Source organism: Mytilus galloprovincialis, chromosome 7 (assembly GCF_965363235.1).
Source record: "Mytilus galloprovincialis chromosome 7, xbMytGall1.hap1.1, whole genome shotgun sequence".
Taxonomy (NCBI): Eukaryota; Metazoa; Mollusca; class Bivalvia; order Mytilida; family Mytilidae; genus Mytilus; species Mytilus galloprovincialis.
In genome coordinates this window covers 70,287,784-70,431,962 of record NC_134844.1, presented here as the reverse complement: position 1 = coordinate 70,431,962, position 144,179 = coordinate 70,287,784, and the positions used below count along the sequence as shown (strand labels likewise).

At 32.0% G+C, this 144,179-nt stretch overlaps 5 protein-coding genes and 1 long non-coding RNA gene across 9 annotated transcripts in view; 4 read left to right on the top strand and 2 right to left on the bottom strand.

Moving 5' to 3' along the window:
* Positions 1 to 2,239, top strand: part of LOC143081920 (basic phospholipase A2-like) — a 9,471-nt gene extending 7,232 nt beyond the window's left edge. For both annotated transcript variants that reach the window (XM_076257563.1, XM_076257565.1), the window contains one exon: positions 2,001 to 2,239. In XM_076257563.1, coding sequence (XP_076113678.1) covers positions 2,001 to 2,134 — 134 coding nt within the window. In that variant the 3' untranslated portion in view covers positions 2,135 to 2,239. The remainder of the gene's footprint in view (positions 1 to 2,000) is intronic.
* Positions 2,240 to 33,943: 31,704 nt separating this feature from the next.
* LOC143081919 (uncharacterized) lies at positions 33,944 to 39,547 on the top strand. 3 transcript variants are annotated; one of them, XR_012980156.1, is made up of 5 exons: positions 33,944 to 34,158; positions 35,835 to 35,883; positions 36,472 to 36,622; positions 38,094 to 38,197; positions 39,403 to 39,547. It is a non-coding gene; the product is annotated as an uncharacterized LOC143081919 (long non-coding RNA). The 3 variants fall into 3 exon arrangements; XR_012980155.1 differs by having other exon boundaries at positions 33,944 to 34,485; XR_012980157.1 differs by lacking the exon at positions 35,835 to 35,883 and having other exon boundaries at positions 33,947 to 34,485.
* Positions 39,548 to 67,705: 28,158 nt separating this feature from the next.
* On the top strand, positions 67,706 to 87,843 carry LOC143083578 (basic phospholipase A2 PA-9C-like). Its single transcript, XM_076259842.1, has 7 exons — positions 67,706 to 67,816; positions 80,499 to 80,517; positions 81,166 to 81,214; positions 83,344 to 83,430; positions 83,973 to 84,123; positions 85,035 to 85,147; positions 86,392 to 87,843. Exons 2-7 carry the CDS (start codon positions 80,503 to 80,505, stop codon positions 86,493 to 86,495), a joined length of 519 nt encoding a protein of 172 aa, XP_076115957.1. The 5' UTR covers positions 67,706 to 67,816; positions 80,499 to 80,502; the 3' UTR covers positions 86,496 to 87,843.
* Positions 87,844 to 90,426: 2,583 nt separating this feature from the next.
* LOC143083577 (tereporin-Ca1-like) lies at positions 90,427 to 102,342 on the bottom strand. The gene is made up of 4 exons (XM_076259841.1): positions 102,270 to 102,342; positions 99,862 to 99,927; positions 98,452 to 98,699; positions 90,427 to 90,898 (listed from the first exon to the last, which is right to left on the bottom strand). Exons 2-4 carry the CDS (start codon positions 99,899 to 99,901, stop codon positions 90,494 to 90,496), a joined length of 693 nt encoding a protein of 230 aa, XP_076115956.1. The 5' UTR covers positions 99,902 to 99,927; positions 102,270 to 102,342; the 3' UTR covers positions 90,427 to 90,493.
* A 6,958-nt stretch (positions 102,343 to 109,300) lies between these two features.
* Positions 109,301 to 122,329, top strand: LOC143083575 (tereporin-Ts1-like). Its single transcript, XM_076259839.1, has 4 exons — positions 109,301 to 109,437; positions 114,847 to 114,910; positions 117,426 to 117,667; positions 121,503 to 122,329. The coding sequence occupies exons 2-4, from the start codon at positions 114,862 to 114,864 to the stop codon at positions 121,926 to 121,928; spliced, it is 717 nt and encodes a 238-aa protein (XP_076115954.1). The 5' UTR covers positions 109,301 to 109,437; positions 114,847 to 114,861; the 3' UTR covers positions 121,929 to 122,329.
* A 7,999-nt stretch (positions 122,330 to 130,328) lies between these two features.
* On the bottom strand, positions 130,329 to 138,825 carry LOC143084259 (uncharacterized). The gene is made up of 4 exons (XM_076260668.1): positions 138,804 to 138,825; positions 138,002 to 138,136; positions 131,840 to 132,013; positions 130,329 to 130,632 (listed from the first exon to the last, which is right to left on the bottom strand). Exons 1-4 carry the CDS (start codon positions 138,823 to 138,825, stop codon positions 130,406 to 130,408), a joined length of 558 nt encoding a protein of 185 aa, XP_076116783.1. The 3' UTR covers positions 130,329 to 130,405.
* Between the last annotated feature and the right edge of the window lie 5,354 nt (positions 138,826 to 144,179).

The window sequence follows — 144,179 nt, the reverse complement described above, 5'->3', positions numbered from 1 at the left end:
AATGAATGACATAAAATGAATAAATAAGTCTAATTGCGGTTTGTACAGTGATATACGAGAGAACAATTATTAATTTATTTCAAATCTGCTTAAATAATTTTCATCTCAAAGATTGTCATTGCTGACATTTCAATATTACAAATTGAAAAATGTTCAATCTGATAGAAACATATTACTGTTTGAACACAGCTGCATCTCAACGTATGACTGGGAACAATGCTATACTGTGTCTACGTTGTGGTAACGTGATTGCCTCGAGTGCGACATATCGGGGGTTTGAACCCTGGTCGAGTCATATAAGATAAGATAACATAACATAGCATAAATTTGTTTTGATTCGACATGGTTTAGAAATACAAACATAAGCTTTTGAGAGTTTATGTTATAAAATGCAGCTTTAATTAGAACAAATACTAATACACTACGGGCTAATACACTACGGGATACTGTTTTGATATGAAGTACATATTAAGTGTTATAAAAGAAAAACATAATGTATTGATGATAAACGATGTATTAATGACAAATACTGTATTAATGATAAATAATGTACTAAGGATTAATAATGTATCATTAATTAATAATGGATTAATGAAACTTAGCATTGATATGATAGCTTTTGCATATCTTTAATGAGCGGAAGTACACAGGCCATAATTTTCCATAACCAGGGGCATCTCGTGCACAAAACCCATAATAGTGCCTCTCGTGCAAGTTACTTCCGGTATTTCCTGTATCGGTTTTTTACTTTTCCATTGTGACGTCAGATAGTTTTTTATGACGACGTCAAAATTTACGCGGGAACTTTCGTGGGGATAGTTTAGTACTTGCTTACAAATGCCGTTGACAATTATGAATTATTTTACAGTACAGCAATTATGGAGTATAAATAATGATCATAAAACTCAAATTTTCAATGTTTCAAAATGCCTCTTTAGGAAATAGTAACATAAATAAATATGGAGATAGTGATGTTATGGAGGTAGTGATGTTATTGTTCGGCAAATTCCCATTTTTTAATGGATTTGTTGGATTCATAATTTAACTTTTATATAAAGTTTTTGACTGTTTTAGTTATTTTATTTGTTAACTTGCCATGCATAAAACAGTTGTCGGAAGTATCTGCATGATAAAGAGATTAATGTATGGCCATTTCCCTATCGGCCCGGGTATCATATATAAAAGTTAAATTATGAATCCAACAAATCCAACAAAAAATGGGAATTTTTATATACATGTATACTAACGGAATTATAAAAATATACATGAAGACACCTAGGTACTAATATACATTGATCTCCCCTGAAATAGCTGTACCAGTAAGACATGTTAACAGCATGTGCAATATTGTTGTTTAAGAAAAAGCAAATACTGGTCTATCTGGAGTCAGAATACTATGTCCGTTTTTTTACAGTGTTAACTTGTACGCTAGAAATTCAGCTCAGAAAGGGCCTTCGGTGGTCGAGTGGCTGTGGCACCAGGAACTGTCTGATGAATTTTTTGAATGAAATTTTATCAAGAGTAAAAAAGAAGTTACTACATGTACTGTAATCACTAGGCAGGCAACAGTTGTGAGTTTGAACCCCGCTTCATTGACTAGGATTGACAGTTTTCCTTAAAGTTATTTATTTTTAATTATTATTATTATTATATCAAATCTTCTTAATTTATCTAAGTGAGATTTCTGATATCGTGTGTTTGTTACAAGTATAAACACTTGTGTCTTTATTATTTCATATATAACATTATCAAATGAAGTATTTCTATAACCCATTGATGGGCATTATGTTTTCTGATCTGTGCGTCAGTACGTCCGTTTGTTTGTCCGTTCGTCCGTCCGTTTCATTCGGCCGTCTGTTCCGTTTCAGATTAACTATTTGCACGGTCCACTTAACATGAACAATGATAGTGCGGATGGGGCATATGTGTACTATGGACACATTCTTGTTATTTATTTTATAATTTCAGTGTTATGATATTTCAGTGTTATATTTTTTTAGATAGTCCCAATACCTGTGAGGGGAGAGTATGTAAGTGTGACAAGACATTTGTGGACTGTCTGCAGAACAAAGAATTAAATCCGGAATATTACAATGTAGACCAAGATAAATATTGTGTTGATGGATGTCAATAATAAATGTGTTAGCGAATTAAAGTTTGTCATTATACTTGAATTATCATTATCACTTTACGTTGAATTAATTTTGTAATAAGAGATACAAAGTAAAAATGCTACAAACAAAAACGAGTTTCATTTACTGTGCCTATTAGATTTTTGGTGTCTTTGTATCAAGGCAAACAGGATAAGAATTTGATAAACCTTTTTTAAAAATTAAGATATTCGTACGTCTTTTTTTCAACAGCTTCGGACTCATATAATTCCTCACATGCCCCATTAATTGGCATTATGTTTTCTGGTCTGTGCGTCCGTTCTTTTGATCGTTCGTTCATCTGTTCGATCGCCGTCTGTCCATCTTCAGATTAAGGTTTTTTGGTCGTGGTAGTTTTTGATGATGTTCAATCAATTTGAAATTTAGTACACATGTTTCCTATGATATAATCTTTCTAATTTTAATTTCAAATTTGAGTTTAAAACATAGAAGATAATAGTGTGGATGGGACAACTGTGTACTATGGACACAGTCTTGTTTTTATTTCAAATAGTTAATGCTCCATGCATGCTATTGCGTTTCTTTCTTTGGCTTTGTGTATGCATATATATGCATTCCCGTCCGGCCAAACAATGATACATTGATTGAACTACGATACTGGCATGAAAATACGAATGGTTTGTCTTATTAAAGTTTGCTGTTACAAAATGTTAAAAACTATTATAAATTAAGGAATGTATCTCCCGCATGCATAGCTCTGATTCCTTTTACGGATTTTGCTATACTTTTTAGACCTTTTGGATTATAGCTCTTCATCATTTATATAAGCTTTAGATTTCAATTATTTTGGCCACGAGCATCACTGAAGAGACATGTATTGTCGAAATTTGCATCTGGTGCAGGAAAATTGGTACCGTTAATGCTATTCATTGAATGTCTCGGGTTAAAGAAAAATCCTGATTAACCTGTATAAAGGTTATTCCGCATACATGAAAAACAGTTATGTGTAATTCTGGGGTACGTAAAAAATAGTTACGCGTTACTTTAGAGTATGTGAAAAAAGAAGTATGTGTACCACTATTGTACGTGAACAAAGTGTTATTTTTACATCTAGTGTACATGAACGACTTGTTACGCGCACCTCTAAGGTACGTGTTCCAAAATGAATTATGACCCAAACGGTCCTGCATAGAGCTTCAATATTTTACCAAATTATTTAGTTAAACTTCAATCGAATTACTCATTTAAATATCAACATTTATCAAAATTACGCAGTTGAGCTTCAACATTCAACGATGTTTAACTAAAGTGTATAGTTGATCTCTAACCTGTAACTAAAATACCCAGTTGATCTTCAACATTCGACGTAAGTATTTTGTTTGGAGAATTTTGTAATTTTTGGGGATATTGTAATGAAATAAAGTTGAATATATGTACGTGAATCGATGACTTCCCGTAAAGTAAAAAAAAAAATAAAAAATCAAACATTATTATTGAAGTAATTACAAAAATTAACACTTTTATATCCAATCACTTTAAAGAATTTTCTTAGTAAAAAGATTATGATCCATAAGTGTGTTGTCAATAAGAATTCCGTCTTAAAAACTGAATTCTGTATATAATGGCGTCGTCATTTAATGTTTTACAAGAATAATTTATTTTACATCTCCTGTTTTGTCCCCAACAGTAGCACAGCATTAATCAGATATTAAAAACGATCTTTTTTTTATTGGGAATCATCTAACACATTTATGCATCATAAATTTTATAATTTAAAGTATTTTCTGATATTAAAACTCAAAATGGTAATGTCACAGGTTCCTTAAGCAATGGTATATATTTTAGCAAAATCTCTCTTAATGATGTTCTACGACCTGCAGATTGTAAAACTGATTTGTCACTCAGGTAAGCTTTTTAAATAAGCTTTTATTATTAGCTGAAACACTTTCTAAACCACCAACATGTTTCAAAGACAAGGAACCATTTTTTTCATAGAAAATCAATTATTCGGCTTGTGTATTGATAGAGCCTTGTTTACATCTGTCCTTTTTCATTTGTACGCAAAATAAGGAGACGGGGTATGACTTTCAATGAATATATCCCTACTTCTAAGTACTTAGTAATCATTTTTGAATTCGCGAAAACAGTTTTGTGTAATTTTGAATCAATAGAAGCTCCTTCATGCCAATTAAGCATGTTTAGATGACTGTGAATTTCCAATGTCATTTGTTCGCTGCTTGTGATAAGAAAAATAGATTTTTAAATTATTTTGCAATCTTTATTAAATTAAAATCCAAATTCAGATCTGTATCAAGCGCGAATAATTTGTCCATTTTTGCCCAAACTGTTCAGGGTTGGATCTCTCTGGTTGTATCAAGCTGCGCTCGGCTTAGTAATTTATTATTGACAGAAATGTTATCACTTTCTCCATAACTCGTTTGCTTCTGGGGGTTAGCCCACTTTAACACACTTTCAGTGGATGCTTTTACCTGAAACCGAGTGAGGCCCTCAAACCCCATGCAGATGTGTGGGCGTACAGTTGAAAATAGTCTTGCTACGCCTCTGAAGGAGGGAAAAACATTAATCCATGGATGGTGTACAGATCTCACCGGAGTTAAATGGCAATGGATGAACAATCGGGCTGGGTTAAGGTACACTATCAGCGAACCAAGTCGAATCCAGGAAGTGCAGTTTCAGGTCGTAAAAGGATAATCCCTCAGTCTGTTACCAGTAGTTTCCCAATTATTTGTAAAGTGACTTCTAGAAAGGTTCAAGGTTCTGTTTTGCAAATATTGTTGTTATTGTAAGTTTTTATATTGGATTTATTTTAACTTGCCACAATGTCGAATATAACTCGTCTTTCATCAGTCTCAACAAATAGTCGGGAAACTGGCATTTCAAAGTGTTGTTTGTGTCAGTAAGACACAGTTGAAACGTTAACATCAACTTTGGATGGTTATAAAAATAAACACCTGGAACGGCAAATTCTTTTCTTGTACGTTCTATACATGTACTGTAAAGTATCAAGTATTGAGCATACTAATGACAGCACAAGAAGCTTTAAATTCAAAATTGAACGCCAAAAATTAAACTGTAGTCTAGATGTCTTTCCTTACACTAGTCTATAAAATCATCGGACGTCACAGAGTCATCAACTATATATAACTGATATATACATCAGCCGACGTAAACAATTCAGACAAAACAAATGCAGTCATCTGATGTGCGTTACTAGTCCATATCAGACATGATACCTTATTTGTTTGTCTTGATCGCAAAAATTATGCCCAACAGTTCAACCGATCCATTTTCGAGATAAAGCTCCACTTTAATAACATCACTCTCATGGTGGCCATGGAATGTGCAAATGGTTACTTCATTGTACGTAAATCACCAAGTTGTATTTTCATATCAGGTACATGAACAGAATAATGCAATCGTGAAAAGTGACGGTGGTGTCATATGTTTAATAGAAGATTCCTCCGCTTTGAGACGATGGGTGGTAGTTGGATTAAAAGTCAGCAAACTGGAATAAACGAATTTTAACGATCTACTGGTTTGAATCATTCGACAACAGTCGACCGACATCACGAAGACTACGAAAACACAAAAGGATTTATTCGGATAGGTTCAAAGGCTTTCTAAAGTGATGAATGAGTTTGAAAATCCATATCTAGAGGAGTCATTTGATTAGTACAAAATTGACTAATTGTTGATTCGGAGGCAGGTAAAATAACATTACGAAGACCTTTTGAGACAATTTCGTAACGCAGGAGAATCTGTTTTTTTTTTATAACCGATTGCAAAATAACAATTTCCCATTATTAAACCGAAAAACAAAACCGAAAAAAAAACCAGCTAAAGAACACAAAAAGCGATTGCTATCGTTTTTTTAGATTTTTGATTTCATGCAAAATAGACAGTGTGACTTTGATGATTTCTATAGCCATGAAAACCAAACAGTTCAACCGTATTTGTCTCAGGATGACAAATTAAACAGTGGTATTAAGCTTATTGAAATAGATATAAGAGGATGTGATATGAGTGCCAATAAGTCATTTTTTATTCAGTCTTCGATTTGCCATCAACTGATCCACATTCGGAAGCTGTTATCGTTTATCGAATAATATCAGGCCACCACGAAAGGCAAAAGATACGTATTCAAGAGTAGACATTATATTTGACGTTAACTTAAGGAATAATTTAAAGGCCAAAACGAGAAGAACGCGAGTTTCTGGTGCTAGACGGAAAGTTATTTGTTCTGGTAGAGCGCCAATAATTTGGATAAGTTATCGCCGAGACGATGAAAACAAAACGGAATTGTTTCTCGCCGACAGAATTGTGTCTTTAGAGACTGATAAAATTGTGTATGTTACGCAAGGTAAACATGATGTTTGCAATTGCAATACGGATACTTCCCATTGTAAACAAGTACTTTTAAGTAGTACTGACTCGGATGTATTAGTTTTAGGAATTACAGCATGGTTAAAGACAAGGTGTGAACCAATTGTGGAGAGGTTGTTGAAAAAAGAAATACTTTCTATGGCCTCCTCAACATGACATACCAAATTCGTTAGGTAATTATGTATATTTTCTAACACTATTTCGGTATTTCATGCGAAAGGGACGAAGTTTGCTTCGCAAATATGGAAAGTATTTTTAATTGTTACGGACGTTCTTATTCGCAGGAGTATGGGACCAGGCTCTACTGAGGACACATACATTATTATCATAGATGCATTTGTTTGCATCATGTATGGCAGTTCATTTATATATTAGTTAGGCACAATTTGAATTGTGTACCAGGAAGGCTTTTGCACCGGCCTAATGATACCATTCCGCCTACCTGAGTTGCTTTTCTAGAACACAACAAAAGAGCTGCATATGAAGGCGGACATGTTTTTTTGGCGAAAACGGATACTAGTTTAAATGCGTTCAACGGGTACCAACATAACCAAGTCCTAAACACTGAGGTTTATTGAAAGAAAACGACAATAACAGTTGAAAACCAAAATGGACTGTATTGCCCTCAATGCTCTTCAACTTCATTTGGACTTTTTAACATGTATTTTTTCGATATAAAAAAGAAGATGTGGCATGATTGCCAATGAGACAACTCTCCACAAGAGACCAAAATGACACAGAAATTAGCAACTATAGGTAACTGAAACGCACGTCTGGTGCACATATAAAATTACAAACCTGGTATCTATGATGAGTTTATTATGGGCAGTTGCTATTTGTCTGGCTAGCCGGACGACAAGTAACAGGACTATTTGTCCAGTCAAAACAATGCGCATGTAACTATGTGTGTGTGCGTGTAATAGTATTTTCAGCAGCACAAGGGGTAGCAAAATATACATTATTATGTACATTTAAAAATCCAAGTTTTGTAATCTTTATTGTTAGGACCCAATATTGTTACTAGTAATTTATTCATACTTATATCTTTAAATATTCCAATGTGGATAACGAATGATAAGAATAAAAGCATACATATTCCATATAAATTACTTCATATTTGGCTTTACAAAAGTATTATGTCTTGAGCAGTCAAAGAGAAATATATGAACCTTGACATAAGGTTATCCATATTTTGCCTGACACATTTTTTTTTATAACCCGAACCCTTCCCTTCCCCCCTCCCGACAAAAAGAAGTAAACAACACTGTAAAAAGCTTATTCAGAAAACCCAGGAAGGATTTTATCTTATTTACGATAGGAGTTTGGGGTGACACAGCATGCTCCTTTTCCCCAAATTCCTCTATCTTTTTTCTCCTCAAGATCCACTTTTGTTGTCCCCTATATTTCATTACCCCAAATGTTATAATCCTATATCTAAATTCCCACTTTTTTGTAACCTTGACAACTGGAATCAGTGATCGGATTACGCGCGCACCTCTGTTGCCTTTTACTAAGGTAATATTATATGCACTTCCATTCGCATAAAAAATGGCCTGCGCATTGCAATGGCCGGACAAATCGTTGTGGCACTTTTCGTCGTGCTAGCCGGACAAATAGCCACTCTGTTTATTATGAACATGTAACTGTCAGGTAGAAAATAGTTAGACCACCTTTATAGCAAATTTTCATGCTTGGATCACGATTTGCTTAATTGTTTGCATAATATATTCACTAAAATGACAACAATATGGCATGCAGCCGTCTTGTACATTATGTACAATGTATCATCGATTTGTTTTTGCTACCACATAACTTCACCTGGTAATTAATAGTTTTGGTCATATAGAGGACGTACGTTTAAGCACAGGTTAATTATTCAATTCTTAGTTAAAATGCAACTAGAATAGAAACATTATTTATTGTTAAAGAAAAGATTATTTGCATAATATGTATCTACTAAGATAGTGTCAGTTGCTATAGATACGTTAGGAATAGGACGAGTAAAGTGCGTTCCCTGTGACCAATTTAGTTGGCCAAATTTCATCTGGTACGTAGTGTTAGTTTTTTAAAGAATGTGAAAGTTGTTGATTGATAAGTAACTATAAAGATCAGGGGCGGATCCAGAATTTTTGAAAGGGGGGGCGAAGCATTAAAAATTTTGCCGAGCTTAGCGAGGCGAAAATTTTTTGGGACCTTTTTCTAGCCTAAAAAAACACTTTTTGAACGGTTACTGACGTGGGGCATGTATTTTTTTTATAGTTGCTGTAAATTGTAAAGGTAGGACATTTTTTATGCTTTATTCTCCCTATTAACTGTCTATCATAAAATGATCGTATGGATTCAAAGATATATGTACTGATATATTTGATGTGAGACTTGTCAGTGAAAAATAGACTGGGAAAATTCTCGTTTGTTGTATGTTTAATGAGCCTAACCCCGTTAGATTTCTTGTTATAAACAAGATAAACGCTGGGCTATTCAAAGAAATTTACAATACGACCGACACGAGTTAAAACAAACGAACACGCAATTTTATTCAAATGTTTGGTTGTTATGTTTCACCAAAACAAAATGAAGGGAAGTGACGGTTTTGAAATCAACAAAAGGCTACGAATGAGTCTGAAATGACAACGAATTTATGAACGACGGTCGATAAATGGAGACATAAAGGCCACACCCATCAGGCAGGTTGCAGTCTGGTCTTGAGGAAAAAACCAATATATCAGTTCGGCGAAACAGCAGAAGTGCAACCCCCCCCCCCGCCTCCAATAAAAAAAATACGCCCGTTTTGTATTCATCATGTTCATTTAATGCTAAATGATTCTGTTGGAAATTTCGTTTCTTATAGCAAAAAGTGGATAGGAGTATTGTTTTCAATCAACATACGGCCAGAATTTTTGTTCAAGGTAAAAATCAGAGTCAGATTTTGTTCACTCATATATCTCAGACTTCCCCCTCAAATCAAATGGTCCGTACTTTAGACTTTAAATATATCTAGAGCTTATACTGAGTGGGGATCATTATTCAGCTACATGTAATATGATATTTTAGACCACGTGAAAACTTCGACTCATCCGAAATTTCAATTTCGAGTCAACCGAGTAAGATACAACGAGAGTTACATTTTAATTAACTTATGTTCTTTAGAATAGGATGGGGTGTTTGGGGTTAAACATGATCAATCCTGTGTCGCTTTGAAGGTGTAATGATTGTCAGTCTCAGCGTAAGCAATGTGTTACTGTATTTTGAATTTCCAAATGACTAAGTGGTGTTTTTTCGACGCACTCGTGAACTCCACCATAGCAAATCACAGGACTTTGACATGATAAGTAAATACCAGCGAAAAATATCTTAATAAGTAAAGAATTGTCGCATAAAAATTCAAGACACGGGAAATGGCAAAGTTCACGTAGTCTAGTCTGATTAATCATTTTACAAAAAAAAAAGTCCGAGCAAAGGGGGCGTACGCCCTCTACGCCCCCCTCTGGATCCGCCACTGAAGATATATGGAGCAAAAATAGATTTTACTGTAAATAACTTCGTTCTGTAGTGGCTACATACATGAGTTTTGGTCTTAGATACATGTTTTTTTTTTAGTTTGTTAATCTGTTTGAACTACCTATCAGTATAATATGTACAATAAACTTGTGTGTTCTCTCAGATATGTACTAAGTTAGTATTTTGTTGTGGGGATGTAAAAAATACTATGTCATGTCTGGTCTGTGTGGTTGTAGCTTGTTTTACCGCTTTGTAGCATTCTGATGAGTTAAGTCCTTTTCAAATAATTTTCATAATTTGTTCGTATGTTGTGCTGTTACACCATTTTACCAGGCTAAGGGAAGGGTCGAACGACCGCGAGCATGTTAAGCACCGCACATTCAGTATTTGTTTGTTCCAAGTGAAGGACCTGCAATTCAATGGTTGTCATTTGTTGTTGTTCATCACATTTGTTAATTATTTTTTGTTTTATACATCAATTAGGTCGTTAAAATTTTCGTTTGAATGGTTTTATATTTTTAATTTCGGGGCCTTTTATAACTTACTATATGGTATGTGTTTTGCTCATTGTTGAATGCGTCCAGTAACATTTAGTAGTATATCTCTATGTTATTTGGTCAGACCAACTCTTCTGATTTTAATATATACATGTAAGTAATAAGGTTTTTCCCGAATAATAAGACTAAAGGATGTTGGCAGGTGAAATTTTAAAATACCTGTAATTTAAAATTGAAACTTATTTCAGAAGAACACCTGAAATCGCCTTAATTTTTTGATGGGGTTTGTGATGTTGTGTCTTGTGAAACATTATTTGTCTGTTTGTCGTTTTCTTTTTTAGCCATGGCGTTGTCAGTTTTTTTTCCCATCTATGAGTTTAACTGTCCCTCTGGTACCTTCGCCCCTCTTTTAAGAGACAGTAGATAAAGAAATAATCATAAAGGTCCACACATAAAGACAACCGCATAGAATATTGGAAATCTGATTTTAAAAAAGCAACTTGTAAATTATACTTTAATCAACAGTTGACAATGTTCACATAGCTTTTAAAACCTTACATGGATTACTTTCCTCTGACGAATACTAGGGATTTACGAACGACGCGTTTGGTACACTATATACAACCATTATACCTAGTACAATTATTGTGATAAGATTGTAAACAAATACTAAATCATAATCTTTACTTTCTAAAGTTATAATAACTATATATATACAACATCAAGTATACATAGAATAGTAGCAGGTATTTTGAAACATATTGTAACATGTGAGATCTTAATTATTTCTTTTTTTTTTTGTGCGCACAAAATATTATTACACCCAAATTACACAGCGCATTCCGATTAAGTGAACTCGTTGATTGTATATATTTTAACATAGAACTGAAGATTTTTTTCAATCGAAAAATACGACTTAAAGATGTAGTCAGGTGAATTTGAAAAATAATCATGATATAAAATTGATACTTTATTTCAGAAAAGAAGAGCATTTGTTTAGGAGCAAAATAAACTTAAATATTGATAGGTTATTTTTGAGATATTCGATTTTTTTTTGGCGGAAAAAAAGGCTGACCCAGACTTTAACCATATATTTGGCATTGACATTATTTGGGTCTCAAATCGTAAGAAAAGAAATCTGGAATCTTCTTAATGTTGGTAATGAAATTTTAATGAGCTATTAACGTCTTATATGAAAAGAAAAGTGGATGACCTCTATGTCATTTGGTCTCTGGTGGAGATTCGTCTCATTGGCAATCATACCACATCTTCTTAATATTGTATTAATCATACAAAATGATTTCAATGTATAACTGATTCTGTTGTATAATGCATGTCTGATGATTATAAAGGATCCCGTGGATTCCGTTTTCTTTCTGACTTGTTAAATATGTGATCAACGTAGCGCATACATGTAACAATGATGATATACCGGTACAGTTATTTAGTAAAGCGTTCTAAAAGCACCAGATTCTTTATTTTTGACCTTTTATGTTTATACAAGCTACTAACAGTATGAATATGCCATTGACAATGCATTCTTTAGTCATTACTCTCCGCCAATACAACATAACTACACATATCTTTAATGGGAGTTTTGGTGATGGACAAACTGTTGTTAAATAAGAAGATATTATGCTTATTAAACTCAAGACTATAACACTGGTATTTCTGTCTTTTCTGGTACGCATGTGACATTTCAGAGTAACATAAAGACAAGTTGGCTCGTTTGTTTGAGTGGGACGAGACATATAACTCTACCAAACCAAACATCTGGCTCAGCCTTTCGGTCAAATGTAGTTGAAGTGTTACATTTATATACCTTTTTTTTCTCGTCCTGTACAAATGTATATGTCGTACTGACTGTAGAACATGGTATTTATTGTCTTTTTATGGAATATTGTAAATACGTCCGTCTGTGGATTCATTTTTATTCGTTGGAAACTATTTTTTGTGGATTTCGTTAGTACAGGTAAACCAAGAAATTAACTGTTCGATAAATGACAAATTACCAATAGGCTGGTATGCAGACCTCGACAAAAACACGAAATTTAATATCCACATGTTAGTTGTTCTTAATCCACGAAAACTGATACCCACGAAATTTCACGGTTTATTTTTACAAACGCAATAAGTTGACACGCTGTGGTTGCCAATGAATGTATTTCAATTCCTTATTACTTGTTAGGCCAAAAGAGACCAGAAAACAAGTAGAATAAAACTTACACATTAATGGACAATAGAAGCTATCGCGGAGGCGATTTGTGATAAGTTAAAGTTTGGTTTGTGCTACATCTGTCTTAAACATGAAAATATATTGTTGATGGCATATTTTCATTGCTTGTACATGACAAACAGGCGTATGACAGTCATAACTATTTTTTAAAAGTTAATGACAGCTTTAGTCTAAAGAACAAAATAAAACATAAAAAATCACACTAAAACAATCAGCTAAAAAAGCTTAATTCAGCAGATTGATACAAACAAAAACATAAAACAAAAACACAGATAACACATGACAGGGTATATACAGTACTTGCAACCTTAGGCGTTACTGTTTGACGTGAACTTGACTGATCGGTGAATGATCGGTGACGGATGTTTGACTGATCGATGAGTGATCGGTGATCGGTGACCCATAGGATCCGTCAAATAAGTCAAATAACCTATGTGAGAGTTACCCTGACAACTGTCACCGATCGATCAGTCAATTAAATTTATGCACGGATCGGACGGATACGTATATATTTAAAATTCTTATGTAAACCGAACTCGACAGTGTTTACAAACGATGAACGCGGACCTCTACGAAGACACCTTAATTTACACGTTAATTTGTAATAAAATTAGTTGCAATAAAAAAGTGAAAATAGTATAACAGAATAATATGCTTAGAGCGTTAAATTGTTTGTGTTGATTAATCGTTTTGTATTAAATATTGTTAACATCAGAGACATATAATACATAATTGTATTATATGACTCTGTTAACATAAACTTATTCCTACGAAAATGGTTATTATTGACCACCATTGGATTTTTGAACTTTTTATAGTTTCGAATAGGTTGTTTTTTCGTGAAATTAAAAGAATGTCAAAGAAATAATATTAAATTTTTTTTTCGCATTGATTAGAATTACCAAAATTATTCTTCTTTTTATAAAAAATGATACTATTTTATTTTAAATCAGTTATTTTTACCATCTTGAGACAAGTCTTCTAATCAGAATTGAGATATAATGAGAATTAAAATACTTAAACTTTTATTTTTGTGGAATAAGAATGTAGTTATTGATTTATTTTGATACAAATTATTAACCTTCATATGATTTGAGTACTTTTTGTACATCAAGATTGGCTGTTCTTCATAAAATATGCTTACTTTAAGGAAACAGATACTAAATTTTTGTACGCGTAGCCTAAAATGCAAATATTTCTTCATTTTACTGAAAATTATTGACCGCCATTAAATTTTTGTACTTTTTATAGTTTAGAATAGTTTTTTTTTCATAAAATTAAAAGAATATCAGAAAAATCATACTAAAACTTTGTTCACATTGCTTAAAATAACCAAAATTATTCTTCTTTTTATCAAAAATGATACTATTTAATTTGAAATCAGTTATTTTTACCATCTTGAGACAAGTCTTCTAATCAGAATTGAGATATAATGAGAATTAAAATACTTAAACTTTTATTTTTGTGGAATAAGAATGCAGTAATTGATCTATTTTGATACACATTATTTACTGTCATATGATTTGAGTACTTTTTGTACATCAAGATTGGCTGTTCTTCATAAAATATGCTTACTTTAAGGAAACAGATACTAAATTTTTGTTCACGTAGCCTAAAATGCAAATATTTCTTCATTTTACTGAAAATTATTGACCGCCATTAAATTTTTGTACTTTTTATAGTTTAGAATAGTTTTTTTTCATAAAATTAAAAGAAAAACAGAAAAATCATACTAAAATTTTGTTCGCATTGTTTAAAATAACCAAAATTATTCTTCTTTTTATCAAAAATGATACTATTTAATTTGAAATCAGTTATTTTTACCATTTTGAGATGAGTCTTCTAATCAGAATTGAGATATAATGAAAATCAAAATACTTAAACTTTTATTTTTGAGTAATAAGAGTGCAGTAATTGATTTATTTTGATACACATTATTTACTGTCATATGATTTGAGTACTTTTTGTACATCAAGATTGGCTGTTCTTCATAAAATATGCTTACTTTAAGGAAAAAGATACTAAATTTTTGTACGTGTTGCCTAAAATGCAAATATTTCTTCATTTTACTGAAAATTATTGACCGCCATTTAATTTTTGTACTTTTATAGTTTAGAATAGTTTTTTTTTCATAAAATTAAAAGAATATCAGAAAAATCATACTAAAACTTTGTTCACATTGCTTAAAATAACCAAAATTATTCTTCTTTTTATCAAAAATGATACTATTTAATTTGAAATCAGTTATTTTTACCATTTTGAGATGAGTCTTCTAATCAGAATTGAGATATAATGAGAATCAAAATACTTAAACTTTTATTTTTGTGGAATAAGAGTGCAGTTATTGATTTATTTTGATACAAATTATTAACTGGCATATGATTTGAGTACTTTTTGTACATCAAGATTGGCTGTTCTTCATAAAATATGCTTATTTTAAGGGAAAAGATACTAAATTTTTGTACGCGTTGCCTAAAATGCAAATATTTCTTCATTTTACTGAAAATTATTGACCGCCATTAAACTTTTGTACTTTTTATAGTTTAGAATAGGTTTTTTTCATAAAATTAAAAGAATATCAGAAAAATCATACTAAAATTTTGTTCACATTGTTTAAAATAACCAAAATTATTCTTCTTTTTATCAAAAATGATACTATTTAATTTAAAATCAGTTATTTTTACCATCTTGAGACAAGTCTTCTAATCAGAATTGAGATATAATGAGAATTAAAATACTTAAACTTTTATTTTTGTGGAATAAGAATGCAGATATTGATTTATTTTGATACACATTATTAACTGGCATATGATTTGAGTACTTTTTGTACATCAAGATTGGCTGTTCTTCATAAAATATGCTTACTTTAAGGAAAAAGATACTAAATTTTTGTACGTGTTGCCTAAAATGCAAATATTTCTTCATTTTACTGAAAATTATTGACCGCCATTTAATTTTTGTACTTTTATAGTTTAGAATAGTTTTTTTTTTCATAAAATTAAAAGAATATCAGAAAAATCATACTAAAACTTTGTTCACATTGCTTAAAATAACCAAAATTATTCTTCTTTTTATCAAAAATGATACTATTTAATTTGAAATCAGTTATTTTTACCATTTTGAGATGAGTCTTCTAATCAGAATTGAGATATAATGAGAATCAAAATACTTAAACTTTTATTTTTGTGGAATAAGAGTGCAGTTACTGATTTATTTTGATACAAATTATTAACTGGCATATGATTTGAGTACTTTTTGTACACCAAGATTAGCTGTTCTTCATAAAATATGCTTACTTTAAGGAAAAAGATACTAAATTTTTGTACGCGTTGCCTAAAATGCAAATATTTCTGCATTTTACTGAAAATTATTGACCGCCATTAAATTTTTGTACTTTTTATAGTTTAGAATAGTTTTTTTTTCATAAAATTAAAAAAATGTCAGAGAAGTCATACTAAAGTTTTATTCGCATTGTTTCAAATAACCAAAACTATTCTTCATTTTATTAAAAATGATACTATTTAATTTGAAATCAGTTATTTTACCATCTTGAGACAAGTCTTCTAATCAGAATTGAGATATAATGAGAATTAAAATACTTAAACTTTTATTTTTGTGGAATAAGAATGCATTTATTCATTTATTTTGATACAAATTATTAACTGTCATATGATTTGAGTACTTTTTGTACATCAAGATTGGCTGTCCTTCATAAAATATGCTTACTTTAAGGAAAAAGATACTAAATTTTTGTACGTGTTGCCTAAAATGCAAATATTTCTTCATTTTACTGAAAATTATTGACCGCCATTTAATTTTTGTACTTTTATAGTTTAGAATAGTTTTTTTTTCATAAAATTAAAAGAATATCAGAAAAATCATACTAAAACTTTGTTCACATTGCTTAAAATAACCAAAATTATTCTTCTTTTTATCAAAAATGATACTATTTAATTTGAAATCAGTTATTTTTACCATTTTGAGATGAGTCTTCTAATCAGAATTGAGATATAATGAGAATCAAAATACTTAAACTTTTATTTTTGTGGAATAAGAGTGCAGTTACTGATTTATTTTGATACAAATTATTAACTGTCATATGATTTGAGTACTTTTTGTACATCAAGATTGGCTGTCCTTCATAAAATATGCTTACTTTAAGGAAAAAGATACTAAATTTTTGTACGCGTTGCCTAAAATGCAAATATTTCTTCATTTTACTGAAAATTATTGACCGCCATTTAATTTTTGTACTTTTTATAGTTTAGAATAGTTTTTTTTCATAAAATTAAAAGAATATCAGAAAAATCATACTAAAATTTTGTTCACATTGTTTAAAATAACCAAAATTATTCTTCTTTTTATCAAAAATGATACTATTTAATTTGAAATCAGTTATTTTTACCATTTTGAGATGAGTCTTCTAATCAGAATTGAGATATAATGAGAATCAAAATACTTAAACTTTTATTTTTGTGGAATAAGAGTGCAGTTATTGATTTATTTTGATACAAATTATTAACCATCATTTGATTTCAGTACTTTTTGTACATCACGATTAGCTGTTCTTCATAGAATATGCTTACTTTAAGGAAAATGATATTAAATTTTTGTACGCGTTGCCTTAAATGCAAATATTTCTTCATTTTACTGAAAATTATTGACCGCCATTAAATTTTTGTACTTTTTATAGTTTAGAATAGTTTTTTTCATAAAATTAAAAAAATGTCAGAGAAGTCATACTAAAGTTTTATTCACATTGTTTCAAATAACCAAAATTATTCTTCCTTTTATTAAAAATGATACTATTTAATTTAAAATCAGTTATTTTTACCATCTTGAGACAAGTCTTCTAAACAGAATTGAGATATAATGAGAATTAAAATACTTAAACTTTTATTTTTGTGGAATAAGAATGCAGTAATTGATTTATTTTGATACACATTATTTACTGTCATATGATTTGAGTACTTTTTGTACATCAAGATTGGCTGTTCTTCATAAAATATGCTTACTTTAAGGAAAAAGATACTAAATTTTTGTACGCGTAGCCTAAAATGCAAATATTTCTTTAAATTATTCTTGTTTTTATTAAAAATGACACTATTTATTTGAAATCAGTTATTTTACCATCTTGAGACAAGTCTGCTGATTAGAATTGAGATATAATGAGACTTAAAATACTTAAACTTTTATTTTTGTGGAATAAGAATGCAGTTATTGCTTTATTATGATATAAATTATTAACCGCCATATGATTTCATTACTTTTTGTTCATCAGGATTGGTTGTTCTTCATAAATTATGTTTACTTTAAGCAAAAAGATATTATTTTTTTGTACGCGTTGCCAAAAATGCAAATATTTCTTCTCATATTGGAAAATATTGTAATTTCAATTGCAATCAGTTGTTATAAATGATTTTCATATGTTTTTTGTAGAAAATGTGAATTATTCAAGAATAAATCTGCCTAAAATTATTTCTTTCTTTTTAAGGAATATATTTATGTTTACCACCATTGGATTTTTGTACTTTTTATTGTTTAGGAGTAGTTATTTTTTTATTAAGGTAAAAAAGACTATAAAAAAAAATGTAATGTTGTTTGCATTGTTTAAAATTATTCATATTTCTTGTTAAAAAAACAGCATTTATTTTTGTAATTTGTTATTTTAAAGGCTTCGATTGTGACGAGAATATAGAAAGTCCATGATTATGATAAGTTTTTGTTTAAATAATTTTATGATGATAAGGATACAAAAACTTTAAATATTGAAAAAAATAGACTACATTTTTCAATAACTGATCCTTTCATTTTGTTTTTCCCGAGTATGTTTGGAAAATAATAAAATCAATTTCGCGATGTAGACACTCGCCGGGTTTGAAAATATATAACCTAAATAAAACGAAAAAGACCATTCTTTAATGATGATATTTTAATTTAGGTTTTATCTGTACATTTCTTTTCATTTCAATTCATAAAATTTTGCTAAATAATTAATAAATAAAATGTATCATTGAACGTTCGATTTTCACGAGTCGCCATTTTAATTAAATTAAACGAAACTAAAATTCCGTAATTTGTATTAGTTCATCATGTGACGTATGAAAGTTCAATCCGTCATCAAGGTCGATCGGTACTATCCGTCCGATCAGTCCGATCAGTCAATTACTTTTACTATAAGTCTGACGGATTGCTGACGTGAGTTTGACGCGAACTTGACTGATCGGTGACTGATCGATGACCGCTGATTGATCGCTGAAATAGTAACGCCTAAGGTTGCAAGTACTGTATCATGTTTAATGTTTTTCTCTTTTCACTAATTTCACATTCTTCTATTTTGTGTTGAAGGCCATACAACTACATCTAAATATAGCTGAATGTTGGCAATGCATTTGATATATAGTGAATTGTTGTTTCGTTGACAATCAGACAAGATCTCATTATTTTCATAGTTAAAATTGTATTCCCTTGATAAATTTATACGATGTATATGTCATTTTCAAGACAACTACACAAATCATGTTGCTATTTCATTTAATTTAAAAATGTCAAGGTCATGCTATACTCCTGACAGAAATGCATATATGAAAGTTTGGATGGAGGTTTTTTATTTTTGTATTCTTTAATTGCTATTGGTACTTTTCTGTAGTCTTTATCTATGTTGTATGGTGGCCAGTTAAATCCATTTAGCGTTTTCGAGATTTCGTATTTTCAGCTCAAACTGTCTTAGATATTGTCAATATTTCTACTTTTTTGTCATTTTATAGACGGAAACAGTTCAGTTATGCTGATTTTACGTGTAAGTAACCTTTAAATCGAATATCCCTAGATATGGTGATTGAACAACACTGTACTGATTAAGAAATGTATTAGGCCAAAACAGCAAAAAAAAAAAAAAAACAAAAAAACAAACAAACCTTTCATACCCTGACTGCGGAGAGTTTGTTGAATTTCACATTGTAATTAATGCTATTTTTTTAAAGCAGGTGTTCGTTTAATAATATATATCTAAATTGGATGGAATTTGCTACTTTCCGTGATTTCTGCTTTTGACAATCTGTGGTTACATATACATATACATGTCCCTTACACCAATGAACATACAGTTGCATGTCCCTTACGCCACTGTAAATACAGTAATCATCATAAACAAACTAAATATTAACCAACAATAAATGAGTGCCAAAAGAATACGTGATGGAAATACACTGCCTCTTTAAAGGAAATTCGTTTCGATATAAATTGATTATAACTGTTGACTTCTTGATATTTTCTAATAGGAACAGCAACTCTATGCTTGAAAATTGATAAATACACCAAAGTACGGTTCGGTAAATTTTTCACTGTATAGCCTTATACAGAAAGTAAAGAAAGGAGATTTAGTAATATACATATTATACTGAGTACTATTAATTGTTATCAAAGGTTCCAGAATTATGATTTAATACGTCAGACGCGCGTTTCTTCTACATGAGACTCATCAATGACGCTATTATAAAAATAGTTATAAAGCCAAATAAATACAAAGTTAAAAAGCATTGAGGACCCAAAATTCAAAAAAAAGTTGTGCCAAATACGGCTAAGATTATCTAATCCTGGATACGAAACTCCTCAGTTTTAGAAAATTCTAAGATTTTTAATTCGAAATTTATAAACAGACCTTACTATCAATACCGTTATCAAATGTATACCATGTAATTTTTACCTTCTTCCATGTATGTCCACGTATGTGTATACAATTTACCAATTACATTTTACTGATAAACGGAGAATAAACACAATTTTACACTAGAAAGAAGCATTACAAAGTATTTTACATGTTAAACAATGGCTATATGTATATTGCCGCGTTTAATGGAGTTCGCTTCTCAGTTTCAAAGTAATTAACTTTTCAAATCACTAGTTTATATTGATAGGGAATTGATAAAGGAATCCAAAGAGCAAAAAAATATATATATAGGTCACCGTGCTTGTTTTCGAGATATGAGCTATTGAAATTTTGGCGGGAAAAAAATTTTCTCTTGACTTTTCATAGCGTTATCACTGACAAGTTGAATTTCTCAAAAGCTGTTAAAAAGTAATTAAATTTTTATAAGACTTTTACAGATGGCTTATCATTATCCATGTAAAAGATTTTCAAAAAGAAAAATGGGGGTCACCGGGCAAATTTTTTCAAGGCATTCAAATGGATAAAACCAGAGGATTCCGAAAATCTGACAAAAATCCAAAACATGACAAGCCAGCTTCCTTAACGTCCAGATGCAAATATGTCATGCATATTCAAATCAAGAATACATCAAACACATCAAACATAAATACAAGAGACTGCAAACAGACAACAGAGATGAAAGCTTGGAAATTTGAACTACAATTTGTAAGTTAAAAATAAGACTTGTCACATGATATGCATGGTATAAATCGAGTTTCCTGTACATTGATAAGTTGTTTAAAAAATGAATAAAAATAATGATTATTTTAATGATTTTTATTAAACGTATTTTTTTTTCAGAATATTGCTGCATGTTTGTTGTGCATCATCTTGTTTATTGATTTTGATAAAGTGGGTACGTAAGCAACAGATTGTAAATAATCTTTAGTCGCCATTGAATTCCAAACAGATTAGTAAATTCTTCTAAAACAAGACAATTCAAATATTTCCATTTTTTTGTCATGGCTCAAATATCAACAACTAATCTTTAAATATCAGCCACTCCTTAATGTTGACCTTATTGTATACACTGATCACATATTTTTTTATCCGTTTTCTGTTCTTCTTTAGATTTCATTAAGAGCTTTTGTAAACAAATATCAAATACCTGACATAAAAAGAAATAAAAGTAAAAATAAAAAGCACCGAAAGTATAAAACTTAATAAGAATTAAAAACCAATTATTCAGAAGTTCTTTCCACATTTCATTTCTAAATAATTAATAAGAAGCTTCCTGTGGTTTACCCAAAGTTACTTTTGGTATCCAATTAGATATAGGAAGACGTGGTATGAGTAAGAATTAGACAACTCTCCATCGAAGTAACAATTTATAAAAGTAAACCATTATAGGTCAATGTACTGCCTTCAACACGGAGCTTTGTCTCGCATCGAACAACAAACTATAAGGGCCCAAAATATTACTATTGTAAAGCCTTTCAAACGGGAAACCATCGGTTAAATCTGATTCCTTTCAACTGATATAAAAAAATAATACATGATCTCTTTATGATATTGTCTGAAATGAGGAGGGCAATTTGCTACTTCCAATTAAGAAATGTCACTTTCGGTCTCTATGATAGCTTCAGTCATACAGATTACAAACATAGATGGTTTCTTTATACTTTTTCGCGGAATAAGTTAGATAAATTGCCACTTCCGGTTTACAAAATATCATATCCGTTATCATAAAACGGCTTCTATCGGTTTACAAAAGGTCCTGTACAGGTCTCTTTTAATGGTCATTTATCTACCAACCTAATGCAAAAAAAAAAAACCAAACACATACATGTATAATATGAATTTATAACAGACGTCAAAATATAGAACGTCAAATTTACCTTTGATCTTGACCTAAATTTCAAAGTAAAAAAACAAGGACCTCAAATCAATATCATAAGCCAAAATTAAAATTCAAAACATTACTCTGACCTTCAACCTTGACCTCCTGTTCTTCTTGGTAGAACCTGAGCCTCAAATTATAGACTTTAGGTCTTAATCATTTATGTTGTACAAGATTCAAATATGTATCTTTAATTATTATGCATAAGGGGTAATAACTCTCACACGAAGTCTCCAGACAACCTGAGGATATAACGAGCAATTTTGAAAAATAAATGTGTCGGTTCTTTTACGTTTACGAAGGAGTAGCAATAACAAAGAAAACAGTGATTGGGTAGATTACTTTTACAAAGAAAAGTGTCAATACCTTACGAAACAAAATCTTCTCGCAAAAAGTAAAAAAAAGTGGCGAAAAAAAAATATTGACAGTCTTTACACCCGAAATGATATATTTGCTATGGAAATTTCCAAATCTGGAATTGTATCTCATTTACAGTGTCAAATGATATCTTATAGTAGTGATAAAAAATATATGGTTTCTATACATTTTTTGTTTGAAATAAAGGAAATAATTGGTTACTTTCGGTAACAGACATGTCGTAACAAACAATTGAGTATAATTATATTATGTTTATCTTAACCGGGTTTTCAAAGGAAGAGAAAATAAACCAAAATCAAAATTTTCAATAAGACCATCACAATTGACCTTGACCTTATTTTTTTTTGGAACAAGAACTTCAAAACAAAAGACCGTAGGACTGTATCACTTACGATATAACTGTATTATTTTTTTGAGCTCCGACGGCATCACTTGGGGATTAGATGGTCGCAAATCAAGTTTACTGGCGACGCACTAACGGAAACACTAAGCGTATTTGCAACCATCAAATCCCCAATTGATGCCGTCGGAAACTAAAATACAATATTGTTATCTCCATTCTAATTAAACTGACAGAAAACAACGTTAAAATGTGTTTTTAAAATCTGTCATATGCAGTCTGCGCCTGCGCGTACTCCCCATAGCATCAATTGTCAATTGTCAATTGATGCCTTGTAAACAAGTGACGTTATCTAATCAACATGAACGTTACAAACATTTTTTGCATTAGAATTATGGTTTACCAGTTACAAATACATATCACTTATTACAAATACATAATTTGAAATAACTCTCATATAGAGCTTATATATATATATATATATATATAAGCATAAGAAAAACAGTGATGGGGAGATTACTCTTACAAAGATAAGTATTCGGTTAAACGGTGTCAGTGTATCATGTTTATATAAGAATTTACAGCAAAAGTCAAAATCTAGAACGCCAAATTTATTTTTGACCTTTACCTTATTTCAAGGTTATATGGGGACGAAGTCCCCAATAACAGTAGAAAATTCAATAAAAAAAAAAAATTCGGGAAAATTTCCCGAATTTTTCATTGTATACTAATGAACTCAAAATCGTTCAAATTTTTTTTTGTCGTGTTTTGAAATCCCGGACCTGCGCAGAAATGTACAATGTACTTCCTTTTTCCGGTCTCGTTTGCATGAAACTTTGAGTAAAATATATATTTATCAGTCTAGTATAAAATAGGAAGGAACGCGCAATACCAATTTCATTTTTAATAATTCCTTTATATGAAGAAACGTTACCTGATGATAGCGTTTCTTTGTTTACATTGCATATGACGTCATAATTTAAATAACGTCACAACTAAAATCCCTAACAATAGAACCAAAATCGGAAACGTTCCGGTATTTCCGTTTCTTTTTTTTAACAAATATTTTTAAAAAGTTACAAAAAAATAATTCATACAGACTTCGTCCCCATTTACAGGTAATGCCTGCCTCATATTAAAGAAAGGCCTAAAATCAAATGACCCTTAGTCGCTTCTATGTAAAGGAAATGAGTTCAAATAAAGATATACTTGGCATGAGCAAAGTTTTATCCTGTCCAGTTCTATAGAAAAAATTCACATAACATTTCATTGCATATAAGAAAATAACCATCATTGGAAGTTAACCAATCAAATTTCTCCACTTATTTTATCTGTGTACAAGGTTTAGTCACCATGTAACCTCAAGATTACAAAATTTTCTATAGAAATCCCAAATAAAAAATAATGGTGATTTGAAATACCCAAGACATATGTTTATGACACAGAAATGGTTTTACTGCAATAAAATGTAGGATTAATTACCTACAACTGTCAAATTCAAGGGAATATTTTTTTCGACCTACTCTCGTATACAACCGGATGTGACGTACCATGATTTGGTGGTATTACACCTAAAGAAGACATTTTTGTTGAATAAACTGAATGTAACTTTTTCCCTTTGTAATATTGGTTATTTTAAGCATTTCTATTAGGTCAAAATGATCAAATATCTATCTTATCTGCCTACAAACAGTTGAATATAATACACAAGATGATTGAAGGAAGATAAATACCACTAATGGACCTTTTTGTTTTCCTTATAAGGTCTCTTTTGGTCAATTTATACCTCTCATTTCCTCAAGAGTTCAACTTTACAGGCCAATAAATAAAAATAATGGGGTAACTTTCACTCAGTTATGGTAGAAATGTTATAAGAAATGAGTAATTGAAGCATTTTAGCAGAACGAACAGTCCATATAAAAGTTTACTGTCTCCAAGGAGATTTCAATAAGTCCTTACTTACTTAAAAATCAAATTTACGCCGCGTTTCAAAGAGGGACATACAAGGCTTCTCTTTAAGTAAATAATTTGTCGTTACGGCATTAAAAATAATTTCATCTACTTATAGCTATATATTTATTGAAGTATTTCCTAGGAAAATGTTCTATCATAGCAGATAAGAAGAAATAAGGAGAAAAAGCCCCCTTCTTTCCTTTAGTATGGCTTGTTCTGTCAAATGAATATTCATGGTAGAGTCCTATTTCAAGACAATTTTCTCATAAAATGTGTTTTGAAGACTCAATCCACTCAGAATATTTCATTTTTTGAACTATTTCACTTATATAGCAAGAAATGTTAACACATGAGATTACTCACAAGGTCACGGGTGCATGTACAGCTTCCCATAAGAGGTGTGATACCACCAATGATTTTCCCCTATTAGTCTTGTTAAATTTGCACTTTTCAAAAAAATGTTCAGAATTTATCCTTGTTTCAAATAAAGAAATACTTTGCATGAGTAAATTTTTATCCTGTCCAGTTCTATAGAAAAAAATTCACATAACATTTCATTGCATATAAGAAAATAACCATCATTGGAAGTTAACCCATCAAATTTCTCCACTTATTTTATCTGTGTACAAGGTTTAGTCATCATGTAACCTCAAGATTACAAAGATTTCTATAGAAATCCCAAATAAAAAATAATGCTGTTTTGAAATACCCAAGACATATGTTTATGACACAGAAATGGTTTTACTGCAATATAATGTAGGATTAATTACCTACAACTGTCAAATTCAAGGGAATACTTTTTTCGACCTACATTCGTATACAACCGGATGTGACGTACCATGATCTGGTGGTATTACACCTATAATTTATGGTTTACCAGTTACACTAACTTTTCACTTATTTTATGTACAGAAGGGAAAATAACTCTGATATTGAGACTCCGGACCACTTTTGTCAAAACTATTTTTTAGATCCTAAGAATATAACGAGCAAATTTATGAAATAATTTTGTCATAATCTTTAACGGTTGCATAGGAGATGCACACACACGAAAATTAGTGTTTGCGGAGATAAATCTAACACAGAAATTAGTTAGGTTTAACAGGATCAAATTTATAAGCGTATAAACTGTCGATAACATATGCGTTCTATCTAACCGACATCTTGCGAAACAAAATTTACAGGCAATAAATAAATAAGTTGGAACAAAAAAATAATGATCGGAACAAAATCAATAGGACTTTCTTAGTAAAAGGGAAAAAGACCTAACAACAATCAGAACAAAATCAATAGGTCTTTCCACGGAAAAGAGGAAAAACCTATCGTATGTACAATTTTAATTTCAATACATATGTTTGTGATTTTATGCACAATCCTGAAATTTCTTGCATAAAAACTTGAAATATATATGTTCTATTTAACTCTAAGTTTAACCAATGAAAATACTTGATTTGTCGTTTCAAGTACACATTCTACACTACGAGTACTGTGTCAAATTTCATGGTCGCTGACCTTTTATTCATATTAAATTTTGTGTTACAGAGACGAGAAGCGTAAGAAATAAGAGAGCTCTTTGGAACCTTGGATATCAATTAACCTATTATTTCGGAGTGGTCCGAGCCACTGCACTTCTAGACTATGGATGTTTTTGTGGATGGCATGGTAGTGGTACACCAGTTGACGGAGTAGACCAGTAAGTATGTACTACCACGGTTGATCTTATTGGTAAAAGGACTTGTTGTTTCTACGCCAATGTTTCACCAACTTAACGACGTAAAAACAAAAAGATATAAAAATACACTCTTAAACAATAACATGACTATTTAATATGTCAATATGGTAAGCACTTAAACATTCCAATTTTAAAACTGCTTTTAAAAGATACAACAAAATACACTCCTAAGTTAAATGAAAACAATTGAAGAATGTTTAAACTTACTGAAAAGTAGGAATACAACTAGCTTTATAGTGTCCATTGAAATACTAAAATCATACAGAAAGTTTATGAACCAAATATCAATAGACTAAAGGAAGTATTTGATATGTGCTATTTAGACAGCAATCCATCAAAACTATAAAAACACAAAAACACAGAAAGAATATCTAGGAGTCAAAAGACAGTCGGCAACAAAAGATAAGTGCCAAAATGACTGTTTTAACAATATAGCATTTTGTTTAAAAGAACAACAGTTCTGATACTTAAGACAAACACTTGCTTTGTTCTTAACTTGGGAAATGCATATTGACGTTTGGCGGGATAACACATTTGTGTTCTTTTAATTGCTTCGGTTTATAACTGATCAAGTATAAAATAAGTTAGGAAGCAACATTGATAACCAATGTTTTCACTTGACATGTCTATTTTAAATATGAGTTTAGGTACAGACCGTTTTGTGTATTCTAGTTTTGTATATATTTTTTTTCTATCTATCAACCATTAATTTGAATGTACCCGCTTTGAAAACTTTCTTTATTTTACAGATGTTGCAAAGACCACGATGATTGCTATGATCGCGTGGACGAATGCTGGCCTAAACTTTGGCCATACGCATATGAACTTAAAAACGGAACAGTTAATTGTCAAAGTAAATTTTAAATTTTTATTTTTAATATCTATGTTGCTATTATAATAATGATATAAATGATAATAATTAAAAAAAAGTTAATATAATAATAGTAATAACAACAATGCTAAAAAACAAAATAATACTAAAACTGCAAATTTTTAAGATTAGTACTTCATATACACTCATGATATATATATTTTAGTATATAGCAAAATGCATGTATATGCCAAAATTGACTTTTGTACAGCTTTTTATTATTTGCATACATGCTGCATGTCTTGTTTTATTTGTTATTGCATATATTTTTATACTCGGTGAAAAGCTCATGAGAGCTTGTGCTTATAGTAATTTGTCAATATGCCGAGTCAAAATAAAGTTTCACTGACTTACTTATTTACTTACTTACCTACTTACTTATTTACTCACTTAAGTTACTCACTTACTTATAATGATTACAAAATACCAATAATAATTAATAACAATAATGCTAATTAATGATACTAATAATCAGCATAATTATGGCATTACCTCTTTCTCAAAGGGATACATATGTGTAGATGTCGTCTATTTATGTGGTTCATAAGTATTTCTCGTTTCTCGTTTTTAGCTCACCTGGCCTCGTCGTCGTCGTTAACAATTTTTCAAACATCTTCTCCTCTGAAACTACTGAATGGATTTGAATGAAACTTAAAATGATTGTTCCTTAGATTATCCTGCACAAAGTGTGTGCTTCGATTTTTGATCCGTCAAAAAACATGGCCGCCGTTACTTAAAATAAAACAAAGGGGTCAAATGCAGTTTTTGGCTTATATCTCAAAAACGGAAGCATTTAGAGCAAATCTGACGTGGGATAAAAATGTTTATAAGGTCAAAATCTATCAGCCGAGAAATTTTCAGATGAATCAAACAAATCATTGTTGGGTTGCTGCCACTTAATTGGTAATTTTAAGGAAATTTTGCAGTTTTTGGTCATTATCTTGAATATTATTATAGATGAAGATAAACTGTAAACAGCAAAAATGATCAGCAAAGTAAGATCTACAAATAGGTTAATATGACCAAAATTGTCAATTGACCCCTTAAGGGGTAAATTTCCTTTAATGACAATTTTTCACAATTTGTTCATCATATTTGCTAACTTTAAAAAATCTTCTCCTCTGAAACTACTGAATGGATATGGATGAAACTTAGCATGATAGTTCCTTAGATTATCATGCACAAAGTGTGTGCTTCGATTTTTGATCCGTCAAAAAACATGGCCGCCCTTACTTTAAATAGAACATAGGGGTCAAATGCAGTTTTTGGCTTATATCTCAAAAACGAAAGCATTTAGAGCAAATCTGACAGGGGTAAAAATGTTTATTAGGTCAAGATCTATCAGCCCTGAAATTTTCAGACGAATCAAACAAACCATTGTTGGGTTGCTGCCACTTAATTGGTAATTTTAAGGAAATTTTGCAGTTTTTGGTCATTATCTTGAATATCATTATAGATAAAGATAAACTGTAAACAGCAAAAATGATCAGCAAAGTAAGATCTACAAATAAGTTAAATATGACCAAAATTGTCAATTGACCCCTTAAGGGGTTATTGTCCTTTAATGACAATTTTTTCACAATTTGTTCATCATATTTGCTAACTTTAAAAAATCTTCTCCTCTAAAACTACTCAACCAAATTCAACCAAACTTCAACTGAATGATCAGTAGGGTGTATAAAATAAAGTTTGTGTTTTATTTTCTATTTTGGTCTATTTTTTTAATACTTAATGCATTAGGTCAACTATATTTGGTGTATGAAAATATTTTATGATCTATATGTCGGTTACGCAGGTTTTATTTGAACTTGACCTCATTTTCACAGTCCATTGCTAAGTTTTAAGTGTTTGTGTTTTGGTCTCATTTTCTTTATTTATAAACAGTAAGTCATATATATTTGTAATATTGAAGAATTGTTAGCTGTACATGTTTGCCTGGCATGGTTCAATATGTTCAATAAGGCATTGTTTACCAGGTGAGCGATTCAGGCTCTTGAGAGCCTCTTGTTATAAAGATTAGACCGTTGGTTTTTCCGTTTGAATGGTTTAACACTAGTAAATCTTTTGTGGTCTTTTTCCTCGGAGTTCGGTATTTTTGTGTTTTTACTTTTTTTTTGTAGCCTACTGTTCGGTATGAGCCAAAGCTCCGTGTTGAAAAACGTACCTTGACCTATGATATATATCACTTTTATAATTATGACTTGGATGGACAGTTGTCTCATTGGCAGCACTTCTTCCTATATCTACTTAGTTTTATGATATGTTTTTTCTTTCCAGATCGTGCCAGTTCCTGTAAGGGGAGAATATGTTTGTGTGACAAAGTTTTTGTGGACTGTCTTCATAACAACACGTTTAATCCGGACAATCATGACGTAGACCAAGATGAACATTGCCATGGGAGATAATAAATGTGGAACATATAACATACACTCTCAGTTAGTTTTCTTATATAAGTATTTTAACGTTGCATTGAATTACGGACAAAACTTATGATTCTTAAATGCATTAAGGACAACAGAAGTGTTAACTTTGATATGTGTCCATTTGATTGTTGCATATATGTTTTGATTGGCTGAGACCAGGAAGCCAAACACATGAAATATATTTTAGAAAATGTTGAGATTTTGAAAGACAATTTTGAACTTTGTTGTACACAACTTTCTTAGGTAAGAGGAAGGTTAACCGTCATAATGAAGAATGAGAACATGTGATAAATTTATCCACCATTTTCTACATTTGAAAATGCGTGTACCAAGTCAGAAATATGACAGTTGTTGTCCATTCTTTTTTATGTGTTTTGTTAATTGGTTTTACCATATGTTTAGACACTTTCCTATTGAATATTCCTCGGAGTTCAGTATTTTTGTGATTTTATTTTTTATAAGTCTCAGACATTTTTTTTCCAAAAACTGAAACCAAATTACGTAGAAGTAAGCAGCACACATGTGTAACACAACGGCGTCACATTTTTAAGTCAGCCAGGAGCTTGTAATCCGACGGCTGTCGTTGTATTTGATTGGATTAGACTTGATTTTCGCCTATTGATGTAAATTAATTCAGACTGTTTGCTCTTTTTAAAATTTAATTTAATTTTTGGCGTCTCATGGACTTTTATGGGTATCTTTACGACACAGTTTTTTGTAATCGCTGAAGATATCGCAGTGACTTTGATTTATTCACACCTTTGTTCCTTGTACTATATGGATAGTTGTCTGATTGACACTGTTAAATCCTTGTTGTTATTTAGTCATGAGTATGCCTTTTGCGTATTCTTTGTTTGGTTCTTGATATACAACTCTGTGCTAATGTGTAGGGACATATCGAACAAGAATTATATTGATGTTATAATCCTTACAACTTTGGATATTGATTCAATTTTCTTCCTGGATGTCTGGTATGTTTTTGATAGAAGATTCCAGAAGAATCACTATACACTTGTGATAAAGAATAGCCAATAGAACGTTGTTACCAGCTGTAATGTTTATATTAGACGAGCTGACACTTAATTGGAAAAGCTACACATAATAGTTTGGAGCACTATATAAAGACATTTGATGTACTATTCTCGCCTACAATGTTTGGTAAAATTTGCGCATCATGAAAAATCTCCAATGGCTTCGTTCATCATTACTCTTTAGCACTTACTCTTTATATCATAATTGATATATAAGTCTTAGATAAATAATTTATTTATTAGTTGTTTTTTGGTTTGAACTAGCTGTCAGAGATTGCAAGTACTCTTATATCATTCTGTAATCGTTTCTTTTGTTTTTAGGGATGTAAATAACACTGCAACGTCCGGTTTGTGTTTTTTTCTTTTCTTTAAGTTTTCGGATGTATCAATTTGATGAAATTAACCATTTTTAACTTATTTTGATAGTTTGTTGTTATGTTGTACTGTAACACCCCTGTCAAAGGCTAGGGGATGGTATAACTATCACAAAAGTGTTTAACCGCCAAACATTATGTATACGGCAATCCCAAGTCAGGAGCCTCTAGTTCAGTGGTTGTTGTTGATTCATTTGTGTCATACATTTTTTTCGTATTTTTTTGTTATACATTATATTTTATAGCTGACTATGCGGTATGGGATTTGCTCATTGTTGAAGGCCGTACAGTGACCTATAGTTGTTAATGTCTGTGTCATTTTGGTCTTTTGTGGATAGTTGTGTCATTGGCTATCATACCACATATTCTTTTTTATATTTGTCCGTTAATTTTATCAATGGAAGTTTCATAAATCTTATGTATAGGCCTTTTATAGCAGACTATACTGTGTGGATTTTTCTCGTTGTTAAAGGTCGTACGGCTGCCTATAATTGCTTTTATACACTTTATTTGAACTTTGAATAGTTGTCTTATTGGTAATCATATCACAACGAATTATAAAAACTAACTTACAATTTTATTAAAAATTTAATATTAAATCAAATAATGTGTAAAAGGGAAATAATGAACCTGTTTAAGGGAGCCTCGTAGTCCAGTCAAACTAACATTTAACCTCAAACTAATTGCAACAGAAAATAATTGAGTTCTAATCTATAGCATTATGTCCTTAATACATACAGAAAAAAAAGACCCATAAAATCTAACTTGAGGAAAACTTAAAATCAGCATTTTTAATTTCCTATGGAAATTAACATTGGAAGGGGAGATAACTCCACAATTATGAAACTTTTTTGGTCAGTTTTTGGTTGATTTTCTTAAAACTTATGTAAAGTATGAGACTTTGATGGTGTTATTAGTTGATATTTGATTAATTATATAATTTTCTGCTCATGAAAGGTACAAAACCGAAGTGTTATAGGTAGTTTTATTTTTTTTTATGCATTTGTCATTAAAGAAATTGCAAATTTGAAGCTTTGTAATCATTTTGAAAATTATTGTGAAAATTTGGTTATTGTTTATATCTGTATATTATCATTGATTATATATTGTAGCATCTAACTCTTCTGAAGAAACTTTAAACCACAAAAAAATAATACATACTTAATTATTTTTATTAAATTTGAGATTCTTTACCTTGACATGTTGAAAAATTCGATAAGTGGTCAACTAATTAATTACGAAATCTAGATTATAGGTTGATAAAAGATATGAAAACACCTTTAGAGTTTTTTTATACCCTAAAGACTGCTAAAAAATCAAGAATCAATACATTCTGATGAATAGCAGCGGTAAAGTTATAATTTTGTATCAATTTTTATTGATATTTATGCCTTTTTTACAAGCGTTATCTCTCTTTTCAATGCTAATCTCCATAGGAATTGTAAATGGTGATTTTTATATTCTTCGTCAAATAAGATTTTATGTGACTTTTTTCTGTGTATATTTGGGGTATAATGCTAAAGATTAAAACTTAAAAATCTTCTAATGCAATTACTTTCAGGTTGGGGTCAAATTTGTGCTAGATTGACTGGACTATATAATATGTGGGTTTTTTTCTCATTGTTAAAGGTCGTACGGCTGCCTATAATTGCTTGCATACAATTTATTTGAACTTTGAATAGTTGACTTATTGGTAATCATATCACAACGAATTATAAGAACGAGCTTACAATTAATTGTATTAAAGATTTAATATTAAATCAAATACCTATGTGTGAACGGGAAATGCTGAACCTGTTTAAGGAAGCCTCGTAAGACTTGTCGGAATTGAAACATAGAACATATTGCATACAAACGTAATATTAAAATAGTAGATTGAAGGTAACATTGCATTCAAGTTTGAGATTCTAAATATAACCAATAGTCGTTAATTTATAGGATGGTGACTTTCAACGAATGCAAACACAACATAAATAGAGATACACAGACGTGGTATGAGTATCAATGAGAAAACTCTCAATCCAAGTCACAATGTGTAAAAAGTAAACCATTACAGGCCAAAGGAAAAATTAAAGTATTATTTATTAAAATGTTGCAAAACCAACTCAGAAAAATGCACGAATTACTTTATGTTCACAGCTCACAATAATACTTTTTCACATTTATGTTATTATATTATGTATTCTTTAAAAACATTAGTTGTCTCTAACTGTCTAAGAAATAAGTGTATTCTTTTTTTATTGATGCCGATATACTAAATACGTTCACAACTTCCTGTCAAGTACATGTACGACAACGTACTTATATTTATATAATATATTACAATATCATTGTATTCTACAGTTATTTCGTCGTCGGATTATAAATAAATTACATACATTTTACCTTATATGTCTCTAACAAATAGACAGAACAGATCATATAATCGAAACGTTTACCTATTACATACATCGTATATTTTAATGTCATCCTCTGTCATTCTAACAAACATGTATATTGTAGATTTAATGCAAATGAGGTCACTAGTTTGATCTATATACACGTATAACGTCAGTAGAAGTCAGTATATACACATTTCAGTCTTAAACGATAGTACAATGACTTGATTATCCCTAGCAATATGTCGGCATTGCTGTTCTAATTATTCTTACGTAGCGAAATGTAGTGCTGTAGACCCGGACGACCGTTTAATTTGTTAATATATTGCAATTCTTGTTGTAATCACCATTCAGTAAGAAAATCTAATTATGCAGCTTTTGTGTGTAAGTAACTTCTTAATATATTGGTTTTGTTTTACTTTTTGGATCGAGCGTCAGTTACCAGTCTTCTGTAGACGGAACGCACATTTTGCGTCAACACTACAACACTGATATGTATGATGAGTACATTTATCGAAATATGCAGTGTGGATGTTGTAACTGAAATATATTTAAACATATCAGATGAACAGAATATTTAGTGGTTATGTCATTTTAACATTCAACTTTCGGTGGATGGATATTTTGCTTTATCTGGACAACAAAAAAATAATTCCCAAAGGATATTCATAGAATTTCTTTTATTTGAAATTACTGATAGAAAAATGAAAGGTATGTTTAGAAAACTAACAGGTATGAGTTTTACTGAATACCGTTTAGCGTACCAAAAAAAAAAACAACTACCAAAATTATGATTCACAGACGGTTTTTATGGGGCAATCACTGCGATTTTTGAAATAAATGAATTTCAGGTAAGCCCATTTGTAAAGAACGATCAATTCTCTTGCATGCATATGTTTGTTATAAGGCACCAAAGACTTTTGATTTATTATTGTGTTTTTTAATCATCTCAAAGTGTCCTTCATGTTTGAAAGGAGACACCATGCAGACGTATAAAAAAGAGAGGCGAACAATAACAAATTGAAACTCATGAGTGGGCAATAAACTGACAACCCAATAACTAAAAAAAGACGAATTGACGACAAAAATAGACAACACACAACATAGAAAAAAAAATGAAAAAAAGAACCCCGTCAAAACTGGGAGTGATTACAGGTGCTCCGGAAGAGTAAACAATTCTGCTGCACATTTAGAACCCGCAGTCTTGGTAATGTTAGTACAAACCCGGTAGATGTAATAAGTTAACATTCGAGTAATTTGGAAATACTTTTAACTTATCAACTTAGATCTCTTCGTTAAACAACTTCCTTGGGAGCAGCAACTCTCTATCAAGCTTTTTAGTAAATCATGATAAGAAATTGAAGCTTGGTAATATAATATCAAATGGAAGATATAAACTTCGCATGCATGCGCTGCTGAAATGTTTCTACACAAAAATAAAAAGTTCGCAATTGGGAAAATGGAATCATACCTATTGCCTGAAAGTATTGTTTTTAATTGACATTTAATGTCAGTTTCTACATGGCAGTCAAAATATGAGGCAGATATAACTGTACTCGTTGTATTGTTTACTTAACTTTGATTGGATAGATGCATTACACATAGTCACCAAATTTTGCTGAATTTTAAGACTTACATCATACTGATTGATTAATTTACTGTTGGTGATTTAATGCCACTTTCACGCGCCACTTTTCGGCTATTTCACAGCAGTCAGTTTTAAAAGGTGGTAGACGACAGAGTCGGAGAAAATCACCACCCTTCGATAAGAAAACTGACATCCTAGTCAAATAAGAGTGGAGTTGAGTGCAACCGCACGAACGGTGTTCGATCCCACAACCTGAGTGTTTACTGGCTAGATATTGCAGTAGTACTTAGACCACTTGGCCACCAAGGACCCCTGTAATCATATTGAGTTTCAATCAAAGTTGACATACTATTACAAACTGTAAAAAGATCCTCTATAGATACACAAATCAATTTATTTTCTTCTAATTTCTTGATAGATTTGTCACTTGATTTGCACATAACCATTACATACATATTTGTGTTTATTTCAGAATATTGCGGCATGCTTATTGTGTATAATAATGTACATGTATATAGGAGGTAAGTAAACTGGGGGTTGAAAACAATCAATTATTGTCTTTTTGCCGTCCTCTATGCACTATTGTTTTTAGCAACGTAATTGGTGGTTAAAATAAGTTAGATTTTCAGGAATGATAAGGTACCATAGAGAATTTTGCACGATTTAGTTAATATGAAAACATTAAAGAAACAAGGGTACGTATACGGTAAGACATAAACGCATTGTTCGTAATGGCAAACTTGTCATCAAACTTGAAACTCTCTAAAGCGAATGTTGACTTTGCAATGTTGAAATTGTTGTTTTAACTGACTTGGTTCATCTGAACCATCGTCTTCTATATCCTTAAAAGGCGGACGAAAGATACCAGAGTGACAGTCACACTAATAAATCGTAAATAAACTGACAACACATGGCTAAAAATAAAACATGACATGACACAATATAGAAACATAAAGAATAAGCAACACGAACCCTTAAAACTCGATCAAACAAAACAACAAATGGAAACGTAAACATGGTAAACAATAGTATGAATTTATAATTTGTAAACACTACGATGTTCGGTGTTGTCTAAGTTATATACATTATTGCACATGTTTATGTTTCAGAGGCCAGAACGGTAAGACATAAGAGAGCGATATGGAACTTTGCATATCAATTAACCTATTATTTTGGAGCAGGTGAAGCCTTTTCACTTTTAGACTACGGTTGCTTTTGTGGATGGTATGGTGAAAGCAAACCACTAGATGGCGTGGATCAGTAAGTATGCTTCTAAAAATAACAGTTTGATCAATTAAACGTATACAATATGATAATTATATGATTATACAATACTCGTCACAAGTCTTAAATTAGTTTGATTATACAGATGATGGATTTGTAGAGAAATACAAAAAAAAGAATATGATAAGGCTATCCGATTGAACCGACACTTTGTCGTAAAGTGGTCTTTTATTTAGACGAATATGAAAAAAAATAGAATCGTATAAAAGGATAGTTGCAGTTGCCGAGACATAACAATGCATGCAATTACCACAACATTGTGGACAAACGGAATACGTTATAAATATCAAATTAAACAAATTAAGTTTACAACCATTATTTGTCAACAGGTAGTTAATTTTATCGATATTTAGTTCTGATTAGGGTCCTATTCGAAAATTCAAAGTATTTTTCACACATATAACATGTATAAATGAAAATGTAAATTTGTCATTTTCGTATTCTGTCATTAATTTTTTTATATATATTTTGTTCATAGGGTTTCTATTAGCCTTTTTCCTTTTTCTTTGTTTAAATATTTCTTTGATTGATAGTTTTGATAGTGATTAGCACCATAACACAATATTGCCAGCTGAATCCTAAATTTACTTATTATATCTGTTGGTTTTATTTCATGATATTGTCAATTTAAAGGAATTGTATCCGACTGTCATAAAAACGCCATTATAGATCAAAGTACAGTCTTAAACACGTATACTTGTTCACACTATGCATGATTGTGAATATAGCTATGCTGAATTATTTATACTCCCTCCGTAGTATGGTAGCGTGTTTACGTCGATAGTGTGAGTCATACCAAAGACTTCAGAAGAGCTACATGAGGCAGTTGTTTGCTGTTCCGAATTTGCGTTTAATTTGCCCTATAACGTTAAACAGCGATCATCTGATATCCTCCTTAAATAAAGTCAGTTTAAATGACCTTAGCCGACTATCATACACAAGGGTAGCAATCTACAAAACCAGGCTGAATTCACTATGTTCTACAAATTAAAATGCTTGTTTCAAGTCATGAACATGAATGTTGTTATCTATTCGTTTGATGAGATTGAGCTTTTGATGTTGCCATTTGATTAAAGACGTTCCATTTTTTGAATTCGTTTGGAATTCGGTAATGTTGATATTTTACTTTTTGAAATACAATAAATGTTCGAAAATGACGTTAATCACTGATGTTAGTTGATGATATGATGATATATGCTAAATTTCTGAACACTTTACTATATCTCAAATATATTAATAGAAATATAAAATGAAATACAGATTGACAATCTTTCATTTTACTTCACACTGAGTCTAGTTAATATTTACTTCTAATTATGAACGTGTATGTGTATATCTTGGATCATTGAAGAAAGTTTAAATCGAGGCTCGTTATTTCTGTTTTCCTTATTCTATGCCATTTGTCTCTTCTCTTTGTTTGCTCATTCATTTTCGTTTTGTTTTACAGATGTTGCAAAGACCACGATGATTGCTATGGTCGTGTAGACGCATGTTATCCTAAAACTTGGCCTTATGCGTATGATCTCCAAAACAAAACAGTTAACTGTCAAGGTAAACCAAATATTTTCGAAATGATAATCGTTTCATTTTTAATTGGTTACAGTTCTTTCTGATCAAGATCTTAACAAAAATGTTAAGAAGTCAAAACACATACAAAGTATTGTAAATAAAAAATCTATTGGCTTAACATTAATCAACATTTTGCAAATGTGAATATATTATAATAGCGAAGCATTTGACTTTTAAATAAACTTGGCAAAACAAATAACTCTATCAAAATATCCTCAATATTGTCATTATCATGCACAGCATAGTATAATTCCTAGTAAAATAGTCGTTGACGTAATAAATAAATATAAACAATCTTCAGCATTCAAGTTAAATTATCCCCACCCCGTATTTTACCTTCTAAGTACAATAGACATGTACGTTACGATAATCTGCACTTGTTCACATTTGTAGGAGTTAATATGCTATGTCATGCATAGTAACACTGCAATTTTCGAAACTACATGAACTGCGATGAATAAATTAGTCTAATTGTGGTTTGTTTTATGATGTATAAGAAACAGAAATGTATGTGTTTCTCCTTCAATAATTCACATTGCAAATATTGTCAACGCTGACATGTAGATATAACACATTGACAGAGGCTTCATCTAAAAAAAAAATTTAAATGTGAATTTAGATGAATGTCTAAAAATATAAGAAGATGTGGTGTGATTGCCAATAAGACAACTCTTCATTCAAGTCACAATTTGTAAATGTAAAAAATTATAGGTCAAAGTACGGTCTTCAACACTATGCATGATTGGGAACATGGCTATGCTGAATTGTTTATACTCCCTCGGTGGTGTGGTAACGTGTTTACCTAAATAGTTGGAGTCATTGGTTTGAACACATACCGGATCATACCAAAGACTTTAAAAGAGGTACATGTGACAGTGTGGACTTGATTATACAGTTAATTCACACAGCGATCAATCATTGTCATCATCTGATTTTGTTCTTAAATTATGATAATTATCATTTATGCTTTGTTGTTGTTAAGAATATTTGTTTCATTATTATTATAATTATTACCATCATATTTCTCAAATTTACTACCAATGTTATATAGTTTAACATATGCCCTATTTGTCGTGTGTTTGGTTCATGAATATACGGTTATATCTTTATTGTTTTATATATCACATGACCTCCAATAAAGTAAATTGATAATTCAGTGTTATAATATGTCTTTGTTATATTTTCAGAAAGTCCCAATTCATGTAAGGGAAGAGTATGCATGTGTGATAAAACATTTGTGGACTGTCTTCATAACAACACGTTTAATCTAGACAACTACAATATAAACCATGATACGCATTGTAAGGGGAGAGAATAAATGTGTTAACAAAATATTATTGTCATTTTATTGGAATTACCATTATCAAAATGCATTTAATTTCTTTTTTTTTGCAGAGATACAACAATGTCAAAGCAAAATACGTTACAAACAAACATAACTTTCCTTCGATGTACGTACTTTATTTCTGCAGTCTTGATATAAAAAAAACCGCAAGATTTTTGATAAATTAAATGTTTGTATTAAATAAGCCACAGCGAAAAGTAATTAAATGAAATTTGCATATACGTACTTGAAATTGTTTAGAAGTGATTGTATTTAATGTTTAAAGCCATTGACACTGACTGGTGTTTTAGGAATGTATACTATAGATTTTCAAATCTAAACCAAATCATATTTGTGAAATAAACGTACAACTATACATTCGAATGAAAGTGCTGGGGCGAACGAAATTATAAATTGCATTTAGTCACTGAGCCTTGATTTCAACATGTATCGGGTTTCCTATTTTTGGTAATTAACCAATGTATTTTATACTAACTGACATTTAAACCTATGTGCAAGATGTTGTTCTAATTCAACTGACACAGTTACTCAATCTCTAGAAAGGTGCATTAATAAGTGACAAAAAATCTACTGTTATTGGACAATTGTCTAATACTATTGGTTCAATGTAATCAATGATTGTTGCAATACTCATGTAACTTGAGAGCAATTCAGAACTGCAAAGATAATAATTATAGATATAAATACCATGCTTATTATAAAATGTAAACATTTCCTTAAAAAAATCTCACCAAGCTCTTCAATTCAAAATGATTAAGTTTGCTGAAATGAATAGGTCTGCTTTATTATCACTATACACGTTGAGGTTCTAATAATTTTTCGGATGTGTTGCCGAAAATAACATGATCTAGGCCCTGATAAACATTTACTACAGAATCATGGTGCACATGAAACAGAGATGAGTTGATATTGCGATATTGTTTTTTTTTTTTTTTATTTTGCATTACTTTCGATGTGTTATTGATCACTACAATATTTGCAATATATCTAAGTAGATAACTAATTCTGTCAATTATCATTTTCATTTGTTATAAAGTTCAAATCATTTTCATTTTTGGATTTCAATCTACACTCAGTGTTAAAAAAAGAATTGTGTATTATTACTTGTTCTACTCTATCAAATATCTGTTTATCACAATCAGTTTATATTAGGTTAATGGTTATTTTCTTAAACAAAACATCTTTTTGTCAAGTTTTAATTGTAAAATTAATATAACTCCTAATACATTTATCTGTTAGAGAAAAGCGACTAAACCAAACCATGTTAATTTATTTTAGTATGTTTGTAATGATTTAAAGTTGTGTAGCTGTTATAAATTAATTTATCCTTGGGAGGATGCATGTTTGTCTGTTTTACATATAATGTCAGAAGTCATTTCATTTATTATTAAGATGTCATCATTTAGTTAACATACATGCCCTACTTTTCCTCCAATAAACTTTCACCATGGATCATTGATAGTAGACATACACAATTCGTGCTGTGATAGTAGACATAAACAATTCCGTCTATGATAATAGACATAAACAATTCTGTCTTTGATAGTAGACATACACAATTCCAGCTTGATGGAAATATTCTACCTTTTGCTAGGAAATATAAGTATACAGCAATAAGTAAAAATGTTACAGCAATTCTTGCTGTGATAGTAGACATAAACAATTCTTGCTGTGATATTAGACATAAACAATTCTTGCTGTGATAGTAGACATAAACAATTCTTGCTGTGATATTAGACATAAACAATTCTTGCTGTGATAGTAGACATAAACAATTCTGTCTGTGCTAGTAGACATAAACAATTCCGTCTGTGATAATAGACATAAACAATTCTTGCTGTGTGATAGTAAACACCAACAATTCTTGCTGTGATAGTAGACATAAACAATTCCGTCTGCGATAGTAGACACAAACAATTCCGTCTGTGATAGTAGACATAAACAATTCTTGCTGTGATAGTAGACATAAACAATTCTGTCTGTGAATGTAGACATAAACAATTCCGTCTGTGATAATAGACATAAACAATTCCGTCTGCGATAGTAGACATAAACAATTCTTGCTGTGATAGTAGACATCAACAATTCTGTCTGTGATAGTAGACATAAACAATTCTTGCTGTGATAGTGGACGTAAACAATTCTGTCTGTGATGGTAGACATAAACAATTCCGTCTGTGATAATAAAAATAAACAATTCCGTCTGTGATAGTACACATAAACAATTCTTGCTGTGATAGTAGACATCAACAATTCTGTCTGTGATAGTAGACATAAACAATTCTTGCTGTGATAGTAGACATAAACAATTCCGTCTGTGATAGTAGACATATACAATTCCGTCTGTGATAGTAGACATAAACAATTCTGTCTGTGATAGTAGACATAAATAATTCCGTCTGTGATAGTAGACATAAACAATTCCGTCTGTGATAGTAGACATGAACAATTCCAGCTTGATGGAAATATTCTACCTTTTGCTAGGAAATATAAGTATACAGCAATAAGAAAAAATGTTACAGATAAAGGTTTATTTTAACGTATTAATAAAGGTACTTTAACTCGATCAATTTAACTAAGTAAGATATTTAACCTGTCTGGTAGTCTGTAAGCAGTTACCTTGATGTTTACATTTGTAAGTTGTTTTCATCTTAAAAGTTGGGAAATTAAATACACATTTGGATATGCAATCACAAATATACTTTGATTTCCTATTTAAATGGTTTTCCTTCAATTGTTTAGTGTTTATCAGAGTAACAATGTACACGATATAACAAACTAATACAGCATTGTTTTTTTAATAAATTTTAATTTGCAACAAAATTTGTCTTTTAAGTCTATGTATAGCTTGATTGATTAAACAGGTACACAAAAAGTTTATTAAGGATGGAAAGCATGTAAAGGGGGGTCTTATTTCTGTATTCATTTAAATTTGTAGGGCAGTAACTTTTACCTTTAAAGTAATCTTACAAAGAAATGTATAATATTGTATTTGTATTTGTTTCTGTTTCTGCAGTTATATGATTTATTTATTCAATACATTTTTTTTTCTTTTATCATTAGTATAAATAGTATTTCAGTTCTTTTTCCATGATTGTTCGTTAGGATTGTCTTAAATAATCTGAATGGGCAATCAGGTCTGGTTCCTCTAGGTGTAATACCTTCAAATCGTAGTACGTCAAACCTGGTTGCATATGAAAAAAGGTCGACAAAGTATTTCTTTGCATTTGATAGTTTTAGAAAATTCATCATACATTGCAATGAATTGAATGAATCATGGACATATATCGTGCATGTTTAAAAGCACCATTATTACTTTTATTTGGTGCTTCTATAAAAGAGGGGCGAAAGATACCAAAGGGACAGTCAAACTCATCAATCTTAAACAAACTGACAACGCCATGGCAAAAAAATGAAAAAGACAAACAAACAAAAGCACACACGACACAACATAGAAAACTAAAAAATAAACAACACAAACCCTACCAAAACTCATTGGGTGATCTCAGGTGCTCACGAAGGGTAGTCAGATCCTGCTCCACATGTGGCACCCGTCGTGTTGCTTATGTGATAACAAATCCGGTAAACAGTCTAATTCGGAAGGTCACATTCATGAAAGGGAAGGGGATTGTAGTTACGACGTAAGGAACATATCCGATATCATTTGTGAAACGGTTATTCCATAACGGTCAACCAACTTATGATGGCGTCCGTAAAATTTACGAAGGGATGATTTCAACTTCACCATTTGGAACTCTTGGTTTAATAGCTTCCTTGTGAGCAGCAACCCTCTATCAAGAAAATCATGATAGGAACTGCAAGTACGAGAATATCGTATCAATTGGGAGTTATAAGTTAAAAGATACAATAAAATACACACCTAAGTTAAATGAAAACAATTGAAAAATGTTTACACTTACTGAGAAGTAAGAATACAACTAGCTTTATAGTGTCCAATGAAAATAAATAAACATTATTAGTTGATGTAATCTTAATAAAAAATGGATACAATAGTTTGAATTTTAAATGATAAAGCAATGGTAAAACGGGTTGAAAAGATCTGCAATTAAATAATTAAACTAATATGAAAAGTTTATTTTAGTAACCAGATGCCGGATGAATAAAAAGTGTGACAATAATTAAAAAACATAGGGTATGGTATAACGAGAACATTTCTTCAATGTTCAAAACGTCTCTAAAAATAACCCGCTTTAAGCTCTAGATCCGCGCCTGATTTATCGGATACTTGTATAAAATATTAGTTAAATTTTACAGATCAATAACATTTAAAAATATTAAAAGGCTATGAAAGGATTACTATGTTTATTAACCATACTCCTAAGATTTTCTACGGCGGGCTGATAAATAAAGGCAACAGTGGTATACCGTTGTTCGAAATTCATAAATCGATTGAGAAAAAAAAATCCAGGTTACAAACAAAAACTGAGGGAAACGCATCAAATATATGAGGATAACTACAACACAACAAAAACACAACCTCAAAATGTAACTACACAGAAACGAACTATAATATAACAATGGCCATTTTACATACTTGGTACAGGACATTTTAAGAAAAAAATGGTGTGTTGAACATGGCCAAACCTATAAACGAGCCTTTATTGACTGCTTTTGGAATGTTATCACATGCCATTCAGTTAATGTCCGTGGCGTGTGTTTGAAAATATGGCAGACGACACGGCTACATTTAACGTTTTTTTTTTTTTTTTTTTTTTTTTGACAAACGACAACACAGTGAAGAAACCCGCAAGTGATTTAACACTTTCCGCAAAATGGCTAAGAAGCAACAATGAATTAAGATTAAACATGATTTGAAAGACGTGTATCAAATTCGTAGTCGTCCAACTCTAGACAGGTTCTAGCCCCAACAAATTCAGCTAAAAATGAAATGCCAGAAATTGCACATGAGAAATATCAAAGATAAACTATTTTCGGGGGGATGGGTGGCGGTCAGCCATCAGAGGAAAGGTGACAATATTGTTTTCAAACTACATTGTAAGAACATGATAATAGATATGATATTTCACAAGATAAATGAAATACTTGTAATATCAATAAAAACAGTAACAGTTGAGCAATTTGTATTTGGTTGTGTGTAAATTATTATCTAAAAGATCGAAGAAAAAATTTTGTTAGTTCTTGTCTGTATTTCTACTATTGAAGTACAACTATGATATAATGATCCTTACATGTCATTTTCCTACAAGACCCTTTATCGGCCCTCTTTTTAATTTGACATGAAATAATTTATACATAATGATATCTGATTATATTACCATATGTCTATAAGTGCCTTAATTCTATTGTAGTGATTATTTAAAAATGAGATAATGCAGACTGCAGTTTTTAAAACAAAAAAGACTTCAAATTTAGGATATGAAGATATAGAATTTAATATTAATTTGGTAGACGCGGCTAAAAAACAAGTAGAGTTCCTGCATCTTGACGACAAAGAAGGGAATCTTTATGAAGGGAATATAGTAAGACAAGTAACAGTTACCTTAGTTATTCTATGCCGAAAGCAACATTTAATGCATTTCGTTATATAGAGTTTATATGTTCATATTATTATCAGTAGATATTAAAGGTTTTGGCTGCCCTTTACTCACAGTAAGAAACGTCGTCATACCGAAGAGTACGACGTACAATGATTTTGTCATGAGGTGGTGTAGTTGTTCATGATTTAGTTAAGTCATTTTATCGAACGATTGCCTTAGGTTTCTTACAAAGAACCAAGTTGAACAAGTAAATAAAAAGTAGAATAATAAAGATACGAAACTCCAAGGCTCGCGTTTTAAATTTAAATGACAATTTAACTGTCTCGAGTGGAGGACTGTCGTATTACACGAGATCAAGATCTGATGAAGAGATTTGTTTTTCCTATAAGCAGGCAAACTATGCCTTCTTTAAAATGATTTGCAAACAGATGCGTTCTATCTATATGACGTCATCAGGCATGGTCGCCTTTTCTCATGTCGACACAATAGGAAATTCAGTGGAAAGCAAGAACATTTGACATCATAATCGAATTTCGATCAATAAGAATTGAGATCAAATGAACCACACGTTGATTGGACAAAAAATAATCGACACGTCAGGAATACTATCACTTATTAAGACAGTTTTCAAAAATTCGCCTTTCAATCACAGGCTAATGTGTGTACTTTCAATATAATGACCTTCAAAACATATTAACAAATTGTAAGTGATTGAAGATATCCCAAAACTCTTACTTTGAAATATTTTGTAGTATTTAGTACATGTATTTGTCCAAAAAAATAGAAGAACGTTGTAAACCAACACAAAAATACTTTTTTTTTTGTAATTATTTTATTTTTCAAGATGAAACATGTGAAATTACATAATACAGTATTAGACACAAGTATAAAAAATTACATAACACTTGTAAGATCAATTAAATCATAATGGTATACATCTGTAATAAGATATAAATATTACAATTGATTTTGTTAATTTAAAGCTGCTTCTAACATTTGCCACTTCTGATCCATTTTAATTTTTTGTGTAGGGGTTAAGAAACATACAGAGTATTTTTCTATTTTGATCCATTACTTTAAATATTCTATCCCACCATATTTTGTGGGCAATACGCTCTTACATCTACATTTGTATATATAGTATTTAAGTAACAACAAAATATTATTAACTGTTTTACTGTTGACAAAATCCTCAGACACACCTAAAATGACCTCTTTTGCACTAAAAGGCAAGAAGATGTCATAATTTCTAATCCAATCTATAATGGAAAACCAGAAGTTTGGTGTTACATTACATTCCCAAAAAATGTGAAAAATATTTTCTCTAACTTCTGAACAAAATGTACAAAGTTCAGTTTCTTTTAATTTACATTTATATAAAAAGGAATTACATGATAAAATCCTATGAACAATCTTAAATTGAAAATTTTGTAAAAACGAATTTCTTGTTATAATGAAGGGCATGGTTCCAATCTTCAATCTGTATATTTAAGTCTATTTCCCATTTGTTACGGGAAGATAGTGATAATACTTTATTATTCTCCAGAAATAAATTATAGAAAAATTTACAAGATTTTGGTTCTTTTTTAACTTTATCTACTAATTTATTTTCAATATTATCAAGTTTAGAACTACCTTCTGTCCTACTTTTCCATCTATTTGGAATAGCACTTAAAATACCATAAAACTCTACAAAATTAGTCTTAATATTATACTTTTTCTCAAATTCTTCATATGAGAATAATGTATTATTATCTGACACCAGATCATTGATAAAAAATATACAATTTTCAATATATTTACCCTTCAAAATCATCTTGCCATCCATTTTGATGTTTGGATTTAGCCATATGGACTGGACCAGAATATCGGTATTGTTTTCAACTTTCAACTTATTTTTCAATTTTGAAAAATTTACCAGGATATCATGCCAAAAGGGATTGACTTTTTTTGCTAAATAAAGCAATCCTTCCTTACTTAAATGTAAAATTTTGTCCCCACCAAATTTTTGTATATAACTAAGCAGCAAAACTTTCCAAGGAGAATAATTTTGGGGGTCTAGTAATTTATACAGCCAAGACATTTTTACACTATAACAAAAATAGTAAATATTAGGCATCTTAAGACCGCCTTTGTAGTGTTCGGACATAACCACTGTTCTTTTCACTTTATCTGGTTTTCCTTTCCATAAAAAATTGAAAAATATATTTTGAATCTCCTTCAAAACACCATCTGGGGGATAGGAAGGACAGTCAGAACTTGAACCAAAATGGGAAGTGCTAAAGTTTTAATAACAACCACCCTCCCAATATATGTTAGTTCTCTATAAGCCCAAGTATTAAGAAGTGACTTGATACTGTTTACCTTGCCTGTAAAATTACATAGAGTCTTATCCCTTTTAGCAAGCTCAAACCATATACCTAATAGTTTGAACCTCCCAGAAAGGTTCCAAACAAGATTTTTTTCTGGCAAAAGTTTTTCCATACTACCCTTTTTTGACCCAATCCATATGGCCTCAGTTTTGTCAACATTACACTTAAGTCTAGCACATTCTGAAAATTTATCAAACAAATTGAGACATTCATTTAGAGACTTTTGGTCACCATCCAGGACTAGGGAAGAATCATCAGCATATTGACTCAATAAAAATTCAGAGTCATTAATTGATACCCCAGCAACGTCAGGGTCATTTTTAATAGCTGCACTGAGTAGTTCCAAAACTAAAATAAATAGATAAGGAGACAGAGGATCCCCTTGACGAACCCCTCTTTTCAATGAAAAGAATTCTGAAATATATCCGTTGTTTAACACTGCACTAGAGGCATCACAGTAGCATGCCTTAATCCAACTTATAAATGTATGGTCAGAGCCATAAAACTGCAAAGCCTCTAGTATAAAAGACCATTCGACCGTGTCGAAAGCTTTTTCAAAATCGACTAAAAGTAAAAGTCCAGGAATGTCGTCTTCCTCCATCTTTTCCATCAAATCATAAATAAATCTAGAACATTCGCCTATACACAAAAATACTTTTGGAAGTAAATTTGAAAAGTGTATTGCTGTTATAAAATATAAACTTAAGATAGTTAAGGAACATTCAAACTCATAAGTGAAAAGTAAACTGAAAACGCCATGGCTGAAAAAAAAAAAGACCACAAGGCATATAACAATACACAAAACACAACATTGCAAATTAAAGACCGAGGAACACGAACCCAACTATAACTGTGTGAGATATCAGATGCTTCGGACACGTAAGAAGATCTCGCTACACACATGGCGCTGGTATTGTTGTTCATATTAGTACAAACGCAATTAATATGTCTAATTCGGTAGGTCACATTCGTGGAAAGGGACTTGGGAATGTAGTTACAACAATAGTAAAATATTTGCTATCATCTGTAATTAATTTTGTTAAGTGACGTCCTTTGATGCAACTTTGTAGAGCTAAATAATGACATTTTATTTATATCTGACACCAAGCCTTAATTATAAGTTAGGTTATTTATACAATCATGATATGTGCCTTAACCCAACTCCTTTCTTAAATCATTATTCGCTGATATGGTGAATGATTTGATGATGCTGTAATAAGTATTAATTCAAGACTTAGATTTCTCGATTGGATTTTTTTTTTTTTCATATTTTGTCAAGTCTTAGCATTTTATAACCAATTATGGTATTGGATTGGATTGGATTATTTTAAGCAAAAGTTTATATCTGATATTGTGTTTATGTGTATTTAGATGTTTTTCATTAACTCTTACTTGATGTTTGAATTTGAAGGATGTGAATTGATTTGACTACTCCTGTCAGTTGTTATGTATTTCATTTATATTTTACTGATATGAGTGGTTCCGAATAAATGCTATAGTTGTTACACATTATTTTGAAAAAATTTGAACCACAATATAATGGTTGGTCAGGATAGATCAAAAGGATTAGTATTTACTAAACAACTTTGGAAATAGATGTATTCTAATGCACCATTTTTTAACAATGATCCCATATCTTTTGACATTCCATCAGATTATGTGTCATGTCTGACGTATGACTTGGAAGCTGCTGTCTACAGACACAGAGTGTTTTATTATTAAGTATCTCTACCACATTAAACTGATTACAAATTTCTGGAAAACAGTGTTATACGATACAAAAAGTTTTTACATATGAAAAGGTCCTATCCAGACAGTTTCATTGTGCCTTGTTTTGACATTGACTTGATTTGGCAGACTCATCTCCTAAATCCATTGTCATATAAATCAGATACAATGTTAATTCTTGGAGAGCACTTCGGCCATGATGATTCGGTAAATGATAGGACGGATGGATCTAAATTGTGTCTGTCTATGCACGAAACTCAAATTATGTGGGAGGAATTGTACAAAGAAAGATTTACTAATATAGCCTCTATGTACAGGGGGTTACCTCCAAATGGAAAGCTGAAAAATAATTCAAAAGAATTTGCTTTTCAAACTCTTAAACAAATTGCTTTCATTGACATATTAAGTATACAAGTTGTACGAAAAGCAGTAAGTAGTAAGAGGAAAAAAATATGCGGTATAGAGCTTACCTTAGATTGTTATAATTACTCTGATAAAATTTCAAAAGCCAACAAAGAAAGAAAGTTGGACAAACAAGACCCTTGATAAAGGTTCTTTTTCGGTAAATTCCAGTATTTGTGATATCATCACGATTACATTCAAGAAATCTGAAAAATGCGGATTCTTTAAGAAAAATGTCAAAGGGTATATAGAAGTAAATGCATTATTGGCAAACATGCCAATGGATGTGAAAACTTATGACACAACATTTGTCAATCTGTCAGATGGATCGTTGCTCGGGATGAACTATGGTATTACAGTTAGGTATATCAATTGATCGGACTTTACATTTCACAGTGGAATATTCCGTTCATGTGTCCTGTAGGAGTATATTGATCAACTTGAACTTGTTGCATTGCCACAATTACCAGGGAGTGTTGACAGTGTCTGCATCATCGGTGTCCACGAGTGTGTATTTATCAATCACAATATTTTTTTAATAATTAGCAGCAACTGAAAAGCTATTTTCTAGTAAGATATCCAGTGTACTTCTCATTTATGCAAATGACCAGTTTCAAACATATTTCATCAATGTAGTAGGTACAAGTACAACTTAACCTTAAGGTCTCCAAACAAAATATGCATATATGTTTTCTAAAATATATTCAGTATGTTATCATTTCTTTTTAACAAAATTATTTGCGATATAGTTATACTTCCAAGATTTTTTTTCATAAAGCATCCCGTCTGATTAATTTTTTTCAGGAGTAGTTGGTAACAGATATTTACAATTTTTAATAATTTAAACCGCTTTAAAGGGCAAACTTATAGTCCATGCGCTTGAACAGCTGATAGTATATTATACTTTCATTGTGTTCTCCGAGTAAAAGAAAACTCAGAATAGGAATACAATTATTTCAATTTTATTCTTCATGTCATGCTTTTTATATCAGGTCTTTAATTGACAGTTAATTTATACTTATTTACAGGATGAAAAACCGAACACAAACCTTTACATGCCACATTATACACAGCATCCCATTATTAATGTCAGCAATACTTGTTTTTTTGTAAAAACACGCTTAGTGTGGTATGTCAGCTGATTGGAATAGACCGACTACCGGTTTCTTCATGGGTAAAATATTAATTATTGTTTACACGACATGCAACACAACTCTCAAGGAACGTATGTTAACAGAGATTCTGAATCTTCACCGTGTAGGACACCACATGCGGGCTGTCGGCTATGTTTGACACGGGTTGTACAACGGGTTCGAGTATATAAATCTGCAAAACGGAAATCTAGGGAGAAGTTTTTGAGAAACAAGAGCTCTGTAAACGTCTGCTTTTGCTTGCTTGATATAGACTATGATTTGGTGCATTCCGTGCAATACATTATTTGGTACTAACGATTCTTAAAACAGAAATTGTAATACTTGAACTTACCTTTATTGTTTTTCTCTGCTTCAAAACAGCAAGCCCATGTCAAACATAGCTGAAACCCTACATAAGGGGTTCTACACGGTGATCTTGCTCTTTAATGATTAAATTTAATAATTATTAGGAATCAAGATAAACAGGTCTTATTGTGACGTGATCACAATGCATATTTATTTCGTCTAAAATTCAACCAATATTGTTACCTACTCAAATTTGTAAATAGCATATATTTGTTCTTCCCCCAGTGGGATTCGAACCCCTGAATCTGCGACATCGTGGCAACACTACCTTTAATGTGTGCAGCTAGTTAGTGAAGTAAAGCCTTTACTGGTCGTTAGCTATGGTTGTGATATGCATAATATGCCAATAAGTACAAGCCAGTGAACAGAAAGGTCACAGAAACGAATACAGCAAACAACTATACTATTAAGTGTGTAGCAATATTCACTAAAATTCAACTATAAGCTGGCGAAATATTTTAAGCAATACAATATTTGAAGTCATTTGTAAATCTATTTCAGTATTGAGTATATCTAACAGAATTAAATAATCCATCATTTACATTGCAAATATGTTGTAAAGGTTTTTTTTTTCTGATTATATAGGTAGCATAGAAATCTAAGTGTGTGACTGTTGACCCTGTAAATTTTGAAAGATCTATTTTGATCAAAAACAACGATGGAGACTAGGGTATTGTAATCGGAAAGTGGTCAGAATTTAGACGAGTTCGAAAGTAACGATCAAAACTGACACAACAGTATAACATCTTGTTAAGGATATACTTAGGTGAGGTTTTGGAATTGTGTTAACTGTTCGGATTCCTCGTTTTTGTCCCATACAATATAAAATAAAATAGTTTCCCCCATAACACCCATTTATCTTTTTATATAAGCAGATTCTTGATTTATTTTCTTTTGATTTCAGACCCAAATTATACCAATGGCAGTAAAAGGTAAAAGCCAGAGTCAGCACTTTCCAGCTATACTTTAAAAATTAAATATCATGAAAAGGAACCTCATGAACCATCAATATGTTTAGCTTATTTTGTTTCTTAACTAATGCTCTTCTCATTTATAGTATCAATTTATAGTTCTTGAATTTTTAATTTCACTTATGTCTATCCTTAAACCCCCAACTCATAAAATATGCTGTATTCAGCAATCGTTTTTTTTTCTGTTCTTGTATTGATGTGTCTGTTTATAAATTTAATTTCAAATTGTTCAGCCTTTGCATCAGGGAATGATTTGATATTTTGTTCGAAATTTTATAATATCTTTACTGATATGTCAGGTAGTTATCTTCTATTCAGTGATTGTTTTCCTATGTTTAATACCTGATGCGAATTTTTCATGTTAACGTGATTGTAAGTAGACTTCAATTTGCACTACATTTCTAACATAACAGCAGAGTGGTTTATAAATGTTAGCCATAAGAGGAAGTTAAAATATGACGAGATACCCTCCGTTATTATCCTAACGATTTTGTAAACATGCTGACATTTGTTGAATATTTTATTTATCGTTGGAACTTAGTCCCATACCTTTTTTTTTCAGATAAACTCTTGTTGGTGTTAAATATCCATAAATACCGACTGCTGTAGATACTTTAAATTCAGATAACCTACTTTCGTAATGATTTTAGTCGACGAATTGTTTAGACACAAACACGGCATAATATAGTTCCGCTTGACTGTTCGCATGAACAAAAGGGATATGTGTACATTACCATTGCAATTCACTTCGAGAAAAAAATCCATTAAATACAATATATTTCAAATGACCTGTACACACCTTCCAAGTATGTACAAATTTGCAGATTTTAAGATATTTCAGAATTGCAACTACTGGTTTTCAGGCAGTGGTGATAAGCCTGTTAGTCCGGGTCATTCGGATGTTAAATTGTACAGTATAAACACAAAGTCATGGAAATATTTCAATTTTGAAGAGAGAAATGCATATGCCCACAGTTGTTACGAATTTGAAATAGATGGTACACAGGTCGACTTAGTCGATGGTAGAATAAAATTCAATAAAGACAGTGATACAATTGCAGAACATATTGCAGTATCATTCAGTGTTTCTCTTCTACACGTGCTTTGTCGACCAAGCAAACCGAATTTAGAACCAGGACAGCAAGGGAATCTTAAACAAAAAATAATAGTAAAATTAAGCAATTTGATATTGGCAAAATTACAATATTTAACGCAGCAGGAATGAATTAAGCCCCACCATCCAATCATCATATTAGAAAAAAATATGGGAGGAAATATTATCCATGTTATATGGGTGGAACCACAGTTCTCTATTCAGGTAATAAATCTGGATCAGATTGGGGAATGATTTAGAAGATTCCAGAAATGAGTGTGGTTATGGGTTTGTATATTATCGTGATGCAAATGGAGATCTGTATGGGGATGGCGGATATGACGATTGCTTCGGTGACAGTAATGAAGGGAGTGATGGTGGAGGAGCCGGAGGATGCGGGATAGTGGTGGAGTAGGTAGCGGTGTTGGGTGTGATGGTTGCGGAGGTGGCAGAGGAGGAGGTGGTGATTGTGGAGGGGATGGAGGAGGAGGTGGAGGTTGTGGAGGGTGTGGTGAAGGTGGTGGCGGTGGAGGTGAAAGATGTGGTGGCGGTGTTGGTGGTGGCGGCGGTGATGGAGGGTGTGGTGGCGGTGGTGGAGGAGGAGGGTGTGCGGATTGTGGAGGTGGAGGAGGAGGAGGAGGAGGAGGAGGAGGAGGTGGAGGTGGAGGGTGGGGTGGTTGTGGAGGCGGATGTGGTGGAGGAGGAGTTGGAGGAGGTGGTGGAGGTGGTGCAGGAGGCGGAAGTTGTGGGGGTAGTGGTGGTGCAGCATGTGGAGCCTGTGGAGGTTACAGTGGTTCAGTTGGCTTAAGTGGTTTTGTGGAGGTGAATCTTTTGTGTTTTAGGAAGCTAGACGTAGAACAACTACAATTACTGTTTCTTCTATGATAAAACATTTGTATCATATGCTAGTATTAAGGTTTGAATTGTCTTTCTTTGAAGGGATAACAGGTAGCTGGTCTTGTTTTGTTTGTTTTGTTTTGTTTTTTTTTTTAATTCTAACGTGTTGAACATCATGATATTTATATTTGCTCAAAATAACCACTAGTTGGATGTGATGATTGTTTTTTTTTTAACAAATAAAGCTATCTGGTGCAGTTCAAGTATATACCTTACCGTATAATGTGTGAATAAGAGAACAACCACTTTGTTTTAAAGCAGTGGTTTTCTTTCAAAAATATATTCCAAACTTTAAAAAATACATTATTTAGATCAATAAGAAAGGAAACAAACATTTGAGAGCTTTACCATCAACATGATCAAAGTCAATTATCATTTTCGGGAAAAACAACTGATCAATTCATTCGTGCTTCAAAAGCATTTAAAAAAAAACATAATTCCCTGCAAAGGTCGATTGTTGTTCTATGATTTAGTGTGTTGTATTATGACCTGGATTCAGGTTTCTATTTCTACAAATACATAGTACTGGTGATCATTATTATTCGTTGGATACCAATTTTCGTTGATTTCATGAGTATAGAACCACGAAATTTAACGTTTCACGAAAAACGAATGTCTTATACGTTTGCATACAGAATTATGCAAAATCATGAAGTTAAATATCAACAAACATGTTAGTGTTCCTTAATCCAAGAAAACTAGTACCGAAAATAGATGAATCCGCTGTAATATGTTGTATAAATATTTTGAGATGAGCGTCACTGATGAGTCTTATGTAGACGAGACGCGCGTCTGGCGTGCTAAATTATAATCCTGGTACCTTTGATAACTGTTGTAACTATATAATTTTATTTTGACACTGATTCATACCTAGGTAAATATAACGTTACATGTTTTTATCTTTTAAATAAGTATATATTTTAGACCAGAAAAAATGATGTAATCGTGGTTTTTTAACTGTTAGAGTTAGGCTTTTATCAATTGTTTACAACATGTACTACACCATCTAAATGGTAGTTTAAGGAAATACATAAACTACTAGTAACAATTACAGTATTTTTTTTTAAATATTGATAACTGCAGTATGGTACTCCTAAAACCATCGGTGTTGCCTTCTTAAACTGTTACTTGATGTTGCAGATTTAGTATATCCTTTAAATACAATGTATAAACAAAGTGAAAACACAGATTCCTTTATAAAATAATCTTCAGAGCTCAGTACATGGAACTCCTAGTTAATTTTGCTTATGTATATGTATATATGTGTATTCAAATCAACTTATTTGTGTTGTTGTTATTTTTGAGTTATGTCATTAGTATTAATATTTTTTCTTATACATGTTAAATAACAATATATATAATGTTTTTACGTTTAATGTTATTTCGTTTTTTGATTGAGTTAAGCCTGCCTATTGATATTTTAATGTGTGTTTTTTCTTCTTGTGATGTTATGTTGATGTTTCAGAAAAGGGAGCAGGTTTGGATCCATTAAAACGTTTAATCCCGCTGCAAATGTTTGCACCTGTCCTAAGTCAGGAATCTGATGTACAGTAGTTGTCGTTTGTTTATGTAATTTATACCTGTCTCTCGTTTCTTGTTTTTTTATTTTATATAGATTAGACCGTTGGTTTTCCCGTTTGAATGGTTTTACACTAGTAATTTTGGGGCCTTTTATAGCTTGTTGTTCGGTGTGAGCCAAGGCTCCGTGTTGAAGGCCGTACATTGACCTATAATGGTTTACTTTTTTTAAATTGTTATTTGGATGGAGAGTTGTCTCTTTGGCACTCACAGCACATCTTCCTATATCTATGAAACATTCTGAGCCATTTATTCGAAAAAAAAGTACAACCGAGAAAGGTAAAACAGATCATTCAAACACATAACATTGTTAACATTAATACTTGTTCTTTTCTTTGCATAACCCAGTAAGATAAAAAATGAATTTGGCAAATCCTGACATTCAAGAAGGTTACGCAGGAAAAGTAGGACATTTGTCATTTTTACAAATATATCTATACATATATGTAGCACTCAGAAACGTATTCAAACGTGTACGAATCCCCAAAACGAGTCCATATGATGTCATTTAACTGCAAAACATGTCTAGTTGCTAAAAGGCGCCAAAATCGTGTTCATTTATAAAAAAACATATCATGTCCAATCCAATGAAAATTTATCAAAAAAAAAACCAAAAACAGGGTTACTATTTAAAAAGCCTAGAAATCACTCCTAGAATAAGCCGGTCGTGCAATAAGATTATTCGACTTACCAGAGTATATAGTTTTCGTACAAAATATTTGACTAAGTAAGTAATGAATTAAACAGTATTAAACCGCTGTAAGTAGAAATAACTATGTATTGTGCTACCATTTTTGTTATATGATGTCTGATTATTTGAAATCAGAAGTCACTGTGCATAATCTACAATATATTGGACATTTGTTTATTGGGATCTCTTCACATTTCTTCTAAATGTATTTAAATAACGGTTTCGATATTTTGTTTAGAAACCAACCGAAACCCGACGTTTTTGTTTGTGTCCTCATCATTGAATTGCCTTTAACCTAATTGACTTCATTGAGTACATATTAGCGCTAACAGTTTTGAGATATTCTGGCGTTTTGACGAATAACAATTATCGGATTCGTGTTGGGATGTAATATCAGACACGTTTAGGCAAAATAGACACGTTCGGAGAAATCGGACATGTTTGAGGAAATAAACACAATTGGGAGAGTTATATATAAAATAATGTCATGACTTTAGGACTATTTCGTATCAGATGAACACAAAAGTATATAATTGCGAAACAACAGTCTTATGGCTCTATAATTGATATTCATACTTGATTTATAAAATTTGTGTATTCATTTTGATAAAAAATACTTGGAACACAAAAGATGCCACACAAAACCACTGACAAACTTGTAAGAAGTAAAGGAGTAAGGGCATTAAGGGTTATTTTTGGCCCATTTTAGAATCATGTTAATATTTACATATGTGTATCATGGTAACATGTGCTGATGATATATACCCCAGTTTAAAATGTGGTTGCCATGGTAACGGAGGTAGATACGATTTTAAGGATAGGTCTAAAAAACGTTGAAATACCTTGAAATCATCAAAATCCTAATTCATGTGATCAGTAAAGTAGGTATGTATGCTGTGCATTTATTGTAAAATAAAATTTTATCTATTAACATGAAACTATTTATTTTGATTTGGTTGCTATGGTAACCGCAAATGTATTTTTTTGCAATTATAACAATTTCTTCATACGGCCATTTTGACTGAATTGTCAATTTTTGTATAAATATTTGATATTGATGCATAAAATATGTATTCAAATTAAAGAAGACAATAAAGGTAATTTGTTTATCAGAAATATCACCATGACAACCAAATTCTATTCAAATATTCTTAAAACAAGTTTAATATGTCTTCATCATGTACAATATAGTCATTCATTTTGTTCTATTATTTTGGTGAGATGTTTTGTTAACACAAGGGCTTCAATGATGTGGACACATTTCAAAGTTATATATGTTTGACTAAAGGAAGATATATAACAGGTAATGCAAGAGTAACTGTATGACTAAAACAATGCAATTAAATACGATGACCTTTAGTCGCATAAAATGAACTCTGGTGGATAACTATCTCATTGACAACCATATACTACATCTCCCTATTCTGAAAAAAAATCACAAAACTTGCCAATCTATTTATTTCAGCCTATAAACATTTATAACAAACTTAGTTGAGCTTAAATACATATGACTTATATTTCTACAGAAGTTTGAAATATATGCTGTTATACTGATGGAATCAATTTCACTGCTTCTTCATAGGAAAGGCGGAGAGATTTTTATGAATTGTGTACCATTATGTTTAGTTCAAAATAAACAAACATAGATTTTTTATCATGACAAATATTTTACATTTATACAGTCGGTTAAAAAATACTGTTGACATGTAATGTCCCTTAAGTTGGGCCCCAACTGGGAAGTTGAAAAAAAAAGAATTAACAAATCTTATAGTGACCTTACTAATACAAAATAAAAGGGAAAGTATATCGCATATACATGTAGTTGAGTCAATCTACTATTGTTCAAATTAATTATTTAAATAAACATTTTGTTATTTCTAAGTCAAGTTAACTCCAATCAGATAAGTTTTAAAAATGTGTCTTTGTTTAAACTGTGAATTTAAGCTGACAACCATGATACATGTTTACGATTGTATGATTCAAAAGTCACATACACATGTATATATATAAGTACATGTTTAGTTATCAATGATAATATTCATAGTCATTCTTCAGTAACTGTAGCTTCATCATCACTTGCATCAATTTCCTCTGGTTCGGGAATATTCTTGGCATCTAATAAATACTGACCTCAGTTGTTAATTCGGAATTGTTTGTCAGTATACCTGCCGAAACCCAAGTACCATATTACTGAAGCAATGTGAGAGCATATACCAACTACACGACTACCAATTTTACATTTACAGTACCAACCAAGTACAACGCACTCATTAAATGAAATCCATAATTGGTATCATTTTGCACTTATATGTCGGCTTTGAATTTTAGCAGAGAGTAGACACTGATCTTCAGCAGAGACCAAAACCTCATATTTTCCTTCAGAGTCAAAGTGTTCTTCTGTGTATGATTTTTGCCATCTTCAGTTGATATGTTCCCAAAGTGAGGTTTCTTAGTTCTTCTTCGTTCAGACGTGGAAATTCAATATCAGAATCTGTTGAATCTATCTTGGACCATTTATAACTTCGTTTGTCCAAACCATCATTTTCAACTTTATTTTTCAACTCATTAATTTGTTTTGACAAAAATAGCATTTTTGCACCCAACAACTCATGTGCTTCAGGATCACCAATATTCATTGGTTTAAAATAACGATTAATCAAAGAACAAGCAATGTGTACATAGTCACGAATGTGTGGAACTTGATTCGTAGGTAAGACTTTGTCCAAATATTGAAAAAACTTTATCCTACCATTAATTGATTCCACAATCCAACGAAGTTTGGTTACGAGGCGTGTTGTATTACTTTCTTCTACAGAGTGTTGCTTTTCTCCCCTTCCAAGAAAAGATGGCATTTCAGACTTAATACCTAACTCATTTAATAGATCAAGAGAGTTTTTTCCGTCACCCATATATGGTCCCATCACACTCACTATATAGCCAGACGTAGTTACAAAAACCATTGGCTTTACCAATGGCCTGTGTTTGTGCATGCTAAACGATCTTCTTTGGAATTTGAAATTGCCACTTTTTTGTATATATATATAAATATATATGTTCCATCTACAACAAGGATAGCAGGATTTGTAATATCACCGAAAAGGGACTGTGCTAATGGACGAGTATGGTTATTGATTACATTATTCCGTGAAATATGCTCAAACCCAAGATTTTCTGGAACAAAGGTTTCAACTAGATATTTTCTGGCAGATGAAATAGCACGCCGTGTAGCATCACGACCCAAGTTGAATAAGGTGGACAATAGCCTATTTGACATTCCACACTTAAGTTTAGTTAGAAAAATGCCAATACATTGCCGAATAGTACGGCAGTGTGAATCTCTCATGGGTGAGTCTTGGATCTTTGAACACACATCATCAAAATAAGCCTTTGTCAGTCCAGTTAAATTATAAATATCACTTTCTGAAAGTGAAGTTGGAGAGTCAAAGTCTATACGCTTTTTACTATTTTTTAGCGCTATGTCCCTAATTTGTTTCAATAAATTGGTGATTTCAGTACGATTAAAATCGCTTGATGATTTTTTTTTCAACAATTTGTTCACATGAAAAGCCTGAAAAAAATTCATCTGAGAGATGTCCAGGGCAGCATCTTGCACCTTGTGGTAAAATAATAAGTCTTTGTAAGAACAAGTCATATCTAGCAGAATTTGGAACAGTTACAAGTTTTGGCCCATGGCGTTTCCAGACTACACATTGTGCGTGGCTGGCTGTTGTAGATGGAAACTTAAGCTGAATACTTGGGGGTGAACGACAATCAACATAATTTTTACTGAAGCTTCTTACAACTGGAATAAAATCGGGATCTTTGTCTAGATACTCAGCTTTTCTTTTAGTATTTGGTTTCTTTTGTATTTCTTTTCCACAAAACAATCTACATTTATTACACGTGACACCTTCAATTACTTCTTGCGGACGAATAAATAATTTATTTACAAGATATTTCCTGATTTCTTTATTTTTTTTACCACTTAAATTTCTCCTTTCAGCTGTTTTTGTACGTTTACAACAGACAACACATGGATAACACTTAAGAGGAGGCATGCTGAAAGTAGAAATTAAAACTTTTTTACAAGTGCACACGAGGGAGAAAAATATATTCATACGTTAATTTTTATTGAGGCATAATTTATGTATACATATATAATCTATTTAGGATTATCGGGGAAATTATTTTGATTTGCTATTTTTTTTTTAATGCTTCGTCTTTTATCTTTTGTATGTCCATTGATAAGTTGGTGTATCTGTTTGCTGGTTGGTGTATATATGTATGGTCACCAACAAGTCTACCGTGAATTCCGATCTGTCAGTTATTATAAGATTTGTCATTGAAATGGGGCACCCGAATACTTGTGCGGGATGTTTAAATACGCAGTCACGTCTGGTCGAAATCGGGACGACGCCTCGTCTAAAGAGACCCGGTATCATACTCTCAACGTTAGATTTTAGTCTAACATAATTCTGAGACAACAAACCCGCATTGTGCTATGTCGCGATTTAAAATCCTTTCGTTTATTCCATCTTCCCTCCATCGGCCGTGACTCATTAAAGAACATATTTTGAATTCCAGTGGCCTACCTTGAACAGCCTTTAATATACCTGCTATGGTTTTTGTCTGGAATATACATGAAATAATTCCTGCGGGACATGAAGCAGGCAACAATCAATCATTTGCTTTTTGCTAAATCATCAAACTTCTCTATCTTTTAACATTATAAATATAAAAAGTTTTAGCCTGAATTTAAGACATTTTTATACATGGAAACGACCTCGAGTTACCATTTGAACATGAATTGTTCTAATTTTTTTTTTTTCTTTTATCTTATTCTCAAAATGTTATTAACTTAATCTAGTTGTTAATAACGCTAAATTGAGAAAATCTCTACTTTGATATTCATATATATATTGATCAATTAGTCCTCCTTCATTTTAAAAGGTTAACAATATTTGCATATTTTTTTTTTGTGATTGCAATTATTTATTTACTTGTATAGTTTTTAAATATGTTATATTGTCAAAATGTTAAGACAAACACCAAGATATGTTATATATAGATTGTAATTCTTGAAAATAATAAAATAATTATATTTTTTATAAGATTCCTTTCGTAAAGATCGATAGGGGAGATAATCGTCATTTGTTTACCGTCTATATAAAAAACAGAAACGGGATGGTTTTTAAAACCAAAGTATATGATATATAATACTTGTTTTGTTACTTTGCATACACAAGTGAAATGTAAACCAGTTAATGATTTAACAGAGTGGATCTTTTGGTGTAATAATGAAAATGTAAGTCGTGAAATCTCATTCACACTGGAGTTGATGTGTGCTGTCCTCGGATCTGTTCTAAAGCTTTGAACATATATATATATATATATAAATCGTGGTTTTCTTTTATTTAAATGAAATAATTAAAAAAACATCTCTAGATAATCGACCGTGAATTGTCTCCATAGCAAAATAATTGAAACAGTAAAACGGTATTACTTGTATAACTTTCGAGGCACCAGTTCTATAAATATTCTGAGCATTTGTTTACCATGTTTACGTGAGATAAATATAGAAAGGGAGATTCCGCGATTTTTACTTTTATTTCAATGTAAAAAAAAACAAGTTTTAATGACTGTGCTTACCTGCTTTTGTGGTTTGTGCTTCATTTTTTCAACAATATACACATTTTTAATGAAAGAAATATTTTCTCAACACAATCTGGCTGCTATCGTCTGCTCTCATGGAACTTTTCAAAAACTCTATGGAGTACGTATTCCGATCCCACATTCGATCTCGTTTACCACCGACATGCAGACGCAGTGACACAATTATGCAGCAATACATGTGATTATATTCTTACTACAAATATTTTCAAACTAATTTCCGGGCCATTTTTATTAAATTCATACTGTTTCTATGTTAAGAAATAGGTTAACCTGTTCGTGAATTGACGACAACGTTTAACAAGTGCAATTGTCCTTTGAAATCAGCTCACATTCCGTTAAATTTCATACCGTGCGCATGCAAGAAACAAAAATATATTTGAGTATGTTATGTGTTCATTTGTTTGAATGATTGTGTATAAATATGAAGTTGTTTCTTGCCTGCGCACATAGTTTATTTAATGTAAATTTGACAAATTTTCATAAATTTTACGGGAAAACGTCTTAAATAGGCACGAAAACGTTGTTATTGTGACGTCATTGACGCAAAATGTTGGAAAAATAATATCAAAACTTAAAGCTTTCATCCTAAAGTATTCAAAAAGTACAAGTTTTTAATTTTTCATGTGTTTTAAAATTTCCGAAAAAATAGGCCAAAAAGGGGTCTTAATGCCCCTACTCCTTTAAGAACAATGTATCGTTATTGTTTATTTTTGAATCAACGCTGTGGTTAATATATAACTAATTAGTTTGTTCAAGCCAATTAACCAATCATTGATGCCAAAATTGATTTTTTTTCACGCATGAGGCACGTTGATATTTAAATCAATAAATGTTTAAAATGCTAGATAAATTACGAAGGTGAAGATCATTAGGGACCAAACATTCTAAAGGATTTTGCAAAATACACCTTATATATTTTATACCTGCGGTACACACTACTTAGTTTTTCGAAATATAAACACGTTTGGGCGAAATAGACACGTTCTGGAAATTGGACACGGTTGAGGAAATAAATACATTTGGGATTAATTTAAATGTATATAAAATAATGTTATGATTATGTAAGAGTTACAATGAACAGCAAGCTCTCAAGGGTCCCAACGTGACAAGTGTAGAAAACCAACGATCTAAGTATATAATCTTTAAAAGAACAGAGAAATGAGAAATACATATTAACCACACCAACAAACGACAACCACTGAACCACAGGACAGGTGCATACAATTGCTGCGATTTACACGTTTCAACATGTTCCATTCGGGCCAACATTCACCTTAACCAGAAATAGTATTGTAACATTTTAACACAAAAAAGACACACTATACAATATCAGTTAAAATGAGTTAACTCGCTATAAAGATAAGAAAACATACACTGACAATCAAGTGTGATCTATGACATAATCTTAATACAATATTATAACGTATGTATTTATATTACATATACGCTAAAGGTAGTAATAAAAACAGGTACATGAAAAATGTCGGTAGCTCTTAATTGGAGATGAACGACTTAATATCGATATAATGCTTGTTGTCACCAGTTGGTGAAAACAATTTGTTCAATGTAAAGGTTAATGACAATGTATTGTTGTGTCGTTTTTGTCCATTTTTGAAGAAATGCTATGGTAAATATATTACTAATGAATTTGAACAATACAATAAACCAATCATTGATGCCAAAATTAAAACTTTCTACCTGTGACTTTTGTAGACATGCAAATCAATAAAAATGATAACAAATTACGAAGCTGAAGAGTATTAGGGAACCACACATCTAAATAGTTTTGCCATATAAAGCTTATGTATTTTATTCTTGCGATACACATTTAATAGTTTTTTGAAAATTTATAATTCGGTTACGGATTGATTTATGAATAAGACAATATCAATTAACATGAGCAACACGACGGGTGCCACATGTGGATCACTATTTGCCTGCCCTTCTGGAGCACCTGAGACCAACCATAGTTTTGAGGTTGGGTTCGTGTTATTTGGTCATTTGTTTTGTATCTTCTGTCTTGTGCATCTTATTTGTCTGTTTGTCTCTTTTCTTTTTTCGCCATGGCGTTCTCAGTTTATTTTCTATCTATTTGTTTGAATGATATTTCATGTTAAAAAAGGAAGTGCTGACTACTGCTACCCAAGAGAGAAAATCTCCACCAGCAATGGCATCGACTCTGTGGTTTTAAATAAACTAATCAAAGATAACAGGGTTGATATTTTGTAAACCAGACACGCATTTTTCTCATCATTGAAACCCGAATAGGAAAAGTTTTAAATGCCTAATCAATATGACATTGAAATGCACAAAGGTCCCAAAATTACGAAAGTTTTGACTACTTCTATGTAATTTTTGATTAATTTCACCAATAAGCCTAAGCTTGATATATCAACAGCATCATTGAACAACATATGTGAATAAATATCACGACGCCATTTGAATTGGGAAAACATGGCATATCAGTAAAAATAAAGAGGGGCCAAATGGTGTCATTAAATGTTTGAATTAGTAGAATCGCAATTATATGGAATGAATACATACGAAAACATGTTTACTTGAAACCATTTAAGACTGAAAAATTATATCGCTACTCACTTAAGTGCCTACGATTTCATGTATGAACACAATCAGAAACAGTTGTTTTTATTATTTGATAGAGGTGTAGTGACATGATAAAAACAAAACATTAATATTCGTATTTTATCTATTTTCAAACTTTTGTTGATTCAACACATTTTGAGAAAGAGGTGCTCGCATAGAAATATTATCCTTGTCGTCTGCTTATATTGGTCTTGAAAATCGAGTCGACAGACGTCATTCAATTCAATACCTTATAAAAAACGAACACTCAAGGTTTTTTTTTTCTTCTACAAAACATGTATTATCATAATAGGAAGTAAAGATTGAGCAACAAAAACCATATCAAAATTGTTTACGTAATCATTGTATGTGCTGAGCTGTAATATATTGTCAATAGCGTTATAATAAAAAAAATGTTACACAATCGGTTTGTATGCAGTTATGCATTTAAATCAATGTTCTTTGTTATTAACGGACTCTTCTGTCTGACCTGAGATATTTATATTTTTCCCACAGTCAATTTTAACATGTTTAAAACACTTTATCATATAATATATTTAAAATTGAATCAACAACTACAGACAGTATTCATATAAATGATGTGGTCCAAAATACCACACGACGGTGATCATTTATCAGATACGATGCAGTACAGTTGTGTTTGAAAACAAACAATGATGGATTTAAAATGAATAGAAGTTTATTTATTGTCACGATACATTGTAATATTAACTTAACTATAATGATAATACACATTTGTATGATTATTGGGTGCAATGAAAAACCATCTCAACAGGCTTCCCCAACGTGAGATTTAAATCATTTAATAATACTACGTTATTCAAACCCTTGATGCAGGTCACAGTCGAGTTTACAATGAGAACAATATGAAGTCTGTTTGATTTGTGGATAAGCAGAGCTTAGACAAGCACAACATGTACAATTTTGAAAACGTGCAATTTAAGCTGCATTTTACTTCTTATTGTTATATATATATTTTTTTTTTCTCAGAAAACAATGTTTTAACAAAACAAATCAAAACGAAAACAATATTTTCTGAAAAACAAAACATAATAAGAATTATAGAAACAAGGGGTTTACTTGTGATTTGTCGAATTACTTATAACAAATTTTAATATGAACGGGAGCCATATGAGGAACAGGATTTACCTAACCTTTCGTAGAACATGACCCCAGTATTTGTCGGGGTTCGTGTTGCTCAGTCTTTAGTTTTCTATGTTGTGTTTTTTGTACTAGAAAACAAGGTTAATTCCACCATTTCAGACATAAGAAAATGTCTGTACCAAATCAGGAATATGACATTTTTAATCCATTCGTTTGACGTGTTATAAATCTTGATTTTGCCATTTGATTAGGGACTTTTCGTTTAGAATTTATTCAGAGTTAAGTATTTTTGTGATTATTCTTTTTTTACACTTTGAATGTTATATGATAATGCCAAACCTTGAAAAGCATTGTGTTGATATAAAAGATCTAAAAGTAGACATGAAACCTTTACTTGATAAATGAGTCATCCATAGCATAACCATGGCAGATCAGAGTTGAATAAATTAGTATAACTCTTTATAATTTGTTTGATGAAATACTATAAGTGCCTCAGTCGATGTTTCGTCAGCCAGTGTGTAACAGCGAAGAAAACATATTTGTGTATTTGGTATGCATTTCTTAACGATATGTATATATCGTTGCATACCAAGTGTTATTCACTAGTTCAATTTGATGACAATGTTTAAATTTGTCAGTTTTCCAGTATCAATAGGTGTACACGTAAAAGTTGTATGTCTTTGTAAAATTGGTGAGAACCATTTCAGAAATGCTCATCTAGATTATGTTCGGCAAAACTGGCATCAATACCCAGATACCGTATGTATATGCTACAATAAAATCGAGATTTATATTGATATAATAAGGCCGTCTAGATAAAAAGATATTTTTAAACTGACCAAAAGTGAAGTTCATAGTATGTATATTCATTTCTTGCAAATAAAAGCACATATGAACTAGGAATTTACTTGCTAAACCAAGTAAAAAATTTTAAATTTGTTTTTCAATTGTTCCTTTGGTTCATATAGTCGAGCGTTTGTCTTTTGTCTGCTGTCAGTAGCCTTCCTCCTTTTTTTTAATTTACCTTGCTACATGTATTTAAATGCATTGTTAAATATAATTCAGTGATACACAAGTGCGTGTTAATACTTCATGATACATGTTATTACCATTTAAGATCATTTCATTTCCCTTATATTAATTTTTCATTTACGAAAAAGTACTTTCCGCACAAAAACAATATGCCAAACGAGCGGGAAACTCTTTAAGGTCCATTTTCGGGTACAAGATCTAATGCATTTTTAAGCAATACATGACAAAACATGGCGTAGTAGATTAAGTGATATTATAGTTCGTTTCTGTGTATGTGTGTTACATTTTAGTGTTGTGTTTCTGTTGTGTCGTAGTTGTCCTCTGATATTTTTATGTGTTTTCCTCAATTTTAGTTTGTAACCCAGATTTGTTTTTTTCTCAATCGATTGATGAATTTCGAACAAGGGTATACTACTTTTGCCTTTATTTTTGTATCATCAGCTTCGAAACTGCAACTGATGCCTTTACGTTATAGAATAGCTGTTTTGAAACGACACCAAAGATGTTTACTATATTCGCTTCCACTTCAATGATACACATAAAATGTATAAAAAAGTGAAATCACAAAAAATTTTGAACTCCGAGGAAAACTCAAAACGGAAAGTTTCTAAACAAATGTCAAAATCAAAGATAAAACCCCTCAACCGACTGGGAAACAACTGTCATATTCCTGACCTGAAGCTAGTCAAAGTCGTACTCGATTAACTAACTATCAATAAATGTGAATGAAAAAAAAACATGTGCAATATTGCTAAAATATGGGGATGAAAGTTATATTAGTATGTGTTTATATATGTCACACTATGTCCTAACAGTGTTTTTAACAACTTGCTAAGATTTAATGCATTGTAAAAATGCTTATTTTGTAAAAAAAAATCCAATTTATTTTTCATTGAAACTGTTTGTTATGTGAATAAAAACCACAGTACGACTTTTACATGAAAAAAAAACATGACATCAAAGTATCATGTGTTTTTTTTTCATTTAAACCTCAGTGACATCACAATGGAGAAGGATAAATACAAAAATGTATTATGTTAAAACCACTTCAGCCTGAAACATAGACTGCTGCTCATCGTACCTAGGATTTCAGGTAAAGACAATTTATCAAAAATGTTTGCATATTTGTAGATACTTGTGGTGTCAAGATTAAATAAAATCTTTTGTAGACGTATTTTATTTATTTTCATTATTAGCATGAACATTTTGTGAAGATTTTTATGTTACATGCATTATTTTTTCTCAGTGACAAGCTTCATTCATGTAGCATGTTGGAAGAATTGAAGAAAAGCGAAAAAAAACTGGAATTGATGATTTGAACATTTAGACTTTTAATAAGCTTTTTTTTTAAAGCAACTTCTTCAACTGTTTACAAAATATGAAGTGTGGACAGTAGAAACATGACTCGTATACAGTACTAGCTGTAGTAAACACAAATTACACTGTTTCAAAATTAAGTGTACCGTAGAAACTTTTTTGTGATTTGTAATCAGCAATTATTGTTTGAGAATTTTTCTACTACTTCTACAATATATACATGCATTATTTATCAAATATGACGGATTTTCAGGAACATCGTGAATTTAAATGAAAGTGACCTTTTGTATTGCTTGTATATGTAATTCTTAAATAAGCGTTCTGATATTCCTTTAAATCTAACCTCCTTGTTTTATTGATTTTGTATTCTTTTTGTGCCGTGGATCAAATTTATTCATTCAGTATATGTGTGTTTGTTTTTTTCTCATTGACTAGAAGTATACGGGGAGGGTAGAGATCTAAAAAAAAAACATGTTTAACGCCACCTGATTGTTTAGCCTGTCCTTAGTTAGGAGTCTGGCCTTTATTAGTCTGGTATAATTTTTTATTTCATTTTCTTTTATATATTTCGAAGTTTAGTATGACAACCATTATCATTGAACTAGTACACATTTATGTTTAGAGGCCAACTGAAACACACCCCCGGGTGCGGGACGCTGTATTGAAGACCCATTTAGTGGCCTTCGGCTGTGTTCTACTCTTCGGTTGGGTTGTTGTCTCTTTGACGCATTCCACATTTCCATGCTCAATGTATCCCCTGATGTCGTTAATATGTCTTTTAATTGAGTAACGATATCTAATATTATCGCACCGCAGGTAAATTATTACGCTGTTATTGGATTAACGTCGTCACGTGGTCTTAGAAGTCACGTCTACTGTTTATGGTAACGTCATCCATTGATTTTGTTTTATTTCATTTTTTATTTTTCTACAAAACGAGGCAAGACAAGTCCTGTGTGCGATAAATTCGATATACGGCCGGTCACTACTGACCCTTTACGGACCATAGAGGGAGAGTAAAATTGATATTATACATATATTGTATTTCTATGTTGAGATTTTACACTACTATGTTAGAATTGTGAAGGTGGGCGTCTATTAACACGTTTAAACCCGCTGCATTTATTGCACCTGTCCTAGCCTATGTCAGGAACCTGATGTTTTGTGTTAATCGTTTGTTGATGTGGTTCATAAGTGCCACTAATTTCTCGTTTCTTATGTAGATAAGGCCGTTTGTTTTCCAGTTTAAATGGTTTTACACTAATCATTGTGTTTGGCCCTTTATAGCTTGCTGTTCGGTATCAGCAAAGCCTCCGTGTTGAAGACCGTATTTGATCTATAATGGTTTTCTTTAAATTCACAAATTGTGATTTGGATGGAAAGTTGTCTTATTGGCACTCATACACCATCTTGGTTTTTCTTTATGTATAAGCTGTTAAATAAAAACGCTTGCTTCTTTTTAAATTTTGTAAGTTTGACTTTAAATTTAACAGTTAAAGTTTCTTTAAGAACAAATTACTTGTTTTCCAAACTTGGAATTTTTCAAAATACTGTAGCAGGAGCAATTTTGATGGAAATTCGGGGATGCGGACCACAGCTAATTCTAGTTTGTAAACTGATGTGTACGAAAACGACAGATGCCAAATGTAAAAGCGCTATAAAATATCTATGTAAATGAAAACTGAAAAGCAAAAACAATATATAATAATTTAATCAACAAAATACAACTTTTATCATGTAAAGCCAAAAGTAGAAATGGAGCATTCATTGACTTCAATGTAACCACTTTTAAGAAGGCACATGGCTATATTCTAATCTAATGGGTTGTTAGAAAACTTGGCTTTTGTGGTTTTTTTTATCTTTATTAATGGTTTTTGTGGTTGGACTGAATGTCAGTTCTCAGAGGATTCAAAGTAATAATTTCAAACCCATTGTATAAAATATATAAGTTAATCGCAGAAGGTAATCAAAGGTTTTGTGACGATGCAAATATAACACTTTAGAATATAAATAAATATCTTTAACCAATGAATTCTAAATAACAATATCTATTCAATTCAACAGATATGTATTGAATAAGCTTCATCTAAATCATCAAATAAAGAAATATGAAATTTAGAGTTTTCAACAAGGGAAATAATAATGACATAATAATCCTAACTGCCACAATACTATGGATTATTTTCTTTAGGGAAAAGTTAACTTTAGCTTTATTTGGCAAAACTTTAGAAAAAAAATGGTTCTAAAATGGACTTCAACATTTAATTCCTGCAGCAAAAGATGGCTTCAGTATTGCTGTTAAATATATTTCACCTGTTATTCTTGTGTAAACGGATGTCAACTTTCTACTGGGATACAAAATATAATCTGTGTTTGAATTGGTTTTTTATTCAGTGTTTGTTTCATTCAATGCATTTTATTAGGGGAAACATATAAAACTGAATACTAAAATTTATTCTACTGATCTACTGATAAATGAAATTAATTCTTGACACTCGACAATATCATAGTCAAAACTGTTTATACCGTGGCTAATGTTTAAATATCCTATAAAAACAAACTCGCTAAGTCGACATAAATCATTCCTAACCTGTTAAAAAACGAACAAATAAACTCACAAATACGAATTTAAATACCTAAAATTAAGGATTGAGCATCAAATATCGCATACAAATTAACACCCATTCTCTGTAACCGTCAACCAAAGTTGGGCACGGGTGGTCACCGATTTTGTTTAAACTTTCTGACAACAAACATTGATATAAAATATGAAAAAAAGTCTGTACATGTCACCCTGAATTATGTATGGTTACCATGGCAACAGGCTTTAAAATGTTGAAAATAGCTGATTTTTGCTATTCTCGGCTTACAGTGACTTATATACAGCATAATATGTTTGGTGCAGTTTATATCATTTCAATTTCTTTTAAATACTTGTTCAGTGACTTTTTTTCTCACTTTTTCTGATATTAAACTCAAATTGACATTTTTAATCTAGGTAAGTAGTATGAATTTTAGCATATTCTAATGCAATTATGAACCAACTTTTTTCCTAATTTATGAAAAAACGCATCCATTCCTGAATAAACTAAAAAATAGCTTTTATTCCAAAAGATTGATATTTCTCATTTCTGCAAAAACATTTTTGGGGCTCATTAGATTTTTTTTTATAAAAATTAGATTAAAATGCCAAAAATTGCCTGAAATCTACAAGAGTTATTTCCCTTTTTAGAACTCACCAAAGTTTAAAAATAGAAAAAGTCATTTGTTTATCTACACAAAAAATGGAGACAGACGTCTGCAACATGTTTTGCTTCTTTAAATCAACATATTTTACACTTTACATTTAATTCTAAAATATATCTGTATACATGCTTCATAATGGCTGGTCAGTTTTATAACAATGATAAGCCTTTACTATGTCAATGTATGTTCAGAGGACATGAAAGTCATAACAAACTTGAGAGAACATGTGAAAATTGTGATGGTGACCATATATGCATGATGAACAAGATTCTGTTTGTACAGAATGTGATTTGCTCCCGTCACTTCATGAAATTTACAAATATGTTCAAGCCATTGTTCAATGTACTTGGAAACAATGAAAAAAAGAAAAAGGGGGAAACTAAGTGAAGTTCCGTTTTGATCAACTCCTACATGTATGACATGAACCGTCTGATGCTAAAAAAATGATGTGACAGAACTGTCACTGTCTAATGTGGAGACTATAAATATACTTCATGGACTAGTCCTTCAACTTGAAACAGGTAAGCATAGTTTTAACTAAATTATAAATTTCTATTTTTTGCAAAGACATGTGTTCCATTAGGCATAAGCCATTATAATAATAAGAGGGGCTGTCCCATTTCTTTGCATGTTATTTCTTTGTCCAAATTGTATAGGCCTTGCTCATGATCTAGGAAAGTTGCATAAAGCTTGTTTTCCAGGTGGAAATGATGACCAACTTTTTCAGTGACTTTTTCAATCTATTTCCATGACCATGATGACCAAATTTATTTTATTCAAAGTGTATGTTTGCTTTGTATACAGTTCCTTGCCAGGGAAGTACATTTTTATCTTCATTCATTCATTAAATATAAAATATCTAACAACCACAAGTTAAAAATTCTATAAGGACCTTTATGAGTGGGTTTTAAGTCACTTTCTTTGAGAATGAAAATATGAAAAATTGTCTACATACATGACTTATGTACAAAATGTAGCACATTTATATGTACATGTTTGTATAAAAAAAGAAGATGTGGTATGATTGCCAATGAGACAACTGTTCACAAGAGACCAAAATGACACAAATAGGTTATGCTTCCTTTTTGTGTATTTGAATTAAGATGCTGTGCTGACCAGGTCAAGTTGTAACCACATACAGTAAAGTGACATGCTAAATTAAATACTGTATATACTTTTTAAATAAATCCTAATTAAACAATAGTTATAAAAACATATGACCATAAAAATGTTTATGTAAAACAGTTAGTGATTCTTTTATAATTCCAGGTACATGTGTTTGCAGAGACTGTAGACAAAGGTTACTAGATTGCCAAAACAAAGCAGTGCAACATTTAAACTTCTTAATGTAAATAAGGTTTGTATTATATACAGTATATATCATGTATATGGTAATGATTTTACATTTGATGCATGTATGTTTATTTCTTTAAAAAAAATTATGAAGAAGACATAAACATGAATTAATTTTGTTGAAATCTATACAACTGAACAACAGTGTATCTCCTTTAGTTGCATACATCATGTCCATGTATGTTGTCTTTTAAATATTTAAAGTAAGAAAAAGGTTCTGATTTAAATGTGGTTTGTGCATGCTTATTTTAGGCACATACTAGTATTAGTATTATTTTTTTATGATTTTAATTAGAAATACAGACTAATTAATAATTATGATCTTCACTGTCCAAATATGCATTTTCTTTTTTTTTTCTTTTTCAAATAGATCAAGTCACAGCTTTAGATGATTCAGGTCCAATCAAAAGAGCAAGACAGGTAAATAGCAAAACACTGTTACAGCTATTCTATAAAAGCATGTAAAACAAAACTTTCATAGACTTACTTGCTATATTTGCTTGAATGTTTGCAAACAATATATAGGCAGAGTTTCAGTCTGTTTAATATGCTGTGACTTGATTGGACAATAGAAATTAACATCAAATTCCAGTATATAGTAGACAGACTGAAACAGACTACATACCTGTTGTTTACAAACAAACATAAATGCAAACATACATACATAAATACAAACAAACATAGCAAGCAAGTGGATCAAAGGTTTGCTTTAAATGCTTACATAAAAGAGCTGTAATTAAGATTCAGGAGTAGATCTAGTACACTATGAAAGAATAGTTCCAGTACTTCCCAATTAAAAAAACAAGGGGTTACCCCAAAATTCCCGCACTGCTTCACTGGAATATTCAAATCTGACCTCTCTAAGATCTGATACCAGTATTGATGTCAATTAAGGAGGCTGAAAAATACTGACTGAAACCAGCTTTGTCATTTATAAGGAAAATTGTGAATAAACATTCTAATATTGTTTAGGCCTAAACTTAAATCATAGGAATAGATATCCTTAACATGAAATCTGGGATTAATTATTATTAACATAAAACATGGGAATATATATCCTTAACATGAAACATAGGAATAAAAATCCTTTACATAAAACAAGTAAATAATTATCCTTAATATGAGACAAAGGAATAAATATTCTTAACATAAAATATGGGAATAAATATTCCTAACATGAAACATGAGAATAAATATGCCTGACATCAAACATTGGAATAAACATCTCTAACATGAAATCTAGGAATAAATATCTTGAATATAGATCATAGAAAAAAATATGCTTTCCATGAAACATTGCAATAAATACCTTTAGCAAGAAACATTTGAGTAAATATTCTTCACATAAAAACTGAAAATAGATATCCTTAACATGATTCAAAGAATAAATGTCCTTAACATGAAACCTGGGAATAAATATCTAACATGAAACATAGGATTTTACATCCCAAGTAAGAATAATATGAATAAACATCCTTAACATGAAAAATAGAAATAAATATCTGTAACATGGAACATAGGAAATTCAATTGAAATTGGAAAACAGAAATCCTCAACAGGAACAATTGGAATAAACATCCAATAAATAAAACATGGCAATACATATCCTTAACTGGAAATATTGGAATAAGCAAAAAACTTAAAACAAATAACTTAAATATAGGGACAATTATCCTAATCATGAAAGCACTTTATGATTTTAAAGAAAAGTGCTAAACAGTTTTTAACTGTCTATTATACTATTAAATCAATAAAACCCAAACTATAAGTTTCATTCCTAAATTCTTATTAAGTTTAACCTTTGTCCGTCTGTACCTTCGTCCCAAATTTGGTTTCCGCTCTATAACTTTAGTTTACCTTAACCAAATGTAATCAAACTTATACACAATGCTTATTAAAGATGAAATTTAAATTTTGGTTGTGTCACTTTGATTTTTTCAGAGTTATGTCTTTTTCTATATGGGAAAACAATTACTGGTTTTTGTTGTCCGTTCTCTAACTTTTGTTTCCTTCAAACCAAATTTTATTAAACTTATACACAATGCTTATTACCACAAAACACAGATCAAGTTTGAATTGAAGTATGTCATTTTAACCAATCTAGAGTTATACTCCTTTAAAAATGGAAAAATTGCTGATTTTTTTGTTTCCCTTCTCTAACTCAAGTTTGCCTTAACCAAATGTTATGAAAGTGATACAAAATCCCTTTTACCACAAAATTCAGATCAAGTACTAAATCCCTTTTACCACAAAATTCAGATCAAGTACTAAATTTGGGTAGTGTCACTTTTACTGTACTTCAGTTATGTTACTATAACTTTATATGATATGTAAGCAGAACCATCATCAGTGTCCCATGGACACATTCCCTATTTATTTTATTTACATGTCCAAAATACAAGCATTTTAAGCCATTTACTGAAATACAAAAAAATCATTGATTTATTTAAAAAAATATATTAGATTTATATCACTTAAATTGAAAAACATGAAGCTTAAATAATACAATTATTCATTGTTATTACACACTTTAAAACAAATATATGTAGTAAAGAATTATACTTTTATTGTAATTTCTCCTTATATTTTTATTTTATTTCAGACAATACCAGTGAAAGGTGTTCCATTGTTAATCCCAGAAGATACATTTAGTCAGGAAATAAGTAAAAATGAGCAAGCTGATTTGAGTCAAACTTCAGATTCTTCTATTTGTAATTCCATGAAGCTGGAATCCTTGGACGGATTGCTCAGTTATTTAGGTATGAAAATATTTTTTTGGCAATTTGTATTTCAAGTACATTTGTTTGCTTTAAAAAAAATAGAACAATGTTACTCAGAATAGGTTAGTTGATATCAACTGATTCTTATTAAACCCCATGCAACAAAGTTAGTAATTAGTAATTTTAAGGAAATTTTGCAGTTTTTGGTTTGTATCTTGAATATTATTATAGATAGAGACAAACTGTAAACAGCAATAATGTTCAGCAGAGTTAGATCTACAAATAAGTGAACATGACCAAAATGTTCAGTTGACCCCTGAAGGAGTTATTGCCCTTCAGAATAGAATTCTATGAAATTTAAACACAAGGTTTATGACCACAAAAGGAAGGTTGGGATTGATTTTGGGAGTTGAGGTCCCAACAGTTTATGAATTAGGGGCCAAAAAGGGGCCCAAATAAGCATATTTCTTGGTTTTCGCACCATAACTTTAGTATAAGTAATTTTAAATCTATGAAATTTAAACACAAGGTTTATGACTATAACAGGAAGGTTGGGATTATTTTAGGAGTTTTGGTCCCAACAGTTTAGGAATAAGGGGCCCAAAGGGTCCAAAATTAAACTTTGTTTGATTTCATCAAAAATTGAATAATTGGGGTTCTTTGATATGCCGAATCTAACTGTGTATGTAGATTCTTAATTTTTGGTCCTGTTTTCAAATTGGTCTACATTAAGGTCCAAAGGGTCCAAAATTAAACTAAGTTTGATTTTAACAAAAATTGAATCCTTGGGGTTCTTTGATATGCTGAATCTAGACATGTACTTAGATTTTTGATTATAGGCCCAGTTTTTAAGTTAGTCCAAATCAGGGTCCAAAATTAAACTTTGTTTGATTTCAACAAAAATTGAATTCTTGGGGTTCTTTGATATGCTGAATCTAAACATGTACTTAGATTTTTTATTATGGGCCCAGTTTTCAAATTGGTCCAAATCGTGGTCCAACATTAAACTTTGTTTGATTTCAACAAAAATTGAATCCTTGGGTGTTTTTGATATGCTGAATCTAAACATGTACTAATAATTTTTATTATGGGCCCAGTTTTCAAGTTGGTTCAAATCGTGGTCCAAAATTAAACTTTGTTTGATATCAACAAAAATTGAAACCTTAGGGTTCTTTGATATGCTGAATCTAAACATGTATTTAGATTTTTGATTATAGGCACAGTTTTCAAGTTGGTCCAAATTGGGGTCCAAAATTAAACTTTGTTTGATTTCAACAAAAATTGTATATATGGGGTTCTTTGATATATGCTTAATCTAACCATGTATTTAGATTTTTGATGTTTGGGCCTGGTTATCAAAAATTGGTCCACATTGAGGTCTAAAGGGTCCAAATTTGAACTTTATTTGATTTCATAAAAAATTGAATTATTGGGGTTCTTTTATATGCTGAATCTAACCATGTATTTTGATTTTGGATATTGGACCATAATAGGTAATGTCCAATTTAAAATTTAAAGTTTTTAAGTTCAAGTTTAGACCACATTCATTATGTGTCAGAAACTTGTGTTGTGTCAACTATTTAATCACAATCTAAATTCAGAGCTGTATCAAGCTTGAATGTTGTGTCCATACTTGCCCCAATGTTCAGGGTTCGAACTCTGCGGTCGTATAAGGCTGCGCCCTGCGGAGCATCTGGTTGTAAATTTTTACAAAATATTTACTGTATCTCAAGTTCATTATAGATAGAGAAAATTCTAAGTAGCAAGAATTTAGTAAAGTAAGATTTACAAACACATCACCATCACCAAAACACAATTTTGTCATGAATCCATCTGTGTCCTTTGTTTAAATTGCACATAGACCAAGGTGAGCGACACAGGCTCTTAAGAGCCTCTAGTTTCTAGGAGTTATGCCCCTTTGAACTTATTTGCCTCAATATACTACTGCAAGATTTTTATAACAACTCCTCTAAAACCACACACCAGAATATCATGAAAATCTAGAGAAAAAAAATTGAATCATAATTTCCTGATAATATGCCCGTCTACATAGTATGTAACTAAAATACACTTTTAGTTTTAAAGTGTTACAAGAGGCCTCATCAAATTGATTTTTTTCCCAATTTAACAAAAATTGTGAGCTTTAATGTGACAGCTTTAATGTTTAAATACTTTTTTTATTTCAGAGAATGGAAATCGAGAAAACTGTACTACATATACTACATGTACTAGGGAAGCAAGAATTACCATTTTAGATGTCCCGAAGACAGCTGCACACGAGAATTCTCAACAAAAGCAGCAGTGAAGAGCATGTCCTCATACAACATAGTCAATTCTTTGTAAAATGATGTAAAAATGAAAATATCAGAAACAGCAAAAAGATTGTATGCAGATAAAATAATTTCAAATCAGCCTGAAAAGTCTATATCTTTAGAATCAACAAATAATTCACTGGCACTTAATTCAGATAAAGTTCTTCAAATGGGATGGGCATCCAAGTCAATAAATCCCGAGTGACATTAAGTCAACAACTAAGGCAATATATTGTACATGACTGAAAAATCTAATATGGAAAGGCGAGTGGTAACAAGGTAGATCCTTAAGTGGCTGCTGATGAGATAAGAAATTCCTCTTTATACAACATGCACAAAAAGGAGCATTTTGATCAGACCAACACGTTACTTCATTTTTCCGGCCTTTGACAGATAGAGAAAAAGACTTAGTAATTCTGAAGATTATGTAGCAGCAGCGAAAAGAAACAGGAAAAAAATATAAAGTACTTTTGGAATCAAATAACAGTTAAAATATTTTTAGTTTTAATTCTTTTGTTTAAAGGAGGAGGTGCCCTAAAGGCTTTTTTGGCCAATAAAAACTAGATATTAGTGTTCTTTGTAAATAGTGAATGCATTATTTATGAATAAAAAACTTTATTTTGTCTGTGTCTGCTGTCACTTTTATGTTATTCATCAAAATTGCAGTTGGCATTTCTGATCAATTCACCTTTATTGCCATGTCTACAGTCTCTTATATTCGTAAGATGAGTTTTGTTTATCTCTTTAATCTATTTTGATGAAATGCTCATCAAATCATTTGTTTTAGTAAGACAAAATGGTTGCTTCAAATTAAATCTGTGAACTAGTAGTCTTCTTTTGCATATCAAGGCTATAGCAAACATCTTGACAACATTGAAACCATTTCTAATGTTTACATGAGATATGTTTTAGCATTTTAAATATTTACATTTCAAAATTATTGCAACAAATAAATAGTGTTGATGTTGATTTGCGTAAAAAAAAAGACATGTTAGACTTTATTGCAGATCTCCAGATATAATCCATATGTTTCCATGGTAACCATTTTCATTGCCAGATTTAAGTTGAACTTAAACTTTAGTCTGTATAATGTCATTATAATTCTCAAATTGTTTTAATCTTGGTTTTTTTCTAAATTTGCAGATTTTACAAATTTTTACAATATTTCGCTAAAAAATTTCAATTTTGAAAGCCCTGTTTCCATAGCAACAGACCTATTATTTGTCATTAAGTTGAATTTCTCCTGTAAATAATAAATAAACGGTGATGTAAGATTAAATAAGTTATTAGTTAACTTTTTAATTGCATTTTGTAATGAAAAAACTGATAAAAATTTGAAAATTTAACTTTTTTGTTTCCATGGTTACCGCTCTTGGAAACAAGATCCCCAAGAATTTTATTCCATATATCGAAACTATAATATGCTGCCTCAAAGGAAAGTATAATGCCATATTCCAACTTGGATGCGTATGCTTGCTACACATCCTCAAAAACTGTCTAAATTGGGTATTTTATATACCTGTTGAACTCTTCCATGTATCCAAGGATCAAATCAGGGTAACATAAAATATTTTATATTTTTAAATTCAATCATTATATCAATTTGTAATGATATTCATATAAATTATAGGTATTTTTACCAATATATTGCTATTTAAGTGGATATTAATGCCCAAAGTAGACCTATTTCATAGTTGAAAAAGAGCAAATTTGAAGGTAAAATTAGAATATCCTGTTACCATGGCAACCATGGTCCATAGCAACAATATCAATATATTTTTTTCATTTATACATAAAAGTATATTAACTGACAAAGTTTGAAGCTTTTCTGAGACTATGCCTGCCACGACCTATATGTGGCATGGTTGATATTTACAGAGAATCCATGTTAATGACACAACCGTTGCATGTTCTGACCCTGTTATATATTGTCGATAGTTTTAAAATGAAATGTGATACAAAAACGTGTTGTATCCAAATATGCATTTAAATGAGTGTCATTTGTTATCACCTGATTTATGAATTTTTAACTTGACAAACTGTATTATATGCAATTATGAAATATATCTTCAATCTATTGAAGTGTACAGTATTCACTTTGTATTACGTGAATGATTTGGGTTACAGATAAGATTCGTTTACACTGTAGTGGTTTTTAAGTACAATTAGTATAAAAGGGTGTCAGTTTTATCATGTACGAATTGACTATTCCCCATTGTGATAGTATTTACCTTGCTATACTTGTAGTTATATTGCACACTTTTAAGAATGTTGCGTGCAACAAAAAGATTATATAAACCGGTTTTAAACAATTGGAGATTCAAAATAAGTATGCCATGTAGTTAGTCAATACACCATTGACAATTATTCTGATCTAATCAACAACAAAAAAAGCAAAGGTTGAATTGTCCTCAATTTGTTCTCCACAAAAATCTGGTTAAGAAAAGAGAAATATTATAAAAGAATTGAAAAATATATTTATATTGCATTTTAATAAAAATAATAAAAAGAAATCAATCGGTTAAATCATGATTATATCATTAAAACCATAATTGGACCAATTATGGTTTTAATGAATTTAATTAATTTATCAACGTTAGATAAAAATATAACAGGTAAGAGAAGCTTCCTTTTTTTTTCCAAAAATATAAAACCTTTGAAGAGTAATATGTAAATAATGACTATATTAACAAGCATAGTTGTAATCGAATTTGTTTAAAATAATGTTGGTAAAACGAATTTGATATTCACGACAAAAAATATCGGCAATACTGTATCTAAAATCATTCATTCATTCTCATAATTTTTTTAATTTTTTTTTATCGAGAAAGATGCTAACCTTACACGTAAGTATATTAATTACAAAAGGCGAACTAATTTAAAACTGATATACATTTCATCAATGGTTTCTACAGATGTTTAAATGTTTTTCTGATAGCGAATACAATTATTCCCTATTGTCATTTTGTGTATTTTGTATTGTCACGAATATGTTTCAATCTTGCCCGCTTACATATGATTATAACATCACTGTTTTAGACATTTTTTAAGAACGTTAAGTTGAATGAGCAACATGACTTGGTCACATGTGGAGTATGGATTGCTTATCATATGGGACCATTTAAGTTAATCTCTGCTTTTTGTGTAATTCGTATTACTGTCAACATTTTACTATGTATTGTTTAAAAAACATATTAGTCATTTTGTCTTTCTTTTACCATGGCGTTGTAAGTTTTTCTAGTTTTAAGTATCACAATGTTATTTTTTATCTCTAGTGTTGCACAATAAAACATGCACAAAGGTACACGTAGAAGAAACATTGTTTGTTTTCAAAGGATGCCAAAAGTATATTCAAAATTTGTTTTCATTTACTAATTTGATGTACTCTTTCAAAAGTGATAAACTTTGATATAACATCTTGAAATAATTTGTTATATCTCTTGTATTCGATATCAAGCTAATTAATACGTAATTTTCTTGTTTGAATATTTCAGTATATTACTGCGTGTGTTCTCTGTGTCGCAGTGCAATCCAGCCCACCAGGTAAACTTTGATACTGTAAACCAACTTATTTTCGCGAGTGATTTATTTTCGCGAGTAGAAAAATAACGCGAATATGAATCATCCCGAATATGTAAAACTCGAATCATGTCTTATTAAATTTCACCAAGTAAATGAGAAAATTGCGAAATTAAATAGTCGCGAAGTAACTTAAAAAGGGTGAAACGCGAAATAAGGTATCCGCGAAAATTAGTTGGTTTTCAGTACATGTAACTAAAATTTGTTTTCTTATTTATTGGTTGACAGTGAACAAACTATGTGTATAATATTACAAATAGATCTGGCCACACTTAAATCACAAGGTGCATATATTTAGATGTGTTCAGACATTTTTGAACTAGTATGCATTCACACAATATGGCAGAATGATATTTACAGCTTCCACTGCATACACTATGCCATTTAAAGCATTATATAAATGATGGAAAATGTTGTACAATAAGAATATAGTCAGCAATTTAAAAGAAAAAATAAATATTTCAAGTAAAGAGATAATAGTTTTCAATAGCTTTTAAACAAGGTTTAATCCAACATCTTTATCGGACAACGTCTGTACCAAGCCGGTTGTTCTCTTATGTGTAAGTTTTTTCACATTGCTCGATGGGTGTTATAAAAATATATTTCATCCTGTTTATCATATGTGTGCATCTTTTTCGTAACAAAAACAGATATCGACAAATTTTCTTATACAAATTGTTCGTAACCTCCTGAGGAATTTTTGGCTATTTTGAATCGAAGCGATGAAATATTTGAGTTATCTACCTTTACAAAATAAATGTGTCGGTATGTGTTATTAACTCATAAACCGTTAACCGTATAACCCTGGAATGTTTTTATTTGATGCCCCTAGGTCCTAACTTAGAAAGTGAGGTCAAGGTCAAAGTTAAAGGTCAAGTTCTCAATTTTGACTTTAGCTTGTTTTAGCATTTTCTCCAACTGTTTAAAAGATATGTAAAAAAGAACAAGTGCAAAATGATTGCTTTATGGTTATGAAGATATGTTACTTTTAGTTTGAAACAATCTAATGGCTTCTTATAGGAGTTAGTGCCCCTGAAATGTCTAATTATAAGGTGAATTGATTATACTTCAACTTGGTTCATTATTAAGCCATATGACCTTTAATAAATGGTTGGGTGACATATAACCTTGACCAAAGGACAACCGGAAGTGACTTTGAGAAAACCGGAAGTATCTTTTTGGCATTTTTTTATTGAAAAAGTTCTCGGAATCTATATATTTTGTAATTTAGATACATTAACTTATCACTTTATACTAGGAGTGACTTTCGATAAACCGGAAGTGGCCAATTATCTCCTGGTTTACAGTCAGTGTAAAAAAAGCTTTCAAATTATACCGGAAGTGACATTTACTTCATCGGAAGTAGCTAATTATCTTCCTTATTTCACTTAAAAGTAAATAGAAACCACTTATGTATCGCATCAGTATAAAGTAACTAGCTTCTTTTCAAAATTTATTTGATGTGGAAAGACCTTCAATTGTTCTCTGAACAATTTGTTTATAATTCTATTATAATATTTTAATTATGCCGACAAAATGGGACATACAATATGTGGAAACAAACCTCTTAAATTAATACAATGTTTATATGTACAAAAAAGTATACACGAAGTTAGCAATCTTTGTAAAAAGTAAAATAACAAATATACCGAACTACGAGGAAATTTGAAAAAATGGAAAGTCCATAAACAAATGACAAAATCAAAACCAAAACACATCAAACGAATGGATATTAACTGTCATACTCCTTAATTGCTACATGCATTTTCATATGTGAAAATGGTGGATTAAACCTGGTTTTATATCAAGCTAAACCTCTCATTGTATAGCATTCGCTTCCAATTAGCCAAGCAGTCTCGTGGTTCAAATTAGTTATTTTTTAATATTTTATATATGTCGCATGCGTTATACATATTATTGTAATATGATTAAGTGATTTAACCCAAAAGAAAAATATTACAACTTTCATAATACAAAATGCATATCTGTGTATGTATATGTCATGTGGTGCATGCATGCTTAATTTGTCAAACATTGTAAGTATCATATAAACAAAGCTTGGTTTTGGAATAAAGACATCATAAATACTTCAGGTTATTCCAAAGGTGTTTTGAGTGAAGTGATGAATTATATGGAAAGATCAGAATTAGATGATGTCAACGCATTGGATGATCAAGCTGGTAATTTTAAATACAAATATATTTTACTGTTGTTTCGGAGATTTTCTAAATGACTGTATAAAACATAACTTAAAGGAAGCTTAATTGATAAATAAGAATTAAGAAAACACGAGATATACTGAAATACAAGCGTCACATACCATTTGTTTTTAGAAATTTCATAATTCTATACTTCGATATTATCTTTTCGGACAGCTTTTTGAGCTCTTTATAATTTCTCATCTTCTGTGAGTCAAATTATTACAATGTTTGGCACAGTAACGATTTAATGTGTCATACTCGTACTGTCTGAGCATTGCTGAATAACCCGGGAATTGACAATACTTTTTGAATCTGTACGTTTAATATAAATAGTCCTGCAGTTCGTACGATCATTGTGGTACTAATCATACCGTAACTTCTCTTTTGATTATGTTGGAAAAGGACGGTCACCTTTAAATAAAACTTTCAATTTACAAAACTAACTGATAATATGTTGTTTTTTGATAAAAAGCATCAGAAATCAATGGAAAAAATCTTGACTTAATAATTGTCTGCTTCAGATGTACATAGTAAAATAAGTAAGAAGGCGATGTGGAATTTTTCCAATCTGATGATCGCAATTTTTGGATACAGACGTGGTATCGAACTTCTTGATTATGGTTGTTATTGTGGATTCGGTGGTGCAGGTACACCAGTAGATGGTATAGATCGGTAAGTTTATGGATGTGTCTTCATATGAGATTGTCATTATTTCAATGCTATGTCTCGAGTGAAAGCGAACTCATCAACTGTCATTTTGGAATCCAAAAATGCATTCAACGCATGTTTTACATTTTCATGTCTATTGGAAATTTGGATGGTAACAGCAGTATTACATTTTTGACGTGCATGTTTAGTAAGGAAACCAAATATCCTTATAGTTTAAGGTTTAAATACTACTCAATTGCAATCCTTATAACATGAAAATGGGTCATGTTAATTTTTAAAAAAGGAAACTGTACTTTTGTAACCAAATAAAATGGAAACAATCTAAAAAAAAAGAATAGGAAGTTAAGACGATAGTACGGTTTAAGTAATTTGATACCAGAAACCAAACTTTGGATTTCTTTTACGAAGCACTATGTTAAAGAGATGCGAAAGACACCAGAGTTATAACCAAATTCGTAAGTCGAAAATAAAACAAAGCCATGACTAAAACAAAAAAGACAAACAGACAAAACATAGTACACAACACACAAAATAGAAAACTAAAGACAGAGCAACACAAACCCCACCAAAACTAGGGGTGATCTCGGGTGCTCTGAACGGGTAGGCAGATCCTGCTCCATATGTGTCACCCGTCGTATTGCTCATGTTACTACAATTTCATGTAAGCTATTGTTATACATTTACCATGTTCCTACAAAATGTAATGCAGATGCAACATCTTTATGCAGGTGACCTAACCATGAGCTAATAAATGTAGGTTGTACCTCAGGAATTTCTTTTTATTAACAGAGTACTACTTTAAACAGTTTTTCATCAAAAACTATTAGAAATTATGATGTTCAATGTAAGAGTGATGAAGAGATATTACAATGTGTGGTCGAATTTAAATAATAAGTATAAGTTATAAATTTGAGGTGCTGTCAAGCTCATGACAAATGCTATGGGGATGAAGAAGACTGGTGGTGCCGGACTAAATGGACACATTATAACTACAAGATTTTGAATCAGAGGACAGTTGACTGCAAAGGTGAGTATGTAAAGACTTTCCAAAATGGCCATATTCTGTGACAGTGTAAAATTCAATAGAAGAGAGACCTATGGTATTGTTAAATAAGCATATTCGTAAACATGGGATTGTGAGGGGTTAGCACGATCACCCCCTTGAAAACAAATAAGCGCTATTAAAGTCGATGTTCAATTTAAATTGTAACCGCTAAAGTTAATCATGATGTCCATGTAAACCCGCCCCTCCCCCCCCCCCCCAAAAAAAATGTCCCTTGGAAATTCCTGGCTTCTGGACTGATCATGTAATAAAAAGTAAGTTTTCATATGCTATATTTCAGGTTTCTAAAAAGAATATATTACATAACGTGATATTAATTGCGCTATTATTCATTATTTTGTTTCTGTAAAAACATAAGTCCTAATTTTTCTCATTTTTCTGGGTTTTTTTACTTGGTAAGCTCATATATGCTTACTACTTTTAGGAGATAGGTTTAAGGTTATAACTTTAACGCACCATCTTAACCACCTTAATTACTTTCATCTTTTTGAGTTGATGGACTCAACAAATGGAATTAAAGAAGACGGTAAGATTTATATTCAAGAATATATTTCATGGGGGCGGAAAGGGGGTCTTGAATTTATTGTGCATATGCCATGAGTTGGCCACTAATGCTAAATATTTTACCACGAGCTACATCGTCATTTTTATCTTCTAACGTGAGGTGAATCGTTCATCAAAAACACTCGACGTGGGATAAAATAAGAACAGCCCATACAAATCATAGTGTTTCCATAGTAGCAAACATAATGCATATTAAAGTGGTCAAAGTTGTAAAATATATATGATGTGCCAAAAAGAAGATAGGTTGCATTAATAGAATATTCAGAACTAGTACTATGTATATGTTATCAATTTACTTTTGTTCGCCCGATTAGAAAAAAATGCTAAAATCAAATTGCCAAATGTACGTCTTTTTGAAATTATTCCTTCACTTATCTATGTCAATATAATCGAATTTTAAGTGACTGTCATACAAGTGAGAGGTTTAGCTAGCTATAAAACCAGGTTAAATCCACCATTTTCTACTTTAGAAAATGTCTGTACCAAGTCAGGAATGTGACAGTTGTCCATTCGTTTGGTATGTTTTAGCTTTTAAATTTAATTTGTCGTTTGATTAAGGACTTTCCGTTTTGAATTTTGCTCGGAGTTCAGTATTTTTGTGATTTTACTTTTTTATACTCATCCATCTTTGTTTTTACTTTCAGATAGTCATGGTTCCTGTAAATACAGAGTGTGTAGATGTGATAAGGTGTTTATAGATTGTCTACACAGAAACACGTACAATCCAGCAAACTATAACATCTGTTAATGTATTGATCACATACTGTAAACCAACTTATTTTTGAGAACGATTTATTTTTGCGGCTTAAGCATGTAGAAAACAACGCTAAAATAAATAGTCGTAAAAATTTAAAACTTAACACTTTCCTTATCCTTCTACACAGGTAAATATGAAAATCGACAAATAAATACATGAAATTGCAAAGTGGACTAGAAAAGGCTAAATGTGAATTAAGTATCGTCGTAAATAAGCTGGTTTACAGTTACTGTATATCATGTTTGTTTACTTTGATTAGATGTAACTGAAGCCCTGATCTTATAAGCCTAACCAGTGCATAACAATTATTTATAAAAATTAAGGCTTTATGAATTTATATTAATTTGTGACAAAGGTTTCATCATATTTATTCTATTCTAACTAACAAAAGGCTTCTATTGAAAAATTGGATATATTTTTTTTTTTCGGAAACTACACACTCGCTTTTCTTACGTTTATTTCTTTTACGCCACAAAATAAAAACCAGACCGTACAGTATGTTTAAATTTGTGAGGAACATACACGTGTGTACGTGGAATTTCATCAAAGTGTCAAAATGTTAACTCTGTGGGTGGAACACCAGTATAATCACCTGAATTATGGGCATTCGTCTCAACTCGTTCGATTCCGAGAGTAGCGGATTCTACCGAGGATTGCCGAATGAAATTATGGGATTGGTTTATCCGAGTACATACTATGGAATTGTTGTAAGATTAGGGCTTCCGTTTCCGATGAGCATTCAAGTAGTTATATCTTTGTATTACATAATCTATATCTGATCTTAAAAATATTTTGATTTTCCATTCATTTTATAGTAATCTTATAAATCTTATGATTGTTAAAAGTATAACGTATATTAACCTATGATTCATATAGTTTTAACAAAAGCGACACTGATCTACAAATCGTTACTTATGATCTAAAAATTGTTACTTATGAACTATGGAAATTGTAACTTATGATCTGGGAATTTTGTTACTTATGATCTGGAAATTGTAACTTATGATCTGTGGAAATTGTAACTTATGATATGAAAATTGTTACTTATGATCTTGAAATTGTTACTTATGATCTCGAAATTGTTACTATATGATTTGAAAATTGTTACTTGTGATCTGCAAATGTAACTAATAATCTGAAAATTGTTGGTCATCTTATATTTGATTGAAACTAATCCAGAATTAATTAATTTAACTGTTATTCTTTCATTCTTTAATTATTTTGATAACAGTACCAAAAAGTTCGTACAAAGAAAAACACTGTAAAACATTTTTATCTTCGCATCAATTATCTTCTTGTATACTTAGTACCTTGTTTTTATAAAAGAGAATTGCATGTTCTTTCGTCCATCACTTCCGCATCTGATAGTAATCCTGTCATCCGTCCGTTCGTACATGTACATATACATTTTAATAATGCTACATTGAGACCGTGTATTTAACATACATTTGAAAATTTAGATAAAACATAGTATTTTTCGAAATGCTAAGGAACAAACTATAATTTATGGATTTGAAAATCTCATACATGTATGTAGCAACATTCAAGCAGCGCCTGTATATGGAATATCTATCTCTCAGTTGGCACACATAGTAAAGTTGAAATCATTCCTTCGTAAATCTTACAAACGTCTTCACGAGTTGCTTCACAGATGACGACGGATGTTCTACAATCCCGTCATCTTTTCTCATGAATGTGACCCTACCGAATTACACTTATCACGGGTCTTTTTTAGATGATCTACAAGTCGGTGTCACATATGGAGCAGGATTCATTTAATGTACGAATCACATGTTGTAACTCCCGGTTTTTATTGACATTTATGTTGCTCAGTCTATAGTTTTCTATGTTGTGTTGTTTTTCGTGTACTGCTGTGTGATCAACTATGCGGGTGTCATATATGGAGCAGGATTAATTTACATGAGGTAAATCCTGGTTTTTATGGACATTTATGTTGCTCAGTCTATAGTTTTCTATGTTGTGTTGTTTTTCGTGTACTGCTATGTGATCAACTATGCGGGTGTCACATATGGAGCAGGATTAATTTAATATACGAATCACGTGAGGTAACTCCTGGTTTTTATTGATATTTAAGTTGCTCAGTCTATAGTTTTCTATGTTGTGTTGTTTTTCGTGTACTGCTGTGTGATCAACTATGCGGGTGTCATATATGGAGCAGGATTAATTTACGTGAGGTACCTCCTGGTTTTTATGGACATTTATGTTGCTCAGTCTATAGTTTTCTATGTTGTGTTGTTTTTCGTGTACTGCTGTGTGGTGTGCTTTTGTATGTTGTTGTCATATATAATTGCTACGTACATGATGTAAATGATTGTTTTTTACCATTTAAATTGCCTTGCCAATAACTCCTTTGGTGACACTGGTGTCCCGCAGTTTATAGTATGATTTCTCTTTCTTTTTTGTTGTTGGTAAATGTGTGCACGTCTTTTCGTCGCTTTTCTACGTTGTCAATTTATTTTTGACTTGCGAGTTTGAATGTCTCTTTCGTACTTTATTTGGCTTTTTTTCAACTTTTTGGGATTCGAGCGTCACTGATGAGTTTTTTGTAGACGACACGCGCGTCTGGCGTATATATAAAATTTAGTCCTGGAATCTATGATGAGTTTATTTAATTGATCCTCTTTTTTACAAATTGGCACCTTTTTTTACTATCGCAAGTTATGAGCAAAAATAAGAAGGATTTCATATTTGTTTCAAGTGTTGTATTAAAAATATATGAAATAAAAGAAAAGAAGAAGATTAGCAGAAACACACAACTAGAGCATTTGTATTAATCAAGTATTTGCTGGCGTATTCGTATCGACGTATCGTTTAACACGTATATGAGGAAAGGATAAATTAAGTCAAGTTGGTCCCGATGAAAATATTTTATAATGCATTTAATTTTAATTGAGATCGGGGTAAAATCATTATTGTAAATAAATCTGTTCGATACGTATATGTAGATCCGTGCACGTATCCTGATACGTAAATAATGCAAATGCTCTACTAGAAGTAACCTGACAAGACATGTTATCCTAAGTAGAGTTGGCATTTATACAACAACTGGTTCCCCATGTGAGGAAGAATCTGCTTTCCATCTGAGTACCTCGGATCACCTTAATTTGTTAATGGGATTCGTGTGTGGCGTCTTAAGTTTTCTATATTGTGTTTTGTGGACAGTGACTATGTCTGCTTGTCTTTTTTTTTAAAGCCATGGCGTATATAAATATAAGAAGATGTGGTATGAGTGTCAATGAGACAACTCTCCATCCAAGTCACAATTTGTAAACGTAAACCGTTTATTTTCGACTTACGAAGTTGAATATCCTTTTGGTATCTTTCGCCTCTGATTTTATAGCAGGTCGACTAAATAATAAAACTGTTAGTATACTTAACAGGAACTGGAGCAATACCCTACTAAAATTGTAAATTATCAAGAAAAGGCTCTCAAACATATAAAAATTGTGGCAATTTGTAAAGCTAATTTTTAGAGTTCAAGATCTCGCATGAAAAACATTACAAAACCAGTATAAACGAGCTCAGTTTTTTATATAAATAAGGCTGTTTGTTTTCCCGTTTGAATTTTTGTACATTGTCATTTCGGAGCCTTTTATAGCTGACTACGGTGTGGGCTTTGCTCATTGTTGAAGGCCGTACGGTGACCTATGGTTTTTAATTTCTGTGTCATTTTGGTCTGCTATGGACAGTTGTCTCATTGGCAATCATACCACATCTTCTTTTTTATATCGACATGTAGTTCAGTAAAAACGCATATATGCATTCAACTTCACCTGGATTAATAGGTTTATAAAAGACTAAGCGAATTAGTAAGACCAGCTCAAATAGAACATTAGTAAAACCAGCTCAAATAGAACAATCATGTCCATGATCGTTACATTTCAATAAATATGTAACTCAATACTATGCCTATATTTAATCTATAATAATTTTAGACCAATGAAAATCAAAGCACGCATTGGCTTTTATTAAATTAAGTTTCGTTTACGCAATGCGTCTGATATATTTGGAGCTAGATCATCTTCATATACGGGTCGGACAATAACGCGAGCTCTTGTTCTGTGAGCTGTTCCCATAATACCAGTTATTTCAAACTTTCCGTCGTTGGTTCTTATCGTTGGTGTATGTTTATCATAACGAGATCTCACAAATCTCAAGCCATTGCCGTTTCCTTCGTTATACATTTGGTGAAACCAATCACGGTGACGCTCAGTAGCTGGTTCTGCCAATCCAACACCGAGATAATTACTGTGCCACCAAAAGTTGTACGGACAGCTCCACATCACAACTGCTCTTCGTCCCTCTCCATCATCTATTCTCCATGATGCCACTCCGTACGTTCCGGAAAATCCCCAATAGGATTTATGTGCCGTCTACAAATTGGAAAATAGTTGTCAGTTCAAAGATATTTTGTATCTACATTTTGTAAAATACAACAAAAATTTAAAATTTAATCAACGATAACAAACTTAGATTCATACAATTCTAACATCAGTTGCAAATTTTGAAATAAACAATATATAAATAAAACATGCATTTGTAGCTGAGAGGGTGGAATTAAAAAAAAATGCCTCCCCTCTTAGCCATGGAAGATTTCTAACGGGAAAATATCATATTATGTAGTGAAAGTACTTTTTTGTGTGGGTATCATTTTTTGTGGATAAAACAAAAGTTGCATGTTTGTAGGTGCTTCAATTCATAAATTTTAGTTTTCTGAAGAAAAATTTGTATATATGAAAAGGGAATCTGAAGAGGAATAAGTCTGACAGGGGTGGTTGAGGTTTACATACAAGAATAAGTGGACACAAGTACAGAATATAGAATAATTTTGTATGCATGTAACTATATTTGAGTATAATTGTATTTCGGTAACTATAGAAAATAATTGAGCTCATTTGAATTTTTAAAGATTGTGAACTTCAATTTTATGTTTTTGGTGGAGAACATTGCCATCCTGCTAAAACATGATTTGAAAATGAAAATATTTAGATTGTTATAACATGTTGGTTTTGTCACTCTATGGCTATATGTTTAGATGATGATGGATGAATGGTTAAGTTAATATATTGATACTCAGAACAAGAACATGCTAATAAAGAATTGAATGTGTCTTTTTGTAAAGACATTGGGTGTGAACAAGCGTTGACAGAAGTACATTTTTTATGAAGAGCGGAAGCTCTTCATTTAAAAAAATATGCGCACAGTCAACGCATGTACAACCCTATGAAATTACTTAAAGAAGCATTGAATATTATAATGACATGTTTTCACTTTTAGGAATTTTGGTCCTCAGTGCTCTTCAACTTCGTACTTTATTTGACGAAACGCGCGTCTGGCGTATATACAAAATTTAGTCCTGGTATCTATGATGAGTTTATTTATTCGCTACGATAATGAAAACACAGTTACAATCAAGTTTATTATGGAAGCGTGTGTCAACATGAATGTTACAATTTATTTCAAATAAATAATGGTCGAACAGCATCAAAGAAAGATTTTCTTATTTTAGATTCTCAAGATCCTTCAAATAATTTCTCTGATTTAATAGAAAATAGTGTGTCCATTTTGGACTTTTTAGATATTCCGAGGGAAAGAAAAAATAGAGATATTGGAAAAAATAGGTATGGTTCTTTATTATTGGACTTTTGCAAGGGGAATAACTGTTTTATACTTAATGGGAGGATAAATGGTGACAAGGAAGGAAAGTTGACTTGCAGGAATGCAAGTGTTGTAGATTATTGCATTTAGTAATATTAATTTTATAAATAGATTTTGTACTTTGGATGTAGTAGATTTTTCAAAATTATTTTCTGATGTACATTGTCCATTGTCTATTAGTGTGTATGCAACAAATGTAGACGGATGTGAGGTAACTGATTATATAGAAGAAAGTGCAGAAAGGATAAGAAAGTGGGACAGTGATAAATTGATAGAATTTCAGCAAAATATAAACCAAGGTAAAATAAAAGATCTTTTGTATAATTTGAAAAAACCAAGGGTTGATGTAAATGTTAATATACATGTTGAGAAACTATGTGAAATTTTTATAGAAAGTGCAAAAGCTACATTTGGCATTTCTCATAGTAAAAACGGGAAAACACGTCAGAATTCGTTTATGAATAAACCCTGGTTCAACCGAGAATGTAAATTTGCGAGACAAAAATATCGTAAATTTAGACGAAAATTTAAAAAAAAATCGAACTACAGTAAATAGATCCAATTTGGCTGGATCGGAAAACAAATACAAGAAAACTCTCGACAAAAATCATAGATCATACCGGCAAAATCCTTCAAAAAAATGAAAGAATTGAGAACCAAAAATTCTAGAGACTATTTGAAAGTACTTAACCAGGGAAAGCGTAAAAAACAACCGGATATCCCAATAGAGAAATTATTTGATTTCTTTAAGGATCTAAATGCTTCTCCGACGGATGATAATGGAGCTGATTTACCACCTCTCGATGAAGACCAGGTTAATCAACTTAATTATGATTTGAATTTGTATATAGAAAAAGGAGAAATTTTGAAATGTATTAAAAATTTGAAAAACGATAAGTCTGGTGGTGAAGATGCTGTTATAAATGAATACATAAAAGCAACTTCAAACCAGCTTATCGATATTTATGAAACATTATTTAATTTGATATTTGATACTGGATTTGTACCAGAGAGTTGGTTAGTTGGTAATATCATACCAATATTCAAGAATAAAGGAGACCGAAATAATCCTAAAAATTTTCGGCCAATTACCATTGTCAGTTGTTTGGGTAAACTGTTTACGGCTGTTCTAACCGCGCGTTTGAACAAATATTCTGACGATTTCCTAATTTTACACGATACACAATGTGGCTTTAGGCAAGGCTGTAGCACTATGGATAATTTATTTATATATTTATATTACATTCTTTGTTTGAACTTCTGAAGAAAAGAAAGAAAAAACTTTATTGTGCATTTATAGACTTTGAAAAGGCTTTTGACAAAATTTGGAGGGATGGACTTTGGCATAAAGTACTGTTAAACAATGTAAATGGGAAAATGTTAAATGTGATTCAAAGTATGTACAAAAATATTAAATCAAATATTATTTTTAATAACAGCAAGTCTGATTATTTTCCGTATAATAATGGGGTAAGGCAAGGGGAAAATATGTCCCTTTTTTTGTTTGCAGTTTTTTTAAATGACTTGGAAATTTTTTTACAAACAAAAAACTGTAAGGGCCTTTTCACAGTTACAGAAGAATTAGAACTTGAACTTGATGTATTTCTCAATATCATTTCATTATTATATGCTGATGATACTGTTTTGATGTCTGAAACACCACAAGATCTTCAAATACAGTTAGATTTTTTTAATGAATACTGTAACTACTGGAAATTAAAAGTAAATGTATCCAAAACCAAAATATTATGTTTTTCGTATGGAAGATTACCGGACAATTTACACTTTGTTTTAGATGATCAAGAAATAGAAATCGTTCAAGAGTTTAGTTATTTGGGTATCTTATTGACAAAAACGGGAAATTATAAAAAGGCGATTAAATCACAAGTTGAAAAAGGGACAAAGGCGATGAGATACTAAAAAGGGGGAAATTTCATAGCTTATCAGTTTCTTGCCAGTTAGATCTTTTTGATAGAGTAGTAAAACCTGTTCTTTTATATGGATCAGAAATATGGGGATTCAGCAACTGTGATATTGTCGAAAAGGTTCATCTTAAATTTTGTAAGTTGTTCCTAAATCTGAAATCTTCCACTCCAAACTGTATGATATACGGTGAGCTAGGACGTTTTCCACTCTCTATTGATGTAAAATTAGGGATGATATGCTACTGGTCTAAATCAATTATGGGAAAGCAGTCAAAGTATTCATGTATTATTTATAAGCTACTGTACCACTTGTATTGTACTAAACACATATATTTTAAATGGTTAATATGTGTTAAAAATATATTCGATGAATGTGGATTTTCTTATATCTGGAACACACAGCTCTTTTTAAGGATGTACTTAGGTGAGGTTTTTGAATTTGTGTCAAATGTTCGGACTCCTTGGTGTTTTTCCATACAATACAATGTAAAATATTTTGCCCCATAACACCCATTTGTTTTTTCATATAAGACTTAATAGCTCATGAAAGGTCATTTACCAAAATTTTAGAAGATTCTTGATTTTCTTTCTTTTGTTTTGAGACACAAATAATATCAATGCAAATATAAGGTAAAAGTCAGAGTCAACCTTTTCCCGCCATATTTCAAATCTCAAATATCTCGAAAAGGAGGTCCATGACCTATCAATATTTTTAGCTTATCTTTATCCTTAATTGATGCTCTACCAGCTAATAGTATCACTTTTAAATTCTTAATTTCTTAATTTTTACCTATCCTCACCTAAGTACATCCTTAAATGATGTGTGGTTGAAATATAATATCAAAGTAAGATTGTGTGATCAATTCAAACAAACATGGAACGAGACTATTCAAAACTGTTCCAAAGCCTTGAATTATCGTATTTTTTAAGAATTTCTTGTGTTTTGAAGAATATTTTAATATTTTAGACGAAAAAGATTTTTTGACATTATGTAAATTTAGAATATGTAACCATAAACTTCCAGTCGAAATTGGAAGATGGTACAATATAGAAAGGGAAAAAAGAAAGTAATTTATGTAAGCTAGATATTGGAGATGAATTTCATTACATTATTAATTGTTCACATTTTAGAGAAGAGAGAAATAAATTTATAAATCGAAATTTTAGTATAAGGCCAAATATTATTGTATTTACTGAAATTATGTCGTCTACAAATAGGACAGATCTCATTAATTTATGTAAGTTTATACGAATTATAAACAAGCGAGTGTCCTCCTGAATAAGTTCTTTTTGTCTTTGTTGTTGTTGTATATAGTGTATATTTATGTTTATGTAGTTAATATATTGTATTATACATGCATGTCTTCTCTGTACCCATGTATTTGGTGATGAGAATAAAGATATATATATATATATATATATATAAATTGAATGTTATTTATGACTCGAGACAGATGTTAACCAATCAGAATAACGTATTTCAATGAAACACACATAATGTAATTATTGCAATATGAATATTTAACCTGATCTGTACTCCGCAGCCACGTGTAGCCAAATTTGTAACGTGCTAGTTTACGAGATAACAGTTTGCAATACCCGGACACATTATTTTGACTGTGGTCTTTGCTTTTTTTTTTTATAAAACTTTTATTCAGGCCGGGATAAATACCCATGACCTCCCACATTAGAGACGAACAAACTATCGCTAGGTATGGAACGCCACATCTGTCTTATGTAGAACTCTGATATTATATATCCGTTATGTTGGTTTATTATTACTTCATGATAGCTGTGGCGTTCCATAGCTAGACAACCGGTTTATATGTTTGGATTGAAGCCAACGAAAATAAAACAGTGCTTAACTTTACACCAAGGCCGTAACTACCCTTGAGGCAAGTGAGGCAATTGCCTCACTAAAATTTCGACACTGATTTTTTTTTAAGTGTTTATTTGTTTATGGTAATTAGATACGAAACATAGTCTTCTTTTGTTCTGTCTCAACTTTAATTTCGATAACTTGTCATTAAACTATTCTTTCTCGATATAACTCAGCATCTCAATGGGTGATGTTTCTCGATTACATTAACCTAGTAACGGTAATCAACATGGATCTTTGGTTAAAAACTGGCTCTTGCAGAAAAAAGAAAAGCGATACTGAAGGTGAGGAAGGAATAATTCCAGTAAACTTACTGATGTTGCCTGTGATCACAACAGATGTTAAGAGTTTGAGTATTAACTATTATTTAAACTGGAACTAATCCAAAAACTATAACTAGACTGACAAGTATACTGGGGCATCGTACGAGAGCAGTCCTGTCTGCTTATTCAATTCTCCGATTCACCAACTTTATTTGTTCTCTTTACAGACAAACAACATATAAATAATATAAAAACCTGCATGGATAAGTTGTATCCATGTTTCTTCAACCTTGAAAATTGAAAGAACATCCTGTATTCCAATTTGACATTATTGAGGAACGACACCTGACCTTTACAGCGGGATTTGTCTCTTCTAAATCTGAACTATGGATTTTTTTGTTTTTATATTCGGTATTTCGGGATCAGACACCCACCCCCTAATGTAATGATTCTTGATCTTAAATATGTTACCACTAACTATAACCAGAAATAATTTGAAATCATGGACCTACATGTAAACGTCGAAAAACACTAGTAAACTAACTAAAATAGATAGAATCATATACATGTATCTTATCTCATTCTACCCCTAGTTTTTTAGTCTTTGTCAGCATAGAACCAAGTTTAATATTTTGTAACAGCGATTGTATGATGGTGCTTATAGGAATGCTAAATTCCTTTTTTTAGGAATTTTACACTAATGTACGACATGTTCTTGTGCTTAACTCTCCCAGTGACAAGCCTCTGCTGTGAACGTTCTTTTTTCTGCCCCGAGACGTCTGCAAACTAAGGAAAGGTTATGCATGAGAGGCGATGGATTTTGTGGTCGTGTTATGCTCCATGTTCATCACGATAAGGATGTCAGCAGACCAAATATTCTGCAATGATTTCACGAAACCGGCAATTTGAATAACAATTTCTACTCAATTATAGGTTAGACAATACTTGGTCATGTTTAATCAATAGGCTATTTTCCATAGGAAAATGCCTTAGGGAGTGTACACTTAGTTAGTGCAGCTATTAAGAGTTGACTTTCATAATTAACTGACAATGAAAAGTCATTCATGTATAGCATTTCATAGTGCATAGAAAACTATGTACTATGAAAATTAGAGGGCAAAAAACTGACTTTTCATTGGACGCGAAAAGGTGAGTATGTTCTAATCGATGTTTGTTCTATGTTCTGGCGGCAGACTCAAATTTTTATTTGGATGTTTATCTGACATATAAATTCAAATAAAGTTGTTAAAAATTCAAGCTGGTGTAAGTAAATGTCTTTAAATATGAACAATTTATATAAAAAGTGTCCAAATTTTAAACATTGTCAAGCTCTTTGGAAATGCTCAGAATGCAGAATTTTGCACCATTCATTCCATACCCTGCCAAAAAATTATTCTGCCTCACTAAAATAATAGGCCTAGTTACGGCCTTGTACACAGAAAGAAATTGAATACATATTTAGATAATTGACCTTCAAGTTATTGACTCAAATAAAAAAAAAAGCTTTATTAAGTAATTAACTCAAAGATGTCCTCAATTACATGTATAAAGTGCAAATATTGCAATTAAATTACTAAAGTCTTTGATGAATAAATCATTTGAAAAATATATATGTAGTACATGTATTTATACTGGGGGCATAGTGGTACTCGAATGATGTGGCGCCTCACGGCCATTCTACAACACTTGGGTGTCTGCCAGTTATTCAGTATTCCGGCCGTCAGGACCTACTTGAATAACGATGTTAAAACAATGGCAGAAAAAAACGATACAAATCGATTACTACAATAAAGAATTTCTTACATTTGACAACACTTATCATCTCTATTTTGTGCCATTTTTCCTTTGATCTTTTTTTGTGATAATTTTTCATACCATGCTACTCGCTTGAGATTAAAAATTATCGCTAGAAACTAAGCAGGCACGTGGCGTTGCTAACGAAATTGACATTAAATTGACAACGTCGTCATACATGTAGGTAAAATAGCGATAAACAGATTATCATTGGTCATCTCAACTCGATTGCTTTTCTCGCTCCCGGCTCAAGCGAGAAAATCAATCTCGTTGAGATGATCAACGATAATCTATAAATATGTGATAAAAGATATTGATTACATGCGATTACATTTATTAATTACATATTTACTTTAACTGGTTACATATGATTACTATCACTGATTAAATGTGATTACAAAACTTACAAATTTCTCTCTAAGTGTAGGTCTGATTAAAACTGGAGATGACTGCAATTCACCTTTCTTAATGGTAGCATGAGGATTCACGAGGTTGTATTTTGTCCAATTTTCTACTTCAATTGTGCACACAACACGATAATTAGCTTCGGCTGTCATCATAGTAGCTCCAGATTCTATTGAAGTCGAGGCAGCAGTAACCCCCAAGTCGGCCCAATTAATTGGAATTCTCACAGCTGAAGAGTATGCCATTGATCCTATGGATGAAAACAATAAGAAACGAAACATTTTAGAAATTCAGTGAATTTGCAGGCTCTTAACATGAGCTGTGGACACAAAGCTATGTCTTTTTTTATCCAAAGTTTAAAACTAATGTTGAAATTAAAAAGGAAATTATTTGATCATGCTAGTGTCAGATATTATAGTGTCGTGTGAAAGAGTGTCCGCCTAGAAAGTGTTTACACTTATCAAATAATGTCCATTGCCATGACATTATGTCTCTTTAAAGGACAATATATCATAGCAGTAGATATAAAATTATGTCCTCCAAGGGAAGTATTAAAAGTTCATTTGAGCTTTTTACAATACTTAAGTTTTGATTAAAATAGGGTTATTAAAAATAAATTAATTTAAACATAGATACATTGAGGATGTTTCATTCAATAGAACAAACTTTTTTTGGTATTATCAATAACCTAAATTTCTTGTAAACGATAAACAATCGAAATTCACAATGCAGTCCGCATGCATTTAATCTATTTATCAAATCGGTATGAGCTTACACACTCATAAAACAATACTAGGCAGAATTTGAATCCTGCGAAGATCTGTGTCTAGTTCGGTACTTTTTTAATTTTGCTATCAGTCCGAATTTAAAAAGGAGTAGGTCCGGTAACGGCCAATTTTGGCCTCAAATTTCAGGCTCATCTGACTAAAGATTTTGTACACTTTTTAAACACTTAAGTGTCTATTTCAGTTGATTCAATTAATTCATGTGAAAGATTTTAACTGATTAAGTCATTTAAAACGCTCCGATTGTCAAAAACCGCCCATATTTACGTAGCAGAAGCATTCTACTTTCAAATAAATAGCAAAAAGTTTACATTTTAAACAATTTTGTAAAACTGCTATATTTTGGGGCCAAAAAGGGGTCTTGTACTGGACCTACTCCTTTGTCTATCTCTCGTTCCAAATCTGTTCGCTAACCGATAGCTGCATCAACTGTCTACCAATTTATATATACAAAAATAAATTTACACAAAGGTTGAAGAACTGAAAAAAATTACTTGAAATAAAGCCAATTTAGGTGTAAAATGGGACACTGGGTTAATCTGAGGTCAGCTCTCTGGTATGAGCGGTTCTAATTGTCATGCGAATATTAACTAGGTTTACAATTTCGGTATATATATATATACTTACCAACCAATACGACAAGGAATAAAGTACAAGACGCTTCCATGTTGATTCTGTATGGTCAAACGGTCACTAAAACAAAAACGAATAGCTACATTACAGCAGATTGCATTGAGTGTGTCGGTAATGGAAATATCGTTGGTTAGCTTGCTTGCTAGCTGAACCTTGAAGTCATTATTAGGCAAGTATACTAAATTTTTGTTGGCCCACCAAAAACCTATAGAGAATAAAATGCAGAGGAAATAGAGAATAATAGGGTGCTAAATTATAGGGAATACAGAATATCGGGGTGCTAATTACTTATAGGGAATAGAGTATATCGGGGTGCTAAATTATAGGGAATACAGAATATCGGGGTGCTAAAATATAGGAAATAGAGAATATTGGGGTGCTAAATGATAAGGAATAGAGTATATTGGGGTGCTAAATGATAGGGAATAGAGTATATTGGGGTGCTAAAATATAGGGAATAGAGAATATTGGGGTGCTAAATTATAGGGAATAGAGTATATAGGGGTGCTAAATTATAGGGAATAGAGAATAGTGGGGTGCTAAATTATAGGGAATAGAGAATAGTGGGGTGCTAAATGATAGGGAATAGAGAATATTGGGGTGCTAAATTATAGGGAATACAGAATATCGGGGTGCTAACTTATAGGAAATAGAGTATATCGGGGTGCTAAATTATAGGGAATACAGAATATCGGGGTGCTAAAATATAGGGAATAGAGAATATTGGGGTGCTAAATTATAGGGAATAGAGTATATTGGGGTGCTAAATCATAGGGAATAGAGTATATTGGGGTGCTAAATTATAGGGAATAAAGTTTATTTGGCTGCTTAATTATAGAGAATAGTGAGGTGCTAAATTATAGGGAATAGAGTATATTTAGGTGCTAAATTACAGGGAATAGAGTATATTGGGGTGCTAAATTATAGGGAATACAGAATATCGGGGTGCTAAATTATAGGGAATAGAGTATATTGGGGTAATACATTATAGGGAGTAGATAATAGTGGGGTGCTAAATTATAGGGAATAGAGTATACTGGGGTGCTCATTTATAGGGGATAGAGTATATTGGGGTGCTACATTATAAAAAATAGAGTATATTGGGGTGCTCATTTATAGGGAATAGAGTATTTTGGGGTGCTACATTATAGGGAATAGAGTATATTGGGGTGTTGAATTAATGGGAATAGAGTGAATTTGGGTGCTAAATTATAGGGAATAGAGTATATTGGGGTGTTAAATAATAGGAAATAGAGTATATTGGGTGCTAAATTATAAAAAAAAAACGAAACATAATCGGGCAAAGTTAATAAAAAATAGAAAGAAATTATCAAACAAAAATAATTTAAAAAATACAGGAATGTAAGAAACTCATTTAAACCCCAATATGATTACGAGTCCACATAACGGACTACTATTATTATTTCCTGATTCAGAACTAGTTTTTTGAAAAATACACACTTTTGTCATATATAATGTCCGTATTTTCACCACGATGTCCAAGTATTATAGACAAACCAGCAAAACCGACGACTACATGTAAAACTGATATGGACGTAGCAAAAGAATGGCAATATATATCTGAACATCAATATCCTAGTAGGTTTATAGTGTAGTTGAGTGAACGAAGCCTGTATTTAATGAAATTCGGTCCTTTTTTGTATCACAATCAGTTATCTGACGATCTATTATAGCCGGTTTAAAAATGACACAACTTTATCAAGGTCCAGCTACAAATCAAGATCCAGAGCTCAGATCCACAGGCAGCAGCGCTGGACCCCCCTTTTTTCTATAAGTATATTATTTGTTTTGATTGTTCAGTTGTTGTCCTTTAATGTTCCTCATAACCTTTTGGCTAATATGGCTGTATTTACACTAAAAAAATTTCTCCCAATATGTATTTAAAATTGAGTACAGTCAACCCTGTGCATATGGAAACATCTCGTAGGTGCATCAGTTGTTTTGTCAGTTTTCCTATCGAAGGTCGGTGGTTTTCTCTACCAATAAAAACTGGCCGCCACGAAATAGCCTAAATGTGGTGCTTTAAAGTGGCGTTAAAACACAAAAAATCAAATCAATCATCAGTTATTTTGTACTCATTGTAGATTTTGTGGTGTAAAAACGGTCATATTTTTGAATTCCTTTTGATGAATTCTATTATTTCAAGTTGATTTTAATTATAAGAATGTATTCTTTCTCTTATCCATACAGATATGACAAAACTAGAAGTGTATAATATGATTCCCGTCTGTTCTTGGACAGATACGAATTTTCTACGAAATTTCAAAATACATTATGGTGAACCTCAAATTAGTACATAACATATAACGTTTGCCTAAAATTAACATTGAATTAGTTCTTTCTTCATTCCATAATAGTTTGTTAACTATCAAAGCTCTTACCTCTTCGCTGCCTAGGTACGCACTGACTGATTTAAAAATTGATTTAATAGTAGCCGTTGAAACTCGTGATTTACTCGTGCAGAAAGTTTCCGTTAATCAATTTAGATGACTTTACATGTATTTACATAGGGTGACATTTATTCAATTTCTCGACCAAGCGCAAGCTTATTTTCACCAAGTATTTTTTTGTTATAAAAAATGTATCGTAGTTCTACAATAATGTATAGTTGTAGATTTTTTAGCATTTTGTTAAAAGACGTGTTTTACAGATTATGATTTGTTTTGTTTATTGTTTTCTTTATGTTTTGACTAAAGACGCTACCATTTGATTTTTATTGGGGGGGGGGGGGGGGTATTTGAAAAAAAGGCAGGACAGGGGTTTGGAGTAAAAAAGGCAGGAAGAGCATATAAACCAAAGATGATAATTCATGTAAACAAGAATGGCATGAAGATAAAGTATGTAAAGTCAGGATACACTAAAAAAAAAAAAAAGGCATGACCAAAGAGAGTGAAAAATTAAAGGCAAGACAGAGATTACAACTAAAATCAGGACAAATTGTTTTCACACCCGGTCCGACGCATTGGAGTTATTCCTCTTAGAAGGAGAACTTGCTTTTCCATTTCTTTACCACGTTTACTCATGATTTTTTCTAATCTTATTTCGAAGTATTCAGTACTAGCAGCCGACAGCTATCTAACTAGCGTTGTAAGGAATGTCCCAAGTCATACGTTTTATATATTTTTTTTCAAACAAGCTGTATGGTAGATCATTTAGGTTGACGTTATAACACAAAAAAATCACAGTACTAAAAGATGAAATATATAGGTCAAGTGAAATACCTATCTAATGAGTCACAAAAACAGAGAAGGTGTGTTCGAATAGCTATTTTTTTACTGAAAGTACTTGACGACAGTCTTTCAAGTTGGATGATGAAAATGCATATCTTCGAAAAATTCCAATTTTTTGGTGTGTGATAACTAGAGTTTATAGTCTTCATACACTAAAAAAATCTAGTCTGCCCTTTCACGATATATTTATTTAGAATTTTTTTAAATGTTTATGAATTTTCGAAAATTCCACCTGACAACCGATCAGACAATTATTAACTGATGCTCATTAGCTAGTTGATACATTTGTCTTTAAAAATACAACTGACATATAAGGATCGTAATGGTGCAATATGGACAAATTTATCGGTTTCCAAGAGCAAAATTGGTAGCTCGTCATCCCTACAATGGCTTCCGTTTCTACGATTGTGAAAATGAACTGGCGTAATGGGGAGATAATTTTGACGAAGTAGGATCCTGACTGTAAGGTGGTCAGTGTGAGTTTTAGTGAGTGCAATAAAACTTATCATATTTATTAATTATATGAAAATATTTTCGAAACTTTTAAACGTTCAACTAGAAAAAAAACAAATACATATAACACTCAAATTGAAGATGATAAACTATTCGTTTTGGTAGAAATTTGAAAGAGGAAATGCACGGGGCGCAAGATGCTTATAATGAGTTACCTTTCTATACCAGCAGACGTCAGTTCGTCATTTTTGAAACACACCTTTTTTGTAAATAATAAAAGCAGATGTGGTAATATTGCCAATCATACAACTCTCCACCATAGATCAAATGACACAAATTAAAATCAACGACTAAAGATTACTGTACGACCTTCAACAATGAGCAATGCCAATACCGCAGTCAGATGCTATAAAAGACCCCGAAATGACAAAGGTTAAAAAAATTTAAATGAGAAAACTAACGACATAAGGGAGCTACCATTTGATTTTTATGGGGGGGGGGGGGGGGGGGCTAGGATGAAATTTGAAAAAAATAGGCAGGACAGGAGTTTTGAGTAAAAAAAAAAGGCAGGATGAGACACTTGCAAAAAAAAAAGTCAGGACGACAATTTAGGTAAAAAAAAGTCAGGATAAACTAAAAAAAAAAGGCAGGACCGAACAGAGTGAAAAATAAAAAGGCAGGACAACATTTTTCATCCTAGCCCCCCCCCCCCCCCCCCATAAAAATCAAATGGTAGCTCCCTAACTAGTGTACAAAAACATTCATGTACATTTACTGTTATGATAACGTATTACAAAGACATTTCTTTGGGTGTCAAGGCAATAACATAAACTTTGAATAATATGTTTATCAAAATTTGAAATAGAGCTACATGTACAATAAATGGAATCTGGAACGGGATGGTACATGAATATAATTTTTTTGTTGTTGAATGCTATTTCTTGGCAAACCAGAACGTTGACTAAATTTAGACTAAATATGAAATATCCAAACGAACAGATCATTAAGAGTTTCAAAATACTTTTCCCGGAGACAACTATGAAAGTAAAGCCTTAAACAGATTCAGATCAATCTTTTTGTGGCATTCTTTTTTAAAAGTGTCATAATGAAATTTATGAATATGCAATTTCCTGATCAAAATTGGTTTGCATATACTTAAAATTCATTTGACATGAATAATGTCAGATTATCCAGCTATATTTGAACCGAACACTTAATGTCCAGTGGCAAATATGTCATTTTCATTCAAGAAGAGACAAATGCGTCTTTACACGAGATACATGTATATTTAGGCATTGTATTTTTCATTATAGTTTCATAGTGAAATTTACAAGTATGCAATTTCCTCACCAAATTTGGTTTGCATCTACTACAATCTATTTGACATACATAACAGCTATAATGTGTGCATAACATACAGATAATGTAAAATTATCCAGCTATATTTGAACCGAACACTTAATGTCCAGTGGCAAATATGTCATATTCATTTACGGAGAGACAAATACGTTTTTACATAAGATACATGTATATTTTGCATTTCTATGACTAATGACTTCGATTTAACTGTGTTTGCCAGAAATTCATTCGGATACTAAAATCGGATACTAATGATCGAAAATCGGGTAAAAACAAATTACTAGAAACTCATTTAGTTGTATACGTTCCAAAATTTAGATTATAGAGATCAGAAAAAAATTATTGCAGAATGATAAAGTTTTCGTATTCACATGTATTTACCAATGTTATTTCAACTGATCGGGCGGAGCTTACATTTTAATTTGCATGAGGACAGTCGATTTGAAAATGTGTTTGATTACGATGATTGCCGTTATAGTTATTACTGATTTCTAATCACCTATCAGTGACCTCAAAGGAATTTACAAAAGAATGACTGGACAATGCATTGATGGGTGTATCCTAAAACACCTATCTATAGATCGACTGGTTTATTATGAGCGAACTGCATAAACTCCGCCCAGTCAAGTGAAATAAATTGAGTAAATAATGTATCTCAAACCAAAATCGCGGAGGGATACGAATTACGAGGAAAATACACAAAAAATACTCGGAGATTCGGATCACTCCGCAGATTGTAGCTTTTTTTTTATTGTTTTGAAAAAAACGGGCCTATGTGATCCAGACAAAAAAAAGGAATAAAACTATTTCAGATTTAGGCATTTATTTAATCATAAAGAAAAATGGTACATCACAAAACAGAACTAAAGAATTTAAAGATTTTTTCAGACTTTTAACAACAAAAAAATATGTACCGTAAGACACTGTGTCTAAACCACACCGGCAAAATTTGTTCGGACTCGATGGTATCTAACATCGGGCACAATGACGGAACATCAATAGACAGAAGAAAGATATATTTCTCCTTATTTTCTTGTTTTTTTCATGATATCAAAGAATATTTATACATATACAACTATTTTCTAACCTCGAAATTGTTTAATGTCTCGTTAAATTGTTCACATTGTACGAAAAGAAAGGTACGGGAAGAAAGATACTGACACGGAGATTGCAAAACTAGTCATTATGAGCATCTCAATACTTGTATATCTGTGTATGGAACGAAAGAAATGGGTCAAGTCAAAATGGAACTGGCCGGTTTCGTCAATGTTTACCACCCGGTTTCGTCGTAGATTTCACAATGCATAACCCGGTTTGGTCAAATAAAAAAAATAAAAATCGCATTACATTATAATTGATTATTTAACTTCAGCGTTGAAAAGGAGTTTTGTGGGTCGTTGTAAAACAACTTCTTTCACCGGACAACGGCTTATTATTTATATAAGTCTCAGATTCAAATAAATAATAAGCAAAGACTTGAATTCCTACTCTTATAGAAAACAAATATTTTAATTTTACTTTGCATTCCGAAATTTTTTAACAGGAGATTGAGGTTAAAGCTCTCTAAATATGCGTTTTCTATATGAGTTATGGGAAAATATGTTGAACATGTTTAAACTTGAAATTAAAATTTACGGTCTTAAAAATCGAAACACACAATTGATATGTGATTTTCTCGCACAAAAGGATGGGCACCTTTATAAGTAATCTAATCATTCTATGTATGTAATCTTTTCTATCGTCGTTAAAAATAAATCTTCTAAAGGATAAACGTTGACAAGACAAATGTATATGCATGCATAATCGACATTGAAAATGAATGTAGGATTACAACTACCATGCATTAAAATACAATTTATTTACCACTAATTGTAACTATACTGCTATGTACAAATTAGTATAATAGTCTCAGGTCATCGACAAAATTCAATAATAATTATTTTGTTAACATTACTAAAAAAACGGGTATGTACTGTCGCCATTGTGTTAATTATGATGATCGTACACTGACGTTGGTCAATATATTTTGACAATATATACGGACAGATGGATTCAGTTTATTTCAAAGTGGACGTTATTCGAACAGCTTTCACATATCGCCGAGTTTAACAATATTTTGATTATTTTTTGCTTTACAGAATCGTTAAATACATGAATCAATATAGTTTTGGCAACCAAAGGTGGGGTCGGGGGCGTGCAACCTATACGTCTTCCAGATTCGCCACTTATCTTATAAAGTGTATACCGAATTAAAATATTGTAAGAAATGAGAAAACAGGGACACCCGGGAAATCGCCCACCTGTCCGTCTGTCCGTCCTTTCATCCGTCCGTCCGTCCTTTCATCCGTCCGTTCCTCCATCTATCTGTCTGTCCAACATAAACATGTCGCACCGTAACTTGAGGACAGCTTATCTTATTTCTTAAAATTTAACATAGTTATTTCTTATAATGGTCAAACGATCTGTAAACCTTTTAGTGAAAATTAAATCTTTTTGAGTTACAGGAAATGTAAGTGAAACAGGAATGTGGGTTTTTTTAACATGACGCGCCATATCTCAAAAACGAAGTATTATAAATGCATCAAACTTTTCATACTTCTTCGTTATAAAAATCTTTTAAACTTCTGTTTACTTTTTGGTGATGTTTAAAATTTTGGTTTAGAGTATTGATTTTTTTTGGGTAAAACAAAAGGGAGAGGGGTCACTTATTGCGATGTATCTCAAAACCTATTTATGATTATTGTTTAAATTTTACTCACTTCTTATTAATATTTATCTTAAGATCTCTCTACTTTTTGGTGATGATTCAAACTTTTATTTTAGAGTTATTGAGTTTTTTGTAAAAAAAGAATAGAGGTTTTCACATGGTGCGCCCTATCTCAGAAACTATTTCTGATTATTGCATACAACTTCACTCAAGAGACGACGGGCGTATCATGCGGTCATGGCGCAGCTGTTTATTGCCAATTATGGTACAAAATTCCCCTCTTTGACAAATTTAAAATTAGTTTGAAGTTAAGTGAAATAAGGGATACACCTTTCATTAGGAAAATGTGTATTACCATAATTACCTATGTCCAAACGTGCCCGTTTAAAATAGATTTTAACACGCCAAGTTTACTTTACAATAAATATATATTTAAATTCTCGAAAGACAATGTTAAGATCCGTGTAAACGTTTCTTTTTATTAATTTGTTTTGTGTGTTTAAAAAAACAAACCGGGTGATATATATAGACGAAACCGGGTGATTGTGTAGTAAACAACATTGACGAAACCGGTTTATTTTAATTTGACATGACCCTTTTCTTTCGTTCCATACACAGAAATACAAGTATTAAGATTCTTTTAATAACTAAATTTGCAATCTTCGTGTCAGTATCTATCTGCCCGTACCTTTCTTTCCGTACAATGTGAACAATTTAACGAGAAATTAAACAATTTCGAGGCAAGGTTCACTCAATTCGTCATTTTGACATGCATTTTTACTTATTTATCCGTTAATATAGAACAGTTGTAGAAAGTATTGCATATCACAATAGAAAATAGTTGTATATGTTTATATATTCTTTGATATCATGAAAAAAATAAGAAAATAAGGAGAAATATATCTTTCTTCCGTCTATTGATGTTCCGTCATTGTGCCCGATGTTAGATACCATCGAGTCCGAACAAATTTTACCGGTGTGGTTTAGACACAGTGTAAGAAACAGTCCGTAAGAATACAGAATCTCCCTTAAAACGTGAAGTTTGACAAACAAACAAACAACAGACCAAGACAAATAACATAAACTACAAACCCCTCTATTTTTAAGAAAATAACAAAATCGTACAAGAAAAAAAAAAAAAAAAGAGACATGAAAAAAACATGAAACACGAAATATCATATAAAAAAGTAAATAATAAATCAAATAACAGGAAAAAGATAGGACAAAAATGAACGAAAACTATCAAGATAAAAAAAAAATATTTCCATTTTAATTAAGAAAGTGTAATCTGAATAAAAATACAAGTCAATCGCAACTCGTGTGCAAACTAAGGCAAAGCAAACAATAATACGTATGTTTACGCATACCCTTCCTTCCCTAATTGTCAATGCTTACCTCAACACCTTTTATGCAATTTTAGAACAAGCACTGTTAAAGTCAGACTAGTTCCTTAGAAGTAATCGGCTAAAAAAAAACTTGTATAAAAAAATAATACTACCTATTACATTTTTATTGTACCTACCCTACATTTTCAGCACGTAAGCGGAAACACATATATATTATTTCGTTTGGCCTAACACAATCAGAGATCTATTATATTTTAATAATTGATTTGCAAATAGATTTGTTTCCTTCCTGTAATTAAATCCGTGCACAGCATGCTTCCAAAGGGTAGATTCATTCGTCACAACTCGGCTGAGTAGCAGATTACCCGAGGATTGCCAAATGAGCTAGTGTGTTACTATTTGATACACATATCTCTAGTTGTTTTCCAGGACAACGGACTTGAAGAACATACAGGTAAGACAGTCTTAATTATAAGGTCTACGAAAATAGGTGCACTTTTAAAATGCAATTTTAAATAAATAGTATTAAGAAAATCAATCATATCAAGCCTTCACATATGGTTTATGTTTAAAAGAAGGGGTGGGGGTGTTTTTATTCGTAAATTAAAAGAAACCAGTCATAGCGTACAGTAATTCAGTGTCTTTGGGTTGAACTTTATTTTTCATTTATGTTTACATTTGCATTTAAATATATAGAAAAGAAAGGAATACTCCGTGACTTTTGTACAGGTTGGGCTCGAGTCAGGTATTCCAACTTTTCCTGATTTGTGCCTTTATTCCTAAGAGAGGGCAGACATAACAAGTAATTGGTTAATTATACTGCTATTCAGGTATAATCCAGCATTTGACTTGAAGTGAGAAAATAGGGGTTAGAAAATTATCCAAATGAAAAACATGTATGTATAATCCAACGGGTCAAACAAGGATGTACTTCATATATTTAAATTTACGTTTACAATTACTCAAGGATCCCGACCCTAAACCTTGGAGGGAACCGACTCCCGAGGAGCAATACATAGAAAGTTAGTAACGGCCGGTAAGGTTCATCATAACATATAGACAATTGTGGCTATATATTCACCTCAAAGTCCAATTTCCCATGCAGAGTTAGCGGTCCTTTATCTCTCTCTGAGAGAATTTGGAGATTGCTACTAAAAGCTAGTAACTTTTGTATATCTAGTGGATGCCGGGCATCAAAGCTTTTAAACTGCACAGGTAGTCTGTACAGAGTAGTTTTTAGGGGTAATACGGGCATGGCCATATTTGTCTATTTGTTTTCATGAACCGTATGTAAAATATGCGACCTTTGATAGCAACCATTTAATTTCGAAAAGGGAAAAGAGGGGGGTTTAGTTTTTCGACGCTTTCAAATTTAAGGTTCATCATAAGGAATTGAAAAATATGGCCGTGTTTACACCTCCAAAATTACTATGAGTACAGACAAACTGGTACATCCAGGAAAGTTTTAAGGCATGGCAGGAACTAGATATATAAAAGTTATATGAAGTCTACGTTTCAGAAAATTAAAAACTTACCTGGATTTTGATGTTCATTTTTTTCCAGTCTGCAGAAGATAGCAAAATAAACAAACACCCGAGTTTCATTTGATACGGCCAACTCAGTTACACAGTTTAAACCTGTTAAATAACCTATTGTTTACAGGTGTCTATTGTCCATCTATTGTCCATTTAAATCAATACTACTCACAACATTGATTTTATGAGGAGAGCTTCTCAATCGTTTTCACTACTTAGTTAATGTTTGCACCTTCTGCAGGAACGAAAAAAAAATGGATAGCAAAATATGGAACGCCACGACTGCCTTATGTTAATAATCAGCAGTATACGCAGTGTTCACAGCATTATATGAAGTGATCACAGCATTATATGAAGTGATCACAACATTATATGAAGTGATCACAGCATTATAAGCAGTGTTCACAGCATTATATGCAGTGTTCACAACATTATATGAAGTGCTCACAACATTATATTAAGTGCTCACAACATTATATTAAGTGCTCACAACAACATTATATTAAGTGTTCACAACATTATACGTTTTTTGTTGTATGATGAGATTGATGTATGATGAGATTTATGAATGATGAGATCATTCGGTAAACTTCGTTTTTTAGCGGAAATTACCGAATCCATAATTGGTAAATAACGGTAATGCCCAGCAAACAAATTTAAAAAGTTATTAAAATCATGTTATCATAAGGTAGCATGCAATATTTAAAACTGATTGAAATAAGTAAGGAAAAGATGAAACTGAGAGGTGAATGATTGAAGTAGTTCTGTTCGTCGTAAGAAATACGAATGGCAAAATGTAAGTTAAATAATAAAAAGTTTATTTAATGAAATATCGTAGGAAAATTTGTATGATATATTCTCGAGTTCATTTCCTACTGAAGAAATTTAGCAAGGTGCCACTTTATAGTCCGTACTCAGTTTTAAAAAGCTTAATTACCTTTTAAATAAAACAGTCAGCTTTCTATAACACATAGGTGCCATATTACGCTAGCTTATATATGTCATGATAGAGTCATTTTTATCATCGATTTTCAGAATTTGGCATTTTTACATGAATAAGTATCTAACAGATATGGAAAATGCAGTTTAAAGCATTTCACTGTAGGTGTTAAACATAACTTTACATCAATTATTCCATTTTTTTACAAGCTTTTTAGCACGGCAAGTACTAAGATTGTCTTCTAAATATGATCAGCAGTCTTATATAGAAATTTAAACTTTCATAGAAAAATTTACCCTTTCAAGACCCTGTTTAACATTTTCATTTAAAGTTATCATCTCTTATGAAAATTGAGTTTGTGGGGATGAATAAAACATTTACTACGTTTGTTCGTCAGTTTGCACGGTACATACATGTATATAATATTATATAAAAGTGGTATGCTTGCCAATGAAACAACTTTCCACAAGAGACAAAATGACATCACAGAAATTTTAAACAGCTAAACGGCCACAGTACGACCTTCAACAATGAGGAAAGCCCATACCGGATAGTCAGCTATAGAAGGCCCCGAAATGATAAACGAAAAATATTCCTAATTTATGTACAAACAAACGATCGAAAAACTGACATGTATATACATGTAACACATTAATTAACAAACGACAACCACTAAAATAAAGGCTCCTCCTGACTTGGGACGGCCACATATATGCAAAATGTGGCGGGTTTTAACATGTTAGCGGGATGTTGGTATCCTCCCTCTAACCTGGGACAGTGGCGTAACAGAACAACATAAGAACGAACTATGAAAATCAGTTGTAAAAGGCTTGTTAGTTTTCTCGTTTGAATTGTTTTACATGGTCGTATCGGGGCCTTTTATAGCTGACTATGCGGTATGGGATTTGCTCATTGTTGAAGGCCGTACAGTGACCTATAGTTGTTAATGTTAGTGTCATTTTGGTATTTTGTGGATAGTTGTCTCATTGGCAATCATACCACATCTTCTTTTTTATATTAACTCATTAGATGGGTACAAATATAAATACATATGATCTAACAAGAAAATAGAGTGAACGTGCATGTGGGCGGGTACTTGTATATCCCAACAATAAAAAGACACTATAAGTACTGATCTGAGAGTATATATAACTAATATAGTACCATGCTGTTGATTAAAAATAACATCACTCCAGACCCTTTTGTTTTCCACATAATTAATATTGCCAATAATTAAGAAGTTCCGGGTCGAATCGATACCAATAATATATTCACCTGTTAACTATTACATTATCTGTACGTTCCGCATCTGACAGGAGTACCACGAAACGCTGTATTTAAGATTTTGCTATATACACGGGTCGTAATCACAGGGTTGAAACTACTACTTAATTCAATCATTGTCACATTGTTCCCGATTGTAGTACTTTAATCAGTATGACTTTTTAAGATGACAATACGAATAATAAAAATCTGGACTTAAAATAAGGCGTATAGGTACAGCATGTACAGTTTTCAATTTGTTAGACGTAAAACAGCGAATCAAAGATTCAATTTTATTCATAACTCATAAAGGACAAAGCTGTTGATTAAAAAATACTCCTTTCCAGATACTTTTGTTTTCCAAACAAAATCAATAATACCAATATTAAATTGACAAGTTCCAGGTCGACGGGTTCAAACAAAAAGATGTTAAAAGCAGAGAAAACTTCATCTTATAATCGGCATGACTCAAGTTATCAGATGACAATACCAATACTAAAATAAGGCTTACGCATAGTTATATTCTTTAATTCAGTCACAGACCCGCGATATCACGGAGTGTTCTAGTAAATATATATACATACTAAGTTGTGAATATGGTGAAACTAATCCTCAAAATAAGTTTAAAATGCCCTGGTGTAGAATAAACTTGGGTTAAATTGATCATACTTCTTAATTTACTTATTTCAATCCGTTTTAAATATTGTATACTGCCTTAATGATCACATATATAATTTTGTTTGCTGGGCATTAATTTACCGTAATTTACCAATTATGGATTCGGTAATTTCCGCTAAAAACGAAGTTTACCGAATGATCTCATCATTCATAAATCTCATCATACATCAATCTCATCATACAACAAAAAACGTATAATGTTGTGAACACTTAATATAATGTTGTGAGCACTTAATATAATGTTGTGAGCACTTCATATAATGTTGTGAACACTGCATATAATGCTGTGAGCACTGCATATAATGCTGTGATCACTTTATATAATGTTGTGAGCACTACATATAATGCTGTGATCACTTCATATAATGCTGTGAACACTGCGTATAATGCTGATTATTAACATAAGGCAGTCGTGGCGTTCCATAGCAAAATCTAGAAAAGTTTATAATTTTCTGAAACATAAAATGCATTTAAAATTTATATATCTAGTTCCTGCCATCCCTTAAAACTGTTGCAGGTGTATAGGTTAGTCTGTACTCAGAGTAAAATTTGGGGTGTAAATACGGCCATTTTAGCCAAAAGGTTATGATGAACCTTAACACTTAGTCTATTAGGAATCGTGGGGCAACTCTGGATTCAGATTTTTTTTTCGTCATCTGCTTGACCACAATATTTTTTCTTCTTTATCAAATTGAGGATTAGAGTATTCTTTTCACCCCACCTCTTTCTCTTCCACTTTGAAGTTAAATGGTCGTTCCATTATGATCAGTGGAAATCGGATCCACGTTTTTCCTACACAATGGATCAAACTTTAATTTCACTAAGGGAGCTACCATTTGATTTTTATGGGGGGGCTAGGATGAAAAATTTTGTCCTGCATTTTTTTTTAGCTGTAATCTCTGTCCAGCCTTTTTATTTTTCACTCTGTTCGGTCCTGCCTTTTTTTTTAGTTTATCCTGACTTTTTTTACCTAAATTGTCGTCCTGACTTTTTTTTTTGCAAGTGTCTCATCCTGACTTTTTTTTTTACTCAAAACTCCTGTCCTGCCTATTTTTTTCAAATTTCATCCTAGGGAAAATGGCGACCGTCAATTTATTATAGTACAATGCAGTAAGGGACGACATCAAAAGTTCAATGTAGGATAAAAAACTTAATTCACATAGTTTTTTCGCTGACCCCCCTACCCCCTTCTTAACTTAATATGGGAAAAATTGATTTACCTATTTGGATATATGTAAAATCGATTTTAGATTAACAAAACTTGCAGCAATGTTGACCCCCCCCCCACCCCCAAACTATTCGATTTAAGTTTTTTATCCTACATCGATCTTTTGATGTCATCCCTAAAATGAGATGAAAATCGGTCTGATAATAGCACTATTTTGACAATTTCGGCTATGCTATAGCCTTACTAGATTTTAAATTGTTTATTTATTTCTTTTTTTAGGAAAGAATTCCAGTAATGGCCAAATTGAGCTTAGACTTTTTAGTGTTGCTGGTAGTACTAGAAGGTACACATTTGATATCTTTAATAGTTATCCCATAAGGACGCGGTGTGTCAGTGTAAGATCACCCCGATGGCCGGAGGCCAGAGGGTGATCTAACACTGACACACCAAGTCCGACTGGGATAACTATTTTACATCCCAGCTGTTTTAGATTAGACGAAAAACCATTTACAATTCATAAAATCTAGTTTAGAACGCCACACAACCATAACAATTTACTTTATATATTACTTTATGATGTATACCCTTTTTGACCCCCAAACACGATGAGTAGATATCAAAAAATGTTAACTCGCCCCAATTGCCAATCGGCCCACGCTATATCGCCACTTTATAAAAATATCGTCCCAATCTTGTTTACCGACTTGCCCCACTTTGAAAAAGTGTAAAATCAAATTGAACAATCAGTCTGAAAACTCACAAATTAACGTAAAAGGTTAAAACCCTACTGAATAAAGGTTTGACAACTCGCCCCACTAATAAAAATATCTTGCTTCCTTTAAGTATGTCAAATCACTAATATTTCGTATCAAGTCGTCCTGGTGTAGTGGTATGTGTCGTGGCTTGATATGCTAAAGGTCTTGAGTTCGAATCCCAGCCTATCTAGTGGATTTTTTCTACGTGAATTTTGATAGATAGTCTTTACCGTAAAATTAATTATAAGTTTTATAGTGGATTTGACATTCCCGCCAAAATGTTACAGAACAAAGGAAAGCATGCATAACAAAGAAACTCAAACTAGGGTGATCTGGCAGGGGTGATCCGGCTCAGATCACCCCTGTTAGAACAAAGGAGCTGGGATGTAATCCTAGTTATTATATATTTTTCAAAAGGGGTAGTATATTAAGGAAGACAATTAAACAAAACTAGTCGAAGACTAATTTTCTGTGTTAATAATGATTTTATGTAAACGTCCAATTAGACAATTTTTTTAAAATGCAAAAAAGTGACACCATTTCTGGTCACAAAATACGTGTTTCTATTGATCACCGTTTCAGAATCTGATAAAAGCTGAATTAATGTTATATTTTCAAAAGTGTACACCAAAATGATATGATAGGTTTGAGCATTAATCAACAATAGATACTCAACCAATGACGTAACATAAGTTATTTTTATTTTGGTGTACAACCAACGAGAATTTCCAAAGTCCTTTTAATTTAGAGACCTGAAATTTGAGAACATAAAAAAAGAACCCTTGAATATAATAGGGATAACCTGAAAATAGCAAAAATAAGTTTAATAGTCACGATCACAAGACACAATTATGTGTATGAGCTGATAAACAAAACGCTGTCAGCCAATCAGAAGAAGTGTTACATTCAAAATTAAATTATATAGGAATAACCTGATAATACCAAAAATAGGTTTAATAGTTAAATGTTGCTATATAATTGTCAATAATGGACAAATGATGATGATGTTTACATTTTTTTTTTAGCTTTAGCAGAAACTTAAGATAGCAGGACAATAATATTTTCGTATAACCTAAAGATTTTCTTTCCTTTTGTTTATGAATTTTGCTATATATTCGGAATCCTCTGCCTTGGAGTCATAAAACTTTCGAGTCAGTTTTTTGTACTCATACTCCAAATTCAACCAAGCAAAATGTTGGATTTCATGTTTCGAGCATGATTTTTGTACTCCGAGCACTGAGCAAAGTTTTATGACTTCAACCCCCTGGTTGTATCCATGCACAGCCATTAAAAAAATCCGCTAACCCCAGGCCTACTTTTATTTTCACAATTTTATTGCATATAGTTTTAAAAAGCCATATTTGAAAATCCAAAAAATTCCTTGTTATTTTTTCATCAATCTCTAAAGAAAATGGGTGCCAATTTTACATTATGTACATGTAGGTAAGGGGGGGGGGGGAATATTTCAAGCCAATTTTCAATTTAAGTAATTTGTAACAAAATCCCTTACTGAATAATTAAACAGTAATTATACATCGATTACGCTCGTTAAAATAAAAAAAAAACGTCACAACAGACACGGGAATAGCGAACTAGTTGTGAAATACAAGCACCGTAAGATGGTGCCAAAGGAACATCACCATTCAAAAAGGGAAAATTAACAACAGAGAACGAAAAATAGTCCCTTGTGTCGTAAATTTTAGTTATTACAGTTTAAATTTGATTAATTTAATGCAAGTTCCTCTGGGTAAAAGATTAAAACTATGAAAAAAATATCTAGTACATGTTTTTTATATTTTTCTTATATTTTTTAAAACTATTTGAAATAAAAATTAGGAAAAAAAGTAGGTCTTAGCGGTCAGTTTTTTTTCTGGACACTAGATGGATAAAACAAGAGGATTCCGAATATGTGACAAACATTCAAATAAAATAGAATCGAACATCCGTAGTACTGTAGTGTTTGTTCTAACTCTTAAAAGAAAAATGAAAAGTACAGAAAGAAGTTTTTAAAAAAGGCCATGTAGGGTTAGCAGGAACCCACTGGTTATTTTTGTCATGCCTTATACAATTTTGATGTAATGGCTGTGCATGTTTTTCTTGTAGGGTTAATTTCCAACTCTGTAGGCTTGGATCCAGCCACTATAAGCGCAATTGTTACAGTCGCTGGTACTGTTATTTCATCTGGTTCTAGTATGTCGTCAAGTCCTAATGACTATAAAGTTGTCTGTGCCATCGAGGTTGAAAACTGGACAAGGTTTACTCTTGAAGACCCACATTCTACTATGGGGATGGGGCGTCTGCAGTCTTCGCCAGTATTGATAAGACCAGGTTCAAGAGAACAGTTTGTGAGTATTTTGTTTTTGCAAATTTCAATAACTATTGTATGAATTTGAAACAATATACATGTACATTATGTGCATGAACGAAATTGACACATGTTTAAGGTACGTTTCTCTCAAATGTACACTCTGAGAGGGCTGTGATTATTTACTTTACACGAAATGTACTCCAATAGTTTCATATTATTTTATTTTGGCATATTCTATACGTGTGTTTAGTTAGATTAAATACTGACGGATTTTAGAAACGCACCACTCGATTAGATTTTTAGGTTTTCGTTTTGAAATACATATTACACATTAAAACGAAGTTAGATATAAAGTGAAGTAAGTAAGTGAACACATCTTGTTTTTTACATTTTTCATTTCGGGGCCTTTTATAGCCGACTATGCGGTATGGGCTTTGCTCACTGTTGAAAGCCGTACTGTGACCTGTAGTTGTTAATTTCCGAGTCATTTGGTCTCTTGTGGAGAGTTGTCTCATCAACAATCATACCGCATCTTCTTTTTTATCCACAAGTCGACATGGTTTACTTGATTTGAATGTTTTTTTTTATTATTTTCTGAGTATTTTAACGGATTTGAGATACTAAACAAACAATGTAATTTTACTCGCACTTTTTTAATAATGCATTTACATGTATGAGTGAATCCGATTATTTGAGTAAAGACCAGTGGCAATTATTTCTGTGTACGTCCAGTCGATTCGGGAAGACCTTTTCAAATAAATTAGGTGTACGGCAAAGATAATGCTTTGCGTCTGGGTAAAGGGCTAGAAAAGCTACGTTAAGGTTTTTTTTATAACAAATAAATATATCAAGTTTAGACAAATAGAACAGAACAGAACAGAACATATTTTATTTCCAATTAAGGGCCCACAAGGGGCATACAGAGCATACATGAATAAGGCAAAAGAATATTGATTTGCATAGATACATAGATACAAACATTTTTTTACATACAGTTACAATACAATTACTAACTCATATTCACTTTAATAAATTTACCAACAGCATTAAGGACCTGATTGTCTTCACAGTTTAATAAATAAATAAATTTCTGCTGATTATCAAGTATAGAAAAATTCGGAATTCTTTGGCAAACAAAGTCAAAGAGAGCATCTCTATCCGATTTAAAATTTTCACAGTTAGTTAAAAAATGGATTTCATCTTCAACACAGCCAGAGGAGCATTTTTTGCAAATTCTTTCATTTCGTGGAATATTTGAAAAACGACCAACTTCAATTTGAAGCTTATGAGCAGAAATACGTAATTTACATATTATAGATCTTCTAAAATCAAAGTTCTTAATTAAAGAAAGATAATTTTCATAACCAAAATTCTGCTTAAATTTCACATAATTAAACAGTTTTCCATCAGAAGCTTTATTTTGGCTAGCATACCAATTGCTAATATATTTAGTGTGAATTAATTTACTAGATATGTTCAAAAATTTATATTGTCCGAAATGTTTTACTTCTTGTTTAATTTCAAAAACTTCTAATACTTTTTTAACAAATGAGAACCAAGAAGTTATGTTAGATTTGTGAAGCTCTTGGCTGCATTGATAAGCATCTTTCAATAGACTGAATTCAGTTGTAAGATTTTCAAATCTATACCAGTATTTTACAATTGACTTTACAATATCATAATGTAAGGGGAAACGTCCCAGTTCTGATAATACAGCAAAATTGACACTCCTTTTGTGTACACCAAGTATAAATTTAGAAAATTTAAGATGGAGATTCTCACACTTAAGATTTTTAAAAACATTTTCAAGATTAAATAAGGAAGACTGTAATTTATTACAAGAGACATTATAACCTCCCCATACCTCTGAATTATATAACAGAATGGGTATGATCAAAAATATGAACACAAGATTTTATTCCAGGAGACAAATTGATAAAATCCTTTCTAAGTTTATAGTAGGCCTTAAGAGCCTTATTATAAAGTTCAGTTTTAGCTAGATGAAAACTTCCAGATGCAGTAAAGTGAACACCTAAATATTTGTAATGAGCGACACAGTCAATCAAGTTATTCTGCAGTCGAAAATTTGCCTGAATTTTCCTTCCAGCCTTATTAAAAATTATGACTTTAGTCTTTCTAATATTAACTTTCAGACACCTGCAGTCAGCACAATATTTTTCTAGCTGATCAAGTCTACTTTGAAGCCCTGTGGCTGATGTTGACATAATCACAATATCATCCGCATACATCAAACAATTTAATTTCTCTGAGTGCAGGGAAACTGCATCCAGACAGGAGTCAAGATAAGATGGGAAGTCATTTATAAAAATTTTAAATAATGAAAGACTCAAGTTGTCTCCTTGTCTTACACCTAATTTAATGCTAAAAGGGTCAGTGAGAGAAGCTCCAACTTATTTCTGTAAAGAACTTTATCATATTGTTATTGATATCATTTTTTTTCAACAATCGTTTCTTTTTTAAATATACATATAAAAACAGTTGTAAATGCTTAGTTTTGTGTACACTTAACCTACACAAGGCCTACATTGACCATCGACTGCATATAGACAAAACATAATTTAAACTACATGTAAACGTTGAGTTTTATCAATGGGAACGTAATTGTGTTTATACTGCACTCGTTCTATTTGAGCAGTCAAAATGCGTTGACTGTATATTTCTATGTCATATACAGTCACTGACCTGATATCACGTTTCCTCATGAATATTTAAATAGAAATTGCCGAAATTGTAATTAATTATGCATACGACCTATTCAACCTGTTCTTGATTTCAATGTATACAACGACTCAAACTATTTCTTTTTTAGAAGAAAAAAATATTTCACCTAAATTATTATGTTTTATGCTTATTGTTGATATTTTAGTTCATTCTCAAACAATTCCTACACCACCGATTAAGGGTTTCACCAGGAAATGTACACATTTCTCCGCCTGCATGATATGAGGCCTTTTTATAAAAGGGGGTTTCCCACAATATTCAAATCAAATAATAAAATTAACACATTAAACAACAATTGAACATGTTGTTTTTAGATTGCAGTATAAAGACAATAATAGTGCATTGACTTGACATATCAACGATATAAGGATTCGGCACGAAACGGGGAAAATGCTCGGCATAGCCTCGCTTTCCCTGTTTCTAAGCCTCATCCTTATATCGTTGATATGTCAAGTCAATGCACTTTTATTGTCTATTTAGTTTGCGTGTGAGTTACACTAACACAACACCGAGTTTAGATAGATAGCTCACAAGTCGTCATTGTTTACTTGAACATATATAGTTTAATGTATTGTAGATAGCTCACAAGTCGTCATGGTTTACTTCAACATATATTTTAATGTATTGTAGATAGCTCACAAGTCGTCATGGTTTACTCCAGCATATATTGTGATGTATTGTAGATAGCCCACAGGTCGTCATTGTTTACTTGAACATATGTTTTAATGTATTGTAGATGTCCAACAAATCACGATGGTTTACTTCAAAAAATGTTTTAAATAAACTTATCATAAATACCAGGACTAAATTTTGTATATACGTCAGACGCGCGTTTCACCTACAAAAGACTCATCAGTGACGCTCGAACCAATGAAGTTAAAAAGGCCACATAAAGCACGAAGTTGAAGAGCATTGAGGACCAAAATTCCTAAAAGTTTTGCCAAATTCAGCTAAAATAATCTATGCCTGAAGTAGAAAAGCCTTAATATTTCAAAAATTCAATATTTTGTAAACAGTGAATTCATAAATGTAACCATATCAATGATAATTCTTGTCAGCACAAAAAGTGTATTGTAGATAGCCCATTAGTCGTCATGGTTTGCCTCAACATATATTTTAATGTATTGTAGATAGCCCACAAGTCGTCATGGTTTTCTGGAACCTACGGAGTAGCGTCATGGTTGATAAATGATCGTCGTGCTGTTGTAATGTGGAATTGTCCTTACAGTTTTTGGTGGAGCAAAAATGTGTTAGGAATTGGATTGACGGAATCATTTTATGGCGTTCATCAAAATTGGTTCGGTCAAATGTACAGTGGAAGAAATAGTCAAGGTTTGAATTTTGTGCGAGGCGAATACCGCTATGAAACACCAACAATTAAAATAGCTGATGAGAGATTTGAAATTACTGGTACCATGGGAACCGGTCACAAGACAACAGCGCGTATTGTTATAAGACCTATTAACGACGAAGACCTTGCGCCATCAATTACAAATGAACTCGACAAACAGAAAAAACGTGACACAGAAATAATTAACAAATATAGGTCACCGTAGGGCCTTCAACAATGAGAACAGCCCATACCATATAGTCTGGTTTACATTTTTGTTGTGTTAATCTCACCATGTTCAGTATGAAGTGATATTAGTGTATTTTTATTTTTTACTCAGTTCAAAAGTTTGGGGTGGGGGCAAGGGAGGGGCTCAGTGACCGATAGGTCTTATTAGATTGCTGTATTACTAGCCTGTTTTGCAAATGACAGTTATATTCATCCAATATTGAATGACTAGGATTATCAGGTTCTTCTTTACTGAAGTTCTTTCCCGGCACTTCGGTTTCCTCAACCAATAAAATTTTACCGCCTCGAAATAGCACAACGGTGTTAGAAGTGGCGTTAAAAAAAACAATCAAACGAATATTAAGTTTATTAGTTTAAAAAAAATAATATTCTGTATTATCAAAATGAATAAAAATAATGGTATACACAATTGCCTATGCTTGAGTTACATTTTTGTAAATTCTTATACAGATTATACAGTATGTGTATAAATGCGACTTTTGCAAAATATGAAAAGCCATGATCTGTATATACAATAACCTACAATTCAAAAATTAAAAATCGCACTCACTCTATTATTTGATAAATTTCTCAGAAAACAACTGACATTCCAACTTGCACGTTCTTTAAACTAGTATGTCCTTAATTTTGATTGCCTCCTTTTTTGTTCAAGTTGGTTTGAATATCTTTTACTGATCACCTGTAATTTACCAACAGAAACTACATTGCATTTAAGGTGGCTCGGGACTATTCGACTGCGCATAATTTCACGCATGAATTACAAAAGTATTTGTCGTAAATTCGATATAATTTTTTAAAATATTTTGATTGATTAGAAATGTTAAATCATTGTAGTTATGTGACTAATAGAATATTTTCGTTATTATCCGTATTTGTTAAAGGGTCAAAATGACATTTCACCCATTTTCCCGCCAAAATTTGGGTTTTAAGGGAAAAGATATTTTTTCCTTATCGGTGACCTATGTTTCTTATTGGCTCATTCTTTGAAGCTATATTCCAGCTTTTGATATTACAGTTTTTGGCGAATTGTCATAGAACGTTTTTTTGATATTCCGATAACAATATGTCAAAAACCTCTATTTTCCCTATCATTTCATTGAAAAATGGTCCCTTTTACATACCTGTTTAAAAGTAAAATTTTGAGCTTAAATGGTCCGTGACCCCCTATTTTTTTTCGACCAATTTGATTCATTTTCTTTCGAGAATAAAATAACAAAAAATACGGCACTTCTGATAGAAACTTCGAATAGGCCCAAGCCACCTTAAGATCTGTTTTGAACATTGATTGTTTGTTGTTTCTTGAACATCTTATTCTTATACACCCTAAATTAGTTAATAATGTACATATTCATGTTTTTAGAGAAGTGTATAAATCTAAAGATTAAGGAGATGTGGTGTTGTATGATTATCACGGAGATAACTCGTAACCAAAGTTTAAATGAAGTGGATGAAAGCATTTATTGATAACCGTACGGCCGTTAATGATGAGAAAAACCCATACCGCATGGTTGGGTAAAAAAGGTCCCGCCATGAAAAATCTAAAAAAAATCAAGAAAACTAACGCCCTAATTTGTAACAAAACATTTTACGAAAAACAAAATTGATATGACTGACATGGACCAATGACATCCACTGAACTACAAGCTCTTGACTTAGTATCGGCAAGTACATAATTTGGCGGGGTTACAATGTAACTATGTTTGTGAACGCTCAAACCTACCATTACCTGGTGCTGGTGTAGAAGTACAACGTAAGAACAAACTTTATAACTCAGATGAAAAGGCTCATCACATTGGTACTTTGCGCTAGATAATTTCAGAAATGCTACATTTGTAAAACTTGTCTGGCTACTTTATCTTTATAGTACGGTGACCAAACCCAATATTTTTAAAATTTAATTGTCAAACATACTATATGGCTATATTATATATCATTGGATTCGGAAAAATGAGTACTTTTGGAATATCGATGTCGTCAAAAAGAAATGTGGTAACAGTTTTGCATAAATTAAGGTCAAAGATCAACATACTGTTTTCTTTTTTTCTTTTTATATTTTCAAAATTGAAAGATATCAGCATCATTTTGTATTTAATTTCAAATCAATTGACAATGAATTATCTCTAAAATGAAAAAAAAAAAAGGATCTTATTACTTAATAATCGATTATTTTTGAAAATTGGCGTTTTTCAAACACTTGTTCTATGAGCCCATTCTATTATACAAGATCAATACAAATTCCGTTGAAGTTACCTTACCGGGTGATATTCAACCTCAGCAATAAATGATAAATGTTGTTTTCGATTAAAGCCTTCTATCCCGAACGTTTATTTTGCAAAAGCTCATGCATGTAATTCATTGCAACCAAAAACCACTTACTACCTCTCAAAAACAGTTACAATTAAAAAATCCAATCAAAATGATCCATAAAGCAGATTTCTTCCAGGAATATCTTCTGATTCGTCTGTCAAGGAATTTCTACATAATTCTGACCCTTGACAGAAGCAAAGCTCCGTACATGTAAGGTTTTAATTGTTGTGAACAAACACTTTTCACATGGAGATTTTCCCTCACATGAACACACAAGATCCTGTAAGAATTCTGCTGAAATATGCCCTTCAAAATAAACGGTGTGTAAAGAATTAATCAATTTTCGCCAACCTTATTCTAAAGATGACGGAACAGGGGGTTTAGCCATGTGTGATGCGGTCAAAATTGCCGATTCAAAGAGAGGTAACCTGACTAAACCTACATCTTTGCTGGTGGCAAGCTTGACGCGCATTTTATTCATATCATGATGGAATGATTTAAAGATATTTTTCAGATCAGGCATCTTTGAAACTAAATTCTTGCACAAACAAGGGCTTCATCTTCGTCAGTACTCCCAAAGCTCAGTAACTACAATAGTCGTGCGTGTTCTTCGAAGTTAAGTCCTGTTTACTATTTTCTCACTACTCCAAGCAGAGACGAAGTTGTGTCGCATCCGGTAAGAGTGTGTACAGTAGGAGTCAGTTTATAAATTGTTGGGGAAAAGCAAGCACATAGTTGGTGAATGGGTAAAATTCTTCAACTATGTTTTACACTGCTAATGTTCCCCATCTGCACCTACAACTCGCATGCATGTGTCATCTGTTTGTAGTAGTGAACACACAACACAATCACACCCGTATCAGAGGTCCGTATGATTATTCTGTCGCTCTTTCCTGGTTTTTTTCTGTTAACATCATGTCCATGTATAAGGCATTAGTTATTATACGAGTATTGGCCCTTGTTGAGTGCTTACCAAGTTACGACAGTCGTTAACAATATTGTCTGAAATAACTTCGACAATTTCGGATTTACAACCGTTCCGGCTAAGTAAAGCTCACTATAAGGTGGAATCTAGGGGGATTTGTCATAGTTTTGAAGAAGAAAAACTACCAAAGAAATTAGGGAGAGGAATCCTTCTCCCTTCAATAATCTGATACACTTTGGTGGAAGCTGTAATCTTTGTGCGGCTTTGCTTTGGAGCAGACAACTTTATTGAGTTTTTCATGTTGTAGCGGTAAAAGAATGTCTGCTACTGTGTGCGCTAGAGAAAATCATTGGGTCATATTTTTATAATAGTCAGCTGCAAGGTCACAAAATTTTTACTTTTCTGTTATCATCAATACATTTAAGCAATGCCATACCACCTTTCAGACTGGTGTAAGTTGTGAGTGATGGGACAAAGAAAAGGTAGGGAAAGTGCACAAGAGACATTAGAATCGAATTGGATCACCAAATCAGGAAATTCATCAAACGACCCATACTCTTTAACACATTGCTAGCAGATTCCATCATTAAGTCTTTCAACAGAACTTAAGAAGAAACGTTTACTCTTTACAGTAAAGGAAGTGATTCAGTTCTTCTTCTCTGGCAGACGATACACTTTTAAAAATTAAAACGCATGTGTTGCCTTTTTTAACTACTAGGACCTAATCGTAAAGAACTTTATAATTCAAACATTTTCCAGATAAGTACATGTCCAAATGCAAACTTGGTTCTTACTTTTTAAAATATATCAAAAAGAAAAAAAACCCATATCAAATAAACTTGCGAAAATAAGAAATCTTTTAAAAATACATAAAAAGACACGATAACCAACACGAAATAGGACTATGAACTAACAAAAAAGATCGAATTGAAAAAATTTTGGCAATGAAAAATCGCTGTTATACGAAATATCATGTATAGATTAAAATAATAGTATCGGTCCGGTTCAATATTTTTGTACACGTCGAATTTCTAGAGGAAAATTTGTAACCTGTATCTTCATTTTGTAGTGTATATTTTGTTTCAATGGACAAGTCGAAATAATGCTTCTGAGATAAATGATTTTGAAATTGTTGTTTAATAAAGGTTTGACATATCATATAAATGTTGATTATTTTACATTTTGCGTAAAAATAAATGACGAAATGAATTGAAACGTACTCTATTAAATGCAAAATATTCGTAGTGTTCAATTTTTACCAAAACTCTTCAAAAACAGATTAATTTTGCTAAACTTTGTTTGAAATTGTTTAAATAAGGTTTTACAACAATGTATATAATAACAAAAAGCATATCACGAAATGTTCTTTTAGAATGTAGGCCTAAATTCTTTTGAAAGTATTTTTTTCCTTAAAGTAAGGGAACGAACTTCAAAGCCCATTTTACAAAAATTGCACCGTACGATTTTTGATTTTTTTGTGTAACCTTTGAACTATCAATACTGTGATTTGTAGCCGTATAGTCCGAATGACGATTAAACTCTTTAAGTAAGCGAATTTTCCTTACTTGGTCACCGTACTATTAGTTGTATACTGTTGTACACTGTTTCATAAACTATATTCATACATTGAAGTATTATATATACCATTATGTTCTTATTCAATACTTCAAACGAACATAAAGCATTTACAAAGTAAAAACTCAACACAGTTTTTGGTTATCAGCTCGCCCCGACAGCACAGAAAGCTTCGATTGATAAAGAAAGGGACATAAAGAAAAAGGGGGGACAAACAATATATATTACAAGCCTAAATTCTTAGATACTGACAATCTGTTGAGTATACTCTCTTTAACATAACCATCTTTGGCTTTATCACTTTTCCATCTCCCGTGTTTCTTAAACAACCGGTTATCTATTCCAGCTTCTGCCGCGGCAGTAGCTCCTCCTGACCTCAAACTATGTAAGCCAAACTGTTTTTTATCAAGACCTAAACTGTCAAGTGCAGATAACAATATCTCTCTGGCTTTGGTGTAAGAAATATGACTACTCTTTCTAAGTTTGTATATATTCAAAGATTTACAATAACAAATAGATCTAAAGATAAAATAATTCGATTCTACAGGAATGTTAGCTAACTTTAGATAACGCTGAAGTACATCTACCGGGCATGTAATATCCCCTGTTTTTGAAATGACAACATCTTTCCCTTCCCTATATACATCAGTTTTACTCTTGACTAAATGAAGTGTAAGGTAAGTAGGGGAAAACTGTATATCAGACCTTCTCAAGTTAGCTAACTCGGAGAATCTTAAAAAGCCAGCATAGGCTAATAAACACATACATGCTATTCTTACATCTTTTAAATTACAAGTATTATTAGCATATTTACATACAATATTTTTCAAAATATGCGGTGTGATAGGTTCTTTTTTGACAACTGAATGACCTATTTTTCTATGAGCCCTTCAAGAACAGATGCAACTAGATTATTTTCACTGGGATCATCAACGCCAGCTAATTTATGTGCCCATTTTATGGCGTAAAAAGCATCATTTAATTTTGAAACAGATTTTGCAGTTTCAGACAAATGAATTAAATATAAAGAAATATGTAAATGATATGCTGGCAATGGTGAAAAAGAATATTGACTAGTCCACTTACACCATGAATTGAAGGCATATCTATATTTCTTCTGAGTACTCGCAGCCTTGGACGAAAGAAGGAATTCTGGTAACTGTTTGAACAAACTGCTGAGATCATTATTAGAGGCAACTTGTGAATTAAAGTCTGACCAATGTCCTACTGAAAAAATATCTGAAAAACGTAAAATTGCAATAACATTTTATATACATATACAGAGGACGAATTATTAGCATATTTCAGATTTCTTTACACAGTAAAATATAATATATATTCAAATATTTCAACGCCAGCTACAATATCTTTATAGATACTAGGGCCATAAACTAAAACAAATTACCATGCCTGCTACAATATCATTATAGATACTAGGGCCATGTCAAATAAAAAACCAAGCCTGCTACAATATCATTACCGATACTAGGGCCATGTCAACATAAACACCCATGCCTGCTACAATATACATATACTAGGGCCATGTCACAAACAGACCATGCCTGCTTAAATATATCTATGTATGTTAGGGCCATGTCTAAGATGCATCTAGCAAAACAGCCAAAACTGGCGAACCAAACGGTTCAATTCCGAATATCGTATTCTTATTCGAACCTTGCTTATAAATACCATCAGTATTTTTAAACACAATAACATCTTTTACGTAATCTTGATAAATCAAATGTTTATCGAATATCAAAGGCCAGAATGCAGCAGAAATCCACTTAGGCACAACTAACGTGCCTCGAGCTTTACAAGCTATAATGTGTTTAATCGATCGTATCACAAGATTAATTGGTGGAACTAGCCAATTATTTTCATTGGTCCAAACTTGAGAAAATGCATCAACTTCTTCAGAATCAGGTTGCCAAAACAAGGAGTTAAATCTCATAACTTTTCTATTTTCGACACTTGCAAACCTGTCAATCGAATAAGGACCCCACATATCATTTAAAAAATTGAAAAATATATGTGTGACTCCCCAGTCCTCGAAATCAACCATTTTGCTGATATAATCAGCCTTTTCATTTTCTTTTCTGGGACTCCATTGAATGTCAATTGATATTCCTTTTTGAATGCAAAGTGAAAAAATAGATTTTGCTATAACATGAAGATTTTCTTTCATACTTCCCGAATTAACAATTTTGACACAATTTTGATTGTCAGTAAACCACTTTATAGTTTTTCCTGTGAAACTATTCTTAAAAGAAAAAAGGGCTAACTCTATAGCTTTCAGCTCTCTCCATGTGGAGCTTTGTACCGTTTCACTACATGTCCACATCTTATGGAAAATCTTATTTTCTAATTCAACGGTGTATGCACCAGCGGCAATATTACTAGCATCTGAGTATATGACAACAGAAGATTTACTGTAATGACATAAATTACGATAGTTAATCATAGTGACATTTTCTAACCAGAACTTTAACTCTGATAAAACCTCGACTGGTTTGTACCCTGTAATGGGAATATCCCACCCAATTTTACTTTCAATTTCCATGTAACAGAACTTTGACATAATTCTAGCCACATTTCCGATTACGGGAGTCATAGAAATAATTCTACCTACAACCTGAGCTAAAGATCTAGCTGTAACATAGGGAAATTTAGCCAAAATGACATTCAATGAGAAAATCAAATCGTCAACTCGACGTTGAGTAATAGATAATTTGTATTCTTTCGAGTTCCAAACTATTCCCAACCATTCTAACTCTGTAACAGGTTTAAAAACAGACTTCTCCTCGTTAATAAGGAAACCAGCATCAATCAAAGACCTTTTAACGAAGGACGATTGCTCATTACATGTATTTTCATCTGGACTCATGCCAAATCCATCATCTAAATACAAAACAACTTTTATACCGTTTCCACGCCAAAATTTTACTAGTGGCCTCAAACATTTAGTAAAAATGTACGGACCGGTAGTAATTCCGAAAGCTAAAACAGTATAGCAATAAAATTGACATTCCCACTGAAAACCTAAGAAAGTCTGTTGCTGTGAGCATATGTCTAAGTGAAAATAACCAGATTTTAAATCAAACTTAAACAGATACATAACTTTGTCAAAATATTGTATAGCTAACTTCCAATCCTCAAATTTTATTTTTTCGCGCTTTATGTGTTTATTCAATTGACTCATATCTAAAATAAGTCGTTTCTTACCGGACTTTTGAGTAGCAACACTCAATGGATTTACCACATATGGTTGAAAAGGCACTTTAATTACGCAACCTATTTGAACTAAATCTTCAATTGACTTTATGACAAATTCAGTATTCTGCCGTGCTGATCTATTATTTCTGTGGTACATTTTAAAAGGTGTATCTATAAATGGAATAACATAACCATTTTTTATTGTATCAAGCACAAAAGGACAAGCACCTATATTTTCCCAATACTTTACATGACAAGCTAATCTACCTTTCACCCCTTTAAATTTATCATATGACTGACAATTTTCAAAATATTGAACTTGATCTAAAAAAGATTCTATATGATCAACAAAACATGTAGAAAATTGGTCATTAATAGTGTCTAAATACTTATCATTCACAATGACTGGAGAGTGACGTTCAGGCCCTACTTTACTACTTCTGGTAGGTTGTGGAGTTGCTGTTGGATGACCTGAGACTGGCGAGAAGAGGACAGTTTTTTCTCCAGTGGCCTTGTTGCTTGCAGTAGTGGCACGTGTCGATTGAGCAAGGCTCACGCCTTGCGAAGCTCCCACGAAAGGGCTGTTGCTGATTACGTTGATAATGCTGAGCATAAGCAGGGTTACCATAAGATTCCGCAGGTTGTTGACGAGGCGTATTTTTGTCGAGCCTGCAACTTTTGTTGCAGAAAGCTCGACATAGGGATAGTGATCCGGCGGCGGCGGCGGCGGCGGCGGCGGTGTTAGCTCACTTCTTAAAAAATTTATATTTTAGAAGGTGGAAGACCTGGATGCTTCATATTTTGTATATAGATGCCTCATGTTACGAAGTTTCCGTCAGTCACATGTCCATTGTCCTTGACCTCATTTTCATGGTTCAGTGACCACTTGAAAAAAAAGTTCAGATTTTTTGCAATGTTAAATTCTATCTTACTGTAAGTAATAGGATAACTATATTTAGTATGTGCGTACCTTGCAAGGTCCTCATGCCCGTCAGACAGTTTTCACTTGACCTCAATCTCATTTCATGGATCAGTGAACAAGGTTAAGTTTTGGTGGTCAAGTCCATATCTCAGATACTATAAGCAATAGGTCTTGTATATTCAGTGTATGGAAGGACTGTAAGGTGTACATGTCCAACTGGCAGGTGTCATCTGACCTTGACCTCATTTTCATGGTTCAGTGGTTATAGTTAAGTTTTTGTGTTTTGGTCTGTTTTTCTCATACTTTATGCAATAGGTCTACTATATTTGTTGTATGGAATGATTGTAAGGTGTACATGTCTAGTGGGCAGATGTCATCTGACCTTGACCTCATTTTCATGGTTCAGTGGTTATAGTTAAGTTTTTGTGATTTGGTCTGTTTTTCTCATACTTTATGCAATAGGTTTACTATATTGTTGTATGGAATGATTGTAAGGTGTACATGTCTAGTGGGCAGATGTCATCTGACCTTGACCTCATTTTCATGGTTCAGTGGTCAAAGTTAAGTTTTTCAGTTTTGGTCTTTTTATCTAATACTATATGTCATAGGTCTACTATATTTTGTGTATGGAAATATTTTATGATCTATATGTCAGTCGTGCAGGTTTTATTTGACCTTGACCTGGTTTTCAAGGTTCATTGTTCAGTGTTAAGTTTTTGTGTTTTGGTCTATTTTCTTAAACTATAAGCAATAGGTCAACTATATTTGTTGTATGGAAGCATTGTTAGCTGTACATGTCTGCCTGGCATATGGTTCAACTGACCTTGACCTCATTTTCATGATTCATGTTAAGTCTATGTGACAGTCGTAATAAAGCTTTAGATTTAGGAGTATCAACATAATATCAATGATTAGTAAAGAAGGCGAGACATTTTTGTGTGTGCACTCTTGTTTGGGTAAGGTTGCTGGCGAGATTTTGACTTCTCCTTGGAGGTACGGATAGCTCTGGTCTCAGCTTGTCGTATCTTTCTCTCATCTTCAGAATCTGAAGCCACGGCATTGGATTCGTATTCCCTAACGGTTCCCCAACCAGCAGGGGAAGCATCAGCTATGCGAATTTCTTATTACGGCTTTTGATCTTATCAGTTATGTCAAGAACTAATCTTTAGGCTTGTGTATTGGAGTTAGGGATGAATTTTGAAAGTTTGTTAACAGTGTCTAATAATTCCTCGTTAAAGGTGTATTGAATTCTGTTTCCTTCCCCCTTAAATTTTAGAGTGACGTCCTCCTTAATTTTTTTCTTAAGGCAATCTTGTTCTTGTATGAGTTCAGATTTCAACTCACCTAACTTGCTGTCTAAAATTGTCTTAAAAAGCTCTACAGTATCTACCAAATCAGACGACTTATCAGCTGCTTTATGAATATTAGGTGGCGGTAAACTATTATCTCTTTCGAGTAGTATGTCTTCATTCAATTGCAGACGTGGAGAAGATTCGGACATTTTACCAAGTGGCGATTTAAGAAAAACGAACCTTTCTGTCGGATAGGCGAACCTCGAATGACAATTCTAGATATCTTATTATAATTTTAGCGCTAAAATTCTAGCATGAAGTTATCATGATTGATATAACTTAAACCGGTAATAACTTACTGATGGTCCAATCAAATTAAACATAAACATGTTTTGATTTAAACACACGTGTTAAAAGTAAACAAATACACGTGTTAAAAGTAAACAAATACACGTGTTCCCGAGTAACCTTTATAAATACATTGCTATTTACTAGTTAACATATTTAAACGACGAATCCGCATGATGAGTTCGTTTAAATGTGTTAATGAGTAAGGCGTGGTGTATATGTTTTGTAACATCATTCAAAAGTGGACTGGTCATTTTTTATCCAATAAAAAAACAGTGGGAGTGTCGTTCTAGCCCACTGCTTAGCGAGCGCACGAGAAAACCGGTCCAGTTCGGATACGGCACATCAGATATGACAAAAAGTTATTTTTCTGAATTGAAAAAAAAAAAGATTTTCCCCAACAAAATTGTATAGCAATAAATATTCCGGCTCAGGTATAAACAGACAACCCTCCCCCCCTCCCCCCGTTGAAATTATAAAATCAGTGACGGAAAGTAGAAATCCTCTTTGTAATACAAACGAAATCCTTGTCCTCTTGCATTTACTAAACTGTCAATCACACGGAGACGTAACAAACTGGCGGAGTTTAAATTATGGTTTAACATAAAAAAAAATATCAGATTAAACCAAGTCCAAGCTCTGCCTATCTACATGGAGTTGCAAGGACAAAGCACGTCATGATTCTTTTTAATGGAATAATATATCAATCTTTATATTAAACTATCGTTTTTCAAAAACCGAACTATTAAGCAGATTATCACGTATAAACATCAAAGAAAAAATGCCGTATTATGTTACAATACATATTATGCAAATTACAAAAATGAAAATCGAATTTTAAAAAATATTGAGTCAGACGTAAAACATTTTGAATAACATTCTTAAAAAATGGCAAGACATCTAAGTTTGGAATAACAGATGATAGAACATAATATACATTGTATATGGTATATGTTAAGCAATAGCTGCGCATGTATTTACATAGTTTACAGATCTTCTATGGTGGTACATGTAGCACGGCGACATATAAAAAATCGAGGAGCAAGTGATGAGAACTTATTTTAATAAGATTGTGGTGGTAGTTGTTGCATGTTGATCTCTTGACCTGGTCGACCTTCTGCCAACTTATATGTGGACACTTGGGTTTCTTGTTTCATGCCCACCGCTGGGTTAATGCCAGATACATCTTGTTCAGCTCCTGTCTGAACCATTTGTGTATTTGGCATTTCTACTGTATTTATGTGTTGTCCGGAAGTGACGTACCACATCGTTCTCCGTAAGCAGAAGAATAAAGTACACCATGTACATACAAATATAACATACAATTAAAAAACCAATTGTTTAGAGAACAACTGAAGGGGTTTCCACATGTAACTACTCAGATCTTAGTACAAATTTAAGAGGATTTGACATGAATTTTCGCACTTGAACAAAAAGAAATGTACTAAATAGACTAGTATTACCGACTTTGGACTTATTTTTTTTATTTCTTCGACTTCAATTATTTTGGTTGCTCTTAATTGGCCGAGTACCAGAATTTCCTATCATATAGTTTACATTACAAAAATCAAAGATGTGGAACATATTCGATCATAATCAGTTGGTAACTAATGTAATTACTTGTCTGTCTCTTCCATGCCCATCTTGAACATAAAAACTAAATATTGAATAAACGATACTCCTAATGCTCAGGTTTGTTGTCATCGTGCAACGCCGTTAATAACACCATATAGGAAAACATAAAACTCCCTTTTGTCATAAGTAACTGTCCAACATCAAAACATACTATCCACACTCATCTGTGTCCACACTTGTTAACATTACAATATGTAATTCGAAGACAAAAGTCGGTAACATAAAAATAGTCTATTTGTCATAAGTTTTCTGAAAATAAGGTGAGAATACAGAAAAATACACGATCTAAACCAATTAGAATAAACATAATCGTATCTCAATTACAAAACAGTTTAGTTTACATATATAAATCTGTCATCGCAAAGCCGTGCTGATAAGTGAACAGATAATATTATGCTTGAAAAAAAAAAAAAAACAGATTGTAATTTAGTGGTTGTCGTTTGTTAATGTGTTACATACTTTTGTTCGTTCATTTTTATGCCCCATATATGGGCATTATGTTTTCTGGTCTGTGACTCCGTCTGTTCTTTCGGTCGTTCGTCCATTCATCCGTCAGTTCGTCTGTCCATCCCGCTTCAGGTTAAAGTTTTTGGTCGAGGAAGTTCTTGATGAAGTTGAAGTCCAATCAACTTGAAACTTAGTACACACGTTCCTTGTGATACGATCTTTCTAATTTAATGCCAAATTCGAGTTTTCATCCCATTTTCACGGTCCACTGAACATAGAAAATGATAATGCGGATGGGGCATCCGTTTATTAGAACATTTTCTTGTTTGTGAATAACACGGGTAGTAAGGTCGTCATATCGAGGAGCGTTTAGTACAGTGATTGTGTCATAGTTTGGATAAGTTTGACATGACGGTGTTAAGTCTTTTTGATAACAATCAATGCAAAAATGTAAACACTGGGATATTTTGTAAACGGAACTTCTGATAAGTAATTCAAGCTGGTAAGTACCTTTGTATAAAGTAAATATGTTAGTACATCACAAGTTGTATCATATGGTTAATGATTTAACACAGAACAAAGCTTGCGTATGTCAAAATTTAAAACTTGCTAATTGGTTTATCGTGCATAAAAAAAATTATTTTCTTACAGTCTATTACATCACATATATCTTCGTGATATAACACTGCGGTCAATTATTCTGAAAAATACCTACTTTTGCAATCAATTCAAAATTACTGAAATATCTGTGTCATGGTTTGGTTCATTCGTGTTATGGTTAAGTTCATGTTCGACATGGTTCAGTTATGTAATTCTTGTCGTGTATAATGAAGAGTTACTATCAAAATTAACAAAAGTCGTTCCATTTGAAACACAAAAGGACATAAAAACGCACATACAATGTAGTAATATGTTATAAGTAGATGCAATATGATTGCCAATGAGATAACTATCCACCTGAGATCAAATGACGTAGATGTTAGCAGCTATTTGTCATCAAGAGGCCTTCAACATTCAACGATGAGCAAAACCATATGTCTCAGCAAGATATAAATGGCTGCGACAAAATTCAATGTATAGGAATTCCAATTAGAAAACCATCAGCCTAATTTCTGTGCAAAATAAATAACAAAATATGATACGCAGTTACATGCGATATTCACGGCATTACAGACACTTAACTACATACAAAATATTGCGAAGTAAAACATGTTTGCGGGCTCCCCAACTTCTTCTTCGCCTTAACCATGCAACACATGTAAACTCACCAGATCGGGTTTAAACAAGAAAATCAAGTAACAGAAACACTAAAGACACAAATAAAGTACTGATATTTAAGTGAGACCTAGTTTCAAACAAATAGAAAATGATAAAAAGTCATGATTCTAAGATAGCTTCTTTTAAATTTCAGGATGGAATTCAGGTGCCAATATTGTGAGCTTTACAATTTAGACATATTTTCAATTCTAGGACACACCATACTAAATCATGGAGATAGATTTCTTTCAGTAAAACGAAAAACAACTAAAGATGGTGTGAGTGGGTATGTATCCAAACATTATCATATCATTCCAGAAATTTTGAAAAGTGAAAACAAGAAAATATGGATAAGCCCAGGAGATGAAAAGATCAAAATTACTGAAGTTTGCTCGGAAAAGGCAATTGAAAATTTTTCTATTACTGAAGTTTGCTCGGCAAAGTCCAATGAAAATTTTTCTAAATCTGAGGATTACGATTTAAGAATGGAGGATGATTCGAATAAAGATAATGAATTTCAGGAAGAATGCAAACAGCCACACGAGATAAACCTAGCCACAGTCTTGGATAAAATCCCTAACAACGACAGTCAAAGAGATAACTTTTGGCTTTTCATACATCTTACACTACAAGACAGATTTCCCATGCAGAGTATAGCCTTTTTGTTATTTTTAGATGTTGTCCGTTGGTTTTCTGAATCTAAAATCTCAGCTATGCGCTATAGCGATAGAAGTAAAAGTTTTTGGCAAATCGGTTTTCGGCTATTCCATACAAAATTTTTAAATTTCATGAGGGGACTTGGTAACCAACACTTGGTAATGGAAAATATTGGAAAACGAGGAAAACTTGATCCTGAAAATTCAAAATTAAATTTTGCTGTTCCTAGCAAAGCAAGCTTGTCGTGCATGCCAACAGTTCTGCCAAAATCCATTCAACCTGGAATTATAAAAGAATTGATATCTTTTATTTCCACAACAGACGACGTCACGACAAAAAGCTGGAAAATTTGTGTTGACCTGAAAAAAATTAACTCGGGAAGAGGTGGTGATTCTATACCGGTAGACCTATGGGGGTATGAGGAAAAACATAACAGGTTAGAAAAGCAAACAGAATTCGAAGCCGATATGCAGGTTATTCAATGTATAAAAGAAAAAAATAAACTCATTGATAGCATTAGAACATGAAAGTCTTAATATTTTAAGAGACAATGAACAGGTAACTCAATTAAAGAAAGGACTATTTGACATTTTTGAAATTCTTTGTCAAAGATTAAAAGTCTTGCGACAATATCTCATTGGAAAAGAAACCAATCTGAACAAAATAATGGAAAAGTCGGCAATGAGAACAAATCAGTTGATCTCAAGGGATTCGTCAGTACCATAGGAAAGATGAAGAAAAAATCCTTCCTCATAAAAGAGCATGTTATGATATCTAAAAATGTCATTATCTTGAAAATGAGACAATATATCATTTAAACTTTTTGAATGCTAGAAATGAATAAAAAAATCAACTTTTAAATTTATTAAATACTTTAATAAATTATTTTGTTTTACAAATTTTACTATGTCTGGTGAATGATCGAACCCAACGGAAGGACTTTCCACACATACATGTATGCTCTTTCTGGCCGTGTTTCCCACTATGGTGCTGGTCTAGTGAACGCTTGCTGTTAAACACAGCATTACATTCCATACAGTTGTAGGACGTATTCCCTTGACATTCTTTGACATGTCTTGTCATTGATTGTCTATAAGCGAAAGCCTTGCTGCATACGGTACATTTAAACGGTTTGTAGTTTAAATGTTTACTGTTGCGATGACCTTCAAAATGTGCGTTATCGTTAAACCGTTGATGGCAAATATCACATTCTATTGGGCGTGAACTAGCATGGTCTCTTAAATGACGACTTAGGCCTATTCTCGATGTATATTTTTTGCCGCAAAGATCGCACATTAAAGAGTTTGAATGTCGTGCTTCGTGTTCGGTCAAAGCCCATCTATCTGAGAATTTCGCTGGGCAATGAGAACAAATCAGTTGATCCCCGTGTGTTCTCATGTGGCGTGTTAGACATCTTCTTTGAACAATTTTAGAACAGATGTCGCACTGAGCTTTAGTTCTTTTTGGCAAACCCTGTTGATCTTCGTTATTGTTTTCATCTAATTTGTCATCATCTTTATTGAGTGAAACCACTGTTTCTTCAATTAAATCAGTATCACCAACAGCTTCAAATGACCCGTCTAAAGGAGCAATAGATGCAATTGCCTCTGAAAAATTGTATGAGTCCAATTCAATGCATTTGTGTAAAATTTGGAGCCTTATCGTGTAAATAAGTAACAAAAAAAAAACAATTATGAATTTGGCTGCGTTGTTTTTATGCTAAACATATTTAGTAACACAAATTGAAAAGAAGTTATAAACTACGAAATCATGAAAATATAACTTTTCAACACAGACACCAAACAGGCATTCATAAATGCTAACTATTGTGAAAGGAAGGGTTTTACACATTTAATTGCAAAAACATGTTTACTGAATTCCGAAGTTGCGACTCATCAAAAAAGTCTAGAACCTAGTGACGCGGCAAGTTGTCCTATGTCATACCTTACTGTTTAACGCTATACTTAGAATAGTTTGATGGTTTCAGATCTCTGGTTGTCTCTGTTCAATTTATTAACCTATTTTATAGAAACAAGCAGATATAGAGTTTGGCCTATTTAACTCATCCTATTGTTGAAGAATTCATGTTTGTGTTGTTGGTTTGCTGTCTCATATATGTATTTTCCACGTCATCTTACATTTGATATTACCTTGTAAATTTAAAATCAAATATGCAAAAGTGATAAACGGCAAATATAGATAGCATAAAAATATCATTGAATGTTCTAAGAAGTTCAAATGAAGTGTACTTGTGATATATATCAACAAACTTACCATCTGTTTCATCTTCGTCCATCTTATTATGCGTTCTGTCCTATTACAAACGATGATTTCTTGTCTAGCCAGGTCAAAATTAAGGTCGTACACAGTTTAAATGTACATGTAGCGGACAATATAACACGTGTTTCTTTGAATTTCAATCCTTTTTTTCAATCACATTTAATAATATACCACCGCATACTTAAAACTAGATAGCAGGAGTTTTTTTTTCAGAAAGTATAGAAACTATATTACATAAAAAGTAAAATATTTGAAATAATTTAATGATACTATTCACGATGCATTTATACAATATTACAAAGATTTTTATTGATTCCTAATAATAATTGATAAACTTGAACATTATATCGGCTTAAATCCAAAATTGGAAATGTGATCTTTCATATTTTGAATTCGAACTTTGAAAGTACTTTTTATTGTAATTTCACCTATTATAGTTTTAAAACCAATAAGTTTTAAAACTGTTGTCCATGTCACGCGTAACTATTCGGTTTCGTAAATGGTTGAAGACTTATTGATGTCCTCTTAATATTTTTTAATTAGTTTTGTAGTTGGGTTACCTATAACCCCACATCTCCTTTTATTCATCATAAACTGGTTCAAAATTTAAAATAAAAAAAAACCATTAAATGTATAGTTTTCTAGAAAAGAAAATGAAAAACAAGAATTACTTTTGACTGGCTGCCACTTTTGAGTAGAAGTCTTTAGCTATTTGACTAGTGATGCCGCTCATGATATCCCCGGTAGAGTCAAGTATGGACATATAGAGAAAAGATTGCATGTGAAACAGAAGCAACGCTTTGTCTTTTTTTTTTGTAAAATTATATCGAAAGCTACTTTAAACATGTTAAAAGAGCAGTGACTTTTCAATTTATATTGTAGAAAACTTACGAAAAGTAACATGACATGTTTAACTTTCGCTTTGACGATTACACCTGTTATATTTCCTATTTTGTAAATTCGGAATTTCAAAATATATCACACCCACTAAATTTGGTTAAACAGGCTTTTTTTCTTCTCAGGCAGTTAATATATAGTGTAACTTCGTTCAATAACAGGCGCTATCAATAAAATTTTGAGTATTAAAGTGAAACACATATATATTTATTTCTATCTAAACCATGACAATCTTGACCAAAACCATGACGAATTTCTAGACTCTTAACCGAACCATGTCAATCGCTTAACCAAACCATAGCAATTCCGATATCTTGCTTATTCTGCGTTAATTTCGTGAAACAACAATTCCAATATAGATCGTTTGACCCCCAATACAGATTCAAGCATCTTATATGCTTTTTATCTGCTTGTGTGAATAGAACTGAGACAATAGTTTAGGGAAGCAACATAAATTAACCATGTCAAACTTATCCAAACTATGACAAAATCACTGTACTAAACGCTCCTCGATATGACGACCTTACTACCCGTGGAATAAATTAGTTCGTTAGTTTTGTAGTTTGAATTGTTTTACATTTCGGGACATTTTAGTGAAAAAAACTATATGAATTAATTTTTTTTTTATCCTACATTGAACTTTTGATGTCTAGTTCCTCAGGCACTTGTCTCAGAAATAAAATCCTATATACCTTAGTATAAGACAAATAACGGATACAAAACGGACACATAACGGACGAGTATTGTAAAAAAACGGACGCTACACCGGACACTTCATCCGTTGAACGTCCGTTCAAAGTTTTGAACATGCTCAAATTTTTCCATCGAACAAAACGGACGACGACTGATAAAGCGGACAGTCCGACACTGAGCGAAATGAAACAGATATCGACCGACGTCTAAAGGATAACAACATGCGGCTTATGGACATGAACGAATTCAAAAAAAAATTATTGGTTCCGCGTCCGTTCGCGCTATCTGGTGAGATGTGACCGGAGTTTTAAGCACCAGTCACACCTTATTGGATAGTGCAAACGGACGCCGAACGGATAACTTTTTTCAATCCGTTCATGTCAGTTAGACATCCCTTAGTTTTCGTTTTATGTCCGTTCAGTATCCGTTTTATCCATCAATGTCCTTTCTGTCCGGTGGAAAATTTTGAGAATGTTCAAAACTTTGAATTAAGGGACGTTCAACGGATGAAGTGTCCGTTGTACATCCGGTAGGCGTCCATTTTTTTACAGTATGTGTACGTTCCGTTTCCGTTTTTAATCCGTATCTTCATCAACGGACTCCCAGCGGATATCAATTTTGTCAACGGAAACCCTTTTCATTTATCCGTTAGGCGTCCGTTCGTGCTATCCGGTACAGTGTGATCACAGCTGAAGTGAGAAGTAAACACTTCTAGGCATATATTTAGAATAATGTGTTCTTAAAAAGGGAAAAATATTAACTGTGGGACAATACCTTGTGTATACTATAAATATAGATATAAAAGAAGATGTGGTATGATTGCCAATGAGACAAATCTCCACAAGCGTACAAAATGACACAGAAATTAACAACTATGGGTCACCGTACGGCCTTCGGCCATGAGCAAATATATAAAAAATGAAGATGTGGTATAAACCCCATAGTGCATTGTCAGCTATAAAAGGCCCTAAAATGACAATGTAAAACAATTGTAGCGAGAAAACTTACGGCCTTAGACCCTGTTCACACTAGCATTTTTTTTTATCGATCTAATTTATATCGATCTAAATAAAACCAGTTAGCGTTCACATTATCTTTAATCATATCGATCTCTATCGATCTAATATGAACCACTGCGTTCACACTACAATTAAAAACGTAATCGATCTAACCTTTTTGCCCGTAAAACTGTAAACACTGTGTATAAATAGAACTGATTTATCAAATTCATGTGCTGATACACTGATACACACACTTGGAAAAAAAATTGGATAAAGTTATTGTTTCTCTTGAATCACAATTTAAAATTTTGATACTGGTGTTATTGCAGTTTTCTTTAATTTTGAAAAAAAATAACTGTAGCAACGAAGTAACAACACGACGCCGGAAATACTGCGGTTCCTGCAAAGAAAAAAAATCAACATAAGAAAAGAAGACACAGACTTCGCAAATCTATGCTATGGCGAAGACAACATGTTTACAGTTTGTTTTAAAGGTCTTTTAACAGAGAAATATGGGTTAAACAACGAACCTCAGAGATAGTTTTGCCGCTATACATGCGCATACGTTATTTTCGATTCAATCGTTCTAGTTTAAACCGATCTCTGCGTTCACATCTAAAGTAAGATCGGTTTACTTTAGATCGATTCAAACTAAACTACCTCTTTTGGTGTTTTAGTTTAGACCGATTGAAGATCGATTCAATGCGTTCACATTAGCCCTTAAACCGATCTAAAGTGAACCGGTCTAGTTTAAATCAATAAAAAGTGTGAACGGGGTCTTATTTATTTAAAAAAAAAAAATGAACGAAAACAAATATGTAACTCATAAACAAACGACAACCACTGAAATACATGGTCCTAACTTAGGACAGGCACATACTACATAATGTGCCGGGGTTACACATGTTATAGCGGGATCCCAACCCTCCCCTATCCTGGGAAATTGGAATAACAGTACAACATTAAAGAACGAATAAAAAAATCAGTTGAAAAGGGCAACTCATCAGAAGTACACAAATACAAGTGGACGTGTATATCAATTTCATTTCAAAAGCACACACGGCGTTTCAATATAGTACATAGGAGGGTTTATATTCGTGCAACATTTTCATTTACTCGTCTTGAATATGCATGTAGTTAGACAATGGGCGTTAATGACTCATTCAAACATCATACTACAATCTTTGCAGTTTTACTCCTGTTCATGTTGATTTTAAACATAGAAAATACGTTATAGAAAATAACTGACCCACTGACATTTACTTTGGTGAAATTGCTACCCGTTGATATATAATTTGACAATGAAAAAGAGATCCATTCCTGTGGCACGTCTATGTATTCTTCATAAAGAAGAAACCCCATACCACGATATGAGGCTGTCAGGATAAAGGTCTAGTGTTGAAGATTCACAGTTAAGCACTGATTATGTAAATATAGCGCAGGGGATGCAAATTGTCTCGTGCTAACGATTTTTAAAACCAAGTTCTGTGTTATGTTGATGTTAACACCAGCACTGCAAATGTTAAGTATAGCGATGTAGATATCTAAAAGCTAGATATTGAGATGTCAAGATAAGCGATGTAGGAATAAATTCTAGCTTTTGGAGATGTCAATTACACCATTATTGACTTTATAGTTTCTGTGCAAAACTGCATCTCAAACGCTAGACTATTAATTTCCAGCGCTAGAACTTTAATACTTTACAAAACACACAGTTGTTTACTATCTAGACTCTATTACAACCAAAGGTCTCTTTAGAATCTGCTGTCATAACTACAGACAAGATTTAAATGACAGTTGGAACGTTTTGACGGTTGTATATGTAATTGATACTAAGCTATAGTTTAAAGTTTCATTCACCAGAAGATCTCAACATTGTTCCAGAATATCTCAACCGATACCAGAAAATCTCAACATGACATACTTAATAGCATATTTCGCTTAATGCAGATATATAAGTAAAGAAAAAGAACAAACTGTAATTTTATGTTTATAAGGTTTTAGAAAAATACTAATTCACTGATATATACGTTAGTTTATCAATGATATCACTGTCATTTTGTCAGTAGCTGACTGCACTGGCCACATTTACCTGCTGGAGAAAAGTCATTCCGATGTCATTTTAAATCATATTGGTCCATGTTATTCACGAGAGAAACCCTAATTCAATTATCTATGGCATGACATTCTCCTATTTTACAAAAAACCCATCGATTTTCAGAAAATTGACGAAAAGTCGAACTACCCTATGTTTATTTTGGATAATTTGAACCAGATAAGCTTAACAGGAAGTGCCAGAATACTTTTTCCCGTCTCAACCATTTGGTTGAGATTAGATGGTTTACCAGGCGTGTGTTTGATGATGGCACAGAGATTTCATGTATTTGTCCACCAGAAGCAACAAAACAACAGCGAAAAAACACAATTACCCATGAGACAAACTTACTGGTGTAAAGTAAGCCGTCGATAACAGCCGGTGCTGATATTCACAAGTACAGCAATGTTTGTATAGATAATTAAAGGCAAATGTGGGATCATTGAATTTTATGTTCGTAAAAAAAGCGAAGAAATATTTACATACATGGCAGTGTTAACAAAATCTATAAGTATTTTTGTTGGTCACATTTCAGTATATGGGACTTCCAAACTGTTCCCTTTGTTTTGAAGGTAGTGAAGTCAGCAACTGTAGTTTCAGTTTGTTCGTTTTTTAACAGGCTCGGACATTTGCCAAACTGAATAAAATCATTACAGCTGATTTCTTAAACCTGCAAAGTAAAAC

Excerpts from the sequence above, each read along its gene's own strand:
- LOC143083578 (XM_076259842.1), top strand. Across the intron at positions 83,431-83,972 it reads CGCATTGGATGATCAAGCTG|ATGTACATAGTAAAATAAGT; the intron begins GTAATTTTAAAT and ends TGTCTGCTTCAG. Across the intron at positions 84,124-85,034 it reads CCAGTAGATGGTATAGATCG|GTGCTGTCAAGCTCATGACA; the intron begins GTAAGTTTATGG and ends TATAAATTTGAG.
- LOC143083577 (XM_076259841.1), bottom strand. The coding sequence starts at position 99,901 with ATGGAAGCGTCTTGTACTTTATTCCTTGTCGTATTGGTTG. Across the intron at positions 98,700-99,861 it reads ATTCCTTGTCGTATTGGTTG|GATCAATGGCATACTCTTCA; the intron begins GTAAGTATATAT and ends TTTCATCCATAG. Across the intron at positions 90,899-98,451 it reads CTACACTTAGAGAGAAATTT|ACGGCACATAAATCCTATTG; the intron begins GTAAGTTTTGTA and ends TCCAATTTGTAG.
- LOC143083575 (XM_076259839.1), top strand. The coding sequence starts at position 114,862 with ATGGCCAAATTGAGCTTAGACTTTTTAGTGTTGCTGGTAGTACTAGAA. Across the intron at positions 114,911-117,425 it reads GTTGCTGGTAGTACTAGAAG|GGTTAATTTCCAACTCTGTA; the intron begins GTACACATTTGA and ends TTTTTCTTGTAG. Across the intron at positions 117,668-121,502 it reads CAGGTTCAAGAGAACAGTTT|ATAGCCCACAAGTCGTCATG; the intron begins GTGAGTATTTTG and ends AATGTATTGTAG.
- LOC143084259 (XM_076260668.1), bottom strand. The coding sequence starts at position 138,825 with ATGGACGAAGATGAAACAGATG. Across the intron at positions 138,137-138,803 it reads GGACGAAGATGAAACAGATG|AGGCAATTGCATCTATTGCT; the intron begins GTAAGTTTGTTG and ends ACAATTTTTCAG. Across the intron at positions 130,633-131,839 it reads GCAACCTTACCCAAACAAGA|AAAATACGCCTCGTCAACAA; the intron begins GTGCACACACAA and ends GCAGGCTCGACA.